Below are 144,179 nucleotides of genomic sequence, written 5' to 3'. Positions count from 1 at the left end.
TGGAGGGTTATGGGCTGAGTGCGGGTAGGTGGGACTAGGTGAGATTAAGAGTTCGGCACGGACTAGGAGGGCCGAGATGGCCTGTTTCCGTGCTGTGATTGTTATATGGTTATTTATAACAAGAAGTTTGGGGCCTGAGGGTGAATGAACTATTGGCCCTATATTATAGTCTTGATGCAGCACTGTGAGAATTTTTGTTCTTTGTCCTGAGGAGCTTACCTCAGAGGTGGGATAATGTAGATTCACGGAGTAGAATGGTTCCAGGAATTAAACGTTTGTCTCTGGCCTGACTATGCCAGCCTCCGGGGTTTGGATGCTCGAACTCTCTGGAATATGGAGAGCTGCTGTGGACCCTTTAAAGGTTTAGGCCTGGGCTGCTAATTGGTGGCCATGTTTTGTAATATTTAAAGAGCACCTGAACTAAGATTCGGTGCTCAGTTATTGAATCTACTTTGGATTCTCATCTAACATCTAGTTTTGGACCCTGCCTTCATTTCAGTCTTGATTCTAGTCTCAGAAACTCAAGCACTTGGATCCCAACCATCCTTGCTGAGGCCTCTTGTCACAGTCTCATGAGGAGATAGTGTGTGGAATGTGGCTGTTGTTTCTATTGTATAGAGGATCTGACAGAGGCCCAGGGGTTTAGGAGAGCACACGAGTTTAGGGACAACATCTGAAATAGAAGCCCATGGAGTTAAAGGGGACAATAACCCTGTGAGGCTATGGTTAAAATAAAAAATAAACCTTGCAAGTTTAGAGATAACACGAGAGAAAGGGGTCCCACAACTTCAGAGGCAATACAGGAGACAAAAGACTTGTGAACTTAGGAACGAGAAAGGAGACATGAGATTTTACAGACAATATGGGTGACAAAATCCCCAGGAGTTCAGGAATAATATGGGATTCCGAGGCAACGTGAATTTACGGACAGCACAGGATTCAGAGGCTCCCTGAGTTAAAAAAAGGCCCATGGTTTAGGAATAGTGAGGAAGAGGGAAGTCCTATGAATTTAACAGCAGGGCAGGATATAGAATACTACTGAATTAAGTGTCATATAACACGCTGGACAATGAGATGCTCTCACAGGCCGAGTTTGATTTTATTTGTAACAGCTCTGAGTCTCGATATAATATTCCCCTCTGGCTATTAAAATCTATCACAGGCCTCTTTTTCTTCACTGTTATAACACCAGTGTGAGGAGAGTGAGGACATTTTGTACTTCAGACAAGCTTATTCAGACCTATCTTTTTATCTTTCAGCTGTTTGTCAATCCAGCAACAATGTTTCTGTGTATTGGTTTACCCTGACCACTTGACTGCACTGGGACACAGATATTTTCCACATATTCTCACTTCTAAAGTTACAAAAACAAATTAATATTCAAAATTCATACTTGCACATGTAGTATAAATAAATGGGGCAGATCCTGTAGCAAAAAAGATTAATATCTTTACTGATGAGTCTGACCTTAGTCTAAATTCATTGTTCATGAGTTATCTAGTTAGCCTCAGTAGTAAAGGCATTACAGTAGTTTTGACTTTTGACCAAGGTGGAAGAAATGACCAGTTTTACACCCGCATTTTTAATTGGATTTCTTTGTCCATTGCTGCTGAGCCAGTGATCATGTCAAAGTAAATTTATTATTAAAATATGTAGAGAGTCTGTCACCTTTTATTACTTTGAGATTTATTTCCTTGCCAGTTATGGACAGGAAAATAAAGAAATACAATAGAGTTTATGAAAAATTACACATGAACAAAGAATGACAACAACCAATGTGTAAAGAAGACAAGTAGTGCAAATAAAAGAAATAATACTGACAACATGAGTTGTAGATGCAGTTTGTAACTCCAGATATTAATTGAAGGGAAAGCACAGGGGCCGGGATACCTGTCCATGTAGTTACTTTTTCTTTTTTTTAAAGTCAGCCGCTCATGCGTGATGTGGTGGCATTTTGACGTTTGTCATTCACGTAGTTCTTATATACTGTATAACCTATAATGAATTATGTAAACTAAGAATGCTTCATCAAACAAAATATTTACAATGTTACTCAAATATTACTGAAGTATTAAACACACACCACTCTACCCAGCTTAGCTATAAACTCCAGCTCAATATCAAATCCATCCTAACTCAAATATGTAAAGTATTGACCTCTAGTCATCTTATAAACACACACGCACACAGTATACTATATGATACAACTAATATATTGACATCCACAGAATAGTAAATTAATTGTCCCATTTAGACCTAAAGATTGTGGGATAACAACTTTACTTACAAGGGGGGTGGGTCACTCTGCTTGGAAGGTGAGTCTTGTGGCTGTGAAACAATCTCAGGTTGTGGGCCCTCCTCCATGGTAGTTATAGGAATTGATTCTGGGACTGCAGGAAGTGGTTCTGATAGCTCTGAATAGCTTTCTTCTCTAACAATTGACTCTGCTCTCCTCAAGTGATCGATGTGTTTATCTCCAGATGACTTCAGACACAATCTCCACTGTGTACGAGAATGTTCTAGATCTGCCCTTAATCTTTCAAAGTACCCACTTTTGATCACCTCTGTAGACGCTTGCCAGGACTGCTTGCGCAGGAACATAACACCGAACCTCTTTGTTCGAGCGGCCCTCATTTTGTCTCAACTGTTTGTCCTGCACATTTCTTCTGAGACTGGGTTTGAGAAGAACCTAGTGTGAGCGTAAGGGTCGACCCAGGAACAGCACAGCTGGTGAGGTGTTGCTGCACTGCGATATGCAAAGAAGGAACTGGCAAGGTTGTGGTTCGGTGTCAGTGTAGTGTGACACCTGCTCATGGCGCCTTCTTTACACCCTGAACAAACCTTTCTGCCAAGCCATTCATAGCTGGGTGGTACAGTGCAGATGTAATATGTCTTATTCCATTCATCTTCAGGAATGACTAAAACTGTTCCACAACAAACTGTGGTGTATTGTCACCGACTGAGTGTTCGGGAACACCAGTCCTTGAGAAGAGGCTTCTCACTCACCAAAAGGGTGTGAGGTTGTGGTGGAGGCTATGGGAAGACTGCTGGCCACTTTGTAGCTGCATCCACTACTACTAAGAGGCTCATGCCAATAAATATTGCATCAAAATCGACATGAATGCTGTGGCAGGGCAGTGCACGCTGTTCCCAGGGATGGAGGGGTGCTGCTCCGGACATGGCAAGCTGCTCGATCTGATCATCCACCCCTGGCAAAACACAGGAACTAGGATATGTCTACTTAATTTTTTTTCCCTTTTTAATGTTTTAGTGGGGCACTCACATATGATGTGGTGGTGTAATGATGTATGCCATTCACATACTTCTTACGTATAACCTTAACACCCTGGGAAAGGTTTCACAGCTAATGTAATGGTTGTCCTGTAGCAGCAGTGTTTGGTTATGATTAGAGATAATCATATGATGATTAGAGGCTTTGGAATGTGTGCTGTCCAACGAATGGAGTATTTTTTCTTGTTGCGTGCCCGAGAGTGAGTTGTTCAAGATATTTTGTTCGGTGGGAGATGGAGAGAGAAGATGCCAGAATGGAGAGGTTGTAGACTGCTGGACAGAATGGACTTGGAATGGGGCCAGGAGTCGACGATGCCTGTGGGAAATCGATGGAGGACTAACAGACGGGAAACTGTGGGCTCCAACAGGCACATTAGACTGGCTCATTCACATGGGCTCATTCTTTACTAACCCTCTAGTCAAATTAAGAATTATAAAGCTAAATTGTTTAATTGTATATGGTGGACTGTCTGTCATTTTGTGGTAGTGATTTGTAACGGGGAAACACATCACACAGCATCCACACAAACAGGAGGTTTTGCACCTCAGATTTCGCACATTTGCCGTGGTCAGAGACTGTCTTCCCTAGACTAACGCCACCGGCTGAACCCGAGGATTACTTAACACATAATGAATTATGTAAACAAACAAAAATGCTTAATCAAACAATATATTTACATCATTACTCAAATATTACTGAAATATTAAATATGCTGCAGTAGAGCCCTATGAAGTGAGTCAATAGTTTGTGGAGTCAATTCAGAGTTGAGGTGAGTGAAGTTATCCAGGTCTGTTCAGGAGCCTGATGTTTGCAGGGTAATATCTGTTCCTGAACCTGGTGCTGTGGGAACAAAGGCTCCTGTACTTCCTGCCCAATGGTAGAGAAGAGAGCATGGCCTAAATGCTGGGCATTGGTGTTTCCATACCAGACCGTTTGGCTGACTGTACAGCTATTGCAGTTTGCCAAAGTTTTAGGTGACAGGCTGATCTTCACAAGGAGTACTGGCATTGTTGTGCCCACTTTGTGATGACACTCACATGCTGGTTCCAGGACAGATTGTCTGCTAAAATAATGCCAAGGAACTTAAAGTTCCATCTCTGATCCACTGATGAAGACTGGCTCATGGTCCTCAGGCTTCTTCTTCCTGTAGTTGATTATCGGCTCTTGGGTTTTGCTGATGTTGAGTGAGAGGTTATTGTTGTGGCACCTATCAACCAGATTTTCAATCTCCCTCCTAAATGCCATCACCACCTTTGATATGATCAACAATGGCAAATTTAAATATGGCACTGGGGCTGTACTTAGCTGCACAAACAGGTATAAAGCTAGTTGAGAAGGGGGCTAAAGGCACAGCCTTGTGGTGCACCTGTGGTGATGGTGATTGTGGAGGAGATGTTGTTGTCAATCTGAACAGACTGGGGTTTGTAAGTGAGGAATTCAAGGATCCAGTTGCTCAAGTAGATATTGAGGGTTTGGATCATAATGATTAGCTTAGAGGGAATGCAGAGCTGTAGTCAATGAAGAGCATTCTGATGTATGCATCTTCACTGTCCAGGTGTTCCACAGCTGACTGAAGGGCCAATGAAAAGGTATCTACTGCTGACTTTTTGCTATCATAGACAAATATGAGTGGATCTACGTAACTTCTTAGGCAGGAGTTGATAATTTTCATGACCATCCTCCCAAAGCACAAGTGCAACAGGATGATAATCCTTTCAGACAGGTTACTACTTTCATCTTGGGCACCACCAGGTGCATGTCTCAGCCTGTTGAAGCGAGAGGGTGTAAACACTCTAGTTGGTTGATTAGACAGTTATTATGTAGTTGGCCAGGTATGCTATATGGGATTCACCCTCATTCAGTTCTCTGAATGTAAAATGAAGAGTGGGAGGTAGAAACCCACTACGTTTAGGGAGACGTGACCAACAGACTGAAGATAATGGCTGACTGAGATCCTCTTATGGGATGAACTGGCTTCCAACAGCTGGGAAATCATGCATTAGGAACCATTAACTTCCCCTGAAGAACTAACGGGGAAACCAGTAACAGCTCTTAGCAGCGCTGTTCAGTACCTAAGAATCCTCCAGAAATATTGTAGAACAGATGTTGGATGTGAGAGTGCGCGTGTCTGAGAGAGTCTCTGTGTGCGGGTCTGTGTCTATAAGTGTATAAGTATATCTGCAAATATATACCAATGACATGCATATAAATATTTATGTAGGTATGTGACTGTGTGTGCATATACATGCAGATTGCATATATACACATCCATGGTTAGAGCCTGGTTTCTAATAGACTGGGGTCACCCTCGCCTCTGGAAACAAACTTCTTGCTCTCAGGCTCTTGTGATCGATGGTGTACAATGGCCACACACATTCATGTACATTTAGCTTCGCTTCTCAGAACTGGAGTAGAAGGATGTCACCCTCAACCCAGAACATGTGCTGATTAAAAATAGCAAAAGGAAAGAGTTTGACAATTGTATTGAGACGCATAAGGTTCTGAGAGGTATTGAACAGGATGGATTCAGAGATTCTGCTGACTTGGATGTTGAAGGTAAATACTATTTGGAATTGATAGGAGGAGAAATTTCTTTCCTCAGTGGTTGGTGGACCTCCAGAACGTTTCAGTCCTGTGGACTGCAGGTTCTTGTCAATGAGAGCACGCAAGGACAGGAAGACTTTTGGGTACTAAGAGTGAAAGGAAAGAATCCAAAGAAACAGAGAACGAGCCATTGGTCAGAATGGATTGCTATTCCAACACTTTGATCTAGAATGGGAAGGTCACATGACCTAACCGTGCCCACATGTTTTATATGGATGCCATCTACACTTACATAGTTAAAATATTCAGATGCATTTTCAGGGGAAACCTTAACAGAAGACAAGTTTCAATCCATTGTAATATCTTAAAAGTCTGAAATTTATATGAAACATCACATTTCAGATAGAAATTATAATCAATAAGAATCCTTTAATTCTTTGATTTTCCTTTTGATTCATGCTGTTTACATCTTAATTTCCCTAAAATTATGTTGATCACATATATATAATACTTAACGTTTATCTCTTGCTATTTTATGAGAAGCGTTTGATGGCTCTGGACCTCTATTCACTGGAACTTAGAAGAATGAGGGGTGACCTCATAGAAACCTTTCACATGTTGAAGGGAATCGGTATAGTGGAAGTGGAGAGGATATTTCTCATGGTGGGGGAAGGTTTAAGATGAGAGGACAGGGCCTCAGAATAGTGGGACATCCATTTACAATGGCAATGAGGATGAATTTCTTAAGCCAGAGGGTGGTGAATCTATGGAATTCATTGCCACAGGTGGCTGTGGAGGCCAAGTCATTGGGTATATTTAAGGCAGAGTTTGATAGATTCTTGATTAGTCAGGCCATGGAGGGATATGGGGAGAAGGCAAGAGACTGGGGCTGAGAGGGACAATAGATCAGCCATGATGAAATGGTGGAGCAGACTCAATGGGGCAAATGGCCTAATTCTGCTCCTGTATCTTATGATCCTATGGTCTTTATTGTATGAACACATGGTAAATATTTCACATTCTTGTATCTATCACTAAGGGTCATTCCTTTTGTACATTTTGATATGTGCTTTAGGTTTCAACACCCATCATACCTCCCATTTACCTTTGCATCTACTCCTTTTGGCTCTTATCTGTTGTGAGTTCAATTGGAAATGAATTTTGATATAATATTCTCCTCTTGGCCATAAAATCTATCACAGGCCAACATTTTCCTCACTGTTCTAAAACCAGTGTGAGGACAGTACTGCTTTTATATTTCAGACAAGCTTATCCAGATCTGTCCTTTTATCTTTCGGTTGTTTGGGGCCCTTGTTCAATCCAGTAACATTGGCTTTTAGCACAGTGTTCCTCTGTTCTGGTTGCCCTTATACCTTAATCACCTAACTGTCCTGGGACCCAGAGATATACTTTTACATATTTTCACTTTTGAAGTCATAAAAGCAATAAGAATGTCTTAAAAACTATTCTTAAACATGTGGTATAAATAAAATGAGACAGAGTCTGTAGAAAGAAATTATGAATGTCTTTACTCATGAGACTGACCACGGCCTCATGTCATCATTCACAAGTTATCCATTCAGCCTTACTAGTAAAGGCATTTATCTTTTCTCTTGATTTCATTTCACTAAGAGAGCATAGAATGGGCGACTGGAAGAATGCTGTTTCATTTACAAACATTTGTAGTTTAGTTGCATATGTGTACAGTCAGATGATAATAAACTTGAACTTTACAGCTTCCATTTGTACTTCTACCTGGATATCTAGGTCCATTGTCACTCCAAGTCCAAAGAAGCCATACTTGTGGTGGGAGGAAATTAGACCACACAATATTTTAGGCTGCCAAGGACTGTCATGAGTATTAACAATATAGATTATTTTACAAACAGGGAGAAAGTCTGCAGATGCTGGAAATCCAAAGCAACACAAACAAAATGCTAGAGGAACTCAGCTGGCCAGGCAGCATCAATGGAAAAGAGTAAACAATCAACATTTCAGGCTGAGACCCTTCACCAAGACTGAGGAAGAAGTGGGAAGATACCTGAATAAAAGGGTTTGTTTACCATAAAAAGCATACAATGAATTAGGAGTTCTTGATATTGACAATGTGTGCAAATATAAAACAGTTTTGTAAATTTACTTGAGCATCTTCCCAGACAAATATTCTCTGGAAAGGAAAGTAGGATCACTTATAACCCAATAATCCAAATGGTGTGAACTCATTGGGTTGTAGAGATTGCATCCATGTGTATTGCTCTACAATTCCAGTTTGATTAAACCCAAGACACACTCTGTAGGAGTAGCTTGGGTACCTCTCAATCTGTGGGTTCAGGTCCCATTCCTTGTACTGAATGGTGTAGTTATCTAATTTCTTGGCATAGAGCCAACACAGATACCAAAATAACTCAAGTAATTGAATGAGAGAGCATTTGTGATAGACAATCAAACAACTGTAACTGCTGGAAATCTGAAAAAATAAAAAAGTATTGGAAATATTCAATAGATAAGGCAGCACCTGTAAAGAGAACTAACTTTTCAAGTGGGAGCTTCAACAGAACTGGAGAAGTGAAAAAGCAAGTGTGTATTTTATGTGGGAGCACAGGGGTGAAATGAACAGAACAGCGGAAACATCTGTGGTAGGCTGCTAGTCAGGGTTGTTGGTGACATGGTTTTGGAGTTGTGTGGTTAATTGTTGAATGAATAATTCCCTCTCTCTCTCAGGCTACCCATCCCACAGGATGATGATGGTTCCTTTCAGTCAGTTAGTGGGGTTTGATAGATACCCCACTCCTCAGAAAGGAACAGCATATGGTTGAATGGATTTGAGGTGAGTAGGGGGTTGCACAGGTCCAGACCCACCCTCTCAACATCCTCTCCCAGATCCAGCGGCATGGTAGGGTCCAAGTCGGTGGGGAAGTTCTGTTGCAGTGAGTGGCCAGACCAAGCTTCGATGCAAGGGATGCCCTTTCCGCACTTCATGGCACGTGTTTGCTAGATGGCCGTTGACCCTACGAGAGGGTTCATCTGCCCTTTGACAGGTCTTGTTTTTCATCCTGCAGGGTGTCTAAGCACCCTCCTCACCAGGCAAGCCTGGGGGGGGAGCCAGTTTAGTTGCCGACCACCCAACCATGTGACAGGTAGTACTGGGTTACATCGTACCAGTAGCACTCAGACGAGTGACCTGACATGAATAATTAGAGAAACAATAAAGATGAAAAACAAATTGGAAGCAGAAGCTGCAGGACCTGCTCAGCAGATTAGATTGCATCTGTAGGAAGATGAGAAACATCTTTGAGATGCAGGTCAGATCACAGCAGTCACTGGAAATCTGAAACACAATGCAATGGTGCAATGCCCAACTGGTCAAGCAGAAAGCGCAGGGAGAGGAAAACGTATTGCAGATGACCGGTTCTGACGCAAACAGGAAGAGCTGGTTTGCTGAAATGCTTCAGTTCCGCATTGCTTATCCAGAGCTGCATCATCCCTGCTCGGAAGATCAGGTCCTCTTCCGGGGTTACACTGAGCGTGGCAGGAGGCTGACAACACAGAGAGGACAGAGTTGACGTGGGATGGAGAATCAAAGAGACAGATCACTCGAATCTGTCTTAACATTGCAGACTGAACGAACAAAGTAGATGACATGAGAGAAACCTTTCCCACACAGTGGGTGGTCATTACATGGACTTAGCTGTTTAAGATCATCACTTTCAAAATAGAATTAGACAGGTTGTTGTGAGGAATAAATTGCAGGGAGATAGGGAAAGAGCCACAGGACATTCTAGATTACTGGTGGATGGAAGCAGTATACAATCAATGGATTATACAGGCCCATTTGATGCTCTCACAATCTCACGAATCTTCCTTTTATCTACTGGGGTTGGATTTTTAAAAGGCAATAGATGACACCATTGTTTCATGGCATTTCTAATTGCTCCCCAAGTCGCAGTGAGGTCTTGGTCTGAGATTTTCAAAGAATCAAGAGCGTAGTGGCCAATAAAGAACATTGAGTAGCTGGTGAACAGGGAAAGTATGGTGTATTCTTTTAATTAGTCAAAGTATAGAACACTAAATCTGATATTGGAAATGTCAGTTTGTGTAATTTCATTTATTGTTTTGCTGTCATGCTCAAAACTAATCAATACGCTCCATGACCTCAATACCTCCTTGTGCAATTAGATCCTTTATTTCCTCACTTACATATCCCAGTCAGTTCAGATTGGCAATAATATCTCCTCCACGATCTCCATCATCACAGGTGCAGCACAGGCTGAGAGCTTAGACCCCTGCTCTACTCGCATTACACCTATGACTGTGAAGCCAAACACAATTCCAACACCATATTCCAGTTTGCTGATGACATAGGCCAAATCAAAGGTGGTGATGAATCAGCAAACAGGAGGCAGGCTGAAAATCTGGCTGAGTGCTGTCATAGTAACAACCTCTCACTCAGTATCAGCAAGACCAATGAGTGGTTTTAAACTTCAGGGGAGGGAAACTTGAGGTCCATGAGCTCATCGAAGGATCAGAGGTGGAGAGGGTTAGCAACTTTAAATTCCTGGGTGCTATGATTTCAGCGAACCTGTCCTGGGCCCAGCACACAAGGGCAATTGTGAAGAAAGCACAGCAGCACCTCAGCTTCCTCAGGAGCCAGTGGAGACTCAGCATGTCATCTAAAAACTTCGACAAACTCCTGTAGATGTGTAGTGAAGATTATATTGACTGGTTGCATCACGGTCTAGTATAGAAACACCAATACCTTTGAATAGAAAATCCCACAAAGAGTAGTGGATTCAGCCCAGTATATCACAGGTAAAGCCCTCCCAACCATTGAACAAATCAGGTAGAAGGTACAAGAACCTCAGGACTCACTCTACCAGGTTCAAAACAGTTTCTACCCCTCAACCATCAGGCTCTTGAACAAAAGGGGATAGCGACACTCACCTGCTCCATCATTGAGATGTTCCCACAGCCAATTATCTCACCCTAAGGACTCTCTATCTCAACATCTCATTGTCACAGCTCACTGTCAGGTCTGGGTTAGTTGACCATCATTTCAACTAGATGGTCACCAGCTGAAAAAAAAAAGATGGTAAACTGCAACAGCACATTAGTGCAAAGGAGCACTATATAGTTCCAGGTAAAAAAAATGCAAAAGCTACCCAAAAGTTGTGAAAAAAAAGCAGTTACAAATAGACAAATAAAAACAAATGTACAAGAATGCACAAATATACAGAGGCTTTCTCCACAACACACTTGTCTTTAAATTTCCAACATGACTATTCACCAACTGTCAAATCCAACGGCCACACCTCTCAGCAAATCCAGACTGAGGGTTTAAATCTGCCTCTGCCTGGCCTAGAAGGACCAGGAAATTCTACTGTTGGTCTGGGATTGATCACAATAATTATTTCAGATGCAGAATTGGAACATTTTAAACAGGGATTCTAACATCCTACGGTTTCATTCCACAACAAGTGCCTTAATTAAATCCATAGATCAGTGTCCACATGCTCAGATGAATATAAAAGAATAATGCCTCCCCCCCCCCCCCCCCACCCAGCGGTGTTGCCTGTGGCTGCTGCTCCCACTAACTCAGGCATTATTTTAGGACGTCCCAAACTGTCCTTCCGGTCTTTTGTGCCCATTCTTCTGTCTACAAACTGATGTAACGGGGTAAGTGAAAATAAATGAAACCGTTTGGAATGCCTGTATCTAGAATCCTTATTGTTATGAGTTATAAACCAGTTGAGCACGTTAACTGGAGGGATTGTTTTGATTAGCCAAGCTAGCGATTGTTTTACTGTTGGGGTGTGTAAATGGTGAACTTCCAAGAACTGAAGAATGGGAGGGCAAAGTGTGTGAACTACTGGGGAAACTAGACCAGGGCAGAACGAGGAGGAGTGACTAACCGGGCAAAGGGGCAAGGTTAGCAGGAGAATTGGCATTGGCAACCTGTTCTGTTTTCATTACTTATTGCTATTTATTTACATTGCATTTGCGCAGTTTGTTGTCTTCTGCACCCTGGTTGGTCTTTCACTGATCCTGTTATAGTTACTATTCTATAGATTTACTGACTATGCCCACATTGAAATGAATCTCAGGGTACAAAATTTACTTTGAACTTTCATATATGGGAAATGAAATGAAAATGTGATAGGAAGATTAATTTTTCAGAGAATTTCTGGCAAAATTGACTCCATACATATCAATTTATTGTCTCAGAGAGGTTGTTTTACATTTTTTATGACCTGTCACATTGCTAAGTTTTATGAACTTCAGAATAAATAAGCCCTTATTTTTCTCTAGTGTGTATAGTCAGCGATTATCATGTGAATGACAATGATCCAGGCACTATAGTAGAGTAGCATTTATCACAACGCTATTACAGCCCGGGGCTTCGGAGCTCGGAGTTCAGTACTGTCATCTGTAAGGAATTTGTACATCTTCCCTGTCGTCGTGTGGGTTTCCTCCGGGTGCACCGGTTTCCCTCACAGTCTAAAGGTGGGCTGGTTAGTAGGTTAATTGTTCATTGTAAATCATCCTGTAATTAGGCTGGGGTTAAAAAGAATACAGCTAAATACTTTATTAATAACACTTTTTCTTGCAAACAATAGTGAGGTGAGCAAAGGTGAGGCTGAGTCGAGGGTCAAAGTGTGCTGGTCAGAGGCTGAGGCATGCTGGAGGCAAAGTCGAAGATGGGTTGAGGCATGTTTGAGACAAAGCCAGGGCGAGCGGAGTGAAAGAGATAGATCTGAGGCCCATCCACTTGAACTGTAGGCGAGGTTTGATCGATCTAAGTGCCAGGCCAATTTGGAAAGGTGAGGTACGGGCTGAAACATGGCAACTGGGTCCAGCTCCAGAGCATATCGATTTGACAGGGCCCAGGTCCTAGAGTGAGGAATGACCCAATGTTTGGAGGATTTAAATGCCAGGCCAGATGGATTGAAAAGGCAGGGTATTGGGACAAGTGGGGAGGGCCGGGCCGATTCTGCTCACTGCTCTGTGACGTTTACCTGGTTCTATGCTGAACTAAGGCTGAGGCTGTGGCCTCCTCCAGTTCCCTGGGATTTGTGTCAATGTTTTGTTCTGAATGCTATTTGCATTTTCATACTGTTTGCATGATTTGATTTTTTTCTCTCTGCACATTGGGTGCTGATGATCTTTTTTAATGGGTCCTTTTGGGTTTCTTTGTTTTGTGGCTGTTGTAAGGAGATGAATCTCAAGGTTGCAAAATGTATGTACTTTGAACTTTGACCTTTGAAATGGGTGGGTTGCTGGACGGTTCAGCTCAATGGGTCAGAAAAGCCTGTTTGGTGCTGTATCCCTGCATAAATAAAATATTAAATGAATAAGTAAATACAGGTTGGATTAGACCATAAGACATTGGAGCAGAATTAGGCCACCTGGCCTATTGAATCTGTTCCGCCATTCAAACATGGTTGATCCTTTTTTCCTATCTCCTGCTCAACCTAGTTCCCAGCCTTCTCCTCGTAACCTTTGATGCCATGTCTAATCAGGAACCTATCAACCTCTGCCTTAAATACACCCAACAACCTGGCCTCTGCAGCTGCACGTGGCAACAAAATCCACATATTCACCACCCTTTAGCTAAAGAAGTTTATCTGCACCTGTTTTAAAAAGGCGCCCCTCTATCCCGGGTCTGTGCCTTCTTGCCCTAGACTCTCCTACCATGGGAAACATCCTTTCCGCATCTACTCTGTCTAGGCCTTTCAACATTCAAAAGGTTTCAATGAGATCCTCCCCACCCCTATCCTTCTGAATTTCAGTGAGTACAGACCCAGAGCCATCAAACATTCCTCATATGATAACCCTCTCATTCCTGGAATCATCCTTGTGAATCTCCTCTGGACCCTCTCCAATGCCAGCACATCTTTTCTAAGATGAGGGGCCCAAAACTGTTCACAATACTCAAGGTGAGGCCTCACCAGTGCCTTATAAAGCTTCAGCATCACATCCTTGCTCTCGTATTCGAGACCTCTTGAAATGAATGCTAACATGGCATTTGCCTTCCTCACCACTGACTCAAACTGCAAGTTAACCTTTAGGGTGTTCTGCACAAGGACGCTCAAGTCCCTTTGCATCTCAGATTTTTGGATTTTCTCTCTGTTTAGAAAATAGTCTGCACAGTTATTTCTAATACCAAAGTGCACGGCCATGCATTTTCCAACATTGTATTTCATTTGCCACTTTCTTGCCCATTCTTCTAATCTGTCTAAGTCCTTCGGCATCCTGCCTGTTTCCTTAACACTACCTGCTCCTCCCCCAACCTTCATATCCTCTGCAATCTTGGGAACAGAGCCATCCATTCCATCATCTAAATCATTTATATACAGCATAAAAAGAAGTGGTCCCTGCAGAACACCACTAGTCACTGGCAGCCAACCAGAAAAGGATCTTTTTATTCCCAATCACTGCCTCCTACCGATCAGCCAATGCTCTAACCATGTTAGTAACTTCCCTGTAATACCATGGGATTGCAGCTTGTTAAGCAGCCTCATGTGTAGAACTTTGTCAAAGGCCTTCTGAAAATCCAAATATACAACATGCACTGCGTCCCATTTATTTATCCTACTTGTGATCTCCTCAAAGAATTCCAACAGGTTCATCAGGCAGGATTTTCCCTGAAGGAAACCATGCTAACTTTGCCCTATCTTGTCCTGTGTCACCAAGTACTCCATCACCTTATCCATAACAATTGACTCCAACATCTTCCCACCCACTGGGGTCAGGCTCACTGGTCTATAATTCCCTTTCAGCTGCCTTCCTCCCTTCTTAAAGTGAGGAGTGACATTTGTAATTTTCCAGTCCTCTAGCACCATGCCAGATTCCAATGATTTTAGAAAGATAATTTCAAATGCCACCACAATCTCTAATGCTCCCTCTTTCAGAACCCTAGGGTGCAGTTCATCTGGTCTGGGTGACTTATGAACCTTTATGCTCATTCTGTCTAATCCCCTTCCCTCTCCTGACAGTCACCCAGCTATCTGTCTCCTGACTTTTAGGGGTGACTATCTCCCTGTAACTCCTCTTTATTTCTGCTTCTGCCTCCCGAATGATCCGCAGTTCATCCAGCTCCAGCTCCAGTTCCCTAACTCAGTTTGTCAGGAGCTGCAGCTGGATGCACCTTTTACAGGTGTAGTCATCAGGGACAATTGTGCTCACCCTGACTTCCCACATACTGCAAACAGAGCACTCGACTGCCCTAATTGCAGCCTCCATTACCTACTCCTAAGTTAATTAGAGTTATTAAAGGATCTTACCTGACTGGGAACAAGCTCGTCCTCAGCCTCTGCTTTGCTTTGTTGTATGCCCTTTCTTTTGCTTTCACAATAGCTTTGATTTTGCTTGTCAGCCATCATTGTACTATTTTGCCATTTGAGTATGTTTTTCATTTTTGGAATACACATGTCCTGCACCTTCCTCATTTTCCTCAGAAACACATACCATTGCTGCTGTGCTAACATCTCTACCAGCAGCTCTTTCCAATTTATTTTGGGCCAATTCCTCTCTCATCCCACTGTAATTTCCCTGACTCCATCGAAATACGGCTACATCAGACTTCACTTTCTCCCTATCAAATTTCAAGTTGGAAAATCATATTGTGATCACTGGTTCCTAAGGGTTCTTTTATCTTAAGCTCCCTAGTCACCTCCGGTTCATTACATAACAGCCAATCCAGTATATCTGATCCCCTAATAGGCTCAATGACAAACTGCTCTACAAAGCTATCTGTTAGGCATTCAACAAACTCATTTTCTTGAGATCTATTACCAATCTGATTTTCCAAATTGACCTGCATGTTAAAATCTTCCATGACTACCATAACATTGCCCTTTTGACTCACCTTTTCTATTTCCTGTTGTAATCTGTGGTCCATCTCCAAGCCACTGTTGGGAGGCCTGTATTTAACTGCCATCAGGATCCTTTTACCCTTGCAGTTTCTTAACTCAACACACAACTATTCAACATCTTCTGATCCTATGTCACATCTTTCTACTGATTTGATGCCATTCTTTACCAGTAGAGCCACACCACCCCCTCTGCCTTCCTTCCTATCCTCTGATGTAACGGGTAACCTTGGGCATTCAGCTCCCAACTACAACCATCCTTCAGCCACAATTCAGTGATGGCCACAACATCATAACTGGCAACCTGTAATAGTGCAACAAGATCATCCACTTTATTTTTTTTACTACTTGCATTTAGATACAACACCTTGAGTACCGTATTTGCTAATTCTGCATCCCTCATGCTTTAATACTCAGCCTGTTGGCTGCAACTAAGTCCTATCACCTGCCTGCCCTTCCTGATAATCGGACTGCATACTATCTTCACTTTTTTACCATCAGTCCTTTCCTGAGTCCCTTCACTCCAGTTCCCACCCCCTGCCAAATTAGTTTAAACCCTCCCCTTTTTGTGGATTCCTTCCACAAATATCAATGTCAAATGTGAGAGCAGAAGAGGAAAGATCTGGAGGAGCAGATCACCTTGAACAGAAACTACCCGACTACTGTGCATGTGCTGAAAGGTTTACTGGTTTGTCACTGCTGAGTTCTGTTGGCCTTATGATTACTTCCACTTCCTTGTACTTAACCCTATTTAAAGCTCTTATTGAAGTAGAGAAAGTTTTTCAGTTAGCTAGTTCAAGTGAACAAGGAACTGGTGATCTAAGCACCTGTGGAATGAATGCTGAGGAGGATGGGAACAAATGACCTTGTACTTCAAGGAATTTTAGTATCCATGGCCAAAAGACAAGAACAACTGTTCTCAGCTGGACGTACATTTGAAGAACTTTGACATTCATTCACTATTGGAAGTGTAAGACTGTGCAGTCTTACATTCGTTCCACCAACATGCCTCAGCTTTACCTTCCAAACTAGAGATAAAGCATTTCTTCAAATTCAGGAAGATTAGTAACCTTACATCTGAGAACTATAGAATTCTACTCTAGAATGCCCTCTGTTTGTCTTTTAAGGATGTTGGACTGGTTCCAATCTGTTAACGACACAGATCTGTGGCACAAACCACCATTTTGGAGAGGATATTAACAGAGGAATGCAGAATAAGCAGATTAAGACATCAACCATGATGCAATTGCAATATAACTCCACAATCTAACCATTGACAAAGAAAAAAAAATCTGTATATGCTGGAAATCCAAGCATCACACACAAAATGCTGAGGGACTCAGCAGGCCAGACAGCATCTATGGGAAAAAGTACAGTCGACGTTCTAGGCTGAGACCCTTCATCAGGACTGGAGAAACAAAAGGTGAGAAGTCTGAGTAAGAAGGTGAGGGAGGGGAAGTAATGAAGAAATCATTCAGAAACCGGAAGGGATGAAGTAAAGAGCTGGAAAGTTGATTGGTGAAAGAGATAAAGGGCTGGAGAAGGGGGAATCTGATAGGAGAGGACAGAAAGCCACGGAAGAAAGGGAAGGGGAGAAGTACCAGACAAAGGTGTTGGTAGGTATTGTGTATACGTCCTGCTTACACAACTATATTATTAATAACAACCCTGGAGCTGGGAACTAAGTTCTCATGGTTCTTTACCGGTAGAGTCTGAACTTTACCACACACAGACACAGATACAGATCCATAGGTAATAGCACATGCAACGACGTGTTTCTACAACATAAAGTAGTCCCTTATTATAATTAAGTAGTCCCTTATAATAATATCGGCTACACTCCTCCCCTTTTATTTTAATAGTGCATCAACTGTTTTTTTTACTGGGGCACTGTGCTAAACAGATATGTTTACCCTTAACATACAAACACCTACCATTTGTTTACCATTATAACAAAGTAACTTAATAATATCAAATTATAACAAGCCTTTTTTTTTTACTTTTTACTTCTAGTTTAAGACCCATTTATAACTCAAGTCTCTGGGGAGGTCTTCTCTGCCCCTCCGGGTAACGTCTGTCCTGAAACGTTTGCTTCGGGGAATGAGTCTCCACAGGTGGGTCCTCAGCACTGATGACAGGCTTATCTGTAGAGGAGGCTGATGTTGTCACATCAGGAGTGTCTGGGGAGTCTGGACAAGGTGTTGTGTTTTTCACCTGAGCATCCAGGATTTGGTCCATGTTCTCCATACGTTCTCTCCCACCTGCACTGTATACATCGGTGGCCTGTCTATGGCGGAAATTGTACCCGGCTGCCACTTCTCAGTCCGGTAATCACGTGCAAGAACTGACTGTCCCAAACTGAAGCTCTGTGTTGACTTAGCATTCAAGTGTTTGAACTGTCTGTTCTCCACATCATGCCGTACATCTGGTTTGAGAAGATCCATGTGGGACCTCAGTTCCTGTTCAGAAACATCATCACTGGAGTCTGGTTAGTGGTTGCATGTAGTGCCTTACGACAGGCAAGGAGGAAGTTGTCTCTCTTGTGTTGCAGTGGTCGATTTTCACTGTCCATTGCCTTGATGGCTTTCTTGAATGTCTGCACAAATCTTTCTGCCAAGTCACTTGTGGATGGATGGTAAGGGGCAGATGTAATGTGCTTGATTCCATTGTTCTTCACAAAACTTCAGAATTCTTCAGAGACAAATTGTCATCCATTGTCTGTGCAGATTTATTCTGGTATGCCATTCCTGCCGAACATGGCCCTCAGAACTGTAATGGTCTTTTCCAATGTGGGTGTCTTCATTTTGATGACCTCTGGCCATTTGGAATGTGCATCAATGGCGATTAAAAAGATAGAGTCCACCAAAGTCAATGTGCACTCGTTGCCATGGTGATGATGGCCACTCCCATGGATGGAGAGGGGCTTGTGGTGGTGTTTTCTGGATCTCTTGACATCCAGAGCAGTTCTTGGTCAAGTCTTCAATCTGTTTATCGATTCCTGACCACCACACACAGGCACAAGCAAGACCTTTCATCTTCATGGTACCCAGGTGCCCGTCGTGCAGTTCCTCCAACACTCTGGTGTGTAGCTTGGGAGGAATCACAACTCGTTAACCACACATTAGTGTTCCCCGACACACTGGCAACTGCTCCTTTCTTGCTGAGAAGGTTGGAAATAGTGTGTGACCACGCACTGGCCATCCCTTTACCGTGATGTCATATACTTTTGACAATGTAGGGTCATTGCTCTTTCAATGAGGCTGTTTATCACTGGTAGTTATTCAACTATTGTTGTGTGAAAGACCTCTGCTGAATCCATTTGTGTAGTTATTTCGGAGGTTGGCAGTGGTAAACGTGACAAACCATCTGCGTTGCGATGTTGCTTGGTCCCCTTGTGTTCAATGTCATACATGTGACCTCCCAAGAAAGGAGACCATCGCTGCAGCCTTTGTGCTGTCATCACTGGAACACCTTTCCTTGGGTTGCAGATTGACACGAGAGGCTGATGGTCAGTCAACAGGGTAAATTTTTGACCATACAGGTAGTGACCGAATTTTTTGACTCCACACACGAGGCTTAGGGCCTCCCTGTCAATCGGTGCGTGGTTGCGTTCAGCTGAAGTTAGCATTCTTGAAGCAAAGTTTCCAGATGGTCTTTCTGAGCCATTTGGAAACCTGTGTGATAACACAGCTCCTATCCCATGGGGTGAGGCATCACAAGCCAGTCAGATTGGCAAGGAGGGGTCAAATTGCATGAACACCCCTTCCGAAGTTATGAGTCTTTTAGTTTCTTGAAATGCTTTCTCACAGCTGTCACTCCACTTCCATTGTGTCCTTGTCTGTAATAGTGCACTTAGTGGGTGTAGGACTTGTGGTAATAGTTCACTAGAATATGCTCTCAGCTGAGACACATTTTCAAGTGGTGTTGCCTTAAACACCGCTTCTATCTTGTCTTGAGACATGTGTAAGCCATCCTTGTTGATCACATGCCCACAGTATGAGATTTCCTTTTTGGAAAATAACACATTTCTGTCGATTAGCTCTGAGCCTAGATCCCACTTGCTCTGGCAGATAGAGCGTAGGTGCTCAGCGAAGTGGTCTCCCAATCTACGTCGGGTCTCACTGATAAACAGGAAGTCACACCAGGAGCACTGAACACAGTAGATGACCCCAACAGACTCACGGGTGAAGAGTCACCTCACCTGGAAAGACTGTTTGGGGCCCTGAATAGTAGTGAGGGAGGAGGTGTAGCACTTGCTTCGTTTGCAAGGGTAAGTGCCAGGAGGGAGATCAGTGGGGATGAACAAATGGACAGGGAAGTCCCTGTGGAGAGCAGAAAGTCGGGGGGGGGGGGTGGGAAAGTTGTGCACGATGGTGGAACCTAACCATTGCATGCTTTCAAACATGCACAGCTGAATATGTTTACAAGGTATAATCTACAATTTACATGCTAGTTGCTGACAGATCAGTGCTGCTCAGACTGAATTAGGGTTGTTGATGTCCATGGAGATGATTGTGCTGACATTGGGCAGAACTTTATTTTGCCTTCAGCCTTCTGCCTGCATCAGTAATGCCAATGGCTGCATCAGCAGGGTTTCTCATAGGGAGAACTAACAGAGCAGGGGAAAGATGCTGGATGAGAGGAAGAGGGAGTGTCACAGCCAGCCAAGCTGTATGTGGAACAGCTTTCAACGTGGAAATTACACGAGGTGTCACACTTCAAGCAGGAAATGCTCAGAGATGTATGTGGCCTGTTTCTGCCGAAGTTTCATCCACAGAGCTGAATGAGATCCACTTTCCTGGTGGTCACCATTCAAGTCACTCCGTTATTTATTCATGATTGGATATTAGAACTAAAGAATGAAATAAATCTGTTTCAAGGGTCTGTATTGGGCCACGCTACCCCGCTTCAGAAATGGTGTGGTGAGAGGTACATTGAAACCCCCCTCATTTACCCCAACAAGGTTCGTCTCCACATCAGAACTGGTGCTCAGTGGATTGCTGCACCAGTTTCCACTTCCAGTGTCATGGAGATGAGAAGAAACTGCTTTTCACAGACAGCAGTGAGTCAGTGGAATTCTCTGCACAAGGGAGCAGTAGAGGCCACCTCATTAAATATAATTAAGGCGCCATTAGATAGATTTGTACATAGCAGGAAATTAAGGGTTATCTGCCTTCTTCCAATAGGTGGAGCTGAGTCCAAGGCTGGATCAGCCAGGGTCTTACTGAATGATGGAGCAGACTTGATGGGCCAGATGGCAGACCTGTGCTCCGATTCCGAAAGTTTGTAGAAAGTCGTACAGCACAAAACTGGACTTTTGGTCTACTGCAGGGGTTCCCAGCCCTTTTTATGCCTTAAGCAAGGGGTCTGTGGGCCCCAGGCTGGGAACTTCAGGTCTACTATGTCTATCAGTTACCCATCTGTAACAGGGGTCATCTACCTTTTATGCACCGTGGACCAGTTTAATATTGACAGTATTCTTGCGGACTGGCTGACCTGGCGGTGGGGGGGGGGGGTATGTTTGTTAATCACGACTGGAATATAGGTGATAAGTCAACTATAAGTTACTTATAAGTGGCTAATACACTCAATTTTATTTCTAAAAGGGTTTATCTAACAAATTTAATATTAATCACACAGTGCATATTTTCCTCGTATGAACATATAAAATCATTGCAACACACCAATATTGTTGAATCAGTGGGAGCCCTGGGCTTGTTTCCCTGCAACAAGATGGTCCCACCAAAGGGTGATGGGAGACAGCGATACTCGAAGGGGATCCATATGTTCAGTCTATTCCGCAGTTTAGTTTTTGTGGCTCTCAGCACTTGATTCTGTCCCGCTTGCTCACGTTTTTTTCACTCAAAAATATTCAACTGGTTTGTCTTTAAGTGCAGGGTGCTTGGACTCAAGGTACCGAAGCAGTTTTGAGGGCTTCATTGCCTCATTAGACAGCCTCCGGGCCTGAACTCCACCCTCCCGCCCACCCGCCGCCAGATGCCTTGGCCAGGTGCAGCTGGTCGTGGGTGGGGTGAGAGGACAAGGTCAGGGCCGGAGGTCCCTGTGACAGGGCCGTGGTGATCACAGACCTTAGAGCATGGAGGAATGCGACAGGGCGTGACAAAACTTTGGCTTGAGGAATGACTTTCAGTAGATCGCAATGATGTAGCTGCTGTCAGGGTTACGAAACCCTGAGCCTGAATTAGGTCCTCTGCAAATATTTTAGCACCGAGTTCCCCATTACCCGAGGCCAACCAGTGATCCCTGGTGCGAGGGTATCACTGCATTTAGGCGACTGATGACCTCACGTGTGTTCAACAGTGGGCGTGACAGGGAATGAGGAAAGGGACAGCTGACTCATATAGTTTCATATCGCCAAATCAGCTTGCAGCCTGGTAGTACATGCTTTGTGGCCCGGTGGTTGGGGACCACACTGACCTATAACACATTTACCACTACATAGTGGTAAATGTGGTAAGCCTTAGCACTGAGATTGCAAATTAGCTACAAATCTCAGTTAGGTGAGGGAGTTTTGAAGTTATAAAAAGTTTAGGAATGCCCCTTTTTTAAAAATATGGTCTCATTATAGCCTGCAGACAGAATAATGATGTTTTGCTACCTTGTCTCTTACCTAATTCAAAGGACACAATGAGTATGTGCTCTGCTTATTTAAGAAGGTGTTGATTGGTAGGTCAGCTCATACTGGTAATTCTCCAGTACCCAAAAATAAAATGGTACATTGGTTTCTTTCGTCACACGTACAGAGGTACTGTGAAAATATTCTCCTGTAGATCCTTCATACAAAACAATTCATTGCAACAAAGTGGCAGATGGAATACAGTGTCAGGAAATGTACAATAATGCATTTTTGTAAAAGGAAAGAAAGTGCAGACAATTATCTAAATGTAGAGAAAATTCAAACATCAGAGGTGCAAAGGGACTTATGAGTCCCTGTGCAAGACGCCCAGAAGGTTAGTTCACAGGTTGAGTCTGTGGTAATGAAGGCAAATGCAATGTTGGCATTTGGTTCAAGGGAAATGGAATATAACAGCAAGGAGAGAATGCTGAATCTTTATAAGACACTAGTCAGACCACAATTGGAGTATTGTCAATAGTTTTGGACCTCATATTTGAGAAAGGATGTGTCGTCATTGGAGAGAGTCCAGAAGAGGTTCACAAGGATGATTCCGGGAATGAAGAGGTTAGCATACAAGGAGTATTTGCAGCTTTGGGCCTGTACTCACTGGAATTTAGAAGAGTGTAGGGGGAATGTTTCAGAATGATAAAAGGACTACATAAGGTGGACGTGGAGAGAATGTTTCCTTTGGTGGGGTATCCAGAAGTAGAAGGCACAGATTCAAAATTGAGGGGTGACCATTTAGAACAGAGATAAAGAGGAACTTTTTTATCCAGAGAGTAGCGAATCTGTGGAATTCTCTACCACGGACTGGGGTAGAGGCCAAGTCTGTACATATATTTAAAGTGAACGTTGGTCAGGGCATCAAAGGTTATGGCAAGAAGGCAAGTGTATGAGGTTGAGTGGGTTTCAGGATCAGCCATGATGGAATGGTGGAGCTCACTCAATGGGCGGAATGGCCTCATTCTGCTCCTATATCTTATGGTTTAACAATGCACTGAGGTAGTCCAAGGTAGAGCAATAACAGAGTGCAGAATAAAGTGTTACAGTTATAGAGAAAGTGCAGTGCGGGGAGGCAGTAAGGTGCAAGGTGAACAATCCACCTCATCACATAGGAAACCAGATAGAAGCAGGATACAAGCTGTCCTCAAGTCTGCTGGCACTTACTTTCAGGAGAACGTACTTGATCGTTCTGAAGTAGCAGGAGAAGTAGACAGAATCCATGGAAGGGAGGTTGGTTTAATGATCTTCTTTGCTGTGTCAATAACTCTCTGTCACTTTCTTGCGATCGAGGGAGCAATACTAAGTCATAATGCATCTGGAGAAGATGCTTTCTACAGTGTATCAATAAAAATCTGATGAGGGTAAAAGGGGATAGGAGAATACTGGTGGTGCCTGGGCACCAGTGAGTTTCCTTGGCCTTAGTTGGACGATGTTCATTCCTTATAAACGAGAAACTCTCAACCCTTTCGACCTCAGCATCATGGATGTAAACAGGAACCCCTTCCTGAGGTCAAGGCCAGTTCTTTTGTTGTATAGACATTGAGAGACAGATTACCGTTATGTCACCACATCACTAGGCTCTCTGCGTTCCCCCAGTACTCTGACTCATTGTCATTAATGATACGAGAGGAGGGGCTGTACTGTTGGGTAATGAGCCTAGCCAGGTGACTGACCTTTCAATGGGTGAACAGTGACCATATGCTTCACTTTGACTGATGAGACACAACTGGTGGAGCTCCTGGGACAGAGTTCAATTCTAAGCTCTGGCACTGTGTGGAGAATCTCCATTCTCTCACCCATGTACCACTCCATGTTAAGGCAAAATAGAAAGATGGAATCCTGGATGTCCAGAGAGGTGATGAACTTAGTCAAGAAGAGAAAAGAAAAGAATGCAAAGCCTCAGAAGTTAGGAACAAACGGAGCATGGGGAAGTCAGGTACTAGAGAGAACCCCTGTGACTATACCCCTTGACAATAAGTATTCCTGCTTGGATATTGTTGGGGGGGAGCCTTCCTGGGGGAAGCAACAGTGGCCGTGCCTCCAGCACAGAGTCCATCCCTGTGGCTCAGAAGGGTAGAGAAAGTAAGAGAAAGGCAGTAGGGGTAGGGGACTCTATAGTTAGGGGTTCAGATAGACCACTCTGTGGATGCAGGAAAGAAATTCAGATGGTAGTTTGCCTCCCAGGTGCCAGAGTCCAGGATGTTTCAGATCATGACCATGATATCCTGCAGTGGGAGGGAGAACAGTCAGAGATCGTGGTACATATTGGTACCAATGACATAGGTAGAAAAAGGGAAGAGGTCCTGAAAAAAGACTACAGGGAGTTAGGAAGGAAGATTACTGCCTGTGCCACGCGACAGTGAGTATAGGAATAGAATGAGGTGGAAGATAAATGCATGGCTGAGGGATTGGAGTAGGGGCCAGAGATTCAGATTTCTGGATCATTGGGACCTCTTTTGGGGCAAGTGTGACCTGTACAAAAAGGACAGGTTGCACTTGAATCCCAGGAGGACCAATATTCTGGTGGGGAGTTTGCAAAGGCTATTGAGGAGAGTTTAAACTGGAATTGTTGAGGGGTGGGAACTGAACTGAAGAGACTGGGAAAGAGGCGGTTGGCTCACAAATAGAGAAAGCTTGTAGACAGTGCAAGAGGGGGGATAGGCAGGTGATAGAGAAGGGATGCACTCAGACCGACAGTTTGAGATGTGTCTATTTTAATGCAAGGAGTATCATGAACAAAATGGATGAGCTTAGAGTGTGGATCAGTACTTGGAGATATAGTGTGGTGGCCATTACAGAAACTTGGATGACTCAGGGACAGGAATGGTTACTTCGAGTGCAGCGTTTTAGATGTTTCAGACAGGACAGGGAGGGAGGCAAAAGAGGTGGGGATGTAGCACTGTTGATCAGAGATAGTGTCACAGCTACAGAAAAGGTAGACGTCATGGAGGGATTGTCTACGGAGTCTCTGTGGGTGGAGGTTAGGAACAGGAAGGGGTCAATACTGGGTGTTTTTTGTAGGCCACCCGATAGTAACAGGGATATCGAGGAGCAGATAGGGAAACAGTTCCTGGAAAGGTGTAATAATAACAGAGTTGTTGTGGTGGGAGATTTTAATTTCCCAAATATCGATTGCCATCTCCCTAGAGCAAGGGGTTTAGATGGGGTAGAGTTTATTAGGTATGTTCAGGAATGTTTCTTGACACAATATTTAGATAAGCCTATAAGAGGAGAGGCTGTACTTGATTTGGTATTGGGAAATGAACCTGGTCAGGTGTCAGATCTCTCAGTGGGAGAACATTTTGGAGATAGTGATCATAATTCTATCTTCTTTACAATAGCATTGGAGAAAGATAGGGACAGACAAGTTAGAAAAGTATTTAATTGGAGTAAAGGGAATTATGAGGCTATTGGGTAGGAAAATGGAAGTTTAGATTGGGAACAGATGTTCTCATGGAAAGGTATGGAAGAAATGTGGCAAATGTTCAGGGGTATTTTTGTGGAGTTCTACATAGGTATGTTCCAATGAGACAGGGAAGTTATGGTAGGTTACAGGAACTGTGGTGAACAAAGGCTGTAGTAAATCTAGTCAAGAAGAAAAGAAAAGCTTACGAAAGGTTCAGAGAGCTAGGTAATGTTAGAGATCTAGAAAATTATAAGGCCTACAGGAAGGAGCTTAAGAAGGAAATTAGGAGAGCCAGAAGAGGCCATGAGAAGGCGTTGGCGGGAAAGATTAAGAAAACCCCAAGGCGTTCTACATGTAGGTGAAGAGCAAGAGGATAAGAGGTGAAAGTATAGGACCTATCAAGAGTTACAGTGGGAAAGAGTGTATGGAACTGGAGGAAATAGCAAGGTACTTAACGAATACTTTACTTCGGTATTCGCTAAGGAAAAGGATCTTGGTGATTGCAGTGATGACTTGCAGCAGACTGAAAAGCTTGAGCATGTAGATATGAAGATAGAGGATGTGCTGGAGCTTTTGAAAAGCATCAAGTTGGGTAAGTCACTGGGACTGGATGAGATGTACCCCAGGCTGCTGTGGGAGGTGAGGTAGGAGAATGCTGAGCCTCTGACAATGATCTTTGCATCAGTAATGGGGATGGGAGAGGTTCTGGAGGACTGGAGGGTTGCAGATGTTGTTCCCTTATTCAAGAAAGGGAGCAGATATAGCCCAAGAAATTATAGAGCAGTGAGTCTTACATCAGTGGTTGGTAAGTTGATGGAGAAGATCCTGAGAGGCAGGATTTATGAACATTTGGAGAGGTATGATATAATTTGGAATAGTCAGCATGGCTTTGTCAAGGGCAGAGTGTGCCTTACGAGCCTGATAGAATTTTTTTGAGGATGTGACTAAACACATTAATGAAGGAAGTGCAGTAGATGTAGGGTAAGGTATTTGATAAGATACCCCATGCAAGGCTTATTGAGAAAGTAAGGAGGTATGGAATCCAAGAGGACATTGCTTTGTGGATCCAGCACTAGCTTGCCCACTGAAGGCAAACAGTTGTTGTAGATGAATCATATTCTACCTGAAGTGGTGTGCCTCAGGGATCTGTTCTGGAACCCTTACTCTTCGTGATTTTGAGAACGGACTTGGATGAGGAAGTGGAGGGATGGGTTAGTAAGTTTGCTGATGACACAAAGGTTGGGGTGTTGTGGATAGTGTGGAGGGCTGTCAGAGGTACAGCAGGACATCGATAGGATGCAAAACTGAGCTGAGAAGTAGCAGATGGAGTTCAACCCAGATAATTGTGAGGTGATTCATTTTGGTAGGTCAAATATGATGGTGGTATATAGTATTAATGGTAGGACTCTTGGCAGTGTTATCCTATTTGTGATAGATGTCAATCTGAAATAGCGTCTTTAACTCATATGTTTTGGTTGGGTCCGCTTTTGAAAAAATATTGGAAAGATATTTTTGATATTATTTCTGCGGTATTGAACATTGATTTACAACCCCATCCTATTACCGCAATTTTTGGTTTACCAATGATGGACTCACTTCATTTATCTTCTTCTGCCTGTCGAATGATTGCGTTTCTTACACTAATGGCTAGAAGATCTATTTTGTTGAACTGGAAGGAAATTAATCCTCCTACTGTATTTCATTGGTTTTCTCAAACTATGTTATGTTTAAATTTAGAAAAAGTTAGAAGTGGTGTATTTGATACTTCTATTAAATTTGAAAAGATATGGAGACCATTTATTCAATATTTTCATATGATGTAATATGACCCTATTTGATTTTCCAGTTTTGATTTTATATATGTTGAGAGGATCGGAGTTGACGACACTGATGATTCTGTATTTTTGTGAGACATTATAAACAGCCTTTTTTTTTTCTTTTTTCCTTTTTTTCTCCTTATTAGCTATTAGATTATTAGATTAGTTTTTTTGCATTTTTTTTTCTTTTTCTTTTTTCTGTTTTTTTTAATTACATTATGATATATCTAGATTTGCCTTGTTTATTTATATATTGTATCATTCATGATTTGGGAATACTCATTTATACTGTAATCATTGCTTATGTATTCTTTCATGTGCAGTTGAAATGTGTTATGTTTGTAATCCCATTATCTATGTATCAATTGTATTTTGATATTAATAACAATAATAAAAAGATTGAAAAAGGACTCTTGGCAGTGTGGAGGACCAGAGGGATCTTGGGGTCCGAGTCCATAGGATGCTCAAAGCAGCTGCGCAGGTTGACTCTGTGGTTAAGAAGGAGTATGGTGTATTCGCCTTCATGAATTGTGGAATGGAATTTAGGAGCTGAGAGGTAATGTTGCCACAGTTTCAGACCCTGATTAGACCCCATTTGGAGTACTGTGCTGAGTTCCGTTCACTTCACTACAGGAAGGATGTGGAAATCATAGAAAGGGTGCAGAGGAGATTTACAGGGATGTTGCCTGGACTGGGGAGCATGCCTTATGAAAACAGGTTGAATGAAATTGGTCTTTTCTCCTTGGAGCAACAGAGGATGAGAGGTGACCTGATAGAGGTGTATAAGATGATATGAGGGATTGATTGTGTGGATATTCAGAGGCTTTTTCCCAGGGCTGAAATGGCTGCTACAAGAGGACACAGGTTTAAGGTGCTTGGGAGTAGGTACAGAGGAGGTGTCGGGTAAGTTTTTTATGCAGAGTGGTAGTGTGTGGAATGGGCTAACGGTAACGGTGGTGGAGGTGGATACGATAGGGTCTTTTAAGAGTCTTTTGGACAGGTACATGGAGCTTAGAAAAATAGAGGGCTATGGGTAACCATAGTAATTTCTAAAGTGGGACATGTTTGTGCAGAAGGTTTTCAATGTTTCCATGAGGAGTATAAAGAAGCCAAAAAGAACTAGAGAATTAGGAAATCCAGGAGGAAACATGAAAAGTCCTTGGTAGGTAGGGGGGTTAGTGGGGGGGGGGGGTTGTGGGGATCGGTTCAAAGGGGATGTTATGGATAAGCTTTTTCACTCAGAGAGATAGGTACCTGAAATGCCCTGGCTGGTACGGTGGTAGAGGCAAATACATTAGAGGCTTTTAAGAGATGTTTAGATAGGCACATGGATGTGAGGAAGAGGGAGGGACATGGACATTGGCTGGGTAGGAGGGGTTAGTTTTTGTGTTTTTTCCGCTTTGCTGGTTCAGCACAACGTTGTTGGTTGAAGGCATGTTGTACTGTTCTACGTTCTATGGCGCTATCATCTGCACAACTATTTGGTCACAAGTTCGGGAGGATACAGGAAGTCGAAAAGGGTAAGGATGCAGCCCTGTGGGGCGTCAATGTCGATAGTAATAATGACAGAGATGTTGCTGCCGATTCTCACAAAGTGCAGTCTGTCGGTCAGAATGTCACAGATCCGGTCTCAAAGGGAGGTGTGTTCTCCCAGATCTAGGACTTCAGAGATGAGCTTGCTTGGAATTTCATGACTGAAGTCAATAAAGAGTAGGCTGGTGTAGGTGTCTTTACTGTTCGGATGCTCAAGTGATGAGTGTACGGCCAGTGAGATGCTGCCCGCTGTAGACCTGTTGTTGAGGTTGTCTGGGGGTTGGAGTTAATATAGCCTAGGATAGTGATGAGAGAGTCACTCAGCAGTGATCTCTAAAGGAAAGTCTTAAATTACCTGTACATTGAAACGTGCCATACAGCAAAATGCATCTGTGACCAATACAGGCCGAGGATGTGCTGGGAACAGCCCCCAAAGTGTTGCTGTGCTCCTGCCGCCAACATCACATGCACACAACATGTGCACGCGAGGAAACTGGAGCACCCAGAGGAAAGCCAGGTGGGCACAGGAGATTGTACAAGCTCCTCACAGCAGAGACCGGAATTGAACCGTGACCTCTGGTGCTGTGAAGCATTATCCTAACTGCCATGCTCTGGTGCCGCACTGTTACACTATCATGCTGCCCACTAGCTTGTTTTATTCCACACCAGTGGTCAAGCAGGTATTTCTATGTTAAATTAACTGTCCTGTTGTACGTGATATTTATTATAAATTACACATTTAGACAGAGACATAATGTAAAGATTTTTACTTATGTATACGAGGGACTCAAGTGATAAAGTCAATTCAATTCAGGGGTACACCTCAGATTAAAGCAGGGAGAGGTAAAAAAAATCTACAACTGTGCTCACTAACATTTGCAGAAGAAGAAGTAGAGCTTTAGTGTCAGAACTCTGACAGGGTCACTCAAGGGCATCTATTTTTCTCATTTGAAGCCACTCTATGGTTGCTCTGGCAGGGTGCTTTGGGCCATTGTCCTGCTGAAAGACAAACTTTGTCACTGGTTTAAGCTTTGTGGTGGAGGCTAGCAGGTTTTTATCCAGGATCCCTCTGTATTTAGGAGTATTCATCTTCCCATCAATCCTGGCCAGGTTTCCAGTCCGTGTTGCGGAAAAGCATCAGCATAGCATGATGGTACCTGCACCATACTTTACAGTACAGATGACATTATCTGGCTGATGTGCAGTATTAGATTTACACCACACAAAAAAGCAAGTATATCCTTGCCCGCAAAGTGTCACTTAGAAGATGCTGTAAGGATGTGGAAGGCGATATTGTGGTCAGAACAAAGGAAAGTGGAACATTTTTGCCTTAACATGGAGTGGTACATGGGTGAGAGGATGGAGATTCTCCACACAGTGCCAGAGCTTAGAATTGAACTCTGTCCCAGGAGCTCCACCAGTTGTGTCTCATCAGTCCAAGTGAAGCATATTGACAGATGCACAAGTGAAGCCAAGTACAGCTCCACTACCATATTTCAGTTTGCTGATGATAACCCTGTTGTTGACCAAATTAGAGGTAGTGACAACTTGGCAAAGAGGGGGAAGATTGTTATTGTGGCACCATTGAATCAGGTTTTTAATCCCTCACTCAACATCAGTAAAACCAAACGACTGATGATTGACCACAGGAGGAAGAAATGGGAGGTCCACAAGTCCGTTCTCGTCAGGAGACCAGAGATGGACAGGGTCAGTAACTTTAAAATCACAAGTGCCTTTACAAAGGAGTGACAACAACACCTCTACATTCTTATAAGTTTGCACAGATTTGGCATGTCATCCGAAACTTTGATGAACTTCTGCAGATGCACGGTGGAGAGGATTTGGTCTGGTTACAAAGTGGCCTGGTATAGAAACACCAATGACCATGAACAGAAAAGCCTACAGGAAGTATGGATACAGACAGCCCAGAGGAAAAACCATCCCCACCACTGATGATGGATACTCCTTTCCTGAGCTAACACTTCTTGTAATTATACTCAAAGATCCCAGCATCCATGTCATGCTCTCTTCTCAGTGCTGCCATCGGGAAGGATATAGAGGCTCCTTGGGTCCCAAAGCACCAAGTTCGGGTACAGTTATTACCCCTCAACCATCGGACTTCTGAACCAGAGTGGGCAACTTCATTGACTTCAAGCTGAACGGATTCCACAACCTGTAGACTCAATTTCAATGACTCTACAACTTGTGTTCTCATTATTTATTAGCAATTTTTCTTAGTGAATTTGCACATTTTGTTGATTTTTGCTCGTTAGTTGTTTGTCCATCTTTGTTTGGGTGCAGTTTTTCATTAACTCTATGTGTCTCTCTACTGTGAATGCCCAAAAGAAAATGAAGCTGAGGGAGGCAGAAGAAAGGAAATTATTGGCCAGTTATCCTGACCTCAGTGGTTGGAAGATGTTGGAGTCAATTATTAAGGTTGTCGCCTCAGGGTATGTAGAGGCATGTGATAAAATAGGCCAAAGCCAGCATGCTTGACTTCAGGGAAAATCTTGTCTGACAAACCTATTGGAATTCTTTGTAGAAATAACAAGCGGGATAGACAAATGAGAATAGTGGATGTTGTATTTTCAGAAAACCTTTGACAAGGTGCCTCACATGAGGCTGCTTAACAAGATGAGAGTCCACGGTATTACAGGAATTATTCTAGCATGGATAAAGCAGTGGCTGATTGGCAGGAGGCAAAGAGTGGGAATGAAGGGAGCCTTTTCTGATTGGCTGCCAGTGAATAGTGTTCTACTGGGGTCATTGTTGGGACTGCTTCGTTTTAAATTAGATATCACTGATTTGGATGACGGAATTGATGGCTTTGTTCCCAAGACTGTGTACGATATGAAGATAGGTGGAGGGGCAGGTAGTGTTGAGAAGCAGGAGTTAGATTAGGAGAATGGGCAAAGAAGTGGCAGACAGAAAACAGAGTCCGGAAGTGTATGGCCATGCTCATTGGTAGAAGGATCAAAAACATAGACTATTGTTTAAGAAAATTCAATTACCTGAAATGCAAAGGGACTTGGGACTCCTTGTGTAGGATTCCCCAAAAGTTAACCTGCAAAACAAATTGCTGCTGAGGAAGGCAAATGTAATGTTGTCATTTATTATGAGACAACTAGAACTGAGGCTTTATAAGGAACTGGTGAGGCCTCACTCAGGGAATTGTGAGCAATTTTGGGACTCTATCGAAGAAAGGAGAAGCTGACATTGGTGAGGTTTCAGAGGAGGTTCACGAGAAAATGATCCCAGGAACGAAAGGGTTATTGTATGAGGAGTATTTGATGGCTCTGGTTCTCTGCCTGCTGGAAATTAGAAGTGAAACCTATTGAAAGATGAAAGGCCAAGATGGGGGGGGGCAAGGAAGGGGGGAGGCGAGGACCAGGGCTTCAGCAGACATCCCACCTCTCCTGGAAGTTCCGAAAGTCTCCTGCATATTGATAGCGGCTCCCTGACACCCGCAAATTATATGCAATATCCTGGAAATCGATTTTTTTTGAGAGGGAGCATCCAGATAGGTCTACTTAGCACAGAGAGACCAATCAGTTTTCGCTGTGGGTGGGCTTTACAGTCGACCTCTCTCCCTCTTTTTCATTGTCCATCAGATCAGTTTGGTGTCCTGCAGCGCCATGGCAGAGTGTTCCAAAAAAAAATATAAGACGTACTTCACCCCAGACTACACCAAACTGTACCCCAGCCTAATAGGGGTCAAAAATAACGACAGTGTTGCTCGCTGCACTGTTTGCAACAATGACTTTTCTACTGCCCATGGTGGGTTAAATGACTGTGACTTATAATAGAATAAAACACGAATCCATGATAATATAGGTACATATTTAATGTCACATTTTCTGCATATACCCAATTTGGTTTACAGATTAGACAAATCACGAAACAAAGTATTACATACACCCTTGGAGGTCGACTGTTGGGGGGGGGGGTATGGGGTTGGGGGGGTAGGGGTGCTCCCTCCCTGAAATGAGTTTTTGCAGGGTGGGATCTTTGCTTCAGTATTTGAATACTGAAACTATTCGAAGCTCCAAAAATGTTTTTAATTAAATAAATCAAATATCACTTTGAGGTGATTGGGGAGGCAGGGAGGGGAAGTGAGGTGATTGGGGGGGCAGGGAGGGGAGGTTAAGGGTCAAAAGCAAGCCTCGTTCAGTAATAAAGCTTCCACGTCTTTGAACTGGATACACAATTCTTGAACTATCCAAAATATTTTCATTGCTTCAAAATTTGCTTAACAATTGAAAGTATTCAAAGCTCTTAAAAATCCTAAATCACTTTGAAATCCCTCTATTTAAATTATCAATTAAATTATCTGATTTCAAAACAATAAGTTTTGCTCATACGCAGCAAATGTAGAGGGATAAAACGGTGACATTACAGGCAACATTAACACTGTTTTCCTCTCCACAGGTGCTACTTTTGTTGTTGATTACTCCCAACATTTTAGGTTCTTTATTATTTTACTTTTTCAGCAACTGTTATTTTACTTTTAAAATAGCAAACAATTAAGTTGCTATTGAAACTGCAGAATTCATTGTTTCCATTTAAAGTAAATTGAGAGATACACATAAAACCCAACAGCTTGCAAGTTATTTCATCAAATGTTCACATTATTTATTTTGTTTGATTCCACTATAACAGCAGTCCCCTGGTTGTATTTTCTGCAATAAGGACAACACATGGCTCATTCCAGTTTAATTGTTTGCATTGTAAACAAAGTCATCATAAGGCACAGTAATTGCAATCAGGAGAACACAGTGCAGCTCCTAAATATTTGCAAAAACCACTTTGGATTATCAGGCCACAATTAAAATATAGATTTTTAAAAATGGTAATTTCCATAAAACTTCCAAAACAAAACAAAATTGTACATGACTCAAATGCTACTGTGGTAGATTTCCTTACTTTGTATTTAAACAGTGTCAATTCTTTCCACTGGGAATTTGCAATAATCTTACATTTTCAGACGTTGCTTTCCAGCCATTGGAGTATGTCATCCCAGTTCTTGTTTAACCACTCTACATTTGTCTGCACAGTTTCAAGAGCTTGTTTACGAGGAGTTTCTCCTGCTCCAGCGTCTGGATACTTTGCAAAGAAGTCTTTCATCTTAAATATACAAATATGAATTAAGTAAATTGGGGAAAAATTGCTAGTCAAAACAATGACATAAAAGGCTCCCCTTTCTTTATTCACTCTTCCCAACTCTATGTTCAATGGATCATTATCTACTAATGCATACTCACCAGCCATCAAAACTTCCCTCTCTCTCTTAGCACTCCAGAGGGACTGATCTTACTGTGTATCCTGAACTATTCCTCAAAACAGCCCCAATACTTCCCCAATCTGATGGCATCTTCCTATTAAGTGCAAGTGTTGCTTTCACTGCTTTCTTCCAATTTAAGACTGTAAGATATAGGAGCAGAATTAGGCCATTTGGCCCATCACGTTTCCTCCACTATTTCATCATGGCTGATCCATTTCTCTCTTAGCCCTAATCTCCTGCCTTCTCCCTGTATCTCTTCATGCCCTGTCTAATCAAGAATCTATCAATATCAACCTTTGCCTTAAATATACCCAATAAGTGGTCAAATGGATGCAGTACCTCTGTGGAAACAAATAGCAGATCAAAAAAGGAGCATTAAACCACCTCAGAAATAGATAGAAAGTTGTTGAGTGAATAGGGATTGTATCTGCTTACTACAATTGAAGTTGATGTAGATATCTTTGTTGGAGGAGATTATGGTTCCTTGCAGGTTTATTGGAACATACTGTGTGTTTATTTTTCTTTAAAGGGGAAGATGTGTTATTATGTGTGTCCATAATAGAGAACTTAATTCCCAGTGGGCAATGCAGGCAGTTCACCCCTGAACTGGAAGTCATGATGGTGAGCTGGTCGCATATGCTCAGTGTTGAGCTGAAGCAGTTTTGTAAATAAAATGTGTTAGTGTTTATGTACGCCAAATTTGTCTATATTAAGAATAAACATGACAACAACTCCCTCCCACCCACTCATCATAATTCCTATGAGCAGAGGCCCAGAGTCATCCAATGCTCCTCATATGCCTTACTATCCTGGAATCATTTTCCTGAGTCTCCTTTGAACTCATGTCAGGAAATCCCTAACATACAGTACCTGAACACACCTTGCTATGTAAAAATCAGCAACTGCAGTCATCTTCAAATAAATTTACCTTGTTAAGAACTTACACTTTAGCATCTTGCTGCACATTTTCTGTAAGTCACTTTATTTTGCATTCTGTTATTGCTTTCTCTTGTGTTACCTCAATGCAATATTGTGATGAAATGCACTGTAGGAACAGCATGAAAAACAATGTGTTGTTCACTCCACCCCAGTACATGTGACAATAATAAACTGATTTCCCTATTACATACAAGTGATCACTTTTTTTTGGACATCATGATCCTCTATTCACTTCCTGTGTTAATAATCCAACTCATTCTGTGTGCTTGCTGTCCAACTCAAGAAGCTCCTTTATGTTTGCTATTTCGAAGCCTCTGACTTAACACTAGCAAATCATTATCAAGGCTTCCGTTTTCCCATCATAAAACCTTACATCTGTCGAATACACCAGTCTCAATGCAAAAATCATCGACTTGAGATTTTAGCCATTTCGCTCTCCACTCCGATATAAACAATAACCATGGGTATCCAATAAACATTGGATCAATCTCATCCTCGAGAGTGAACATGCCTTGGAGGGTTTCTTACACTGTGGAACTCACTAAGTAATGGGTATTTTAGATAGGAACGTGTATTAATGGCCCCAGCTAAAAACCCTCCAGTGAAGATTAACAAAATATATCAGAATTTCATAAGAGTAATTTGATCTACAGCTAAGGACAGTTATAAAGATGTAAGGGAGAGTTGACTGAAATAGACCGGGGAAAATACATTAAAAGTTAAAATTATAGATGAGCAGTGATCCATAGAAACATAGAAAACCTACAGCACAATACAGGCCCTTTGGCCCTCAAAGTTGTGCCGAACATGTCACTACCTGAGAAATTACCTAGGGCTACCCATAGTCCTCTATTTTTCTAAGCTCCGTGTAGCTGTCCAGGAGTCTCTTTAAAGACCCTATCGTTTCTGCTTCCAATACTGCCACCGGCAGCCCATTCCACACAATCATCACTCTCTGAGTAAAAAACTTACCCCTGACATCTCCTCTGTACCTACTTCCAAGCACCTTAAAACTATATCTTCTTGTGCTAGCTATTTCAGCCCTGGGAAAAAGCCTCTGAATATCCTCACGATCAATGCCTCTCATCATCTTGTACACCTCTATCAGGTCACCTCTCATCCTCTTTCGCTCTAAGAAGAAAAGGCCGAGTCCACTCAACCTGTTCTCATAAGGCTGCTCCCCAATCCAGACAACATACTTGAAAATCTCCAATGCACCCTTTCTATGGTTTCCACATCCTTCCTGTAGTGAGTTGACCAGAACTGAGCACAGAACTCCAAGTAGGGTCTGACCAGGGTCCAATATAGCTGCACTATAGTCCTATATAGGTAATATAGTCCTATATTACCTCTTGGCCCTTAAACTCAATCCCATTATTGATGAAGACCAATGCACTGTATGCTTTCTTAACCAGAGTCAACCAGAGCAGCTTTGAGTGTCCTATGGACTTGGACCCCATCATCCCTCTGATCTTCCACATTGCCAAGAGTCTTACCATTAATGTTATATTCTGCCATCATATTTGACCTACCAAAATGAAGCACCTCACACTTATTTGGGTGAACTCCATCTGCAACTTCTTAGCCCAGATTTGCATCCTATCAATGTCCCACTGTAACCTCTGACAGCCCTCCACACTATCCACAACACCCCCAACCTTTGCGTCATCACCAAATTTAGTAACCCATCCCTCCACTTCCTCATTTATAAAAATCCCAAAGAGTAGGGATCCCTGAGGCACACCACAGGTGAAGGATCTTCATGCAGAATATGACCCATCTACAACCATGTTTAAGGAGGTTAATATTAACTCTCACAGAGAAGGCTGATCTGTCCATAACTAAGAAAGTTAGGGATGGTATTAAATGAAAGAAAAGGTAGAAATGTTGCAGAGATTGGAGATAAGCTAGGAGATCTGGAACATTTTAGAAATCAGCAAAAGATGGGTAAAGATGGAAGAAACAAAAGATTAGAATAAGTTAGTGACATTTATAGCTATATTAATAGGAGGAGAGCAGCCGAAGTGCCAGCCCCTTACAAGGGACTGAGCAATTAGGATTGTAAAATAGGGAAATGAATGCAATTCTGGTCATTCCATTAGAGAAATAATTGGGAAGCCGTCAAAAGGGTGCAGTAAAGGTTTACAAGGGGTTATCAGGTCATCTTTTTTATTGTGCCGTGTTGTATGATATGGGTGATCATGGTCTTATCCACGACCATAATTGTTCTTGGCAAACTTTTCTACAGAAGTGGCTTGCCATCGTCTTCTTCTGGGCAGTGTCTTTACAAGATGGGTGACCCCACCCATTGTCAGTACTCTGCAGAGACTGGTTACATAAACAGGACTTGGGATAAGCATCAATGCTCATGTGACCATCCACCACCTGCTCCCATGGCTTCACATGACCCTGACCCTGACTGGGAGGCGCTGAGGCTGAGCAGATGCTACACCTTGCCCAGTGTGACCTGCAGGCTAGAGGAGGGAAGGGATATCTTATACCTCCTTTGATAGAAATATCTGCATTCCAGAGTTATCAAGAGAGGCTAGACAAATTCCCCCCTCCCCCCAACTTTGAGAGTTTTAGAAACTGGGCGGGGGGAAGACCTGATAAAACTTTATAAAATAACGAGAGGCACAGGATGTGGAGATACCCAGGGTAGAGAGGTCACAATAAGGTGAGAGAAATATAGTTTAAGATGAGAGATGTCTTGGCTTGAAATATCCCCTTCCACATATGCTGCCTGACTTGCTGAGCTCCTCCAGCATTTAAGATGACAGGCATCTCAGCCTGAAATATAGACCATTTATTCCCTTCCATAGATGTGGCCTGACCCGCTCATCCAGCATTGTGTGAGTGTGTGAGTGAGTGAGTGAGTGAGTGAGTGAGTGAGTGAGTGAGTGAGTGAGTGAGTGAGAGAGAGAGAGAGAGAGAGAGAGAGAGAGAGAGAGAGAGAGAGAGAGAGAGAGAGAGAGAGAGAGAGAGAGAGAGAGAGAGAGAGAGAGAGAGAGAGACAGACACAGACACACACCCTCTCTCTAAAGATCTCCGTCATCCACTGAATCTCCTGTTGATCAGAGATTGTGGGGAAAGTTTATTTTTATACGTAGACTAGGCTGTGGCTGGAACAGGTTTCCAGGTGTAGTGGTGGAAGCAGATCAGGTAGTGGCATTTAAGAGATTGTTAGGTTGACATACAAAAAGGCAAGGAATAAAAGCATACAAATCATGTACAGGCAGAAGAGGCTTAGCTTAATTCAGCATTGCGTTTGGGCCAAAGTGCCCATTTCAGAGCTGTACCTATGGTCTAAGGAAATGGAAGACTTCAAACAAAGGTTTTGCATCTGGCGTCATGGTAGGAGACACTGAAAACATTCCTAAAACAGCAGAAATGTTATTTTTTTTTAAATTGAGATACAACATGGTTTGTGTCACCCAGCCCTAATTTAACCCTAGCCTAATCCCAGGACAATTACACTGACCAATTAACTGGTACGTCTTTGGACTGTGGGAGGGAACCAGAGGAAACCCAGGTGGTCCCAGGGAGAAGGTAAAGGCTCCGTACAGATAGCGGTGAGAATGGAACCCAGGTCACTGGTACTGCAAAACCTTGTGCTCGCCACACTGCTACCGTGCCACCCATGGATAAATGGAAGAAATAACTTAAAATAAATCACAATTACCAGAGAAGGTGGTCCTGGCAAACTAATGAGACCCCAAGGGCTGATAATTGCCCCATTTATATTGTTGGAATCAATGGCTGCAGACAGTGGATAACTAGCTGCAATGCTTTGTAATTCCTCCCCCTCCCATTTTTGGAAAAGCCAAAAGCTGTATCACCTGTATTCGAGGAGGGAGGGAGAGGGAATGCAGAGAACTTGAGGGCTGTTAACTTCACATCTGTCATTGGGGAAATGCTGGCATCCATTAGTAACAACAGGATCTTAAGGAAATCATAGTACCATCAAGGCGTTTCATGAAAAGGAATTAGCATTTGACAAATTAATTATAATGTGCAGAGTTGTTAATGGGAAGCCAGCAGACAGTGAATGCAGACACCCATATCAATAAGGTGTCACATAAAAGTTAACTTCGAGTTTAGAGCTCATGGTATTGATCGTTATATAATCAGGAAATGTTTTTTTGAGCTGACCAACAAGAATCTAAATTTTTGGTCCACAGGATAACTAAAAGTTGTGGCCGAGCAGGTGACAAAGTTCAGCAGACTTGAGCAGTGAACTAGTGATCTTAATGCCATGAGCTTCAAGATTATCGTCAAGGATAGGTCTTGTCCTTGGTCTGAGATCTTAAACTGGGAAAAGACCAATTTGATGGCATCCGGCTCTGGATAGTGTGGATTGAGCAAGTTGTTTTCTGGCAAAGGTGCCCTTGTGGGGATCACAGTAGCGTATCAGCTAGCACAACGCGTTACAGCCTCAGTGACCCATGTTCAATTCCTGCCACTGTCTGTCTGTCAGGAGTTTGCACAATCTCCCCATGACCACATAGATTTCCTCTGGGTGCTCCGGTTTCTTCCCACAGTCCCACAGCTGTTAGGTTAATTGGTCATTGTAAACGATCTCACGATTTGGCTGGGGTTAAACTGGTGGGCAGAAGGGCCTACTCCACTGTATGAATGGAGGAATTCTGAGAGTACAGAGTTTGTATGTCCCTTTTGAAATAAAAGGCAAGAATAACAGGTTTATGGAACCTTGGTTTTTGAGAGATATTGGGCTCCTGGTTAAGAAGGAGGTGCAGAGCAGGTATAAGTACGAAGGTAGAACTGAGATACTTGAGTAAGAACAAGGGACAAAGTTACTGCCCTTGAAGATCAGAGTGGTCATCTATGCATGGTGCCGAATGAGATGGAGGAAATGGATGTTTTGCATCTGTATTTACTTGGGGACAGACATAGAAGTCTATTGATGTGAGGCAATGCTGCAGTGAGCTCATGGACCCTATACAGATTAAAGAGGAGGTGTTTGCTGCCCTGAGGTAAATTAGGGTGGATAAATTCTCAGGGCCTGACAACGTGTTTCGTTAGGTCCTCTGGAAGGCGAGTGCAGAAATTGCCAGGGCCCTAGCAGAGATATTTAAAAGATCCTTAGCCATGAATGAGGTGCCTGAGGATTGGCAGATAGCAAATGTTTTCAGTTATTCAAGAATGGCTCCAAGAATAGCCAGGAAATTATAGGCTGGGGAATGATGTCAGTTAATGGAACACATCCTTAGGGACCAGATATATAGACAGGGCTGATTAGGGATAGTCAATATGGCTTTGTGCGTGGTAGGTCATGCCCAACCAATCTTACAGAGTTTTATGAGAAGGTTACTAGGAAGTTTGATGAATGCGAGGCAGTGGATGTTTTCTACAAAGATGTTAGCAGGGCATTTGCCAAGGTTCCTCATGGAAGATTAGTCAAGAAGGTTCAGTTACTTGCATTCACGATGAGGTAGTAAACTGGAGAAGCAGAGAGCGGCTATAGATTGTTGCATCTCACAGCCACTGACTTGTGGTGTACCACAGGGATCAGTGCTGGGTCAATTTTTGCTTTTCATCTAAATGAATGATATCGGAGAGGGGGATGGGATTAAAAAAGATATGGATGGACGGATGGATGGATGAATGAATGAATGATATGGAATGGAAATGCGGTAATAGGGATCGGCAAATATGCAGATGATACCAACAGAGGTTGTGTAGTGGACAGTGAGGATCAAAAGCTTGCAGCGGGATCTGGACCAGCTAGGAAACTAGGTGGAATTTAATACAGGCAAGTGTGAGGTGTTGCACTTTGGGAGAATAAACAAGGGTAGGCCTTACACAGTGAGCAGTAGGGCACTGAAGTGTGCAGTAGGACAGAGTGACCTTCAAATACTGATCCATAATTCCTTGAGAACGGCATCACAGAAAGACTGCAAAGAGAGCTTCTGGCACATTGGCCTCCATAATCCAAAGTACTGAGTCCAGGAGTTGGGGTGCTATATAGAAATTGTAGCATACATTGGTGAGGGCTAATTTGGAGTAGTGTTGATCACCTACCTGCAGGAAAGATATCAATAAGATTGAAAGAATGTAGAACAAATTTACAAAGATGCTGTCAGTTCTTGAAGACCTAAGTTACAGAGAAAGGTTGAATAGGTTATGGCTATTCCCTAGAGCATAGAAGAATGACAGGAGATTTGATAGTGATATACAGAATTATGAGGGGGTATAGACAGGATTTTTACACTGTGGTAGGGTAGAGGTCATGGGTTAAGGGTGAAAGATGAAATGTTTAAGGGGAATATGAAGGGAAGCTTCTTTTCTCAGAGGCTTGTGAGAGTGCTAGCAGAACTGGTAGATGCAGGTTTAATTGCAACATTTAAGAGAAATTTGGATAGGTACATGGATGGGAGGGGTATGGATTGGGTACAGGCTGATGTGACCAGCAGATTGATAGTTTAGCACACACTAAATGGCTAAAAGGGCCTATTTCTGTTCAGTAGTGTTCTCTAACTCTGTCTTCTTCTATTCATCATGTTCTTACTTCAGATTTATCACTTTGATAATATGTTACCTTGGCAATCAAAATGTTTGAGATTTCTCTGGTTCTTCCAATTACCAAGAACAGATGTATACTGCAGGTTTTTCTACCAGCCACATATATATTTGGACCACTGGCCAGATAGAACAAGTTTGAAAGCTACTAAAAGTCCTTAGAAGCCCACTTAAATTGCGATAGTGTTGGATTCTCTTGTTAATCGTTTTACAGACACCAAGTCAAAACTTTGGTTGCTCATGCAACACCATTCTAACCTCTATTCTATTCCAAAAATTTGCTCCAGGCCCTACATCTCACTTCCAAATAATCCATCCTAATCTAACCTTCCGGCTCCCTCTTCAGTCTACAAACTTTAATAACTGACCCAGCCTATGAGAGCTGCTCAGAAACAGCAGATAAGAACACAAGAGATAGGACTGGACATACGTAAGGCAGAGGCTGATTGTTTCCTGATCGGTCGGGGCATTAAAGGATATGGAGAGAAGGCAGGTGTATGGGGTGGATGGGAGCCAGGATCAGCCATGATAAAATGGCGGAGCAGACTCGATGGGCTGAACGGCCTAATTCTGCTCCTATATCTTGTGATTAGCCTGCTGACTGCTCCACCATTCAATGAGATCATGGGTGATGTGGCCATGGACTCAATGCCATCTAGATACCTTTCCCCTGTAACCCTCAGTTCCCCTGCTGATCAAAAATCTAACTGTGTCTTAAATATATTTAATGAGGTGGCTTCTACTTTTTCCCCTGGGACAAAGTTCACTACTCAGGGAAAAACAATTTCTCCTCATCTCCATTCTAAATCTATTCTCCCAAATCTTGGAACTTTATTTATATATTTACTGAGATACATTATGGAGTACGCCACACTGCTCAACAAACCCCATTTCACCCCAACCTAATCATGAGACAATTTACAATGACTGATTAACCTACCAACCGGCATGTCTTTGGACTCTGGGAGGAAACCAGGGCACCCAGAAGAAACACAAACCATCAAGGGGAGAGCGTATGAACTCCTTATATCCCGAGCCCCAGTCTCACTTACAGTAGAAGTACCTTTCCTGCCTCTATCTTATCTATCCCTTTGATAATTTTATATGTTTCTACGATATCCCCTCTCATTCTCCTGAATTCCAGTAAGTGGCTCAATCTCTCTTCATTGGTCAACCCCGAGTCTTCATAAACAATCTCATGAACCTCCAGTGCACTGCCTCCAAAGTTAGTAAATCCTTTCTTCAAGTAGGGAGGTCAGAACTGCATGAAATCCTCCAGTTGTGGCCTCACTAGTCCCTTGTATAGTTACAGAACAACTTCCCTGCTCTTAAATTCAATCCTGTTAGAAATGAGGGCTGTAATTCCTTTGTCTTCTTGTTAAGATGTTGCTTCTGTAAACTAACCTTTTGCAATTCATTCACAAGCACACCTAAGACTCTCTGCACAACATACGCTGCAATTCTTCACTATTTAAATAATGTTCATGATTTTCCATTTTTCTTTCCAAGGTGGATGACCAACATTGCAAAGCTAACTTTAACATTTTACTTCAGTGTATCTATTAGAGAAAGCTTATGATTTTGTCTCAGACGCAAACCACTCATCATGAACTATATACAATAATGCAAAGCTTTCTAAAAGTTATTTCTTGCTACTTACCTGCCACAAACTGAGTTCAGTGTTAAATGATCTTGTTATTTTCAAAACTAGTCGTCCTAGATTTCTATCGTTAATTGTGTATCTGAAAAGGTACACAAGATGTAGGTTTGCCAAATGCTTCTTCAAAGCAAGATTGCACAACACTCCACCATGATTGGTTCATCCCAAACACAAAACTTAAAAGACAGTTTCTAAGCATTGAGTATCAGCCCACCCAAGGCTATTTTATTAGGAATCTGCAGGCACATTGATCATCAAGGCAATTGACCGGCAACATGGTCTCAGAAAACTTAAACACAAGGAAATATGCAGATGCTGGAAATTCAAGCAACAAACACAAAATGCTGGTGGAACACAGCAGGCCAGGCAGCATCTATAGGGAGAAGTACAGTCGACGTTTTGGGGCCCCAAGGGGTCCCTGCTGCGTTCCACCAGCATTTTGTGTGTGTTGCTCAGAAAACTTAATCTTGTTTACCAACGCCAAAAAAAAAAAAGCAGTGGCTGGCCACATTCGTAATACTCCCCCAATGCTCTCTGGTGTGTGCGTATTGACTGCTGTATATCCAATGTTACACATCATCGTAACCACTACCACTTCCTCATGAAAGGGTTGCATAGACCTGGGCTATATAGACAAGTCTACCTTTCTCAAGTTAGCAAAATAAATTATTATTTTTTTTAAAGTTGCATTAGAACTACCATCCAATAGGAGACTGTGCTGTTGTCATCATTCCCTGCCATAGACTTTTGAAGAAGTTGGGCCAGAAATATTTTGGAGCAGCTAAGGTACATGCCGATGGTGCAATGGGAGCACTCAATGGCAGTTTCATGCAAGGAAGGGTAGGTCCCACATTCTAACAAACCAGCTTGTGAATAACTGAATGAAAACTGGATGTAAAATTCAAAGTGTGATCCACTACAATGCTGGGAGCTGAAGAAGCAGTGCTGCTTGCTTGGGTCAGCTTGCCATTGTGGGGTGTGAATAGGATTGGGCACAGCACATTTCTAAAGGTTAAAAGAACATTGTAATGCTCAACGTGAGGGATTGGGATGGGATTTACTACTTTTGTCCACACTACACATGTAAAGAGCCTTATCGATGTTGAAAATATTGGTGCCACCTGTGATACCAGACCTTGTTTCATTGATGAACGTTCCAACAGGTAAGAATGGGTCCTTTAATGGGCTGGAACAGCCCCTCATGTTTCAGTAGTCAATGTTCACCCTGCTCCTACATCTCCATCTGTGCTAGAATGCTGGGCAGCAATTTCAACCAAGAATCGTGTATGCCACAGCTGCATGCCCAGCACCCATTCCCTGCAAGCTTTTCACTTGCAGCTGGAGGGCCGGCCTCTGGGTTTGAGCGGGATCTCTCCCTCTTCCACAAGGAAACCTGCAGATGCTGGAAATTCAAGCAACAGACACACACAAACTGCTGATGGAATGCAGCAAGCCAGGCAGCATCTATAGGAAGTAGTCGACATTTCGGGCCGAGACCCTTCATCAGGACTAACTGAAAGAAAAGCTGAACTATTCCACGTCCCATACCCATTCTGATATGTCAATCCATGGCCTCCTCTACTGTCACGATGAAACCACACTCAGGTTGGAGGAACAACACCTTATATTCCATCTAGGTAGCCTCCAACCTGATGGCATGAACATTGATTTCTCTAACTTCCATTAATACCCCTCCTCCCCTTCTTACCCCATCCCTTATTTATTTATCTCTCCCCCCTTTTTCTTTTCTTTTTTTTTGTCTCTCTATCCCTGTCACAATCACTCTGCCTGCTCCCCATCTCCCCCTTTCTTTCTCCCTAGGCTTCCCGTCCCATGATCCTCTCCCTTCTTCAGCTCTGTATCCCTTTTGCCAACCAACTTTCCAGCTCTTAGCTTCATCCCACCCCCTCCTGTCTTCTCCTATCATTTCGGATTTCCCCCTCCCCTTCCGACTTTCAAATCTCTTACTATCTCTTCTTTCAGTTAGTCCTGACGAAGGGCCTCGGCCCAAAACGTCGACTGTACTTCTTTCTATAGATGCTGCCTGGCCTGCTGCATTCCACCAGCATTTTGTGTGTGTTCTCTCCCTCTTTCGATGACGTTTGGGGGATGTTGCGTTTGTAGATTTGCACTGTCGGCTTTTTCAGACTTATGGTTCTCATATGCTGTGCTGTTGCCCATTCTTTCTTGTGTTTTTGTGTAAGGATGGGGGTTAATGATTGTGTTGCCATTCTTCTGTTGTTTGGTGGGGTGCGGGAGGCGAAGGGTTTGCTGTTTCTCTTTGAGATTCTTCTGCAGATGCCACAAAACAAAGAAAACCCATGGAAGTCCGTTCAGGGTTGTATACCGCAAACATACTTCGATAATAAATAAACCTTTGACCCATGATACCATTTACTGAAGCACACCATTTTCACAGGGGTGTTAAATTCTTCGTGCATAAAAACCTTAAATGTTGATTACGATTAAAATTGAGATTCAGCCGAACAAAAAGCTGTGATTACAAACAAACAACAAGAAACATGGAACTAAGTAAGACTTTATCTAGTTAGTAAATCTGTGCAGAGAAAAGAAGTTATGTTACTACCTTTGCACCAAGTATTCCCAGTTGAGTCGTGTCCAATCCCACACCATTGTTTTCCCAAACTTGTTGTACGAAATGTAGCTGAGAACTGTAAACACATCCTGAGTCTTTATGAGACTTTCATTTTTGATATGTTTTAAGAACCTACATTAAAAAAGAAACATCTTAGTAGCTTGATTTTCAAGTATATAACTACCGATTTGTACCTCTGAAACTTAAAAGTACATGAGATTTTGGGTACCGGCCACTATATTTGTGAGTTGGCCTTCAGCTCGGTCTTGGGTCATGGAGCTACAAAGGAAAGAATATTTATAAATTCTGTGCTTCTTGAGGCAGCATTCTCCAGTGACTTCAAACCGAGCACTGCTAAAGAAGGGCAGCATTGAAAATAGATCTAAAGAAAATTTAAAGTTATGCAAACAGAAATTGATTGGAAAATCCCTTCAGTTTCTGAAGTGGCCGAACTATTGCAACAGATGCACGAGAAGGTCAGCAGTAGCATTGTATCTACCTGTCCAGAAGTTGAACATTCTCCACTGAAGCTAACCCGTACAGAAGCTTGTCCTTCTCCTGGGCAAGTGTGGTTTCCTGGTACTTTTTAAACATAAATTCCCATGAATCCTCATTTCCAAACTGTTGCATTCCGTACTGGTACACAAGCAGCCGCAGATTAGGTACTACACTGGAGTAAAAGAATGATTTGAAATTATTTCCAAATTTTCATATTTTACTTTCACTAAATTAATAATAATCACATGTGAAATGGGGGCAGGCGTCGATTTGAACTGGATATGATAGAGTTCAAAGTAGAACATTCTGTGATATGACTACAACAAGAAGGCCCCCCCACACTTTCTTGAAGAAGGTTGCATGGTTTGTGTTCAGCTTGCTTTTAATTGGACTCAAACATGAATTTGCTAGCTTGCTTTAATGCCCAGGTGTCTGTAACAGAACATTCAAATAGAAAACAGAGCAGCTGGATCAAGTAGGCATATGTCTTTTGCAATCTGGCTCAGGCCAGAACGTTCCCTCAAACCTCAATTAAATATTCCTCCACAATAATTGCTGAAATGGGATTCCCGTTCCCATTCCAACATGTCCATCCATGGTGCAGGGAGGAATTCTCAATAAATTTGACAGACTCTTTCCCTGACTGCAGTTTGTAGTCCTCCACCATTACTGCGCTCGCTAGACCTTTCCCATAAGCTTCACAGCCAATAGATTTACCTTTTGCCTGCTAACCATTCTGTGAATAAGGTGTGGACGTTTCCTAATGCTTCTGTATCTCCCATGCGGCATGCAAGGTCCAGAACTTCACTCCTCAGTAATCTACAAATACAGCAAAATCAACCCGTAGGTTGGTTCATGCAATTCAAATGGATGGCGTGATTCATAATTATACTATGTGAAAATAGTGAACCTTTCCAAATGGGTGCCTGTGTCATTCCAGTCAAGCATACGAGCAATAGGCTTCACCTGCTCTTTCCAATAGGCCTACAAAAGCAAAAATACCAAAGAAAAGGTGAAAGTCAACTGCTTTAATTTCTATTTTTATTCAGTCTTTTGAGATATTAAGCATAGCTCACCTGGAACTTTGGGTAAAGACTGTAATCGTCCTGTAGCATGCGCCGAATATATGCAATGGATGAAACAGTTACTGACCAAGGTAAATAATCTGTTTCATTTTTCAAGTACTTTGTCACGTTTAAAGCCACAGAGTACTGTAGGAGGGCTGCTCTGCAAAGGAGGTCAACATTACAAGAAAAGTAATTAGAGTTCAGCTTCCTGTGGGATTTTATTCCTGCCCCGCAGAGATGGTAACTTCCTCTGCCCAAGACGAGTGCAGTGACCTGTCTCAATGATCACTGTCCAGTGGCCCTTACATCAATCAGGTGCCTTGGTAGGCCAGTCATGGAACAAATCAACTCCTGCCTCAGAGATCACACAGTTTGCCCACCGTCAGAGTAGGTCATCAGCGGATGAGATTTCTGCTGTGGACCATCTAGACAATGGGAACTGATGTGTCAGGGTACAGCTCAGTGTTCACCACTGTGATCCCATCCAAACTCATCAAGCTTCAAGCCTCTGTACCTCCTTCTGCAACTGGATACTTGACTTCCTCTTTGGCAGATCTCAGCGAGGAGGAGTGGTAACATCTCCTCCTCATTGACCATCTGCACCTTAGGACTGCGTGATCAGCTGCCTGCACTACTTCCTAAACACACTGTGACCAAATAGTGCTTTCTTCAAATTTGCTGACAACACTGCTGTTGTTGGACAAATTGCAGGGGGTGACAAGTCACTTTACTGGAGCAAGGTAGGTCACCTGGCTAAGTGGTGCTGCATAAATAATCTCTTGTTCAATGTCAGTCAAACAAGAACTGGTTGCTGACTTTGAGAAGGGGAAGGAAGGCAAACATTGGGGGATTGGTGGTGGAAAACATCAACAGCTTTAAATTTCTGGGTATTAATATACTAGATGGCAAATCGTGAGGCCAGCACATATCAAGTGCCTATTCTTCTTAGGAGGCCAAGGAGCTTCAGCTTGTCACCATACACTCTAACAGACATCTCCAGATGTACTGTTGACAGTTTCCTGACATGCTACATCAAGCTCTGGTATGGCAACTTGAATGCACAAGAATGCAAGAAGCTGCAGAGAGTAGTGGATTCCGCCCAAGATATCACTGGTAGGCAAATTACTCCACATCATGGGTAGTATTGCCTCAAGAAGGCAACATTGATCAAAGATCCCCACCATCAGGCCACACCATTTTGTCACAGCAACCATCGGGCAGAAACCTGAATCACACATCAGCAGGTTCAAGAACAGCCATTTCCCTTAAACCATCCAGTTCTTGCTGGGTACAAGGATGGGCAGTATCCAGGGAATGCGATATGTACTAGCAACTAGAAAGCAATGTCTTTGCTTTTCTGAATATTTAGTTGTAAGAATTTCTGTTCTTCCACCACTGGATGACAGACATTGACTGACAATTTAGACTCTGAAGAGATGGAGAGAATTCTTTAAATGACTACAAAATCAGTCTCCTGTATTAGCAGAGCAATGGTAGAATCATGAGAGGTTTATGATTTGCATGGCTATTTGGGCCAACCTGATAATGAACTGTCCATATGAGGAAATCTGCAGATGCTGGAAATTCAAGCAACACACACAAAATGCTGGTGGAATGCAGCAGGCCAGGCAGCATTTATAGGAAGAAGTACAGTCGACGTTTCGGGCCAAGACCCTTCGTCAGGACTAACTGAACTGTTCAGCTTGTTGCCAGGACAGACCTCTGGCTTGTACCACTGCCTTCTCTTTTGCCAAAGCCCTCTTTTATCCAATTAACATATGGTCATTTCTCTTGAATCTGCATCCATTCCTGATCACAATACAATTCATTTAAAATTAATTATTCTCTTCTTCTCTCCATCTGCCCCCCCCCCCAGTCTATTGTTTTTATACACCTGAACAATCCACAAATCTTCCCTCTAAGTCTTTTTTCCCCCCATTCTGCCAACATCAGAGTGAGTATTGTTCATGCCCAGTTGCCTGTGTTATCCACAATGGTGGCCAAGATCTTCTCTGATGAAAATGGTCTCATTTCTTTTTTGTGTTCCTCTGCAGGCTCCTCCATCACTCAAAAAGAATGCTACATTGAACAAAGCAGCTTTCTTAATCCTTAGCCTTCTGTCACCAACACATTCATCCCTCTCCCACTGGCACACTATGATTGCAATGCATACCACCTTTCAGATGGGCAGTGGAGGGCAAAAAGTAAACTTAACTGTCTGTCCTTTGAGGAGCTCTAAAAGCCTCTTGTGAAGGCCAAGGCATTTGTACAGCTTTTATTTTGGGTATTGGGGTTTACCTGAAGGTTCAGCAAAAGACATTTGTTATTTCCTGGAACCCCCTACCACCAGTTTGCATGAATAATGACCCAGGTGCCTGCAGCTCACCCAGGAAATGTTAATGAGGCTGAAACCAAGTAGTAACCCAGGCCTCCTTTCAGGGTCATTGGGTAGGCATCACTGAACTTTCATCCAACCTGAAAATATCCTATTATGCTTCTAAAGATGAGAAAACCAACAAACAGCCTTTTTCATTTATGCCCTGAGTGTTTCAGAGTACTGGTAATGGTATTCAGAGGGGCAGAGCGAAGTTACGATGGTGCTAAACAGCGACTTCTTTCCTTGCATCTTCGGAAACAGCTCCATTTTATCTTTAATACCTTTTCTTTTTCCTTTTCAGGATTCTTTTGAAGCCCCTGCCTGGAGTTACACACTGACTTCGGTTCTTTGCGGGAATGGGAACCGTTCTCAGGGCCTCAAGACCGGCCGCTTTTTAATACCCCAAAAACGCGGCCTGGAAGACGAGTGCACCATCAGGGTGCTGGAATTTCGTGGCGCTGGGAATGGGCTGATTCTCGGCTGGTACTGTGGCCTGGTGTGTTGTGGGAGAACACGGAACATTGGGAATGGGTGAGCTGCTGTGGGTGGCGTGTTCAGAGAGCTGTGCCTCTCCGGGGCCGACTCTCTGGGCACAGAGCTTAGAAAAAGCAACGCAACAGACTTTTTCAACAAGTTGTTTGTTATGTTTCCCCTCTCGCTATGAAATGTGGACACCTCTTTTACCATTATTAGGGACAGAGAGAGCCTGTGGTATGTCGAATACTGGGTGAACAAGTACAGTAATCTTTGGGGTACTGCAAGTCTGTGTCTTTATTAATGCTTTGCTGCACACTTGAGTGCTCAGTGGGGAGTGCCAATGCTTTTTTGCTGGTGGGGTTGGGGGTGGGTCATTGCTTTGCTGCTGCTTATGTGTGGGAGAGGGGAGTTGGGGGGGCTTTGGGGTTTTCACATTTAACTGTCATTCATTCTTTGTGGCACCTCTGTTTTTGTGGATGCTTGCAAAGAAAAAGAATTTCAAGATGTATATTGTATACATTTCCCTGACATTAAGTGTACCTGTTGAAGGGTAGGGTGCTAACTTACTGCATCAAAACGGGGAAAAATTGTCAACACTCAGATTGTTGCTCAGTTACTTACTTCGCCAGTGAAAACGTGTCATCGATGAACCCAGTGCGATCGCTGTCTGAAAATTCCTAAACAGAGCGGATATTATGCCAAGTTTAGTAAGCATTAGGCTTTCTTTCAAGTTGTGTTCTGCAAAATGGCAGCTGCAACATGCCAACTCTAAAGCTGTCAGCAAACCCATTGGCACAGTCTTCCCCTTACCCTGCTTTTCCTCTTGTCATCTAATCGCATTGGAAAGTTGCCACGGACAACAAACCAGATAAGAAATGTACTATTTTTTTCCGGCTCTCTTTATTTGAGAGATGATAGGTAGAAGAGGCAAGGAGCTGAAGGAGGAAGTGATGCAGCAGATTGTAACTTCAAAACAGCAAGCTGCTAGTCTCCCTTCTTGTTGAAGGAGCAATATCTCTCTATTCTCCCTCCCCCCACTTGGCCAGAGAGAGAGAGAGCCGTTCTGAGATGGCAAAATGTTGGGGTGGACAGTAGTTTCCGATGGACTGTAGATCACAGTCTCTGGGGCTTTGCTATTGCTTGCATGGTGTGGGTGGGTGGGGGGGGGGGGTTGATGCTTTGCTGCTGCTTGTGCCTGGGGGGTGGCAGGAGGGGGGCTTTGGTGTTCCAATGTTTTCTGTGATTTACTCTGTTTTTTTCCCCTCTATTTTGTTGATGTCAGCAAAGAGCAAGAATCTCAGGTTATACCTTCTCCAATATTAAACTGAACCAACGAAGAGGACAGTGGGCCAAGGAAGAAAGGGAAGGATTAAGAAAACCAGAGGAAGGCGATGGGCAAGTGAGAAGAGGTGCTGACAGGTAACTGGAATGGGAAATGGAAAAGGGAAAGGGAGGGCTGAAATTACTGGAAGTTAGAGAAATTGATGTTCCTGCATCAGATTAGGTGGATATGAGGAATATGAAGTATTGCTCTTCCATTCCGAGTTTGGTCTCATCGCGAGAGCGAGGAGGCCATGGACAGGAATGTTGGAATGAGAATAGGAAGTCAGATTGAAATAAGTAGCCACTGGGTGATCCTGCGGACAGAAGGCGGCGTTTGTTAAGAGTGTAATTTGTGAGGAATTCTGTTGATTATATGGGAGGAGTCCATTAACAGTGCACCCCGTGGATGAGCAGGAAATTAGCGAGTGACTTGGCTGAGAATTGCTCTGAAATTTCTGTGACACTCTCACTTCACAGACAGTCAGCTGCTACAAATCTTGTTGCTTAGGCTTTGCAGGTTAAAATCAAAATAAGGACAATGCAATTATTCTTACTGTATGGTTGCTTATCAGTTTCTGGATAATGCTCTCCCAGGCTGAGTCTTCATACTGCACACGATAGAACCCAACGTGCTTTGTGTTCACTTTCAAGATGTGGGCGGGCGAATTATTGGGAATTTTCACTGAGCATTTATGGAAAAAACATTGCAAACAAGCTATTGTTAAGAAAATGACTATGAGGGCCAATATTATTTATAAAGTAAAAGTTTATTATTATTGAAAATACTTCTTGCATGCTCTATATTTTGTCAGCATTTCTTTGTCTTAAGCTGCTGAGGATTCATTTATTCTGAAGAGACATTAATGCAATTATTCTAACATTTCCCCCATTGCATCTTTTTAAAATTGTTTTTTTCCTTCCCCCTCGTTATCTAATGGTTCCTGCAGACTTGTTTTCTCACCTTCCCAAATGACTGCATAAATCTTTAAAATGTAGGCTGGGCACCCATTATCTGAAATCCCTAGATCTGAAACACTCCGAAATTGAATATTCTTTTGAGTGCTGACATGACTTCTGCTTGGCTACCGATGACTAGTGGTGTTCAGCAAGGGTCAGTGTTGCAACCACCTCTTTTTTTTGCCTTTTTTATTTGGATGACAGAATTGATAGCTTTGTGGCCGAGTTTGCAGACGATATGAAGATAGGTGTAGGGGCAGATAGTGCTGAGGAAGCAGGGAGGCTGGACAGATTACGAAAACGGGCAAAAGAAGTGGAGGGAAATGTATGGTCATGCACTTTTAATAGCAGAAATAAAACCATGGACTATTTTCTAAATGATGAAAAAAAATTCAAAAATATGAGGTGCAGAAGGACTTGGGAGTCCTTGTACAGGATTCCCTAAAGATTAATTTGCAGCTTGAGTCAGAGGCAAGGAAGGAAATTGCAATGTTAGCATTCATTTCGAAGAGGACCAGGATGTAATGCTGAAGCTTTATAAGGCATTGGTGAATCCTCACTTGGAGTATTGTGAGTAGTTATAGGCCCCGTATCTAAGAATGAATATGCTGATATTGGAGTGGGTTCAAAAGAGGTTTGCGAGAATGATTCCAAGAATGACAGGCTTATCATATGTGGAGCAATTGACAGCTCTGGGCCAGTACTTGCAGGAATTTAGAAGAATGAAGGGGGATCTCATTAAAACCTATTGAATATTGAGAGGCCTAGGTAGAGTGGATATGGAGGGTATGCTTCCTATAGTAGTTGAGTTTAGGACCAGAGGGCACAGCCTCAGAATAGGAGGGCATCCATTTAAAACGGAAATGAGGAAAAATTTCTTTAGCCAGAGGGTGGTGAATCTGTAGAATTTGTTGCCACAGGTGGCTGTGGAGGTCAAATCATTGGGTGTATTTAATGCTGGGGTTGTTAAGTTCTTGGTTAGTCAAGGCACATAAGATTTCAGGGAAAAGGCAGGAGAATGGGGCTGAGAGGGAAATGGATGAGCAACGGTGATTTGGCGGAGCAGACTCGATAGGCTGAATGGCTTAATTCTATGTCTTGTGGTCTAAAATCAGAATACTGGAAGGACTCGGGGGTCAAGCTACATTTGAGGCAAAAGTTGTAAGCTGAGGTTTTAGATTGAGACTGTGCATGATGACTAGGATGGAAGAGAATAAAATATTGCTTTAAATATCAAACATTAGCTTTACTTGTCACATGTATATTAAAAGCATCGCTAGTGTTGACGTCCAACACACTCAGGATGTGCAAGATTGTCTGTAGGAGGGAAGGGTGGGAAGGAGGCAGAGAGTGATATGTGGAACCAGATGGGAAGCAGCTGATAGACCAATGGAACTAGGTGGGGAAGTGGGAGAAACAGAATGGGGAAAGTAAACAGAGCAGGAAGGACACTAAGTGGACAGGCATGTGCACGTGTGAGAAGAACATCAGGGGTCTCGGTTCTTTGAAATTGGACAATTCTACGTTCACACCACTGGGTTGCAAGTGGATTAAAAGATATCCTTCCAAATTGGAATTTGACCTCTCGATAGGAATGGAGAAGGTAAACAAATTAGGCAAAGTAGAAAGAAAGTTAAAATGACATGCAGCCTTAACGTCTGAGATGGCAACTTTGGACAGTGCATGTGCTCTACAAAACTATTGAGAAATGCTGAAAGCTGTCTAGATATGGTGTTCAATAGTGATGAAGGCCTTGAAGACTAACATTACTCTCAAAGTATTATAGACACATAAATATACCGGTATTGAATCTTACCAAGTTCCCCAAATTAGTCAAATGATATTCCAGATGAAGGGCAAGAAGATCTGTAATGATCTGAGTTTCATCCTATTCAGCTTCCATTGTCTGTGCAGGATTTCACAACTTACAGAGATTACCGATAGAAATTATTTCTTCCGGTGAACTTTGGGGCATTATCTCAGATAATTTTCATTTAAATAGACTGATACAAGATAACCATGTTCTGTGTGAGGGCTGAGAACTGAAATCATCTCATGCACTGACCCAATGCGTTAATGGTCAGTTTTTGAGTTTGCACTTACAGTAGAGGGTTCTGTTTGCTATGACTTTGGGCTGGCAGTATGTTTAGAGTTCCTGGGAGAGAATTTCATTTTCCCACCTATTGAGGATGGGTGTACTTTGTAAAGCCACCTGACAATTATTCCGAACTATCATCTGCAGGTTCAGTTTTTCTTTCAAACTTTCCACCATTTGAAATTTTATCAGAAGCCCACAACCCAGAACCTGACCCTTGTACATCTCATTCCTACCTGTTGCATTTGACATGTTGAACAGTAAAGTGTCATTTACTCCTCCAAGTGTATGCCACTGAATGGGAATGTTCCACTTGTATCTAAAATTGAAAGAAAATCATATAATCACAAGATGCATGGTCTAAAGTTTTCTCTTTTGTTCTTCCTGGTTTCCATTACCCAGCAACCCGCTCCATTCTTTCTCATTCCGTTATAAGCTACAATATGCACATAGCGGATATTACTTTACTGGCTCTTCATTCAGCTTCAGATTACCCAGACATCGGCAATACAAACAAGAAGCTGTTTATCAATTACATCTTAGCATTTGACTCCATCAACACCTCACTAAAATCCAACAAGCCTCAAAACCTGGTCCCTTAACACTTGATCTGCAACTGAATTCTGTCTTTCTCATCAGGTGACCACAGTCAATATAGATCAGGGACATCTCCTTCTCACTGCAATCAGCAATCACCTCAGGGACGCGTGCTGAGCCCGCTTCTCTACAAGCATGACTCTGTGGCTGGGTACAACTCAAGTGCCACCTATAAATCTGGCGATGATGCTTCTTTTGTTGGCGGAATCTCAGATGGTACCAAGGAGGCGTACAGGAGTGAGACAGACCAGCTGGTTAAGTGTCGTTGCAATAACAACACCAGCAAGACCAGGGAATTGATTGTGGACTTCAGGAAGGGGAAGCTGGGAGAACACATCAAGGGGTCAACAGTGAAAAGAGTGAACAGTTTAAAGTACCTAGGCATCACCATCTCGGAGGATCTGTCCTGGGCTCAAAGCAATCATGAAAGCAGCATGCCTCCTCGGGAGTTTGAGGAAGATTTCATTTGTCCCCAAAGACAATTTTTACAGATGTATGGTGGAAAGTATTCTGACTGATTGCTCACTGCCCATGCAGAGGCTTTAATGCGCAGGAATAAAAGAGGCCGTGGAATGTCGTTTTCTGTCAGCTTACCTTATTATTCTCTTTTTGCACTATTTTATTTATTTTTAATTTATAGGAAGTTTTTAAATGTCTTTCACTGTATTCCTGCCATAAAACAATAAATTTCACTTCCTATACCAGTGATAATAAACCAGATTCTATGTCCGAGATAAAAACGAGATTTTCAAAGAAACAGTAAATCCAAATGGGATTGAGAGCAACTGTATGCACAAGCAGGAAGAGATCAGAGATCCACAAGGCATCTTATATACATCATGGGCACCTACCTTATTCCCAATCCTCTGCTTCAGCAGGCATCCTAAATCTCTCAAAACCAGGGAGAAAAATTCATGGCGACGAAGTGAAACACTTGGTTAAATTTCACTTCTCAGAGATCCAAGTCTGTGTGAACTGGTCACGCTGTGAACTAACACAGATGGACTGTATTGTACAACAGAAAGCCTTCTGAAGATGAAAGTTAGTACTATCCCCTTTGTTAATATTCTTTTACCACTGACTAATGCACCAAAGTAGACTGCGGTCCAGTGGTTGGGTACCACTGATTTAGGGTTTGAGGGTCAATAGTTGTATTAAGACTAGCTTCAACATCTGCCAGGTAGGTGGTGTGTTTGAGAAAGCCCACACACCCTTTACCAGCTGCTATCAATCCTGCCTTACTTTTGCCAGAATGTGCAAAATGTCAAGATGGGCAAGTGGACTTGGTCCAGCGGCCACCTGAAGTCAATAATCTAGCGTTTTACTTGTGCAAATTCCACTGTAAAGTATACAGTTTGGTTGCCATTTAGCATTACTATTTTGTGCTTATTTGTCCAAGATGGTGGCAGAATAGGCTCCTGGATGAACAGTATGTCACAAAATTTAGTGCCAACCATGTGGAGATCATGCAGCATCTGGAGCAAGGCAACTCCGCAAATTTAGGGATGGCAACTAGATAGATGTGGATAAACCAGGTGCATCTGCATTCTAAATCTATACACAAGCATTACTGTGGCTGTGTGCAAGATTGCAATCTGCAGGTTATGCCTGAAATTGACAACTCTGCACAGACACGGGTGCTCTGCTGCAGCTGTTCCCAACCTGGGGTCCGCTGAGCCCTCAGTTACTGGCAAGGCTCCACTGTATAAAAATAGTTGGGAACCCCAGGTCTATTGTGAATTAGTTCCCATGACACAAGACCTGAAACAAACCGAATTAGTTGTCAAGAGATTTGGATGATTTTCATTGTTTTGGGAGTACAAGTGTAAAGATTGCTTACTCAAAATTGATTGCATGAACTATTCCAAAGGCTGATTGCCAGGCAGATGACTGATGAAATAGGGGGCATCCTGTTTTATGGAGGGGACCAAACCCCAGTGTTAAAGACACTGGCCTTAAAGCAACACCACACCCACCCTTTCCAGTCCAAACAACAGGAAGTGCTGCACTCTACCGACGTGGGAGCAAAGTACAAGACTCAGCTCAGGGCCTGGTACAAGCATAGACTTCAATTCCCAGTATCAACCAGAAATTGCTACTGGGATGGCACTTCTGTCACTGCGGCAGCAAGATCGTAAAAGCATTATCATCTTCCAAGTTCTCTTACTCACACAGTATCTTCATAAATTCAGCCCATGATTGAATCTTATGGTCTTTTCCCTCAATTACGTTCATGGTCAAGTTCCCAACTAGCCCATATTCTCTACTAGACCTCAAAAACTCTGCATTAGGTCAAGAAACAAAATGCCATTTTCCCAGTGAATTAAATAGATCAGCAACCATTTCAGGAATAAACTAACTATTCTGAACAAGTCAACAAGCACAAAAAACATTAACAAAGAGAAAAAGGGAGATGAATGGCACATACAGATAGGGTCAGTTTAAAAATGCTGTGCAGGGTTAACTGTGTGGTGAAGAAGGCATATGGTGCATTGGGATTGAGTTTAAGAGCCAAGAGGTAATGTTACAGCTGTACAGGACCTTGGTGAGATTCCATTTGGAGTACTGTGCTAATTTCTGGTCACCTCACTACAGGAAGGATGTGGAAACTATAGAGAGGGTGCAGGGGAGATTTACCAAGATGTTGCCTGGATTGGGGAACATGCCTTCCATGAATAGGTGGAGTAAACTTGGCCTTTTCTCCTTGGAGTGATGGAGCTTGAGAGGTAACCTGATAGAGGTGTATAAGATGATGAGAGGCATTGATCGTGTGGATAGTCAGAGGCTTTTTCCCAGGGCTGAAATGGCTAGCATGAGAGGGCACAGTTTTAAGGTGCTTGGAAGTAGGTACAGAGGAGCTGTCAGGGGTAAGATTTTTTACCCAGAGAGTGGTGAGTGTGTGGAATGGGCTGCTGGCGGTGCTGGTGGAGGCGGATACAATAGGTCTTTTAAGAGACTCCTAGACAGGTACATGGAGCTCAGGAAAATAGAGGGCTATGGGTAACCCTAGGTAATTTCTAAAGTAAGTAAATGTTCAGCACAGCATTGTGGGCCGAAGGGCCTGTATTGTGCTGTAGGCTTTCTATGTTCTAAAAAAATGCTGAAAGCATGCTACAGGTCAGGCAGCATCTGTGAAAAGAGAAAGGAAAATAAGTCTAAGATTTAAAACCAAATGTCAGATCTGGGGGGAAAAAAAGAGAAAAGCAAATTACTTTCAGTATGAAGTATGTTCCTGTTGATTTTCATTACGTTAATGACACTAATATACATTTGAAAGGCAGTGAGAATAAAATATAAAATGTTGTAGTCAAAATAGTTAAAGCAAATATGTTTTAAATTATGCAAAGTTATCTTACTTCAGGAATGAAGGAGGCTCCATTGGATTTGCCTTTGGGTCCAACAGGAAACGTTTCTGCGAGACTACACCATCTGAAGTAACGTTCAGCACGGGGAAGCCCATTTGTCGTGTCCATGTATCCATCACTTCTTTCACTGGTTTACCACTGACCTGAGAACAAAAATGAAGTTAGCTCTATTTGGTGCATTGGGCACATGAAGAAACAAAACCCAAAAGGAGGGACTCGAAGCTCACCTACCTGAGCCAAGGCTTCCCAGAAGTCATCTGTTTTTGCATTTTTAAACTGATGATCATGGAGGTATTTCTGAAGATAGAATGCAACACTTAATTCACCTTATTCAGTTATTATGATCAAAGAACTCTTCTTCACTATGGAAAATACTATTTATTTTTTTGGTTCCTTCATCTTCAAAAACATTGGCCACCCAAATACCAGCAAATGAGGAGATCTTTGCCAAGGACACATGAATAACCCTTGTCTACTTCTACTGCTGCTTTTTAGCATGCAGCTGGTCATAGTCCACTGTAGCAATGGAAAAATACCATTTGGCCTAACTCATCTATTCTAACACCGCCTGCACACACACACAGCTAGTCCTATCTGGCTAATAAGCATCTAAACCCCTTCTATCCATGCACTTACCAATAATCATTTGAACATTGCTACTGTATCTGCTTCAACCATTTTCTCTGGCAGATCATTCCATACATATCACCCTGTGCATGAAGCATAAAGCGGTGTCCCTCAAGACACTCAAATTTTTCACCTCTCACTTCAAAACCATGTCCTCTAGTTTTATGTCCTCCTTCTTGGGAAAATGACTAAGTGCATTCACAAAATTTAGACCCCTCATGATTTTAGATACCGCTATAATGTCCTAGCTTTTCCAATGTCTCCCTACAATTCAGTCCTGGCAACATCTTGACTGCACTCTCTCCAGTTTAATGATGTCTTTCATACAAATGGATAACCAAAACTGTACACAATATCCCAAGTGCAATCTCACCAATTTTTTTTTTAAACAAAGTGTAGGTGCTCCCAAAGAGAGCAAGACCAGTAATGAGGACTTGCTACTTGAAAACCTGTACAATCTTTTAACAGGAGATAGAAAAGACATGTCAAAAGGGCAATATTACAATAGTCATGGAGTACTTCAATATGCAGGCAGATCTGGAAACTTAGATTGCTGCTAGATCCCAGAAGAATTTGTAGAATGCCTACAAGATGGCTTTTTAAAAGAGCATCTTATGGTTAAGCCAGCGAGAGGCAACTCTATTCAGGACTGGGTGTTGCGCAATGAACTGGAATTGATTAGGCAAACCAAGATAACAGAACCCTTAAGAGACAGTGAGCATAATATGACAGAATTCGTCCTGCAATTTGAGAAGGAGAAGCTAAAGTCAGATGTATCAGTATTACAGTGGAGTAAAAGAAAATACACTGGAATTTAGAAGGTTGAGAGGGGATCTGATTGAAACATATAAGATTATTAAGGGATTGGACACGCTGGAGGCAGGAAGCATGTTCCTACTGATGAGTGAGTCCAGAACTAGAGGCCAGTTTAAGAATAAGGGGTAGGCCATTTAGAACAGAGATGCGGAAAAACTTTTTCACTCAGAGAGTGGTGGATATGTGGAATGCTCTGCCCCAGACGGCAGTGGAGGCTAAGTCTCTGGATGCATTCAAGAGAGAATTAGATAGAGCTCTTATAGTTAGCGGGGTTAAGGGATATGGGGAGAGGGCAGGAATGGGGTACTGATTGTGTATGATCAGCCATGATCACAGTGAATGGCGGTGCTGGCTAGAAGGGCCGAACGGCCTACTCCTGCACCTACTACCTATTGTCTATTGTCTATTGAATTACAGAGGCATGAGTGAGGAGCTGGCCAAAGTTGTGTGCAAGGGGACACTAGCAGACATGACAGCAGAACAGCAATGGCTGGAGTTTCTCGGACTAATTTGGAAGGTACAGGTTAGATACATCCCAAAGATGAAGTAGTATTCTAAAGGCAGGATGATACAACCATGGATGACAAGCAAAGTCTAAGACAACATAAAAGCAAAAGAGAAGACATTATAATACTGCAAAAATTAGTGGGAAGTTAGAGGATTTGGAAGCTTTTAAAAACCAATAGAAGGCGACCAAACAAAAAATACAAGTTATGTACTTGGATTTTCAGAAGGCCTTTGACAAGGGGCTGTACATGAGGTTGCTTAATAAGGTAAGAGTCCATGGTATTACAGGAAAGAAATCTACATGGATTGAGGATTGGCAGGAGACAAAGAATGAGAATAAAGGGAGCCTTTTCCATCTGGCTGCCAGTGACTAAATGTGTTCTGTTGGTGTCAGTGCTGGTTCTACAACTCGTTACCTTGTTTGGCAATTCAAGAAGGAATTGATGGTCAAGTCTGTGGATGATATGAAAATAGCTGGAGGGACAGGTAGTGTTGAGGAAGCAGGGACTCTGCAGAAGGAATTGGGCAGATTAGGAGAAAGGGCAAATGGATTATGGTGTTGGGAGGTGTATGCCCATGTACTTTGGTAGAAGGAATAAGAGTGTAAACAATTTTCTGAATGGGGAGGATTAAAAGATCCAAGCTGCAAAGGGACTTGGAGACATTGTGTAGGATTCCCTGAACATTACTCTGCAGCTTGATTTGGTGGTGAGGAAAGAACATGCAATGTTTGCATTCATTTCCAAGACCAAGAATATAGAAGTATATAATGCTGAGGCTTTATAAGGCACTGGCAAAGTGTCATGGAGTATCGTGAGCAGGTTAAGGCCCCTCATCTTAGAAAGGATGTGCCAGTATTGGAGTTTGTTCAGAAGAGGTTCACGAGAGTGATTCTGGGTACGAGAGGTTACCATATGAGGAGCGTTTTTTGGCTCTTGGCCTGTGCTCGCTGAAATTTAGAAGAATGGGGGGGGGGGGTGGTATCTCATTGAAATCTATTGATTGTTGAAAGGCCTAGATAGATTGGATATGGAGGAGATGTTTGCTATAGAGGAGGAGTCTAGGACCAGAAGGTACAGCTTCAGAATAGAGCAACATCCATCCAAGAGGCATTTCTTTAACCAGAGTGGTGAACCTACGTGATTCATGGCCACAGGAGGCTGTGGACGTCAGGTCAGTGGGTGTACTTAAGGTGGAGGTTGAAAGGTTCTTGGGGCGGGGCGAGGGGTGGAAGGCAGGAGAATGAGTTTGAATGGGAAAAATGGATCAGCCATGATTAAATAACTGAGCAAATTCAATGAGCCCAGTTCTTCTCCTGTGTCTTATGGTCATAAGGTCTTAGGGATGATGCAATGCCTACTTATTTATAAAAATTTTTTTAAAAACAACAAAAAAATCTTGTACCTGACATCCTTGCTGAAAATGGTCCGGAGTTATCCAGTCACGCAACATCCGTAGAATTGAGGCGCCCTGCAAACGGAAGCAGAAAACATGTATATGTATGTATGTGTATGTTCCTGACACCTTGCCCAAAATACAGAGGAACCCACGCTTGTATTGGTAACATCCTGATTTCTGAAAACATTTACTAGGGGAGAATGCAGCATAATTCTAGCAAGTCCTATCTAGTTTTCATTGTATAGGAATGAAAATTGGGTAAACTTTATAAACTGAAAGATAAAAGTTTGAAGTCTGCCAGTCAAACAGTATCTGTTGAAAGAGAAACCAAACTACCAATTCAAGTATGTGACTCTTTTGAGTGATTTGTTGTGCCAAATTACCACTAATGCCATGAAGAAAATTAACCAATAGGATGTTAGTACTAATGCTATTCCAGAAACCTTAAACAAATTACAAATCAAGGCATGCATTTCCAGCCTATTCAGCCTCTCTTTACAATTCAAGCCCTCTCATCTGGAAAACATTCCTGTGATACCTTCCTGCAGCCTTTTCATCTTAATGGCATCCTTCCTGCAGTTGAGCAGATACAATACTCCAAAAGTACTCTCACCAAGGAATTGTACAGTTGTAACAAGACCTCGCTCTTGAACTCAGTGTCTTGACTGATGAGGGCAGCCATGCAGGCCGTGTTCTTCACCACCCTGTTCATCAGTGTCTCCACGTCCAGGTTCTGCGCCAGCACCCTTAGGTCTCGTTATGATACAGGCCTCATTATGATACAGGCCTTAGGACCCTGCCATTCACTGTACAACTCCTGCTTTGGTTTAACTTGCCAAAGTGCTACACATATTGATCTGAGTTAAATTCCACCTGCCATTCTTTGAATCTCAGTTGCCCCAGGTCAGATCTCAGATAACCCTCATCACTGTAAAATATGCCATCAATTTTGTTGTCATCTGCAAACTTAATAACCGTGCTAACTATATTCTTATTCAAGTCACTTAAATGGAAGATAAGCATGAGCAGACCCAGCATTCAACCCCATAGCCCACTACTGGTCACTGACCTCCAATTTCAAAAACAACCCTCCACTAACACTCTTTGACTCCTTCCAGAAAGCCAATTTTGTATACAGTTGGCTAGCTCACTTTGAATCTCATGCATTCTAACCTTCTGGACTAGCTAACCATGCAGGATATGGTCAACAGCCTTGCTAAAGATACTGCAGGAATGTCCACTGCCCCTGTCCTTGTCAATCCTCCTAACCATCTCTTCAAAAAAGTTCAGGCAAGTTTGTGAGGCATGGTTTCACCTTCACAAAGCTATGCTGACCATTCTTAATTAGTCCTCGCTTCTCAAATGCTGGTGGATCCTGTCTCTCACAATCCTTTCTAGTAACTTTCCGACTAATGCTGCTAGCTTCAGTGGCCTGTCATTCCCTCACTTAAATGAAAGGACATTAGTCACCCTGCGATCTTCTAGTACCTCACCCACAACTATAGATGGTGAAAATCTCTTTGCCAGATATCAAAGATAATTAATTCCCTCGCTTCCCACAAATTCCCAGATGCACTTGGGAATCCAGAGGTTAATATGCTTTAAGACCACTATCACCAACACGTTTGTAATGTAGATATGCTCCAAGACACTACTTTTCATTTCTTTTAATTCCTTAACTTTCATGACTTCCTTCACAATATATACACAGATGAGAAAGATTCATTTAAAAAGACCTTGTCCATCTTCTGTGGGTCCACAGATCAATGACTACATTGACGTTTAATAGAACCTATTCCCTCTTCTGTTACCTTTTTGCTCTTAAGACACCTGTTGAATCTCTTCAGATTCTCCTTTACCTTTGCTGTCAAGACCATCTCTTGACCTTTTTAAATAGCTAGGAAATTCATGGAAATAATAATTACCTGAAATACAAATGGGAGACTTTTTTGTCACCATATCCATTAATTTGATGCTTTACATGCATATCATTTAAAAATACTACAAAGTTAACATTATGTGAAAGCAGGGACTATGGAGTTGTTAGTGCTCCAATAATGCCCTCCTATTTCTTAGTTATACATCAAAAGTACATATATACCACCTTAAGATTAATTTTCTTACAGGCATTCAAAGCACAAAGAAACAGCCAATTAAAGACTACACATAAAGCAATGTGCAAAAGACAAACTGTGCAATTACAAACTGAAAAGCAAAATAATGCTAGATAAGTAAGTAATAAATAGCACTGAGAAGGCAAGTTGTAGTGTTCTTGAAAGTGAGTCCATAGATTGTGGAATCAGCTTAGTGTTGGGGTGAGTGAAGTTATCCACTCTGATTCAGGAGCCCGATGGTTGAGGGGTAGTAACTGTTTCTCAACCTGGTGGTGTGGGACCTGAGGTTTCTGTAGCTCTTTCCTGATGGCAGCAGCGTGGCCTGTGTGGTGGAGCCCCTGATAATGGATGCTGCTTTCCTGCGACATAGCTTCATCTCTATCACCTGACTTTCGCAGTTTGCCAATATCGAAGACAAGATGAGGAGAAATCGACTCCTGTCAGAAAACTAAATGCATGAACATTGAGATCTGCCATATACTCATACTCCTTGAAATCAGCCTGTCTGCAATGATCTGATCTGACAGCTGAAGACCCAAGCTCTTTGGGTAACCTTTTCGTCATTTATCAGAAAATCTCTTCATGTGGTTCAGCATCAATTTATTGTTTGATTAGGAGCCAGTGAAGCCTCTTTTGATCAATTTTGCTTCTTTGAAGGTGCAGAACAATGAATGTTGCTTGTTTAAAATGGCAAGTCAGCTCAGTAGAGCCAATGAATAAATCCACAGTTTGAACGGTGCTGCACTACATCACTGTGAAGAATATTAATTTGTTGCACATTTTAAATGGAGTCATCAAAATAGAACAGTTCTAATTTGTTAATAAGACCTTGCAATCGCCACTCAACAGCATCTTCTAAATCGTTCAGTAATTGAAAATACATAAAAAAACAGGCACACTTCTAAATGCCTCACAAAACCTTGCAAGAGCCTGAAGTGCAATTAACGGCAGCTCTTACCTTGCTATACGAAATGCCATCAAAGACAGAGGTAATTTCTGCTGGGGTTGACACATTAACAATGATTGGATGGGATGATAACAAAGCATCTTCACCCATTACAGGCAAAACATCATCTATGAGAATCTGATCCAACTGTGAAAGATAGTGTCAGAGATGTCATTGATCAAAGTCAATCATTTGCAAGTTACTTTATCAGAGAATTACAGAAATACACAGCACAGAATTTCACTTATTGTGCTCATGCCAACAATTGCACTTTAAGGTTGCATTAAATGATGCCCATAACTTACCAGCATGTTAACTTTGGTGAAAAGCAATCAGAATTTAAATAACAATAGCAGCTTTACTGATATAAAAATTAAATTCCTGATTTTCAATTCAATGAACATACCTAATACTTTATAAAAAGTGGGTAAATGTTTAGTTCTGTTGCTTAATAACTTCTCACCATGCAAGCTGGTAACGTTTAAAGACCATCATCATTGAAGATATTTCCAAAGATGGTTGATGATGGTAGTTCTCTGATCTTGGCAATTTACTATTTGAGGAGACATCATCAGTGTGCTGTTGATTGTGGTGTCCTCTGATTGCTTGGCCTTTATATACTTTTCAATTAGCTGAATGAAAACGCACAAAGTTCATCACACAGCCATTCAGCGGCGAGATTTCTGCCCCACAACACAATTGACTTTCCAAAGTGAAGTCCAATTAGCTGGATTGAAAAATTATATGAAAGCCAAGCATTCAGAGGGCACTCCACAATCAGCAGGACACTGGCGATGTCACCTCGCATGGTGCATAACCTTTGCAAGTACATTGCCAAGATCGGAGAACAACTCCACCCAGTGTACCAGTATGCCTTAGCTAAGTTTTAGTTGGACTAATCCATTACAATAGAGTCAATACTTCACCCTTTGGGGGAAAAAAGTTAAAAGTTCAACTAATTTGCTTCATACAGCAATTACTCCTTTTTCCAAAGATAAGCCTTATTCAGAAAATTTGCAAATATACGGCACAGTGGCCAGTCTCAGTACAACCCAAATGGTTTCATTAGTATTCCATCAATTTTTCTTTACATTTTTGAGCAGAAAATTCTGAGGGGTTTTTACATTTTTTCTTGTCCCTTATTTTACCATACAGACATGGCCAAAATTGTGCTTTTGCCCTGTTATGCCTTTGTGATAGCTGTATTGAGGTTCAGTATGTCCTGAGAATGAACTTCTGGACCTCGGAATATGCTGGTCCTCACTATCTGGTTTGGGACAAGTCCTTGCTCTGGAAAGACGCTGTTCATACTCTTCCCATAGCAGATGACATTTAACTCTATTTATGGCAATGGCCAAAGGAATGACAGTGTGTTACTCAGCTGCCCAGAATGAACCTTGCCACTGCATTCCCTTCCAGGTCTCCTTGATAAATTGATATTCCAGAGATAGATAGATGACAGTATCATTCCTTTCAAAGTCACCTTGAAGATAGTGTGTGGTTATGCTGAGCCCCTGGCTGTGCACTATAAATGAAAAAGACAGAGCAGGACCTTCTCACCACCAACTGAGCAAGTTATTACTGCTTCTTGGAAGTTCTGGTGAGGAGGCATGGGGCCAAATACTTCAGCTGGGGCAGTGCACTGGTGCAGTCTTGCGGAAGCAAAGGCCCAGATCCAATCCTGACTGAATGGAGTATGTATATTCTCCCTGTGACCAAATGGGATATCTGGTTTCCTCACATATTCCAAATTCATGCAGGTTGCTGGATGAATTGAACACCATTGACAAGAGGTACAATCCTAGAGGTGGGGGGGGGGGGGGTGATGAGAATGTGGGGAGAATCAAATACGGGATTAATGCTGATAGCGAGGGCTCAATGGGCCAAATTGACTATATGACTGTGAGATGATTTTGCCCGTCTGCTTGGGGAAAAGAACAGCAGGATTCATGATCATTTTCTGTGGGGGTTGTGGACATTTTACTGGCTAATCCAAGTGTGGTTAAATGTGCATAGCACAGACCAAATCAGACTACTTTCCACAGTATCACAGCCAGGCCCATCCTGCACAACACCAGTGCCAGGCAGAAATTCACCAGGCAGCAATACTTCATGCTTGTGTGTGCATTGTCCATGCATGGACAGCCACACAAAGCTATCCACCAAGACAAAGAACATGTCAGATACTGTCATGGCATGCATCTGATTGCCCCAGGGTTGAGACACTCTGATTCTATGGGGTATAAAAAGCTGGCACCATCCCTTTAAAGATTCTGACCAATTGGCAGCCATGTTTTGCTGCCAAGATTTGGATATTGAACGAGCAACTGAACTCAGGTTCGGCACTCAGTCCTCGGCTCAGCTTCGGTTCAGTAAACAATTGTGTTTAGAATTTCTGACTCATTTGGATTCTCATCTGGTCTCATCAGGTTCTCATCTACCATCTAGTCATCTCAGTCTCGAAATTGTGTCTCGACTCCACTCCAGCAGTTCAGTCCTTACCATAGGACTCATCATAGGATCCATTCTTTTGTTTTTTTCTGGAGATCTGTGCATCACATCTCCACAGACACAATTCACTGCCAATCTTTACTGAAACATTGTTCGGGTGAATGCTAGAGCTCAGGATCAGAATACAGGTCACACCAACGCAATGTGCTGATGACAATGTTCTTTCTGCAATCCAGAGGGAGCATCCCATCTTCTGCCTCACTCAAATGAATTCTATGAGCTTTAAATTTCCTGTCCAATGACCATGTTGGACTTTCTTCATGGTCCTCCAGCTGAAAGGGTGCTTTGTTGTACAAACACAACTTTAACAAAATTCACACATCACTGATTTCCCCAGTAAAACAGTGGGATCAGAAATGTTCAGAACACATTCGGCATATATCCCACAATGTGATCTCCCAATGGCTGTGAGAAAATTAACTTACCATTAACCAATCAGCTTGAGCTTTATGTACTCCAATATACTCAAAGAAACTAGCAAATCCTTCGTTCAGCCACAAATCATCCCACCAATTCATAGTGACGAGATTGCCAAACCACTGCAGATATAAATACACACTTAACATATCAATGAGTTTCATTTCAATACATTTGGCTTCAGCAAAATTTAAAAGAGAAAACAAAAAAATCACAAAATTAACAACTCGTAAGTCGTAAACAACTACATTACAGTTTGAATCTCATTGTGTCTCTGATGGCTTCCATGATTTTGGATGCAGAAAACAATGTATTCATTGTTTATGTAACAGATATAAATATATAAACATTGGTCAATACTACTTTACATAGTGTGAACTTGACCGAACCATTATTATTTCTTAGCTTTTTTTTTTAAACTGTTAGATAAGCATGATTAAATAAAAATCATTAAAACAAGATGAGGATTTAGATAAGCAACTTTTCAGAACTTCCTCAAGAACAAATAATCTATGATCAAGTCACCTTATGATTTATGCTATATTCAAGACCTTTCCATTCCTCATACAATCCTTCCATTTAACAGTGCCAAGACTGCATTTGTTAATTTCAGTGGAATCATTCTACTGTGTGCACTTCATGCATATGTTATGCCTTTGGTGTGGGGCTGGTCAGCAAATTACTAACTGTATTGATTAATGATCGTTCTGTTACTCAGCTTGTTTGTGCTTTCCATATTACATGCTCAGATCATCAGCTTCAATAACATGCTTAAACATCTCAATCTCAGCAATTTTCTATATCAACCATCTTCAAATGTTTAAGATTATCTCTACTTTAAACTTTGCAGTTCGAAGAATACTTAGTTCCCTCAGTTTTTCGTCTGTTAACTGATCTATGCTTTAAATTTCTCTGAAGTGACGGCAGAGCCCTTTTGCTTTAAGAATAGTGACTAACTTTGGAGATGCTGTTCATAATCAGTGGGAATACAACAACTCCAGACTCACCATTAAATAGGTGAGACAAAACACTTTAATGAAGGCAGAGAAAACACTTATGAAGCATGAGCCTTAAAAGAGATTTGAATATCAATGGCTGATTATAAATTCAAACAGATGCAATAACTGAACATTCTTGGAAAAAGAAATTTGCATTACTACCGTACCTGATGAACAAGCTCATGGGCCACGACTGCGGCAACCCGTTGCTTATTGGATGAGGATGATTCTTTATCATCAAATAGCAGGTTAGTTTCTCGGTAGGTGATCAGGCCCCAGTTTTCCATTGCACCTGTCCCAAAGTCAGGGATAGCAATCATATCTGCAAGATAGGAGGTAGTGTCAAAAATATGTACGTGGAACAAAAATTCATGAACTATATTCATTTCAATTTAGGAATGCAAAATACACATCAATATATGTGAAAGTGCTCAAAATAAACCAAACACACAAATGGATTCCTGGACTTTGGAGCTACTATCAATTGCGAGTAGCAATATTTTGCCGTGTTCAGCTGATCGGTGATTGTGAGAAATGGAGAGGTGTTCTGCATACATTCTCAATGTCAGAGAATGGTACCACTACACCCAAAAACATTCTTAAAATAACTCCCTTGTTTGAGGGGTAAAGTGTACATTATTAATCCATAACCTGTTGGGGCAGCTATTGTGTGGGTGACCAGAGTTGAGAGGCTTTGGCAAGAACATGCAAAGGCTCCGAGTTCCTAGCAAGTATTATTTTCCCATCTTTGGTGCATAGCTAGTGTGTTGAGAATGGATCCAGAGTTAGTGAATGTCCTTTGTGTGATACGTGGGAGCTCCAAGAGACCTCCAGCTCCCTGGTAGCCACAAAGTGCATCGACCCGCAGCTTCTTAGCTAGTGTATTAAGAAACTGGAGCAGCAGCTCGATGACCTTTGGCTCATACAGGAGAACGAGGAGGAGATAGATAGGAGTTACAAGGAGGTGGTCATCTCCAAATTGCAGGACGCAGGTAGCTGGGCGACTAGCAGAAGGGAATAGACAGCCAGTGCACAGTGACCCCTGTGGCTGTTGTCCTCAATGACAAGTGTACCTCTTTAGATAATGTTGGGGTGGTGGGTGAAATAACCTATCAGCTACAGCAGGTAGGTCTCTGGCACCCAGTCTGGCTTTATGGCTCAGGATGGAAGGGGAGGAGAGGACTGCTGAAGTGATTGGGAATTCCATAGTTAGAAGACAGACAGGAGGTGTAAAAGACACACCAGGCTGGCATGTTGCCTCCTAGACGCCAGGGATGTCAGAGATGGGACTCACAGTGTTCTGGGGCGGGGGTGAATAGCTGAAAGTCATGGTGCATATTAGTACCAACGACATAGGTAGGAAGAGGGATGAGGTCCTGAAGATGAATATAGGGAGAGGTGAAAAGCTGAAGTTCTAGCCTGTCCCACAGACCAGTGAGGATAATTTTGCAGATGAATGGGTGGCTGAGGAATTGGTGCAGTGAACAGGTTCCAGATTTCCGTATCAATGGGATCTCTTCTGCAAAAAGAATGACCTGTACAAAAAGGACAGAGTACAGCTGAGCTCGGGGGTTCCATCATCCCTGCCCGCAGGTTTGCCAGAGCTGTTTGGGAGGGTTTACACTAATATGGCAGGGGGTTAGAAACCAGGGTGATAGGGCTGAGGATGCGGAAGTTGGTATACAAGTAGACACAGTGTGTAGTGAGACTGTGAGGAAGGACAGGCAGATAATAGGGCTGAGGACAGTTAGTATACAAGTAGACACAGTGTGTAGTGAGACTGTGAGAAAGGACAGGCAGATGATAGGGCAAAATTGCAGTCAATAGGAAGTGTAGTGTGGGTGAGGGGGAAATCAGAAAGGGTGATGAAAACAGCACGGAAGGTGTTACATTTGAATGCACACAATAGATGGAAAATGGTACCATAGACGACTCTTCAGCACAAGTCGACACCGACAGATATGGCATTGCGAGCTGAGTCGTGGCTGAAAGATCATAGTTGTGAGCTTAACGTCCAAGAATACACATTGTACAGAAAAGACAACCTGGGAGGCAGTGGGGGTGCATTGGCTCTTTGGGTTAAAAAAAAATGCTTAGCAAGAGCAGGCATAGGGTTGGAAGATGTAGGCTCCTTATAGGTAGAGTTAGGGAACTGCAAAGGTAAAAAGACCCTGATGGGAATTACATTTAGGTCTTTGTAGGATGGCTAGGATGTGGGGCACAAATTACATTAGAAGATAATAAGGGCAATGTTATGATAGTCATGGGGGATTTCAATATGCAGGTAGATCGGGAAAAATCAGCTTGGTGCTGGATCTAAAGGGAGGGAATTTGTAGAAGGCTGATGAGTTGTGTTTTTTTTTAAAAAAAGCAGCTTGTGGTTGAGCCCACTAGGGAAACAGGCAATTTTGAATGTGTAATGAACCAAATTTTATTACTGAGCCTGAGGTACAAGCCCTTTGGAGGTAGTGATCATAATTTACCCTGTAGTTCCAGCAGAACCTAAAGCCAGATGTCAGTATTACAGTGAATCAGAGGCATGAGAGAGGAGCTGGCCAAAGTTGACTGGGACATTAGCAGGGATGAAGGCAGAACAGCAATGGCTGGAGGAGCTGGAAGAAAATTGGAAGGCACAAGACTGCTGCATCTTGAAGGTGTAGTATTGAACAGGATGATAATTGTAAAGGAAGGCATATAATAGAGCATTAATTAGCGGGAAGCTAGAGATTTGGGAAGCAAATATAAAAAGCCACAAGGAGAGAAAAGATGAAATATGAATTGAAGCTAGACAATAATAGAGGATAGAAAAAGCTTTTTCAGATAACTGACGAGTAAAAGAGATTCAGGAGTGTAAATTGGACCACTGGAAAATGCTGCTGTAGGAGGTAGTAATCCTGCATTTTCTCTTTTATTCCCCCATATCTCTTTCCTCTTGGCTTTGAACACTGATATTCCAGAGAACCAAGTATTCTGTACTCCATAAATGAATGGCCATCTGATGTCTATCACAGGGTCAAATCTGTAATATACAGTACATGAATGATAAAATGAAAAGATGTCAAGTGAGTTTCCTGATGCTTGATTACTTTGGAACTCTTTGAGCTGGACAGTACACTAAATCATAACTTAACTTTTTTTTTAAAAAAGTGATCATGATAATCCTGATGTGATTGTTTTTTACTCCCAGCACAATAAAGTAGCTCCCATCTCCTATATGGAAGATGCAGGGGTTAGATCCTCTCAAGAACAGGCCTAGAGCTCCATTCTAGAACTCTGCAATCACCTGACACTGGTGCTAACATCAATTTAATGTTTTGATATTTCAGTCATGTCCACCCATGAAAGCCACCCACTATTATTACACGTCTAACTAGCTCGACGTGTTTGCAGGCAGCATCAGAATAGTCTGTATGATTAGTAGTTACTTTGTGTAAGTTTCTAGCATTCCAAAATATCCTTCAATGGAAGAATATTAAAACCAAATACCCTTCTAACAGCAGTAAGAGGGATGGATTTTAAGAGACCTGAAAGGTAATTAGATTTGATTGCAATAGTTCACTCATCCAAGACTTCGGATATAAAATGTATTTTCATGTTTTTTACTCATTTTCATTCTCATGCAGTAATTATATAACAAAACAGTCAAAATTGCACTAACATTACCTAGTTTAGGAAGAGAATAACTTATGTTAAAATACGTTTCAAAGTAGTCAAAGATTGTCTTCATGGTGTCTGCTGCAAAGACAGCTGTATGGTTCTGTTGAGGCTGGACGTATATTCTAAGCTGAAAAATGTAAAACAGTGTAATTAAATAAATACAGTATTATAGAATTCAGTTTATTCTGAAAGAAAATCTTCTATCATTTATTACAGATTTGCTTTTAAATTTCATCTACCTTTTCCCCCTTCTCCTGAATCTTTCTATTGAGATGTCAGCTCACAATTGCTTAGACACTTTCAGAAATTCCACCCATTTGTTCCACTTCACAAATAGGCTGTTGAACTGAGTTCAGGAAGATTATTCTACCATGGGATCAGCAATGTTTGATCCCAACACTGATCGGTACCAATATATATGTAGGAATCTCAGCAGATTATCTTACAAACATTATTGCTGATTCTATCATCCCAATTATGCAAGTTCCCTTCAACTGTAGATCAAACTCGTAACCTTTAATCTGTATGACTGAGCTCTGCCGATGTTTAGCAAGACATTAGGTAGACCAATAAAGTTGATTACTGAGCATGGGGCCCCCCAGGGCTGTGTGCTCAGTCCACTACTGTTCACTCTGCTGACCCATGACTGTACTGCAACACACAGCTCGAAACGCATCATCAAGTTTGCCAATGACATGACTGTGGTGGGTCTCATCAGCAAGAACGACGAGTCAGCTTATAGAGAGGAGGTGCAGCGGCTAACGGACTGGTGCAGAGCCAACAACCTGTTCCTTAATGTGAACAAAACAAAAGAGATGGTTGTTGATCTCAGGAGGGCACGGAGCGACCACTCCCCACTTAATATCGACGGCTCCTCGGTAGAGATCGTAAACAGCATCAAATTTCTTGGTGTTCACCTGACGGAGAATCTCAACACCAGCTCCATAGCAAAGAAAGCCCAGCAGTATCTCTTCTTTGCGAAGGCTGAGGAAAGTCCATCTCCCACCCCCCATCCTCATCACATTCTACAGGGGTTGTATTGAGAACATCCTGAGCAGCTGCATCACTGCCTGGTTCAGAAATTGCACCAACTCGGATCGCAAGACCCTGCAGTGGATAGTGAGGTCAGCTGAGAAGATCATTGGGGTCTCCCTTCTTGCCATCATGGACATTTACACTACACACTGCATCCACAAAGGAAACAGCGTTATGAAGGACCCCATGCACCCCTCGTACAATCTCTTCTCCCTTCTGCCGTCTGGAAAAAGGCTCTGAAGCATTCAGGCTCTCACGACCAGACTATGTAACAGTTTCTTCCCCCAAGCTATCAGACTCCTCAATACCCAGAGCCTGGACTGACACCTTGCCCTATTTATTATTTATTGTAATGCTTGCACCGTTTTTGTGCACTTTATGCAGTCCTGTGTAGGTCTGTAGTCTAGTGTAGCTTTCTCTGTGTTGTTTTTTTTACATAGTTCCGTCTAGTTTTTGTACTGAGTCATGTAACACCATGGTCCTGAAAAATGTTGTCTCATTTTTACTAAGTACTGTACCAGCAGTTATGGTTTAAATGACAAAAAAAATGACTTGACTTGATCTCTTAGCACCAAGTCTGCTTGGGCACCATTACCCATAACACCATGCACCAGCAGTTTAGCAATGAGAATTATTTAAACCTTATGCATCCAATATGAACATGCATAGTCAACATTACTTCTAATTGCAGTTACTGCAGCTTTAACACAAGACTAGTCATGATTATTTTTTATTTTCTGCTTTGCAGCAACAATGATATTAAACCAACAAGCGGGGGGGGGGGAGCTACAAAGATCATACTTTCTTTGCAAAGCAATAAGCATTCTGGAATAAAAATCTACTTGAGTCCCGAGATATTAAATTACTCACAGGGATACCGCTTGATGACCTTCTTTCCATGTAAGTAAATTGATGAACAGCAAAACAAACCAGGTAAGTACTCATCTTAACAGATTTTTGAAACGTTGTTTTTTTTTTGCCTTCGCCAACATCTTCCACTTTCTGTAAGATATATTAAAGGTTAATGAAACCAGTTTCTATTGTACCATCAACACGTGGCTGAAACATATCTTTACATGCTTCATTGTGCTTTATATATCTAATTAGACAATAAAACATAATAGACCATTTGGCCGATTGAGTTTGCTCCACCATTTATTTTCCCCACTGTCAACCACAATTCTTTTATTCTATAACTTAATTCCTTCTACCACTTTGCATCACCATATGATTCCCTACACTCTATTCCACCTTCTGTGCCCATTCTCCTTGTATGTGCAAGACCTTTACAGACTCTGCTTCCTCAACACTACCTGCCCCTCCTAGTTTTGTATTGTCTGCAGACATGGCCACAAAGCCATCAATTCTATCATCCAGATCATTGGCTGATGGTCAGAGGACAAAACGTGGAAATAACGGGGCCCATTTTCAATTGGCTGTTGATGACTAGTAGCGCATCAGTATTTTACCCACGGCTTTTTACATTTTATGTCAATCTTTTGTCTATGCTGGTATATTTCCTGTAATACCATGAGCTCTCATCTTGTTAGGAGCCTCATCTGTGGCAACTTGTCAAAGGGCCTTCAGAAAATCCAAGTAAGCAACATTCACTGTCTCTCCTTTGTCTATTCCACCTGTTGTTTCTTCAAAGAATTCCAATAGATTTGTCAGGCAAGATTTCGCCTTAAGGAAACCATGCTGACCTTGGCTATTTTATTATGCACCTCCAAGTACTCTGAAACTTCATCCTTAATAATGGGCTCTAACATCTTGCCTCCCACTAGAGTCAGGCATTTGCCTTCCTCTCTACTAACTGAACCTGCAAAATCAACTTTGGGACATCTTACACTAGGATTTCCAAATGTTTTGCATCTTTGAATTCTGAATATTCTCCCCATTTAGAAAATAGTCTATTCCTTCTACCAAAGTGCACAGTCATACATTCCCCTACACTATGTTCTGCTGGCAATCCTTCGCCCATTCTCCAAACCTGTACAAGTCATCACAGACTCCGTTTCAACACTCCCTGCCCCTACACCTATTATTTCTGAATAGTCCACAAACTTGCCCACCAAGCCAACAGTTCTGTTACCCAGATAATTAACAGCATAATGTGAAAAGTAGCGGACTTTTGGATTAGAATGTAAAACTTACAGTCTAATCTTCCCTATGCTTGCTTGTATTTCTATTTAATCTACAGTATATATCCACAATTGTTCCATGAATTCTCAGTAATAGAATAGATGCTTCTGTAGCGGTGTGCTACACGCAGCGCTAAAATTATGACACGGAGTCGGTAACTGCAGTCGAAGGAAAAAACTTTATTCGAAATCCTCAGCCTCACTTTTAAGCCTCCCTCAACCTGCCCCCCGTGGCGCAGAGGCTCCAAAGCTCTGTGCTCGCAAATCCCCGTAGGCTATCTAATTGTGAGCCGGTTCGGATGTGCCAGGAAATGGGTCGCCACATAACCCACCCACCCCCCCCAGAACCGGCGATACACCCCCCCAATGTCCACAGTCTGAGCCAGAACCTTCTTGGGAGGTCAGACTCTGCGCCGAGGTGCCGGAAACTCGGCCGGTTGTGTCAGGTCCACATGGGCCGGTTTGAGGCGGTCCACCGTGAAAACCTCCTCTTTCCCCGCAACGTCCAGCACGAACATGGACCCGTTGTTCCGGAGCACCGTAAACGGCCCCTCGTATGGCCGCTGCAGCGGTGGCCGATGCCCGCCCCTTTGTACAAACACAAACTTACAGTTCTGCAGGTCTTTGGGTACGCAGGTCGGGTTCCGCCCGTGCTGTGAAGTGCACATGGGGGCCAGGTTACCGAGCTTCTCGCGTAGTCTGCCCAGGACTGCTGCGGGATCTTCCTCTTGCTCCCATGGGGCTGGTAGGAACTCCCCGGGGACGACCAGGGGCGTGCCATATACCAACTCGGCCGACGAGGCGTGCAGGTCGTCCTTGGGCGCTGTGCGGATGCCAAGTAGGACCCAGGGAAGCTCGTCCGCCCAGTTGGCTCCTCGCAGGCAGGCCATGAGGGCCGACTTCAGGTGACGGTGGAAACGCTCCACTAGCCCGTTCGACTGTGGATGGTAGGCAGTTGTGTGGTGCAGCTGAGTCCCCAAAAGCCTGGCCATAGCTGACCACAGGCTGGAGGTGAACTGGGCGCCTCTGTTGGAGGTAATGTGGGCTGGTACACCAAAGCGAGATATCCAGGTGGTGATCAGGGCTCGGGCGCAAGATCCGGAGGTGGTGTCGGTGAGCGGGACCGCCTCTGGCCATCTTGTGAACCGGTCCACGAAAGTCAGGAGGTGCCACGCTCCACATGACACTGGCAGGGGGCCCACAATATCCACATGAATGTGGTTGAAACGCCGGTGGGCGGGATGGAACTGCTGCAGTGGGGCTTTGGTGTGCCACTGCACCTTGGCAGTGCATGCATGTTTTGGCCCATTCACTGACCTGTTTGCGGAGTCCGTGCCAAACGAACCCGCTGGAAACCATCCGGACAGTTGTCCAGATGAAAGGATGCGCCAAGTTATGAATGGAGTCGAAAACACGGCGCCGCCAGGCTGTCGGGACGACGGGACGGGGCTGGCCGGTGGCGACATCACAGAGTAGGGTCCTCTCACCCGGGCCTACGGGGAGGTCCTGGAGCTGCAAACCGGAGAGTGCGGTTCTGTAACTCGGAATCTCCTCATCCGCCTGCTGCGCCTCTGCCAGTGCCTCAAAGTCTACCCCTTAGGAAAGGGCATGAACGGTAGGGCGAGAGAGCGCATCCGCCACAACATTGTGCTTACCCGAGACGTGCCGGACATCCGTCGTGTATTCCGAGATGTAGGACAGGTGGCGTTGCTGGCGGGACGACCAGGGGTCAGACGCTTTCGTAAACGCAAAGGTAAGCGGTTTGTGGTCCGTGAATGCGGTGAAGGGCCGACCTTCTAAGAAGTACCTGAAATGCCGGATTGCCAGGTAGAGCGCCAACAGTTCTTGGTCGAAAGCACTGTACTTGAGCTCGGGTGGCCGCAGGTGTTTGCTGAAAAACGCCAGAGGTTGCCAGCGACCTGCGATGAGTTGCTCCAGCACCCCACCGACTGCCATGTTAGATGCGTCCACTGTGAGGGCGGTAGGGGCGTCCATTCTGGGATATACTAGCATTGCGGCGTTTGCCAAAGCTTCCTTCGTTTGAACGAAAGCGGCGGTGGACTCCTCGTCCCAGGTAATGTCCTTGCTCGGACCCGACATCAGGGCGAAAAGGGGGCGCATGATCCGGGCAGCTGAAGGGAGGAAGCGGTGGTTGAAATTGACCATACCTATGAATTCCCGAAGGCTTTGATCGTGGTGGGTCGGGGGAAGTGGCGGACCGCATCTACCTTAGCGGGCAGAGGGGTTGCCCCGTCTTTAGTAATCCTGTGGCCCAGGAAGTCAATGGTATCGAGTCCGAATTGGCATTTGGTGGGGTTGATTGTAAGACCGTACTCACTCAGTTGGGCGCAGAGTTGACGGAGGTGGGACAGATGCTCCTGACGACTGCTGCTGGCTATGAGGATGTCGTCCAAATAGATGAATGCGAAGTCCAGGTCCCGTCCCACCGCGTCCATTAACTGCTGGAACGTCTGTGCGGCATTCTTCAGGCCAAACGGCATGCGGAGGAACTCGAAAAGGCCAAACGGGGTGATGAGAGCCGTTTTGGGGACGTCGTCAGGATGCATCGGGATTTGGTGGTACCCTCGGACGAGGTCTACCTTGGAGAAGATCCGTGCACCGTGCAGGTTTGCTGCAAAGTCCTGAATGTGCAGCACAGGGTAGCGGTCCGGTGTGGTAGCCTCGTTCAGCCTGCGGTAGTCGCCGCACGGTCTCCAGCCTCCTGTCGCTTTGGGCATCATGTGCAGGGGGGAGGCCCATGGGCTGTTGGACCGCCAGATGATCCCCAATTCCTCCATCCTCTGGAACTCCTCCTTCGCCAGTCGGAGCTTGTCCGGGGGAAGCCGCCGAGCGCGGGCGTGGAGGGCTGGTCCCTGGGTCGGGATGTGGTGCTGTACGCTGTGTCGGGGCATGTCCACTGTGAACTGTGGTGCCAGAACCAATGGGAAATCCGCCAGGACCCTGGTGAAGTCGTTGTCGGACAGCATGATGGAGCTGAGGTGAGGGGCTGGCAACTGGGCTGCACCCAGGGAGAACGTCTGAAAGGTCTCGGCGTGTACCAGTCTCTTCCTGGGCAGGTCGACCAGCAGGCTGTGAGCCCACAAAAAATCCGCACCCAGAAGCGGTTGGGCTACGGCGGCCAGTGTGAAGTCCCACGTGAACCGGCTGGAGCCGAACGGTAGCTGCACCTGACGGGTGCCATAGGTCCTTACTGTGCTGCCGTTCACGGCCCTCAGGGGGGGACCCGGTGCCCTGCTGCGGGTGTCGTAACTCGTCGGAGGTAAAACGCTGATCTCGGCACCAGTATCGACCAAAAACCGGCGTCCCGACCTTCTATCCCACACATACAGGAGGCTATCCTGATCGCCAGCCGCCGTAGCCATCAGCGGCGGCTGGCCCTGGTGTTTCCCGGGAACTTGCAGGGCGGGCGACAACGGCGGGCTTCTGCGCCCCACCACTGGTGGTAGAAGCACCAGTGTTCATTGGGCCGGGGGTTGGCGGGCTCTGTGGCCAGGCCTGGACTGGTTTGCTGCTGGGAGCGTGGCTGGGAGATCTGTGCGATGGACGCCCCACTCACCTTTTTGGCGTTCCACAGCAAGTCCGCCCGGGCTGCCACCTTCCGGGGGTCAATGAAATCCGCGTCGGACAGCAGCAGGCGTATGTCCTCGGGCAGCTGCTCCAGGAATGCCTGCTCAAACATGAGGCAGGGTGTGTGTCCGTCGGCTAGAGACAACTTCTCATTCATTAAAGCCGATGGAGGTCTGTCGCCCAAGCCATCCAGGTGTAGTAAACGGGCAGCCCGCTCGCGCCATGAGAGTCTGAAAGTCCTGAGGAGCAGGGCTTTGAATTCCGTGTACTTGCCGTCTGCCGGGGGCGACTGTACGAACTCCGCGACCTGGGCCGCTGTGTCCTGGTCGAGGGGAGCTCACCACGTAGTAGTAGCGGGTGTCTTCTGAGGTGATCTGGCGAACATGGAATTGGGCTTCGGCTTGCTGGAACCACAGGTTTGGTCGCTGTGTCCAGAAACCCGGCAGTTTCAACGAAACCGCATGAACAGAGGCGGCGTCGGTCATTTCTGGTCCAAAAATCGTTTGGACCGTCGGGGTCACCAATTGTAACGGTGTGCTACACGCAGCGCTAAAATTACGACACGGGAGTCGGTAACTGCAGTCGAAGGAAAAAACTTTATTCGAAATCCTCAGCCTCACTTTTAAACCTCCCTCAACCTGCCCCCCGTGGCGCAGAGGGCCAAAGCTCTGTGCTCGCAAACCCCCGTAGGCTACCTAATTGTGAGCCAGTTCGGATGTGCCAGGAAATGGGTCGCCACACTTCTATATTTTTCTGGAAGTTTCAGCTTTCCTACAGCAGGTGTCATGCACTTTAAATAGAGTCGTTGAGCACAACTGGCCCTTCGGCCCATTTAGGCCTGGTTGAACCATTTAAACTGCCTAGTTCCAATGACCTGCACCCGAACCAATCAATACCCCTCCCACCCATGTACCTATCCAAATTTCAGTTAAACGTTTAATCAAATTCCAAATCTACCACTTTCACCGGTAGCTCGTTCCACACTCAGACCACCCTCTGAGTGAAAGAGGTTCCCCCTCTCACATACTCCTTAAAACATTTCACCTGTCACCCTTAACTCATAGGCTCTAGGTCTAGTCTCTCCCAACCTCAGTGGAAAAAGCCTGCTTGCATTTGCCCCATCGATACCGCTCATAATATTGTATACCTCTATCAAGTCTCCCCTCATTTTCCGACATTCCAGGGAATAAAGACCTGAGCCACTCAAACGTTCCCTATAACTCAGATCCTCAAGTCCTGGCAACATTCTTGTACACACAAGAGATTTTTCAGATCGGGAAATCGAGAGCAATACAAAATGCTGGAAGAATTCAGCAGGTCAGGCAGCTTCCATATAAATGAATAGTTGATGTTTTGAAGTGAGACCTTTTATTGGGACTGGAAAGGAATGGGATAGATAGTGAGTGGGAAAGGAGACAATGGGGTGGGGAAGGAGTACAAGCTAGAAGGTGATGGATGAAGGCAGGTGGGTGGGGGGGGGAGTAAAGCAAGAAGCTGGGAAGTGATAGGTAGAAAATGTAAAGGGCTGGAGAAGAAAGAATCTGACAGGAAAGTAGAGTGGACCATGGGAGAAAGGGAAGGAGGAGCAGCACCAGGGAAAGTGATAGGCAGTTAAGGAGAAGAGGCAAGGGGGACCAGTGAGGGGAATTGAAGGGGGGGGGGATGGAGAAGGAAAGATTTATTGGAGGTTGGAGAAATCAATGTTCATGCCATCAGGTTGGAGGGCAACTAGAAGGCATACTAAGGCATAAGAAGGCTCCGCCCCCAACCTGAGAATGGCCTCGTGGCAGTAGAGGTAGCCTCTGGCTAACATGTCGGAATGGAATGGGGATTGCAATTAAAATGGTTGGCCACCAGGAAATCTGGCCTGTTACAGATGGAGCAAAGGTTCTCAGAGTGATTCCCCCAGTCTAAGCTGGGTGTCACCAATGTAGAGGAGGCCACATTGGGAGCACCAAATACAGTAGACAATACCAGCTGATTCACAGGTGGCACACTGCCTCACCTGGAAGGACTGTTAGTATTTCTTTTCTGCACTCTTATTATTCATATCTTTCCTGTAGGTAGGCAACCAGAACTGTACACAATACTCGCAGATTTAGTCACAACATCTGATACATCTTCAGCATAGCATCCCAACTCCTGTACTCAATACATTGATTTATGAAGGTCAATGTGCAACAGCTCTCTTTACAATCCTATCTACTTGTGATGCCACTTCCAAAGAATTATGATCTGCTTTCTCAGATTGCTCTACTCCACTGCATTCTTCAGTGTCCTACCACTCACAGTTTAAGTCCTATCCTGGTTTGTCCTCCCAAATTGCCATCCTTCACATTTTATTAAATTCCATCTACCACCTTTCAGCTATTTTTCCAGCTGGTCCAGGTCCTGCTATGAGACTTGATAGCCTTCCTTGCTGTCCACTACACCCCTGATCCTGGTGTCATCTGCATATTTGCTGATCCAGATCATTGATATAGATGTGAAACGGCAAAGGACCCAACACCGATTTCTGCGCACACCACTAGTCAGAGAGGCAACCATCTGCTACCACTCTGTCTTCTTCCACAAAGCCAATATCCAATCCAATTTATTACTTCATCCTGAATGTCTAGTGACTGAACCTTCTTGACCAATCTCCAATGCAGGACCTTGTCAAAGGCCTTGCTAAATCCCATGTAGACAACATCTACTGCCTTTCCTTCATCGACTTTCCTGATAACACACGATCTATCATGTACAAACCATGCTGACTATCTAAATATTTCTATACCTGGTCCCTTAGAATACTTTCCAATAACTTACCCAGTACTGACATCAGGCTCAGCAGCAACAATTTCCCAGCTTATTCTTATAGACTTTCTTAAACAATGGAACAACATTAACTATTTTTGAAATTTCCCGTACCTACCTATAGTTAAGGACATTTTAAGTATCTCTGCTAAAAAGCCTGCAATTTCTACACTTGCCTCCCACAAGGTCCAAGGGAACCTCTTGTCAGGCCCTGGGGATTTATCCACCCTCTCTACCTCAAGAAAGAAAATACATCATCCTCTGATCTGAGACCCTTCAGCCCTAACTGTTGATTGTGCTTCCCCCCCCCCCATAGATGCTGCCAGACCTGCTGAGTTCCTCCAGCATTTTGTGTGTGTTGCTTTGGATTTCCAGCACCTGAAGATTTTCTCTTGTTAGCAACAATATTTATGCCTCTTTGATTTCCAAAGGAACCCCTGGATCAATTTCACCAGATTCAACAGGACCTAACACTGACCCTGCTGGTTATCTGCAGCCAACCAGAGAAGGCAAGTTTATTTCATCCTTCGCCTTCTGCCAGCTAGTCTTCAACCCATGCTAACTCTTTCCTGTAATACAACAAGCTCCTATCCCTCCCACACTACCACCCACCCATTTCAGCAAGAGTTTGTTTTCATTTTGGAGTGCCACATAATTACCTTAACTGGCATGTTTGAAAGCACTTCATAAGGCGGACTGTGTGTTATAGAGATAATGTACGTAGCCTTCTTATTAGGTTCATCGAAACAAGGGAATGATTTTCGTGCGTCTGTTGGTTCATGGTCAGTAGCTGCAATACTCCTGTTGGCACAACAGTACAACTTTACAGATCATTAAATCTATATAACCAAACGTCACCAGAATAATCCAAAATAACACGATCCCTCTGGTAATTTGTTCTTTACAAGTTAATATAATTGTGCCCTGTCATAATAAAAGGCATGTCATAAGGGAAACTGAGAAGAAATAGCCAATACAAATTAAATCCCTCTTACTAGTGTAAATAATTTCTCCTGTATCAAATAACTCTCTACAGATAACTATCCTTTCACTGTATACACTATAAACATTGAATCCAATAAATACATAGTGCTTTTCCCAAAAACATTGATACTTTAACAGTTGAAAAAGTTTGTAACATGGAACCAGTATCATGGGTTTGGTGAGAAACAGAAAATACTGACTACGGATAAGCTTATCAATTTTTTTTAAGAAATAGTAAAAGATTTGCCCAAGCTTTTAACTTTGCACAAGTTCTACAAAGCTAGATATTCATTCAAACATACTTAGGTAAGAGTGCGTACAAAGTTGAAGCACACTTCCCTGATAGTTCTGTGAAGTGTGCCCCGGGGACAATGAAAGGAGACGCCAAGCTTGCTGTAGATGCCATTTCTACACCCCCGAGGCGTCCAGAACCAGAAAGCAAGCCAACTGATGGGAAAGAGCAGCAGCAACTTTTCAGTAGGCCAGTCAAATGGCCTTCAACCGGCAAATAAGCCAAGCCCCCATGTGATAATATTGAACCAATATTAGTCTCCAAAGACTAAAGGTAATTGATTACTGGCATCTTGTTTATTATTGTCACATGCACCATGATATAGTGAACGGCTTTTGTTTGTGTGCCAGCCAAACAGACCATTCCATGCAGAGTACAAAGAGAAAAGCAGCAACAGAATGCAGCATAGGGAGTTACGGAGAGAATGCAGTGCAGGTAGACAAGTAGAGTGCATGGCTCATGACGAGAGATCAGAGTTCATTCTTGTTACGGAACAGGTCCACTCAGGAGTCTAATAGCAATGAGATAGAAACTTCATCTCCAGACAATAATTGAAAATAACACTTAGAAGCTTTCTAATGTCACCTACAGCATTGTTTCATGGGGGAGATATACTTAAAGTTTCTATTAAATTAAGGAAATATTTGCTCACAAGGTAGTTGAATTTAAAATAAAAAGGGGTGGGGGGCACTAAAAGAGCATACATGATTTTAAGCAATCTGTTTCTCTATTTGGCTGATCCAAATCACAACATACCATTTTTTTGGTGCCTCGAAATGAAAGTCATCTTTATTATATTGAAACCTTATCATATTTCGTTATTTAGAAGCAAACTCAAAAACACAGAAAAGGATCATTCTACGCATAATCCGACGAGAACATAGTGTTTCATTCATATAGTTTACTTGCTTTGTTAATAATATACTGATTGAATTGTAAACAAACAGATATTAGTTTCACAAGCCAACTTCTGCTCAGCATAATTGTTTTGAGTTTTTTCCCCTTTTTTTTGCTGTTAAAGAAATTTAATAATCCAAAATGTGTATTAAATCCTTAGAGATTAATTTATACAAAACTGCTCGAAATAACTCTTCAGTCAGTCACTTCTGTACATATTTTTTTAATATTTGCAGGACTTGATTTGCAGTTCATAATGGTTGCAAGAAGGGCATTCAATCGAAACCAGAACTGCTTGTGAATTTTTTATTTTACATGTACTTTTTTTTTTCTTTTCTTTGACCCTCCCCTCCCCACATGTACTTTTTTAATCTCTCTAGAACCAGTGAAGCAAATCTCATGAAGAAAGTCTCAGGTGAAATCGTTAAGTTATTATGCTGCGCACAAAACATAGGGAAGAACAGTTATAATTCAGCAGGTCAGGCAGCATCTAGGGAAAAGAGTACAGTTGACATTTTGGGCTGAGACCTTTCAGCAGGACTGGAGAAAAACATGAGGAGTCAGGGTAAGAAGCTGGGGGAGGGGACTGAGAAACACAAGGTGAGAGGTGAAACTGTGGGGGGGCGGGAGGTGTGAAGCAAAGAGCAGGGAAGTTGATTGGTGAAAGAGATACAGGGATGGATAAGGGGAGTCTAATAGCAGAGAACAGAAGGCCATGGAAGAAAGAAAAGGGGGAGGAGCAGAGGCGAGAAGGTGAAGGGGGAAAATAGACATGGAAAATGGTGAGGGGGGCATTCCAGGAACATCAATTTCTCAAACTTCCGGTATTGCCACTATTCCCATCTCTCACTTCATCTCCTTACCATTCACCTCTCTGGTGTTCCATCACCTTTCATTTCTTCCATAGCCTTCTTTGATCTCCTATCTGATTCCCCCTTCTGCAGCCCTGCATCTCTTTCACCAATCAACTTCCCAGCTCTTTGCTTCACCCCTCTCACCTCCACCTGCTGGTTTCACCTCTCACCTTGTGTTTCATCCTCCCCTTCCCCCTCCTTTGACTCCTCATCTTGTTATCCAGTCCTGATGAAGGGTCTCAGCCCGAAACCTTGACTGTTCACTCTTTTCCGTAGATGCTGCCTGGCCTGCAGAATTCCTCCAGCATTTTGAACGAATTGCTTGGAATTACAGCATCTGCAGATTTTCTTTTGCTTGTGAAGAACAGTTATAACAGATTCATTTAGTTCTATCACTATAATTTCACTTGTACTTCTGCCAAACTTTTGCCAGATTACAGCTTGGAATGATTGAAACTCCTGGGCAATTGGTCCAGTCTGGACCATGCTCATGTACAAAGAACTGTGGTAAACTCGTTTCTCTTGCATACTGATTCTTCTCATTCAGGAGCTTTAGCTGTAGCAAACTGTGTATTAAATAATCCCCTTGTAAAGCATGGCCAACAAAAGCTCACCTCACTGAGAAACAGATTTGGCATTGCAATATAGCATAGTGAACATCCTCTACTCTCAAGTTCCTGAACCACAGTCACGGCTCCATCATTCACTTTACAATCAACCTGACTTATGTCAAACTTCACACAAGTTAATGCCAGGCAGCTTCTACGGAAAAGAGTAACCAGCCTGCATTTCGGGCTGAGACCCTTCAGGGCTCCTGATGAAAGATCTCAGCCTGAAACATCAACTCCTTCCTCATTTCCATTGATGCTGAGCTCCTCCAGCATTTTGTGTGTGTTGCTTGGACTTCCAGCATTGGTTAACGACAAGGCCTGCCATGTTCTTCATAGCAAAAACAACATCCACTAAATCTGATAACCCCCACCCAATGGAAGTGAATTGATCTGGGGCATACAATACAAGAACATGGAATAGAAGCAGCTGCCATTCATCAAGATTATGACTGATCTGCTATCTCAATGCCATTTTCCAGCAGTATCCTGATATCCCTGAAATACCTTAATATTTAGAAGTCTAGTAACCTGCACACAGTGGCCACTTTATTAGCTAGCTCCTATACCAAACAAAGTGGCCCTGAGAGTATAAGTGTGGTCTTCCGCTGTAGCCCATCTACTTCAAGGTTCGATGCGTTGTGCATTCAGAGATATTCTTCTGCACACCACTGTTGTAATGCATGGTTATTTGACTTACTGGTGTCTTCCTGTCAGCTTGAACTGATCATTCTCCTCCGACCTCCCTCATTAACAAGGCATTTTTGCCAGCAAGGCTGCCAATCACTTGATGTTTTTTGGTTTTCACACCATTCTCTTCAGAACTCTAGAGAACTGTGCATGAAAATCTTAGGAGATCAGCAGTTTGTGAAATACTCAAGCCACCCCATCTGGCACCAAGTCATTCCATGGCTAAAGTCATTTAGAACACATTTCTTTCCCATTCTGATGTTTGGTGTGGACAACAGTAGAACATCTTGACCACGCTTGTATGCATCAAGTTGCTGTGACACGATTGGCTGATTCGATAGCAGCATTAACAAGCAGCTGTACAGGTGGCCACTCAGAGTGTGCCACGAGCCCAGTCTCTGAGTCTCAGGGTAGATTCACCACATCCGGAGTAAAAAATAAAAATGTTCACCCTTCTGATTCCCAATTCTGAGGTTATGATCCTGGCTTTAGACTCCTCAAACATCCTCATGATGTGCCATTTATCAAGCAATAACATCACAGTGTATGGAAACAGGCCCTACGGCCCACCTGTCCATGCTGATCAAGGTGCCCGTCTGAGCCAGTCCTATTTGCCGGTGTTTGGCCAGTAACCCAAAACACATTTCCTATCCTAGTTCCTGTCCAAGTCTTTTGAATGAGATAATAGTGCCTGCCTCTACCACTTCAATCCACATACTCGTCACCCTTTCTTAAATCTTTTCCCTCAGCCCTGAAACCTCTTCTCTAGTTTTAGACTTCCTTGCCTTGTGAAAATAAATATGATTGCCCCCCCCCCAAACCTACGAGCCTCATGATTTTATAAACCACTCTAAGGCCATACTCAGCCTCCTTGATTGTACGGAAAACAGTCACAGTCTAGCCCACCTTTCCTCCTAACTCAAGCCCGCCAGTTCCAGCAAACTCCTTCTGAATCTGCTCTGCACCTTCTCTAGCTCATGTTGCCTTCCTACAGTCTGACGGTCAGAATGGCACAATATTCCAGCAGCAGTCCCATACACCTGTAACTTGACAACCCATTTTCATACTAGTGATGACAAAAGTAGTCCAGAGCCCTTCTTCACCACTTTCTGTACCAGAGCAACTACTTCAAGAAAATGTGCACATTCTGGTCTCCCTGTACTCTAATACACATAGTTCTGGGGTACAGTACAGGTGGGCAATAAAGCAGTATCGGACCCGCAACTGGAAGTGTAAGGGAATGGCAGGCAACACTTTAACAATAGATACGAAATGCTTTGGTGTTCATTTGAACAAAGGCAAATATGAGAATTGATAAGGTACAACCAAAGTAAGGCCCCTTGGAAATTGTCTGTACTACAAATCCAACCACTGCCAGAAAGATGACATGCACAACTGGAAAAGATTCATCACAACAGCAAATATTTTGAACAATCACTAGAATATTGAACTAACGCTCATGGTTAGCAACATATGGGTTCATCCAGTCAGTCTACATCCTTATTTACCTCTTGCAGCATTTTACCATGAAAGCAACTGTTGAGAGATTAGATTAGCTCTATAAAAGCGTTTTTAACATCCCTGGTCTCATGAGATAACTAGAATCACTAGATACAGAGACACAAACACTAAAAGGTCTACATGATACATAGTTGAAACTGAGATAAATTAATTTCCGTAATTCTCTTTCATTTCATACATTTTTATTTGAATATATTTTTATTGTTCTTCTGTGGCTATTGCCTACACACATTCAGCCAGCAGACTACTGTTACTAAGGAAAGGAGGAAGAAAGCAGTCATGTTTACTGCATTAAGATGAAAGATTTAATCTGCATCCCATTTGAAACTACTATTCAAACAATGATGCAATTTTGACAGATTAATTTAATTGCCAAACTGCATTGTAACAAATTATTTAAACTGCTGGCTTGAAATTTCAATCTCATTCAGGTTTCTGCTTGATAATAGATCATAATATCAAATTCTTAGATCTTACCATTCAAGTTGAAGCAATTACAGCGAATTCCAGATAATTGGGGCACGATGGGACCAGTACATTTTTTGCTCAATGATGTGACTACAACAATTAGCCAGTTTCATGGAAATAGTTAAAAAGGTATTAAAAAGACACACTACTACTCAAATGAGTCACCGATTACATACTTAAATGAAACAGAACATATTAGCACACTATCAATACTACTACAAAACTATAAAACTGTATTAATTCCCAAGTGTTATCAAAGATGGAATTCATCTCGTGTACCTGTACGCTGCCATGTTCTTTTGACGAACACAATCAGCGCAGATACCTAATGAAGATAATGAACTGCCTTCATACAATCCTTTCAATGCCTGTAAATTCTAAATCTTTATTTCATTGTAACATTCAAAGTGATTGACAATATCCTGGCAGTTCCTAACTTGAAGTAGTGAAATAATCCAGTTTTCACTCTCAGCCGTTTCTGGCATCTCCAAGCCTGAATGCTTGAAATCACAGTGAGCAAAACAGTTTTGAATTGCCTTACTTCTTATTTCTCACCAATGATCAGTGACAAAAAAATCACAGCCTTTTGAAAACAAACACATGCAACTGATGCTAATTAAAACTGCTCATTCTAAGTACGGTGTAGTTTCACCATGCAATAGTTATGCAAGTGAACACGACTGACGAGTCAGAATCCGTTCAGTAACAGTCTGCTGCTCCAATTAATCCCAAATGAATGAAGGGCATCTTGGTTGTTTTTAATTAGTTTTTGCTCTTTAAGAGTTGGGCCAAATAAGCAACTGCACCGATTAACTGATGGCCCACTAATTATAGAGTATAACAGCAAGCTTGCTGACAGCAGAACCAAAAGTGGAATTGTGGATGGGGCAGAAGGTTGTCAAATAAATAGTCAAGCAGGATACAGATCGGTTGAAAAGCTGCATGGAGAAATGGCAGATGGAGTTTTCAATTTTGGGATATCAAGTACAAGGAAAATGTATACTAAATTTGTGAGAGGACCATCAGGAGTATTGCTGTACAGAGGGATTCTGGGATAGAAATCTATTAACTCCCTGAAGCTTGGCAGCAGAAATGTAGAGGGTGGGAAAGTCGGCATGTAATATGTTTGCCTTCATTGGCAGCCTCACTCAGTATTAAAGTCTGGAAGTTGTGTTTCAGGCGTATAAATTTTTTGCTTCGGTCATATTAAGTATTGTTTGCAGTTCTATGTAGGTTGTCACATTGCAGAAAGGAAGTTGAGGATCTGAAGAGGTTCTCCAGGTTGTTGCCTGGATTGCAGTGTATTAGGCACAAGAGGTAGGGCAATCTTGGATTGGTTTCTGTATAGCATCAGAGGGAGAGAGATGCTGCAAAAATATCAGGGGATTAGACAGGGTAGACAGTCAGCCTTTTATCTGCACACTCCCCCCCAAACAGAAATTTTAAATATTTAGAGATCATAGGTTTAGCAAGAGAAGGGGGAAGAAAATTAAGGAGATTTGTATGGCAAGTTGCTTTTTTGTTTGTTGTTTTTAAATGGAGAGAGATAAGGGGATGGATGCAACAGCAACATTTAGACAGACACACAGACAGGCAGGAACAGAGGGACACAGTGCATGTACAAGGCAAATGGGATTAAATTGGCATCATGGCTGGCGTAAGCATAGTGGCCCAAAGAGCCTGAATCAATGCTTGTATAAGACTAGCCCTTGTTGTATTAATAGAGGTTTATTACAATGCTTATTTTAGTAAGCCGTACATGGGTATTGAGATACTCAAGTGCAAGTAACAGTATTTATGACCAGAGAAAATAATTAAAAACTATACTGTTTCATTGGTCATCAGTAGTTAGCAGCACAATAAATTAAATATTTATGATAAGGAAAAACTTTATAGGCCACAACTAAGCAACTTCTATAGATACTCAATGAAGAGAAGCCAAACTGGCTACACAGTGACTGGGTAATGAATAAACCAATGCCCAGTATGGAGAAGGCTACAGAATATGGTCCAATCCATCACAGGCAAAGTATTGGATGCATTTACATGGTGCACTGTCTCAAGAAAGCAGCTTCAATCATCAAAGAGCCACCATCCAGGCCATGCCTCATCTCATTACTACCTTCAGGCAGGAGGCACAGAAGCCTTAGGTTCAGGAACAGTCATCATCTTGCACCCGTCAGACTCCTGCACCAGTGTGAATAACATCATTCACCACTACACTGAACTGATTTCACAACCTACACACTCACTTTCAAGGACTCTTACAACTAACGCTCTCTGTACTCTTTATTTGCACCGTTTCTCTTCTTTTGCACATTGATAGTCAATTTTTGTTTATATACAATTTGTCCATAAAATTCTATTGTATTTAATTTTCCCAGTAAATGCCTGCGAGAAAATGAATCTCAAGGTAGTATATATGGTAATATACATGTATTTTGATAATAAATTTGCCTTCAACTTTGAAATATGCAATTTGGAAAACTTTCAGCCAATACACAGAGCAGAACTTGGCAAATTCAAATTGAAATATGGCTAATTTTGTGGCAGGGACCTCATTTTCAAGTGATGAATAATAGAACTATGCAAAGATCACGAAACAAAGTACATACAGTGCTTAGTAAAGGATTCACCCCTCCCTCCCCCCCCACCCCAGAAGTTTCCATGTTTTATTGTTTTACAACTTGAGTATCACTGTGGATTTAATTTGGCTTTTTCTGACACTGATAAACAGAAAAAGACTCTTTCGTGTCAAAGTGAAACCAGATTTCTACAGTGATCTAAATTGATTACAAATATAACACACAAAATAATTTATTGCACAAGTATTCACCCTCATTTAATACGACACACAAAATCACTGGTGCAACCAATTGGTCTTTGAAGTCACATAATTAATTAAATGGAGATCCGTTTTTGGAGATCTGTGTGCAGTCAGGGTGTTTCAATTGATTAGAGTAAAAATACACCTGTGTCTGGAAGGTCCAACCACTAGTGAGTCAGTACCCTGGCAAAAACTACACCATGAAGACAAAAGAACACTCCAAGCAACTCTGTGAAAAGGTTATTGAAAAGCACAAGTCAGGAGACGGATACAAGGAAATTTCCAAGTCACTGAATATCCCTTGGAGAACAGTTAAGTCAATCACCAAGAAATGGAAAGAATATTGCACAGCTATAAATCTACCTAGAGCAGGCCATCCTCAAAAACTGAGTGACTGTGCAAGAAGGGGACTAGTGAGGGAGGCGACCAAGATACCCATGACAACTCTGGAGGAGTTACAAACTTCAGTGTCTGAGGTGGGAGAGACTGCGCATACAACAACTGTTAACCGGGTGCTTCACCAGTCGCAGCTCTATGGGAGATTGGCAAAGAGAAAGCCACTGTTGAAAAAAACTCAAATGAAATCTCAGCTAGAGTTTGCCAGCCAGCATGTGGGAGACTCTGAAATCAGCTGGAATAAGTTTCTATGGTCTGATGAAACCAAAAGTGAGCTTTTTGGCCAGATAAAATGTTATGTTTGGCATAAGCCAAACACCACACATCATCAAAAATGCATCATCCCTGCCATGAAGCGTTTTTGGTGACTGCATCATGCTGTGGGGATGCTTCACTGCAGCAGGCCCTGGAAGGCTTGTGAAGGTAGAGGGTAAAATTAATGCAGCAAAATACAAGGAAATCCTGGAGGAAAACCTGATGTAGTCTGCAAGAGAACTGCAACATGGGAGAAGATTTGTTTTCCAGCAAGACAATGATCCCCAAACAGGAATGGCTTAAAAGCAAAGTTAATGTCCTGGAATGGCCAAGTCAGAGTCTAGACCTGAGAATTTGTGGCTGGAATTGAAAAGGGCTGTTCACTCACGATCCCTGTGCAATCTGACAGAGCTTGAGCAATTTTGTAAAGAATGGGGAAAATTTGCAGTGTCCAGGTGTGCAAAGTTGACACACACAGACTCAAACCTGTAATTGCTGCCAAAGGTGCATCTACTCAATACTGACTTGAAAGGGGTGAGTAATTATGAAATTATTAAACACAAAGTAATTGTAATAACTTTAGACCAACTTGTAGAAATTTGCTTTCACTTTGGCACAAAAGTGTCTTTTCTGTTGATCAGTGCCAAAAAAAAGCAAATTAAATCCACTGTGGTTCAGAGTTGTAAAACAATACACCATGAAAACTCTGAGGGGAGGGAAGGGGTAAATACTTTTAATAGGCACAGTAACTCTTGTTGAATATTCCTTATATCAATGCATCTTAATATTGCTGATATTAAGAGCAGAAACAAGGGCAAGATCACACCCCCTTGTCCTTTCACTTCCTTTGCACAGAAATCAGAACTCCGATTCCATAACTACAAAAATAAGCAAAGGCGATAACTCAGTTCAATTACCATTCAACTACATATGAATGCTCAGGAAAACAGCCAAATGAGAGAGCATTACTCCAGCCAGGGTCAAGGTGCAAAACACAGTACCAGACGTCACGCACAGCACAAAGCACACATAGCACGTGCAGGGCAGAAAGATACAGCCACACAATTAAAAGAAAAGTTTAAACCCAAGTTATCCAATACTGCCGAAACCTGCAGACAACCACAACAGTGCTTAGTAAACACAAAGTACGCTGCAGATGCTGTGGTCAAATCAGGACGTACAAAAAGGCTGGATGAACTCAGCAGGTCGAGTCCATTGAAAGGAGCAGTCAATATTTCAGGCCGAGACCCTTCATCAGGACTCCCCAGTCCTGGTCCCGACAGCTTCATTTTCACAACAGTGCTCGTCTTCTGGCCAAACAAACACTGGGGGTGGGGGGGGGGGGGGGTGGTGTGCAGCACCGATTCCAGCCTGGACACTGTGCACACTGCTCCCGATGTCACCAGTCTCAATACCTTTCTGGCAGCCGTAAGGCAACTCTACAGCTTGAGGCCTCATCCTGGCACATACAAGATAGCAAGAACATAGGATATCAGTGAAATACATTCATGCAAATCATGTATGCATATAGTCCGCACCGAGTCCATTGTTCTGCCGAGCAAACGTGTGGGCAGTGCCAACACAGGCTGGACTCTGCTCCACACTGCCCCAAGTGGTGGTTGCTGGCTATGATGCTGCTCTCCCAGTGGTTGTAGACATGGCTTCAGGCCTTGTCTTCACTACGACCGCGGACACATAGCTACGTGGTCTTTCCTCTTCTAAAACACTTCTGTTCACTACTCCAAGGAATTTAATCTGAGACCCCACTACCATTAAGTACTCACTAGACTTTGAAAATGCATTCCAGATCCTTCATGCATGTGGCAGACAAAACACTTTGAGGCCCACTGCATGCGCGCAGAAATGCTCAACAGCCATGATGAGGCCACTCTCAGGTTGGGGAAGCAACACCTCATTCTGTCTGAGTAGCCTCCAACCTGATGGTATGCACATCACTTTCTCCAACTTGCCAGTTATTTCTCCCCATCCACCTTTTAAACTTTTCCATTCCCCATTCCAGCTCCCCTCTTACCCCACTTCTCCTTACCTGACAGCACCTCCCTCTGGTGACCTTCCTCCTTCCCCATCTCCCATGATCCGATGCCTTCTTTAACCCTTTATATTTTACACCAATCACCTTGCAGCTTCTCACTTCATCCTCTCCCTCCCCGACCCAGCATCTTCTATCAACTCCTTCCCCTCCCCCAGCTTCTTACACTGCTGACTTCCTTTTCAGTCCTGATGAAGGGTCCCGGCCCGAAGCATTGGCTCTTCCCCCACTTCCCCCGCAATCTAAAGATGCTGCCTGTCTTGCTGAGTTGCTCCAGCATTTTGAACGGGGACAAAAGGACTGAGTGCACTCACCCACACCCCATCGATGCTCATCATGGCCTAGTACACTTCTATAAGATCACCTTCATTCTTTTATTCTCCAATGAATTCAGTCGGCAGCCTCTTTAACCTCCCTCATTACTCAGCCTTTCATTCAATTTTTTTGCACCCTTTCCAGTTTAATAGCAACCTCCCTACCACATGCAGCCAAAGCTGACAAAATATTCCAAATGCTTGTACAACTAGATCTTGTTCAATTGCAACATAACGTTCCTCCTCAATTCCCTGACCAATAAGGAGCAGTGTGCTTGTGGTGAACTATGTGCCTGTCTGGACACGCCCCCTGCTGACTGCTCCTGTGGCTCCTCCCACAGGCCCCTGTATAAAGGCGATCTGAGGCCTGACGCTCGGCCTCAGTCTCCAGGACATAGTATGATGGACACTCACTCCTGGTTCCTTCTTCCAGTCAATAAAAGCCGATATCTCGCCTTACGTCTCAGTGTGAGTTATTGATGATGCATCAATTTTATTGACTGGAAGTTTTAAAACATGGAAACCGTTTTGCGTCCGGAAAGGTTGGATTTGGACCCTCAAGACCCTGACACAGCTCTCACTTTTGAACACTGGCTTGCATGCTTCCAATCATACTTGTCAGAGCTTCGTGCGACTGACCCTGCCGTTATGTACAAAATTCTCCTCTCGAGGGTCACCCCCAAAGTTTACTCCATTATCCGGGACCTGCCGACCTACGATGGGGCTCTGGACGCCCTCAAAAGACAGTACCTGCGGCCGGTGAACACCGTCTACGCAAGACATCGTTTAGCTACCCGGCAACAGCGGCCTGGCGAATCGTGTGCTGAGTTTCTCCGAGCACTACAGACACTCGTCCGACCTTGCGACTGCAAGACGCTCACGGCAGAACAGCATGCGGAGCTGCTGGTGCGAGACGCCTTTGTGACGGGACTGAGGTCAGTGTACATGCGCCAGCGACTGCTGGAAAATGCTGACCTTACCTTAAGCTCGGCGATGGAGACGGCCAACGCTCTAGAAGCTGCTTTGCATAATGCTGACGCTGTCCAGTCGCGCGATTCCCCGACATTTCCGTGGACACCTCTGACCCCGCCACCGCCGGCTCCCGGGAGCGAATTCGCCAACGCCGCTGCCAGTCGCGATTCCACGAGCTCCCCGACCCAGACCACGGCTGTGGCCCGTCAGAAGCCCGTGTGTTATTTCTGCGGCCATAAAAAACACCCTCGACAACGCTGTCCAGCGCGAGAAGCGGCCTGCTCCAGCTGCGGAAAGCGGGGCCACTTCACCAAGGTCTGTAAGTCTCAACCTCGAGCGGAGTGCAGCGCTGCGGGTGAAACGTGAGGGCCGCCATCTTGCATGCCCGGATGTGGGCGGCCATCTTTGTCGACGTCAGCACGCCCCGCCCCCGACCCTCGGATGCTGACCGGGTACCCCGGATGTGAGCGGCCATCTTTGTCGACGTCAGCATGCCCCGCCCCCGGCCCTCGGATGCTGACCGGGTACCCCGGATGTGAGCGGCCATCTTTGTCGACGTCAGCATGCCCCGCCCCCGGCCCTCCGATGCTTACCGGGTCTCTGGCCACTGTAACTCTCGACCAAAGCGCCCCACACCAGCTTGCAAGGTCCATGATGGACATCCGGGTGGAGGGACACAGGACTAGATGCCTGTTTGACACGGGTAGTACTGGGAGTTTTATTCACCCGGACACAGTGCAACGCTGCGGACTCGCAACGCGGCCGGTAAGTCGGAGGTTCCATTTGGCTTCTGGGTCGCAGTCCACAGACATCCGGGCCGGTTGTGTAGCGACATTGGTGGTGCAAGGCACAGAATATCGGGACTTTGAGCTGCTGGTCATGCCTAATCTGTGCGCACCTGTGCTATTGGGGCTGGACTTCCAGAGCCATCTCAAAAGTGTGACTATGGTATACGACGGGCCCCTCCCACCACTCACTGTCAGGAATCCTCAGTTTTGTGGGACTTCTTCACATACCCCGCTACTGCCCACACACACACACGGGCACACACATCCCATCCAAAACCAGGCCGACAGCTGCGCTACCGACACCACTTGCAGCCTCTCCACTCTCAAGGTCCCTCCCCCACCGCTGTTCGCCAACCTGACCCCTGACTGTAAGCCTGTGGCAACTAAAAGCAGGAGGTACAGCGCGGGGGACAGGGCCTTCATTCAGTCGGAGGTGCAGCGGCTGCTCAGGGAGGGGATCATTGAGCCAAGCTCAAGCCCTTGGAGGGCCCAGGTGGTTGTTGTTCGGACTGGGCAGAAAAATTGGATGGTGGTGGACTATAGTCAAACCATCAATAGGTTCACGCAGCTTGACGCGTACCCCCTACCCCGCATCGCGGATATGGTCAACCAGATTGCTCAGTACAAGGTGTACTCGACGATAGATCTGAAATCCGCTTATCACCAGCTCCCCATCTGCCCAGAGGACCGCCCCTACACCGCCTTCGAGGCGGGCGGCAGGCTCTATCACTTCCTGCGCGTCCCTTTCGGTGTCACGAATGGTGTCTCTGTCTTCCAGAGGGAAATGGACCGGATGGTGGACCAGTACCAACTGCAGGCCACATTTCCCTATCTGGATAACATCACCATCTGTGGTCACGACGCCAACCTCCAATGATTTCTCCAAGTGGCCGCAGCTCTGAACCTTACTTATAACAGGGACAAGTGTGTGTTTGGAACCACCTGCCTAGCTATACTTGGGTATGTCGTGGAAAACGGGGTTATTGGCCCTGATCCCGAACGTATGCGCCCCCTGTTAGTACTCCCTCTTCCCACCACTCTCAAGGCCCTCAGACGGTGCCTGGGTTTTTTTTCCTATTACGCCCAATGGGTCCCCCATTACGCAGACAAGGCACGTCCCCTGGTCAAGTCTACCTCGTTTCCCCTCTCTGCTGAGGCCCGCGCGGCCTTCAGCTGCATTAAAGAGGGCATTGCCAAAGCTACGATGCATGTCGTGGACGAGACCGCTCCCTTCCAAGTGGAGTGTGATGCCTCCGATTTTGCTCTGGCTGCTACCCTCAATCAGGAAGGCAGACCAGTAGCATTCTTTTCTCGCACCCTCCAAGGCTCCGAAATTCGGCACTCCGCGGTGGAGAAAGAAGCCCAGGCCATAGTGGAGGCTGTTAGGCACTGGAGGCACTATCTCGCTGGCAAGAGGTTCACCTTGCTGACCGACCAGTGCTCGGTTGCGTTCCTGTTCAGCAACCAACAGCGGGGCAAAATCAAAAATGGTAAGATTTTGCGGTGGAGAATAGAACTCTCCACCTACACCTATGATATCCTGTACCGGCCTGGCAGACTCAATGAGCCCCATGATGCCCTATCCCGGGGAACATGTGCTAGCACACAGCTCAACCAGCTGTACGCCCTTCATGCACAACTTTGCCATCCGGGGTTTACCCGATTTTACCATTTTGTGAAAGCTCGGAACCTGCCATACTCCCTGGAGGACATCAGGACGATGACCAGGGACTGCCAAATTTGCGCTGAGTGCAAACCGCACTTCTACCGTCCTGACACGGCACAACTTGTCAAGGCCACCCGCCCTTTTGAACGACTGAGTGTTGACTTTAAGGGCCCCCTTCCCTCCACTGACCGCAATGTCTATTTTCTCAGTGTTATCGACGAGTACTCACGGTTCCCCTTTGCCATCCCCTGCCCCGACACCACTGCCACGTCCGTCATAAAAGCCCTGCGCCAGCTCTTCACTCTGTTCGGGTATCCCTGCTATATCCACAGCGATAGAGGGTCCTCCTTTATGAGTGAGGAGCTGCGCCAGTACTTGCTAGCTAGGGGCATTGCTACCAGTCGGACCACGAGTTATAATCCCCGGGGTAATGGCCAGGTGGAGCGGGAGAATGCCACAGTGTGGAAGGCCACACTTTTAGCCCTTAAGTCAAAAGGGTTGCCGGTCTCTTGGTGGCAGGAGGTCCTCCCTGAGGCACTGCACTCTATCCGCTCTCTGTTATGTACGTCCACCAATGCCACCCCTCACGAATGCCTATTCTCTTTTCCCAGGAGGTCTGTCACTGGGACCACCCTACCAGTTTGGCTGACGTCCCCGGGGCCAGTGCTGCTCCGGAAACATGTGAGGAGCAATAAATACTCCCCGCTGGTAGAGAGGGTTCACCTTCTACATGCGAACCCCCAGTATGCTTACGTGGTCTTACCTGATGGGCAGGAGGACACGGTCTCCATCCGCGACCTGGCACCCGCAGGTGCAGCAGACCACTACCCTGAAGGCTCTCCGGTAACTATGAACCCTGCACCAGAGGTGACACCGTACTCACCACGCCCTACACAGACTCCTCACGACACTTGTATACTGGGCGTTTCGTATGCATTTATACCAGGCACCTCGCACATGTGTGAGGGATCACTGGCGCCTAGTGGGCAGGAACAAGCGCAACCTCCGTCCCCTGTGCGATCACCAATGTCGCCGGCATCCATGCGATCACAGCCGGTGCTACATAGATCGCAGCGACAGATTCGACCACCTGATAGACTTGACTTGTAAGAAACTTCGCCACATGGGGACTCTTTCAAACGAAGCGGGGGTGAATGTGGTGAACTATGTGCCTGTCTGGACATGCCCCCTGCTGACTGCTCCTGTGGGAGCCACAGGCCCCTGTATAAAGGCGATCTGAGGCCTGACGCTCGGCCTCAGTCTCCAGGACATAGTATGATGGACACTCACTCCTGGTTCCTTCTTCCAGTCAATAAAAGCCGATATCTCGCCTTACGTCTCAGTGTGAGTTATTGATGGTGCATCAGTGCTGAAAGCCTTCACCATCCCGTCCCTCTGTTACACCCCTTTCATGGAGCCATATTCTTGCTCTCCTCAGCCCCTCTGTGGTCAACACTCCAGGGTGCTGTACAGTATTTGCTGCTCCTCAGCCCATTTTATCAGCTGATCAAGATCCCCTTGTAATTCCTGATAATCAACTTCTCGGCCTATGATAATTGGCCATTTTATTGTCATCTGCTAACTTAAAAATTATGCCTGTACATTCTCATCCAATGGTTGACAAAGAGCGATGGGCCTAGGGCACACAACTAATCATGAGTTTTCAGTCTGAGAAACATTTTTTCATCATGTTCTGCTTCCTATTCTATTGTTGGAATAGAGAATCCCTTGGAGGCACTAGAATGTTGCCAGCCCAATGTATGTAACTAGGACTACACTCCTGTGGATATTGGCCTAACAGTTTTTTTTGCTTATCCTGACAGTGGATCTGGGGGATTTTGTGCAAACAGCATTTGAAGTCCCCCTCTGGTGCTTTGAGGTGTCTTTTATAGGTAGATCGATGCCAGAATTTCTGAGGAAGCAAGGATCATTGGTACTCATGCCTTGCACCTGGCATTGATCTTCAGTTTTCCTCAGCTGATACACTGAAGGCTGTGTTGAATTTGATCATCAATATCCACCTTTGCTGTTTTGTGTTAAATAACGTACAAGAAACTGACTATGTTTTCTTTCTCCAGTGTAGTATAGGTGCCCGTGGATTTGTGACTTAAGTTTGTTACTGTCAAGTTTTAGAACGTCAGCAGGGATATTGTCTGCTGCTGAGGCCTTGTCCTTTTACAAATTTTTCAGGTAAAAGCCACCTTAGAAAGTTCACAGCTCAGGCCAAGCCTGAAGGAATTTTAGCCTACAGTGCCATCTGCTGTTCTAATACAGTTGTTTTTATACAGGGGCCCTTAATCGACTGATGCCAGCAGGTTAATTACTTGATCCTCAGGGAAGCATGACAAACAAAACGTAGCAAATAGAAAACCATTTTAGTCTACTGTTACCTTGTACTGTGATTCCATGAATGTTGTAAGTGCTCTAGACTAATAAAGATGATAAGGAAGTCCCTGTAACAGTAGTTCCTCCAGTTCTCTTTTATCAAACTAGAATAAGATTTTCCCAACATTTTCAAGGGCACTTGGTTGTATCTACAGATATCAGATTGGAACACAATACAAAGCTCGTTGCTCTCATTTCTGGACATGAGAGCAATTTCATCAATCTTATCAGCAGGGATGGATGAACAGGGCCACTTGGAAATTATTGGCAACAGGATATTTAATGAATCCCAAACAGCATCTGACTCACTTTTAAACATAATGAAGGTTTGGAGCGTACTGTCAAGTGGCACAGTGTTAGAACAGAGAACAGTGCAACACAGTATGGATCCTCCAGCCCACGATGTTGTGTGAATCTTTCAACTTCCTTTAAGACCACTCTAACCCTTCCCTCTGAAATAGTCTTCCATTTTTCTCTCATTCATGTACTTATCTAAGAATGTCTTAAATGTCCTTAATGTATCTGCCTCTACCACCATTCCAGAGGCATATCCCACAAACTTGCATCTCGTTGTGAAAACCTTGCCTCTGGCATTCCTCCTAATCTTCCCTCCGAACACCTTAAAGTTATGTGCCCTCATATTAGCATCTCCACCTCAGGAGAAAGTCTCTCTGTCCACTCTATAGGTCTCTCATGATCTTTCACACCTCCAACAAGTTCACCCTCAACCTCCTTCATTCCAAATAGAAAAGCCCTTGCTTCTCAACCAATCCTCACAAGACTCGCTCTTTAATCCAAGCAGCATTTTGGTAAATCTCCTCTGCAACCCCCCTCCAAAGCTGCTACATCCGCCTTATAATGAGGTGAGCTGAGCAGAACTCAATACTCCAAGTGTGGTCTATCCAGTTTTATAGAGCTGTAACATTACTGCATGGCTCTTGAACTCAATCTCCCCACTAATGAAGGCCAACACACCGGTGCCTTCGTAAACACTTTATCATCTTCTGCTGCAGCTTTGAGTGATCTATGAACGTGGACCATAATATCCGTCCATTCCTCCACTGCTAAGAACCCTGCCATTAATCCTGTATGCTGTCTTCAAGTTTAACTTGCCAACCTTCCAAAGTGAATTGCTTCACACTTTAACACATTGAACACCGCTTGCTATTTCTCAGCTCAGTTCTGCATTCTATCATTGCCCCCTATGATAACCTGCTCCACTATCCATAACACCACCAACCTTCATATCATCTGCAAACTTACTTCCACTTTCTCAGAGTCATTTATAAGAGCAGAAGTCCCAGAAATGATCCTTGTGGAATACGACTGAGCACCCTTCCCATTGGCAACCACCTTCTGGCTTCTGTGGGCAAGCCAGTTCTGAATCCGCACAGCCAAGTTACCCTGGATCCCATCCCTGCTGACTTTCTGAACAAGTCTCCTATGGGGAACCTTGTCAAGTATTTTACTAAAATGCACATACACTACATCCACTGCTCTCCCATTAATTTGCTTTGACATTTCCTCAAAGAGTTCAAACCAGGCTTGGGAGGCATGACCTGCCCTGCACAAAGTCATGCTGACTATCCCTAATCAGACTCTCCTTCTCCAAACGCTCATAAATCCCATCTCTAACAATCCTGTCCAAATGTTTGCCCAATACTGACACAAGACTCAATAATTCCCAGGGTTACCCTTATTACTTTTCTTGAACATTTGCCACCTCCATTCTTCTGTTGCAACTCCTGTGGCCAGTGAGGCTACAAAGATCAAAGATGCAGCAAATCTCTTCCCTCACTTCCCATAGTAACCTGTGGTTTATCGCATCCAGCTCTGAAACTTAACTATTTTGATGTTTTTCCAAACTTCTAGCACATCAGCCTGTTCTACCCTGACTTTAATTCGCAATTTCCAACTTCTGGCATTAAAGATCAGCTTTTACATGTATGGAGTTTGTGCTTTCAGATTTGAAATTCTCATGGAATTCATTTCATTTTCCTCTGTCTCCATTTTAATTAATCAAAACATCAGTTAGTTTTGTGTCTGTACACAATCTGCTTGTTAATCATTAATGAAATTCAAACTTAGTATCGCTCCTCAACAGAATCTCATTTTAAATATTAAAGCGATACACCATTCCTTGTTCACATCTCACAGGTTTCTGATGCTCTCAAAGTTTAAAATAAATTTTATTATCAGAGTACCTGCTTGTCACCATATACAACCAAGATTCATTTTCTTGCAGGCATAATCAGCAAATCTATAGAATAATTACAATAACAGGATCAATGAGAGACCAACTAGAGTGCAGATGACAACTATGCAATTGCAAATATAAATAAATAACAGGAACATGAAATAACAAGATAAAGAGTCCTAAAAAGAGAGATCATTGGTTGTGGGAGCACTGTTTTTTGTTTTTCTCATTTACAAAGTTTCAGTAAAGAGCCCCATTTCGATCTGTGCAGGCAACAGCAACTGATGCTAAATGCAGCTCCATTGTTATCTATATTGATATCATCAATAGGAGGGTCTCATCATGCAATCACAACTACATCGGAAGCAAAATTCTCCCATCACCTATCCAGTCTGATGTGAAAATGAATACCACCCCCTTTGAAAAGAGCAAACAGGACGTGGAAGATTGCAAGATGTTCCAAGTCCTGAAGATGGTACAATTGAGCACGAGTGTTTTACCCTTGCTTCCTTCTACAATCCTCACCATCACCAAAGCCAGTCTTCAGCCATGTAATATCAAGAAATGGCCAAGAGCACTGGGACATGAAAGGCCATGAATCCAGACATCAACCTGACTACGGTAGCTATGTTCTTCCAGTACAGATACAACTCCAGCATCTATCTGAAAACTGCCAAGCTAATGTTCACCTATTGACAAATCAAATCCAGCTAACTAACACCCTATCAGTTTAACCACAATAATTAGAAAAATGATGGAAGATGCTATTAAGTAACCATTAATTTCCAGTAAACTGTTCACTGTGTCCCTGTTTACAATGGCATGACTGACTGGTTTAAGTGACTACTTGCTGGTGGCCAATGGAACAAAGAAAGCAACTAAATACTGCTAGTCACATTTTTTTCCTGTTAAGTGGTGACCTGGTGAAGTTGAGCTGAATCACCAGTATGTTCTGACGCTTCTGCCGTGTTGACGGAGTCTCGCTGGGACAGGATGGTTGCAGCATATCTGGGCTGGAGTGGACTTGGAAGCAACTCGATGTGACAGGGCTGAGGCGAGGATAGATGAGAGATTTGATCGATTTAAGAATCAAGCTGAGCTGGAAAGATCGGGTACTGGCCATATCAAAGCAGCAGAACCTGAACCTGTGGGCAAGGAATGACCCGAAGTTTGGACAACTTAAGCACCGGGCCAGATTGAAATTGTTGGGGTCAGTGTCAGAGGCAAGAAGCGGGTCAGTTCAACTCACTGACCTACAGGGTTTGCTCATCTCTGTGCTCGACTGAGGCTGTGACCTGCAACAAGTAGACTTCTGGATCGGCTGCAGTGATGCCTGGTGTTGTGAACTCCAGCTCCGAATGCTGCTTGCTTAATTTGTTTTCTATGCCCTCTCTCTGCACACTGATGTCTATATTTCCCAATGGGTTCTATTGGGTTTCTTTGTTTGGTGGCTGCCTGCAAGGAGATGAATCTCATGCAACTGCTGTCCAATTCTGGTCTGACATTGTGGTGGGAGCAACCTATCTCGACGTCAAGGCAAGCAGGTTAAAACACAAAGCAAAGTTCAAAGTAAAATTTATTATCAGAGTACATACTTGTCACCAGACACAATCCTGAAATTCTTTATCCTGTGGGCATACTTAGCAAATCTATAAAACAGCAATTGTAAACAGAACCAATGGATAATACTGTGGAAATAAATAAATAGCAATAAATGATGAGCATGAAGTAAGAGTCTTTAAAGTGAGACCATTGGTTGTGGGATTACTAGAAGTAGAACGAGCGTAGTTATCCCCTTTTGTTCAAGAGCCTGATGATTGAGGAGTTGTAACTGTACTTAAAGTCCTGATGAAGGGTTTCAGCCTGAATCGTCAACTGTTTACTCTTTTCCATAGATGCTGCTTGGCCTGCCGAGTTTGTCCAGCATTTCGTGTGTGTTTCTAACATCTGCAGATCCTCACGTTTGTTCTTGAACCTGGTGGTGTGAGTCCTGAGGTTCTTGTACCTTCTACCTGATGGCAGCAGTGAGAAAAGAGCATAGGCTGGATGGTGAGGATCTTTGATGATAAAAATTTCTTTCCTACAGCAATTTTTCATGTAGATGTACTCAAATAGTTGCCAGGGTCTTACCTACAATTTTCTGGGCCAAATCTACTACCTTTTGAGTGGAAAACTGTACAGCAGGCATTAGCGTTCCCATACTAGACCATAATGCAGCCAGTCAGTACACTTCCCACAAGGTTTTTGACGGCATGTCAAATCTCTGCAGACTCCTGAGGAAGTAGAGGCACTGTCATACTTTCTTCATAATTATATTTATATGATGCATCCAGAACAGGTTCTCTGAGATAGTGACATCCAGGAATTTAAAGTTATCGTATCCCTCCAACTCAGATGATTACTGGCTCATGGACCTCTGGTTTCCCTCTCCTGGAATCTACAATCAGTTCCTTGGTCTTATTGATATTATGTGAGAGGTTGTTATTACACCACTCAGCCAAATTTTCAAACTCCCTCCTGTACGTTGATTCATCACCACCTTTGATACAGCATTTTAATAGCTGGAGTTAAACCTGACAGAAAGGAAGCTGATTAGGACTGTTGAGAGTTAATCATCCCAGGAGTTCATCAGGGCATTTCCCAACGCCTAACCATCCTGATCAATAATCTATCTTCAACGACAAGGCCAGATCATGGAATTTTGGATAATGACAGCCCAAAACTCAGCAGATGAAGCAGCTGAAAACGCTTGAAAACTCACAGCACAGGGAGATTTGTGGTAGATAACATTCACACTAGACAAGTTCCCAGCAATGTTCACTTGCACCAAGTGAGTCTAGCTTTTCACTGGCACTACTATCATCTTGCTCCACACCATCATGTAACAAGAAAACCAGCTGCTCCAGCCATGTACAAGAGTATCTCAAAGTCTGGGTATCCCATGGGGAGACGCTCACCCTTCTCACACCCTTTCCACCACCTCCGAGATCAAAGCAGGATTTTGAAGAAGTATTCTGCATTTGCTTGAGTGAGTCCAACACAATGGTTGACACCCTCCAGCCAAAGCAGCTTAGTTTTTGGGTACCCAAGTCATCTCCCTAACCCCCATTCACTCCTCCACTGGTACAGTGTGCACCATCCACACAAAGCACTGTTCCAGTAACTTTTGCCAAAGCCAAGATTTCTATAAACGATCAAGCACTAGAGTCAGGTATCGTGAATACCACCATATACATGTTCCTCTCCAAATCCACACAAAACTGGACTCAGAAGTACACTGTATTCTTTAATTATCTTTGGACACAAATCCTTTCTGATTTTTTGATGACTCTGCCAGAGTTGGATGCATCAGCAAGGGAGATGAAGCTGAGAACAGGGCTACAGTGGGAAACTTTGTCACATGGTGCGAGCAGAATCATCTGCAGCTTAATGTGGAAAAGACTAAGGAGCTGGTGGTGGACCTGAGGAGGGCTAAGGCACCGGTGACCCCTGTTTCCATCCAAGGGATCAGTGTGGACATGGTGCAGAATTACAGATACCTGGCTATACGAATTGACAATAAACTGGACTGGTCAAAGAACACTGAGGCTGTCTACAAGGGGCAGAGCAGTCTTTATTTCCTGAGGTCCTTTAACATCTGCCAGAGGGTAGGCTGAGGCTGAGGGTAGCAGAATCAACAAACTCATTCGTAAGGCCAGTGATGTTGTGGGGGTGGAACTGGACTCTCCGACAGTGGGTCTGAAAAGAGGATGCTGTCCAAGTTGCATGCCATCTTGGACAATGTCTCCCATCCATTCCATAATGTACTGGTTAGGCACAGGAGTACAATCAGCCAGAGATTCATTCCACCGAGATGTAACACTGAGCAGCATAGGAAGTCATTCCTACCCGTGGCCATCAAACTTTACAACTCCTCCCTCGGAGTGTCAGACACCTTGAGCCAATAGGCTGGGCCTGGGCTTATTTCCACTTGGCATGATTAACTTTTTATTATTTAATTATTTATGGTTTTATAATTGCTATATTTCACTATTCTTGGTGGGGCTGTAATGAAACCCATTTTCTCTTGGGATCAATAATGTCTGTCTGTCTGTCTTAATCTCACTTTTCAACAGCACCCTAGAGGTCAAAAGAACTGTAGCAGTTCAAGGTGGCAAAATCATAACCTGAATAAAGCACAGGTTCCCTGTGAAAATAAATTCCATTGCAAGTCTTGATTGAACAATAATCTGAGAGATAAATAGTTCTATGCATATAATATGAACTGGCAGACACATTACCAAATTAGAAGTACTATTCAATGCAGAATTATGCTAATAGACTAAATCTGCTCATTCAGCAGTTCACATGGTTAATAAAGCTCAGTTCTTAAATAAATTCTTTCAAACTATTAACATTTGCTGGTCAAGTGAAGATGACTATGCAGCAAATCTATGCAAAGTTGTTATGGGCTGTAATCATTCTACATACAATACTTTCAACTCAGATCTTTCAAGGTCAATTGACTCCTGAAGCATTTACTTCCTTTTTCCTGACATTCCTGGAATGGTAAACTACAACCTGGCCACTCTCGCTAAATGGAACTTTTGTATAGTAGAAAATCGAATTATTTTCAAATGATCTCAATTTTGTTAAAGTTATTCAATTAAGCAACAGACAATGCTGGGACCACTTTGATATAAAAATAATTATTTTTCATTAGTTCTTGCAGCTAGTTTTATGCACTATTAGTCAAAATCAGATATAATATCACCAGTATACATCATGAAATTTGTCGTCTTTGTGGCAACAGTACAATGCAATACATAATAGAGAGAAAACAGAATTATGGCGAGTATATATTAAATTGTTAAATTAAACATATAGTGCAAATATAGGAATAACAAGTAGTGAGGTCATGTTCATGGGTTCAATCTCCATTCAGACATCAGATGTTAGAGGGGAAGAAGCTGTTCCTGAGTTGTTCAGTCTCTTCGGTCCTGTACCTCCTTCCTGATCGTAATGAGAACAAGGCACGAACTGGGCGATGGGGGTCCTTAATGGACTCTGCCTTTCTGAGGCATCGCTCCTTGAAGATATCCTAGATACTATGCAGGCTAGTGCTCATTACAGAGCTGACTATGTTTACAAGTCTTTGCAGCTTACTTCAATCCTGTGCAGTAGCACACCCGCTCCACCCATACCAGACGGTGATGCAGCCAGTTAAGTTGCTCTCCACTGTACATCTGTAGAAATTTGTAAGTGTCTTTGATGACATATCAAATCTCCTCAAACCCCTAATGAAATACAGCTGCAGTCTTGCCTTCTTTGTAGCTGCATCAATATGTTGGGTCCAGGTTAGATCATCAGAGATACTGACATCCAGCAACCTGAAATTGCTCACTCTCTCTGCTTCTGATCCCTCTGAGGATGGTCTGTGTTCCCTCATCTTACCCTTCCTGAAGTCCACAATCAGTCAGTAATGAACATACCATTAAAATAAGGTGGATGGATACTTGCACCAAAGTGGTTTTCAGAATTCTAGATCCAACGATAATATTTGTCAGCAGACAGCAAGTCACTGCTCAAGTTCATTATGGAACATTCCAAGATCTATCTAAACCACGATTGCAAAATTTAATTGCATGGTCTCACTACTTGGATGATATCAATGCCATTTTGGTCCCAATATAGGGGTCATTCTATGACCACATTTGTAATGAGACACAGAGACAGCTAAAATAGACCTCAAAGGATGCAGCAAATTCTGTAGATACTCTAATGTTCTACACAAAGATATCCACCCTAGCCAGCACTTCTTGCCAATTACACTTAAAAATAAGTTGCAGCAATTCTTTGCTGTTATACAGGCTGATTGGATAAAACTACTATGTTTTTGGAGCTTGAAATTGCAGATGATTGAGTGGCATTTGGAAGGATTGTACATGTTCATTTCAAGGCATCAGCATACCCATCTTCTCCCAACCACAGAAGATTACTTGCCAATCTTCTGCAAGCATAGCACAATAGAGAGAAAGGTGGGAGAACATCCAGAATACAGACTTGACAGAAGAGGAGATGAGCAAGAGCCTCTTTTCAACAATGCACTTTAGTGATCAATTCTGCCCTGCTCCCCACAGTGACCACTCCCAGAAGTTATATCTTGAGATACATGCTTTGGTTATCATCTTACAAAATTCTACATATGGAAGAATAGCAAATGTTATCCCACTATTTACGGAAGGAAAAAATGGGAATTATTGACCTGTGGGTAAATGCCAGCAGGTGGGGTGATGCTGAAATGTATAATACATAACTTAACACCAGGAGACATGATACAACAAATTCATCATAAACTTTTAGAAAGGAAATTGTGTTTGACCAATTATAGCCATTATAGTCAACCGATGAGTTTTAGAAGGTTGTCCACAAAGTTCTGCACACAAGGTTACAGCACAAAAAAAACAATTGGATGCATTGTGAATTGGTTAACAGACAGAAAGTAAAACATGGGGAAAAATGTCTCTTAGGATAGAAGACTTTGACTCATGTGGTACTGAAGGAATCAGCCCAAGATATTCAAAATCTACATCTCTAATTTGGCTCAAGGGGCCAAATGCAATAGTTAGCATATAAAACAGAATTGGGTAGGATTTTGAAATGTGAAGAGGCTGTAAAGAGTATGACATACAAGTTAAACGAGTGAGCATGAACGCAGCATCAGAATGTGGAATAAAAAAGTAATGCATAAGGCGGAAATGCAGTTTTAATGTGACAGACTGAGAAAGGTTGATGTTCAGGCGGATCTTTGTGACACAAGTCACTGAAACCAACATGTTAATGCAGCAAGCAGTTAGTACAGCAATTTGTATATTGGTGTTTATTGCAGGAGGAGTAAATTGCTTAAACAATTGTACTGCTTTCATCTTAGTCAATCCTTTGAATCAAGGAACATTTTTTTCTACTTTAGTTAAGTGAGTCATCAGTTAATGATCTATCTAAACCATGATTGCAAAAATTAACGGACAGGGCAGGCAATGCCTGATGTGCTAGGCTAGCCAGTAGGCTGAAGTAGTGGTTACTCGCAGGTTGGCGGCTAGTATAAAAGGAGAGCTTCACGGGCATTCAGACATTCCAGAGGCCCAATCAGACTCGTGAGCAGAGCACTGAGAATTAAATAAAAGTACAGAATGGGTAAACGCAGCAGCCTTGTTGGGAGCAGGCTAGCAGTGAGAGTAGGAGCATCAGGCTTTGACTAAACAGGCCAAGGTCACAGGTTAGAAGATCTGGTCTTGGTTACCCACAGTAAAGTGCAGGCAAAATGGCACTTATAGTAGTGGAATGCTCCTCCTGTAGGATGTGGGAATTCATGGCACCTGATAGAGTTCCTGATACCTACACCTGTGGGATGTGCAGCCAACTCCAGCTCCTGAACGACCGCATTAAGGAGCTTGAGCTGGAGTTGAATGAACTTAGGATCATCCAGGAGGCACGAGCAATTGATAGATATGACTTTTGAGCAGGTGGTTACACCTAGAATGCAGAATTCAGGGAGATGGGTGAACACCGAGAGAGGTAAAAAGAGAAGGAAGTCAGTGCAGGGTCTCCCTGTGGCCATTCCCCTCAGCAACAGGTATAGCCCTTTAGATACTGCTATGGTGGATGACCCATTTGGGCAAGGCAGCAGCAGCCAGACCAATAGCACTGTGGTCGGCTCGGAGCCTCAGAAGGGTAGAGTGAAGTCAGGCGGACTAAAGGTCATAGGGATTTGATAGTTAGGGAGACAGATAGGAGATTCTGAGGCAGCAGAAGAGACACCAGGGTAGTATGTTGCCTCCTGGGTGCTAGGGTCCAGGATATCCCCAAGCGGTTGAAGAACATTTTTGAAGGTGAGGGTAAGCAGCCAAAGGTTGTGGTACATGTTGGTACCAATGACATAGGCAGAAGAGGGGTAGAGGTCCTGCACAGTTTAGGGAGTTAGGAAGGACACTGAAGAGTAGGACCTCCAAGGTGTTAATTTCCAGATTACTCCCAGTGCATGAGTTAGTGAAGGCCAGAACAGGAAGATAACACAGATGAATTAGTGACTGAGGAGACTGTGCAAGGGGCAAGGTTTCAAGTTCTTGGATCATTGGACCCTTTTCTGGGGAAGGGATGACCTGTACAAGTGGGACGGGTTGCACCTGAACTGGGGGGAACCAATGTTGTGGGAGGGAGGTTTGCTAATGCTATTGTAGAGAGTTTAAATTAGATTTGCCGGGGGGGGGGGCGATCTGAAAAGAGGCATAGGATGGGGCGGTTGGCACACAAGTACAGACAGCTTGTAGGGAGTTTGTGAGGAAGAATAGGCAGATGATAGAACAAAGATGCTTTCAGTCAGCTGGTTTGATATTTTAATGCAAGGAGCATCATAAGCAAGGTGGATGAACTTAGAACATGGATCAATACGTGAAGCTATGATGTTGAGGTCATTACAGAGACTTGGATATCTCAGGGGCAGGAATGGCTGCTGAGTGTGCTGGCCTTTAGACATTTCAAAAAGGACATGGAGAGAGGCAAAAGAGGTGGGGGAGCGGCACTGCTACTCAGGGATAGTATCATGGCTGCAGAAATGTAGGAAGCCATGGTGGGATTGTCTACTGAGTCATTGTGGCTGGAAGTCAGAAAGAGGAAGGGGACAACAACATCCACACACCTCCCCCCCCCCCCCTGCTCCAAAGGTAACAGAGACATTGAGGACTAGATAAGGAGGCAGATTCTGGATGTTGTGATGGATGATTTTAACTTTCCTAATATTGATTGACATCTCCTTAGCACAAGGGGTTTGGATAGGGTGGAGTTTGTTAGGTATGTTCAGGAAGGTTTCTTCATACAATATGTAGATAAGACAACTAGAGGAGAAGCTGTACTTGATCTGGTATTGGGAAATGAACCTGATCAGGTGTCAGATCTGTTGTGGGAGAGTATTTTAGAGGTAGCGATCACAACTCCATCTCCTTTATCATAGTGCCGGAGAAGAAAAGGAGCAGACAATTTGGGAAAACATTTAATTGGGGTAGGGGGAAATATGATGCTATTAGGTAGGAACTTGGGAACATAAATTGGGAGCAGATGTTCTCAGGGAAACTCATGGCAGAAATGTAGCTAATGTTCAGGGAACATCTGCATGGTGATCTGCATAGGTATGTTCTGTTGAGGAACAGAAAGGGTAAAAGAACCATGATATACAAAAGATGTAGAAAAAGCTAGTTAAGGAGGAAAGAAAAGTTTATGAAAGGTTCAAGAAACTAGGTACTGTTAGAGCTGCAGAAAATTACAAGGGTGCCAGGAAGGAGTTCAGGAATGAAATTAGGAGAGTTAGAAGGGACCATGAGAAGGCCTTGGTGAGCAGGATTAAGAAAAACCTCAAGGCATTCTACAAGTATGTGAAAAGTAAGCGGACGAGCCATGTGAGAATAGGACCAATCAGGAGTGATAGTGGAAACATGTGCATGGAGCTGGAGCAGGTATTGGAGGTACTTAATGAATACATAAATACTTATGGAGGTATATCAGTAGTCCCCAGGACAGAGATCAAATTCTGGAGCTTTCTCAACACTGTAGGAGCACCTTTTCTAGAAGGTCTATAGTTGTTCAAGAAGGCAGCAGCTCACCATCACCTTCGCAAAGGCAACTAGGAATCAGCAGTACATTTTGGTCTTGCTGGCAGAACCCAGTTACCAAGATTGAATAAACAATTATGGCCTCTCTCTGGGAGCAGTGCCCCAACAATCCTATAAATCTGCTGGATATTGCCTTCATTATTGACATCCTAGAACCATCAACATAACAACTGAGCTCATAACAAATGTCTGGGATACCTCTGAATAGATGCCTCACATATTGGATGCTTCTGTCACAGCAGTACTGGAAGCTAGACATTGTGCTATGATTAGGTTTCAACAGCTAAATAGCTGTTGAACACTGTTCCCATTCTGAGATGTAAATCTTCTGCAGAGGTCTGTACAGATTTGCTTCTAGATTTCCATTTGTTCAATGTTGCAAGCATAGTTTACAGCATCCACTCTGTGGCCACTATTAGGTACAGTACTGATCTTCTGCTGCTGGAGCCCGTCCACTTCAAGGTTGAACATGTTGTGCATTCAGAGTTGCTCTTCTGCACACCACTGTTATAGCACATGGTTATTTAAGTTACCGGTGTCTTTCTGTCAGCTTAAACCAGTCTGGCCATTCTCCTCCAACCTCTCTCAATAACAAGGAGTTTTCACCCACAGAACTGCCAATAACTGTTTTTTAAAAAAAGTTTTTAACATTGTTGTCTGTAAACTCTAGAGACTGTTGTGCGTGAAAAATCCCAGGAGACGAGTATTTTCTGAGATACTCAAACCACCCTGTCTGGCACCAACAATAATTCCATTAGATTACATTTCTTCCCCGTTCTGATGTTTGATCTAAACAACTGAATCTCTTGATCTTGACTGTGTGGGAGATATCAGCTCCCCTGTAGGAGCAGCTATTGTGTGAATGGGCCTGGATTACAGTGGCCAGGCTTCTGCTCAACAGCCTTCAGCAAGAACAGGCAGAGGCTCCAAGTAAGTTTCCATAAAGTCTCCCCCACCCCTCTTTCTTTGCCTATTTGTACAAAGCTAGAGTGTTGAGAACAGATTCACAGTTAGTAGAAATGTTCTTTGTGTGAGATGTGGGAACTCCGAGAGACCTCAAAGCTTCCGGGTACATTATTTATTTTACCTGTCAATGATGGTGATGTGCTTAACTACAGCTATTTCTACTTCACCTTACACTTATTTTAAACTTCACATTGTTGTATCAGATGCTAAAATACAATAAGTATATTTAGTATTCTGCAAATTATTATTCACAAAGAAAGTTCTTATGAATGCTGTAAATTTAATGTACAAGCATTAAATCTCTGGAAATGTAACTAAAAGATGCTTTAGAATTGTTTAAGATATAAATAGAATGCTGACATTTTTATTCACCCAACAATACTTGTATTAAATCAAGATCAGAGTTTGTTTTACAAAAGTCGCCATTCTACAATGTTGTAATTGTCTACTCCTAATAATCTTTCTTTCTTTTTCCTGTGGCTATTTGGATTCAGCCCCAGATTAAACACCATTACTATTTCAACAGCTTCTCCTGGGAGCTAATCACCACATTCCATTAACGTCGTTTGACTTGCTAACTCTGGAGCAGTACATTTCAGTTCCATTTCTACCTCAGTAACACAGAGCAATTCACAAAATTCCCATATAAAAATAAACTTAAGATACTGTAAATTAGTAAAACAAAAGCTATTTACAGATTCAATAAAATATCAACTAAAAAAGCGAGTGTGTAATGAAGGTAATCACGGATCCTTAAGAGGCTAAAGCAGGACAGAGTGGGAGGGTATAAAGAATTGACAGAGACGTTAAACAAGTACTTCATATCTGTGGAAAACAAAAGCCCAGGCACAGCAGGCAGCCCAGGGATAAATAGGTAGGAGTAACTAGAGAAGTCAATATATCTAATGGCCTACATCAAAGAGTTCTAAAAGAAATGGCTGCAGAGAGGGGTGATGGATTGGTTGAAATACACAAAATTTCCTTCATTTCTAGAAGAAAGCAGACTAATAAAGCAACACAAGTAAACACTATTTTCAGGTGAGGAGCAAAAGAGAAAAGAGAACTACTAATCAGCTTGTATGATATCAATTAAGACCACAAGACATAGGAGCAGAATTAGGCCATTCAGCCCATTGAATCAACTCCAGCTGATCTATGTCCCATTCAGCCCCAATTTCCTGCCTTCTCCCTGTATCCCTTCATACTCTGGCTAATTAAGACTATCAGCCTCTGCTTTAAATATGCCCAATGACTTTGTATCCACAGCTGCCCTTTCTAATGAATCCTGTTCACTAATTAGGTGCAGTCCAACTCTGGAAAAACTGCCGCAGAACACTGCCTTTTTAATCTCCAACCAAAATTGTCTGAAAAAATGCCAGAATCCAATATTATGGGGATTATAAAAGGACACTGATAAAAACATATCATTATGACGCAGATTATTTTATGAAGAAATTATGTTTGATGCATTGGTACATTGAGAATCTAGGAGGGGTGGAATCAGGGAATAAGTAGATGTGGTATATTTAAATGTTCAAAATCATTTAAGAACTGACACAAAAGTCTATTAAATAAAGAGTCCCTTGGAGTTGACAATGATATACTTGCACGGGTAGAGTTGTTGGCTAATGGACAGAAAACAGAAAGCAGAGGCTCACTTGCACATGGGCAAGCACTGCCATGTGGCATATGTGAATGTCATTTATCCAGATTTGCCAATGATGTATGCCAAAAAGAACGTAGAGTTTGCACCCGATTAAATGGCTGGACAAGGTGACTGGCACACAGAAATGAGTGTCCACTTTGACAGGACGAATGCTGGAGTTCAGCAAGATTTAGTTGCCCTCAGTTATGAGTTGTGCAAAGTTATTACACAAATATACCAAGCAATGAGAAACACAGCATGTTTCTCAGTGCAAGGTGGATAAAGTACTAATATATGAAAGTCTTGCAGCAATTGGGAACAGCTAGAGAAACATTTACAGTTTTGTTCTTATTAAAAGAGGGAAAACTGATGCAAGTGTGACCAAAATTAAAAGGTTCATTCCTGGAACTAGAGGAAATATTGAATGGAGTACAATGTGAAGTTGAAGTTTAAAGTTCAAAGTAAATTTTATGATCAGAGTACATACATGGCACCACATACAACCCTGAGATTCTTTTTCTATAGCAAATCTATAAAATAGCAACCAAGCTGCAAACTCACGGAATTGTTAACTGTAAACAAACTGTGCAAATGCAGGTATAACTAAATTGAAATAAATAACAATACAACAGAGTCCTTACATTTTTTTTTAAAAAGGGAGATGCAATCTTACTTGAAACAGAAGAACTTAATAAGAACATTCCCCTAGACTGAGAAGGAAAATGAAGGGTGTGATCTCAGGATTAAGGAATCAACATGCAAAACTGAATTCAGGAGATTTTTCTTTTATTTCCCCAGTCAGCTGTGAATCTTTATCGCAAAGGATTGTGGATCACCACACACTCAAGGCCATGGCTGATTTTAATGGAACCAAGAAAAAAGGTGATCATATAGGAAGAACACAAAACATGATCTTAGAAACATAGAAAATAGGTGCAGGAGTAGGCCATTCGGCCCTTCGAGCCTGCACCTCCATTCAGTATGATCATGGCTGATCATCCAACTCAGAACCCTGTACCTGCTTTCTCTCCATACCCCCTGATCCCTTTAGCCACAAGGGCCATATCTAACTTCCTCTTAAATATAGCCAATGAACCGGCCTCAACTGTTTCCTATGGCAGAGAATTCCACAGATTCACCACTCTCTGTGTGAAGAAGTTTTTCCTCATCTCGGTCCTAAAAGGCTTCCCCTTTATCCTTAAACTGTGACCCTTCGTTCTGGACTTCCCCAACATCGGGAACAATCTTCCTGCATCTAGCCCGTCCAATCCCTTTAGAATTTTATACGTTTCAATAAGATCCCCCATCTTGTCAAATGCAGTTTCTAATGGCCACATCTGCTCTACTTCCCCTCATTAGAAAATGTATTTTTGTTTAAAGTGAATAGGAAAACTACAATCAACCACCTCTAATCAGTCACAAAAGAAACTAGAAAGAACAAATGAATCTCAGCACCAATTGCCAAATGGAATAATTCCCATCTGAAATCTGAGTCTGTGCTATCTACAACTATATTGGAAAAATAGTAGTGTTGCCCAAGGAACACTGACATTTGGTTTAACAGACAACTACAGGGGGCACAAACCCTTGATTGTGAACTGCCAATGCAAGCAAAAATCAGGCAAAGCAAAATAACATCACCTTCCCCCAGACCCACTCGCTTCCAAGCATGTCCAAGTGAACTCCTTCTCCACACCAATCTCTGCAACTAACCAAACTCTGCAATTTTTCCACCCCGCACCCACCATTCTATAGTCCCTTTGGCAACCTCCCAGTTACAAGAATGGAGATACTCATATATTCAAGACATTCACTGCTTCTTTACATTCCTTCCAAATGAACCAGAGGCCTCCCCCTCAATGACAAGCAAAGCTACATCAGCAACCTTCAGAATTTCCATAACTACCTCAGATCTGTCCTGGTTTGTAGTACAGTTTCATCCAAACTTTGAGTGATGCCCTTTTATTCTGTGGCTGCGCCCTCCAGTGCTAAATTCTCCCACTACTGGAAATGTCCTCTCCACATCCAGTCTAGCTAGGCCTTCCAATATTCAGTAGGTTACAACAAGGCACAAGAAGGCATGACAATGTCTCTGCTTAGAAGTTTGTACAGATTCTGCATGTCATCTAAAACTTCAACAAAACTTCTATATATGCCTTCTATAAAAGGCAAAATTCACAGCTTCCTCAATATTACCTGCCCCTCCACCTATCTTTGTATGATCTGCCAGCTTGGTCACAATGCCATCAGTTCTGTAGTCCAGATCATTAAAACGTAACGTGAAAATTTGCAGCTCCACCATGGATCTCTGTGGAAAACCAGTCACGAGCAAACAAGTAAAGGCTCCACTCACTGAACACTTTGCTTCCTGTCAGTCAGTCAATGTTCTGTCCATGCTAGAATGTTTCCCGGAATACCACGGGCCATTACCTTGTCAAAAGCCTTCAGGAAATCGAAGTGAACAATATTCACTGATTCTCCTTAGTCTAACCTGTTTGTTATTTCCTCAAAGAATTCCAACAGATTGTCAGGCAAGATTTCCCCTCAAAGAAACATCCTGACTTTAGCCTATTTTATCATGTGCCTCCAAATACCCTGAAACCTCATCCTTAACAATGGACTAACATCTTTCCAATCACTGAAGTCATGCTAACCGGCCAATAATTTCTTCTGTTTGCCTCCTTCCCTTCTTAAAAACTGGAGTGACATTTGCAATTTTCCAGTCCTCTAGAACCATTTCAGAATCTAGTGATTCCTGAAAGGTCATTACTAGTGCCACCACAGTCTCTTCAGCTACCTCTTTCAGCAGGTGATGGGCAGCAGATATGATCCTACCAAAGGAGGTAGGAGGTGCTCCTTCCCTCCACTATCCCGCACGTCACCCATGGGCAAGGTGTAGCACCTGCTTCACATCCCCTGCCCAATCCCAAATGTTATTTGACACTCTTGAATTACTAGCATGCTGCTGGAGTTTTCCAATGAAGTTTGCTGCAAAGTAATTATTTAGTTCATCTGCTGCTTCATCTTCCAGTTATACCTCTCCAGAGTAATTTACAGTGGCCTAACATCCACTTTTGTTTCCTTTTTACTCCTTACATATCTGAAAACAACTCTTGATATCCTCATGGCTAGCTTACCTTTACACTTCACTTTTTCTCTACTCATTGAATTTTAGTTGCATTCTGATGGTTTTGAAAGCTTCCCAATCCTCTAGCTTCCCTCTAGTTGTTTTCTTGCTAAACTGTATGCCCCTCGTTTTTATGCCACCTTTGACTTGCCTTGTTAGCCGCAGTTGCCTCAACATCCTGTTAGAATGTTTCTTCGAGATGAACCGATCCTGTATCTTCTGAATTGCTAACCAACTCCAGCCATTACTGCCCTGACATCACCTCTGCTAGTGTCCCTTTTCAGTCAACTTTAGCCAGTTCCTCTCTCATGCCTCTGTACTTCCTTTTACTACAGGGTAATACCAATGCATTCAATTTTATTTTCTCCCTCTCAAGCTTTTAGGGTGGACTCTACCATATTATGATCACTACCTCCCAAGCATCCCTTTACCTTAAGCTCCCTAATTACATCTAATTTATTACACAACAGCCAATCCAGACTCCTTTTCTCCTAGTGCACTCAACCACAAACTGCTCTAAAAAGCCATCTTGTAGGCATTCTACAAACTTCCCCTCTTGGGATCCAGCACCAACCTAATGTTCCTAATCTCACCTTCTCAATTAAATCTCCCTTGACCAATGTTACATTGGCATCTATACATACCTTCTCTATCTCCTATTGTAATTTGTGCTCCACATCCTGTCTATCTGACAGCCTGGATATGACTCCCACCTGGGTGTCCTTACCACTGCAGTTTCTTGCCCCCACTCTCAAGGAATCTACATCTTCAGAACCTATGAACCATTTTTCTAATGATTGGTTAAAAAATGAAAACAAAGCTACCCCATCCCCTCTGTCTACCTGCCTGTCCTTTCAATACAATGTACTTTCCTTGGATGTCGAGCTCCCAGCTGTGATCTCCTTTCAACCACGACTCTGTGGAGCCCGCAATGGCATACCTACCAACTTCTAACTGCACTTCAAGATTAGCTGCCTTATTTTGTATAATGAATGCATTTCAATACAACACCTTTGTCTTGTATTCAACACCCTTCTTTTGAATTCTGTCTCTAAGCTGCCTGAAGTTGTCTTATTCCTTTCTAAAGATAAACTTTTTATCTTAATCTTTATTCTGGAGATATCAGTAACCCTCTTTGGCACAGTCCTTCCCTCTTACTTTATCCATACCATTCCAAGCTATTGAACCCAATACATACTATTTACCTAACACAATTCGCCAGGACCCTGGTCCCAGCTTGACTCAGGTGGAGCTTGTCCAACAGCTCCGTCCTTCCCCTATGCTGGTGTCAATGTCCCCCCCCAGTTTTGTTCTCCAAGGTCAAGTCCTATATTTTGTTACTCAGTAGGCTGACAAGGGTGGTTTCCTTTCATCTGGTGAACAGATCTTTATCTTGCAGATGCTGAACATCAATTCTGTCATCTCCTCCTCCCTTTGTGGATTGATAACTACATAATCAAGCATTAGATCATTGGTGGGCAGACGGTCACTGATGTCCTCTCCTCTACAGATCTGCCCCCCAAACACACACATATGGATCCCCAGATTCATTTTGACACGACAATGTTTGTGGTCTTGTTAGATTCCTCACTTACTAACAGGCCTACTCCCATATTTATCCCTTTAATACAGTGGCAGATGTTTCTTCTCCATGAGGATCTTACTCAAGTCTTATTTTGCATCCTATCTATTAAATCCTTTGTGATAACAGATACAATGTGGCCAATACTTGCTTGATAAAGAGAGCAAATCAAATGGAAGAGGTTTATCTATTGATAGAGCAAAGTTGCACACATTGGAAAGACACAACAATTCATATCAGTTCATATAAACATCTGCCAGCATCTGTCTCAGAGCCACTGCCATTCTTGCAGTTTAGTTTGAGTCCTTCCAAATTATAATGAATTAGTTATGATAAATAAATGTGTTCCATTTCTTTGGCAGCCTTCCAAAGTCACACAGTTACTTGCAGTACTCTTCAATCTTTTTTTTCTAAAATTGTTTTTAAATAAGTCTCTCCAGACCGGTTACTCATATCATTTGAGAAAAGCAAAATGGCCAGGGTTGATCTTATGGCTGTTAACATTGTTTTCTTCAGTGAAACAACTAATGAGAATTTATAGAACAGAATGCAATAGAGAAATCTGGCAAAGCTGAGAAAATGAGCTTTGATCGAGCTTTTAATCAGCTGTTTTTTTTTCTTTGTTTTCTCTCGCAGCTGACCAAATTGACCAGCTGGCTGACTGCCGGATGAGAAGCCACCCGAGTGAGGTTGCTGGATCTTGTGTCTGCAGACACAAGCAGTGAGGCTGACACCAAGCGCAGGTGGGACTTCAGGTACAGCAGGTGACATGCAGTACCTTTTGTTGCGAGTGTAATGCGGCATTATCCACATCAAGATTCACTTGTCCCTCCCGTTGCTGCCAACTTCCCGAATCTTGGCAAGTACATCTGGCATCTATTACATGTAAATCTGCTTCTTAATTGTACTGGGATATTTTTAAGTTATTAACAGCGTTTCACCTCTTAAAAAATGCAGTACAAACCCTAGGGTAAAGAAATAAATCATTTTCACACCAGTAAACACAAGTGAGGCAAGTCAGGACTGCATTTAAGGTTTAAATTGTATCACCCATTTCATTCACTGTTTTTCCAGCCTGACATCCACACGACTGGTCTTAGTTTTATAAAAGACCATGTTATTTAGCACCTCTTTCTACCTCATCATGGCCTTTGCATATTATTCATCTATCTGCACTGCACTTTCTCTGTAACTAGCACATTATATATGGCTTGCTGGTATTGTTTCTCCACGTACTACCTTCATGTACTTGTGGAATGGTCAGTTTGGATGGCATGCAAATCGCAGCTTCTTCCTGTATGCTGGTACATATGAATATAATAATCATTTACCTCTTGAAATTCTATACAAAACTCTATGTATCAAAGACCTACTAAAATGTATTAAACATCATGATTCATGATAATGCCTTCTTAATTATCCCATGCTTTTCTAGGTTTTATCTTAATTTTTGCCACGTTTTATGTTTAATTCCAAGTGGATCCAAAGCCATTTGTGTGATAAACAAAGTGATAGTTAAATAATGTTATGACTCAGGGGCCAGAACATAAATATATGCTCCACATAGTACTTAATGCAAGTACCCAAGTTTCACTACATGTATCTGCCTCCCTTAAATAGTGCACATTAAAAGTTAATGAGTTTACTACTCATAAATGGAGAGAATACTCCTTTAAACCAGTAATTTCTTCTTGCTCTTTTAACATGAAAACAATAAAAAAAACTCAGTTGCAATAATCCAAACTGAAGATTCAATCTTGGACTAAGTGACCTTTCCAGTAAACATTATGTGGATAAAGAATTCATATATTAGAATTACACCCATATCTACTGTATTTATATTTCATTTCAAATCAGTAAAACATGAGTTGTCAGCTGACACCTTAAATATAAAAATGTATTTATTTAGAGTTTCAGTGCAGAGTAGGCCTTTCAAGTCACACCGCCTAACAATCTACCAATTTAATGCTCACCTAATCACAGGACAATTCATCTACCCGATATACCTTTGGGTTGCGGGAGGCAACCGAAGGAAACTCACACAGTCATAGGGACAATCTACAAACTCCCTACAGACAGTAGCAGGAATTGAACCCTGGTCTCCTGTCCACTACATTACCATGTCACTGGGTTTTTCTAATGCCACCGAATTTCAATGTGTCTATTCTTTCTATTGGCAGAGACGGTAGGTGACTTTGGTCCATTTTTAAGAGAAAAAACTCCAAAAAGGCATTAGAATGAAATCACAATTTGGAATCAAGTAAGCTTTTGCTGGACAACAGGAGGATTTTCACATTCACTTCAGTCCCAGCACTTAAATATGTACAATATTCTACCAGAAGATCAGACCTATTGGCAAGGCAATTTGCCCCATACAGAATACACGTCTGCTCCCAAGGTGTAAATTAAGAAAAGTGTGTGAAACAACACAGGGCTAAAACCAGAAACTGTTGTTAAGTACTCAGTAGGTCAGACAACACCTGTGAAAAGTGAAATAAAATTAATGTTTCAGATTGAAGACTTTTCATCAGAATTGGGAAAGGAAGAAACAAGTGAGTTTAATTTTAATCTATTAATCAGATTATTGCTGCTGTTCAGTTGAGTCCGACTCTTTGTGACCACACGGACCATGGGGTCCATAGGGTTTCCATGGTGAGATATGGAAGTAGATTACAAGCCTTTCTTCTGCGTAGATACCGCTGCTGCTCAGGTTGGGACCCAGCTGGGTTTGAACTCAGGACCATCTGCCCCCAAGTCCAGCGCTGATGCCACTACGCCACCGCCGGCCCACCAGATTTATTACCACACAAATCCCGGTCCTACTCTATCAGGAATTACCTAGCTAATATTATGGAAATGAGTTGGTGATTATCTACCTAATGACAAACATAGTCTAATGAGGGTTTCATAAGATTATAAGTGGTAAGTATTTTCTTTGACAGGTGGATGTAATTTCATTGCTGCAGCAGAATAACTTGGTGAAGCCAGCCTTAGCCTCGATCCATGTTGTATTTCTTGTTACAGGATCCCAGCTGACTCACCAGTACAATATCAACAGGTGCATGTTTGGACGCTAAGTAGAAGACATGTCTGCATTCTCAGGTTTGAACAAAGGACTCCACAGGAAAAGGAGGAGACTTGTGTCCTGGACAGCATATATCCATTGATCGGTTATTGCTGTTCATGTGACCACAGTTCCAGTGGAACACAAATGGTTAATTTGGCTGTGAAGTGCTTTGGGACATTTGGAAGGTACTATATAAATGGCAGTCTCACTTTGCTTTTTATCCAGTACATTTTGCCAGAGCTCTTTTATTTAAAAAATAAATTTTATTTACAATAAAAATTATACAAAGAAAGAAACCGAGAAAAGAAAACACTTGTGCATTCATGGTCTTCACATCCAATCAGGAGTTTTCTCTTACTGTGCTGTTTCAGGCAGACCAAAGGATGTCTTTCTCTGAATTGATGACCTTCCCACAGCACTTGGGGAATGCCATCTTAGGCGTTTCTTCATGTCAGAGCAGCAAATTGACTAGTAGCTTCAGCCTACTTTCAAGCACTTGGGGTCATTCCTGCATTTTCTCCTCCTTTCTTTGGTTAGGTAGCCCACCACCATCGCCGCTGCAGTGATATACTGCGGAGCTCTGAACTGCTCGCAGGCTGTGGTACGCTTTGTCTCTAACTAAAACATATTGCTTCCTCGGTCTAGAATGCCCACGGGCACGGGTTAGTTCAGCAAGTGCTGGCTCTTAATCTTAGAGCAACACACACACACGCACAGACACAGAGACGCGCCAGAGGAACTCAGCAAGTCAGGCAGCATCTGTGGACCTTTCGGACCGAGACCCTTCATCAGGGCACACTCATGGCGCTTAATCCTCTGCCGGTCCCGACTTGTTCTGCAAGTGTCGCTGGTCACGTGGCGAAGGATTGAGTACCACAAAATAATCCAGGCGTTCGGGTTCGCTCAACTGGACAAGACTCCTGCATCACGGCCGTTCAGAGGAAAACTGTGCGACGCCGCGTTCACGGATTTCCAGGAGGGATACTGTGGCGTTGTCGTTCAATGGGGCGATCCCCTCACTTGAAGCTCTCGTTTACAGAGAGCACCATCCACCTGCCAGTTCAAATCGCCGAGAATAGACAATTTACAAGAATAACCTGATAGAAATGTCAAGGCTGGAAGCCTCTCCCCCGAATACATGTTTCCATGCAAAACATTAACATGACATGATGAAAAAAAAGAGAGCGTAACTCACTTGGTAACACCGTTATCCACGTAGGTGGTTTTGTAGAAGCCGACCAGCGAGCCCAGGAGGCTGTTGTTGAAGTGCAGCGTTAGCACATAATGCTGATCCGCAGAAGTGGCGGGCAGTTCCTTCTCGGCTTCCAGCACCAAGTACTGGTGGGTTTTGTACTGGAAGCAGCGGGTCAGGGGGAGCGGGCTGGGTTTCCCCAAGCCTGCCTTCAGCCCGAGGGTGGGCTGCTGAGTCAGGTAGCTCTCCTTAGTGTGCAGCCAAATGTACTTGGAGGATTGGTTGGTGCGGATGTAGATCTCCACCACACCGGTGTAGTAGCCGTCCTCCATAAACGGCGTGAGGTGCAACTGGTAGTGCTCTGGGTTGATGTAGTCGGGCAGCCGAAAGTTGCTCCACGGCCCGCTCGAGTCCGTGATGGGGGGGCAGAAGTTGGGGACCGGGGGCTGGCTGCTGCCGGTGGGGGCCGGGGGCTGGCTGCTGCCGGTCGGGGCCGGGGGCTGGCTGCTGCCGGTCGGGGCCGGGGGCTGGCTGCTACCGGTCGGGCTGGCGGGGGTCGTCTTCAAGCTCTCGTCGCAGGCTTGCGACTGTTTGCGATTGCTCAGCCCCACTCCCAGACCCACAGCCAGGCCCACGGCGACTAGCAGCCCACACAGGACGATGGCGATGTACTTGCATCTGAAAAACTTTTCTTTCCGCTCCCCCTTGTCGTAATCCATGGGCTCCATTTGCTTGCTGTCTTTTACCAGTTGGCACGGCGGCAAAGTGTGTTTTGCCAACCAGTCCCTCGCACCGCAGTTGCGCTGTGCGGGAACGAAAGTTTAGCCACCAGAAGGAACAACGTCCCAGCTCTTACTGCCTGGCCCGGGACGTCCCGCGCGACTTAAATATGAGCGCTGCGTTAATCACTGAGAAGTTCCTCTCGCAGGCAGAGGTCGGTGGCCAGCCAACACCCAGCCGTCAGGCAGCCTCGGCTCCAGAGATGCAAAGTGCAAGCTTAACTTTTCGCAGTCTCTCTTCACCTTCATCAACCGGGGAGTTCACTGCGATTTCTTATAGCGATTTCACTATCAGTGCAAATTATTCTTCTAATTTTATGTTTTTTTAACTCGCTCGTGGCGGAACATACCGTTTTTTTTCACCTTCCGTGTGTTCTTTCTAGCAATATAGCACCGGGGGACGTCCCGTCCAGCAGAGTGATTTGAATTGCTTCATTTAGAATATCTAAATAGGAACTTGGCACCTCCTGGGATAAGAGCCCGAAGTAAAAATGGATTGTCTGACGATAATTTTAATAGATTCTAATAATAATCAATCTTATTTTTCAATGGGATGGGGTTCATTGCTTGATTCTCGCGTTAAGCCTTGCATTCACGCCACCGAACAACATACTTTATTTGATCCAGTTTCCGATAGTTCCGTTGTTCTGCTTTATGAAGATGAGGAGGAATTTCTCTAGGCGGAGGGTGGTGAATCTGTGGAATTCCTTGCCACAGGTGGCTATGGAGGCCAAGTCATTGCGTGTATTTAAGGCAGAGATTGACAGGTTCATGGTCAGTCGGGGCTTGAAAAGTTACCGGGAGAAGATGGGAAGATGGGAGAATGGGGTTGAGAGGGAAATGGATCAGATATGATGAGCTGGTGGAGCAGTCTCGATGGGCCAAATGGCCTCACTCTACTCCTGTGCCTAATGATTTGGACAGATTAGGAGAATGGGCGAAAAAGTAGCAGACACAATGCATTGTAGGGAGGTTTATGGCCATGCACTTTGGTAGAAGGAATACAGAAGTAGATCTTTGTCCGTGTGAGGAGTGGTGCGCCACACAGTCTTTTGTTCTGCTACTTGTTAGGCACGAAAATGCCCGACGATGGCCTCTTAGGCCTGAGTCAACGTCATCATCATCATCATTTGTTTTAAATGGGGCACAAATTGAGAAAGCACGGGTGCGAAGAGACTTGGAAGTCCTACATTGCTGCCTGTAAGGAGTTTGTAAGTTCTCCTGGTGACCATGTCGGTTTTCTCCCACTGTCCAACGATATACCAGTTGATAGGTTAATTGGTCAATTGTCCTATGATTAAGCTAGGGTTAATTGGGGGTTGCTAGGCAGTGCGACTTGAAGGGCCACAAGGGCCTACTCCATGCTGTATATCAATAAAAACAAAACCTGCAGGTTGAGTTGGTATTAAGGAAAGCAAGTGTAATGCTAGCATTCATTTCCAAAGGACTAGAACGTGCTGAGCTTTTGGTCAGACTGCATTTGATGGATTGTGAGTAGTGTGCCCTATTTCAAAGAAAGTATGTGCTGTGCTAGCATTGGAGAGATGCAGAGGAGGTTTACAAGAATGATCCCAGGAATGAAAGGGTTAATGTATGAGGAGCAGTTGATGGCTCTGGGTCCGTACTCAGTAGAAGAATCATGGGGTGGTGGGGGGGAGATGTCAATTAAACCTACTGAATATTGAAATACCTAGCGCGGACAGAGAGAGGATGTTTCCAATAGCATGAGAGCTGGATCAAAGGGCACAGCCTCAGAACTGAAGGCTGTCCATTCAGAACAGAGCTGGGGGGGGGGGATTTCTTCAGTCAGGAGGTGGCAAATTGGTGGAATTAATCATCACAGATAGCTGTAGGGGCTAAGTAATTGGGTATATTGAAAGCAAAGGTTGATAGGTTGGTTCTTCTAAGAGCATCAAAGGTTACGGAGAGAAGGGAGGAGAATGGGGTTGAGATAGAAAATGAATCAGCCAAGACAGGGCAGACTTGATGGGCTGAATGGCCTGTTTCTGTTGCTGTGTTAGATGCAGAGGGAAGAAAAATTAGGCATGATCAAAATGCAGAGCTGATGTCTTTTGGTCTTAAAATGTGCAGTTATGTCCAATAACCTACTGCCTTTCTAATATTAATGAAAACTGTTCCTCCTTTATCACCTTAAAGGCTCTTTGGAGTGATACTGTTGTACTTCATTAGATCATTTTTCTATTGACCTGTGTATTGTACTTACCGAACTTTCCCTTTTGCAAGCATGCATCCATACTCTAGGCTGTCAATTCTTTTCAACTAATGATGTTGTGGTGACAATTCCTCATTTTTCACTTTTAGTACTTACTTACCAGAACTAATTCTACCTGCTTCTTTCCTAGTTAGTCCAGTGATACATTTCACAAAGAAGCAGCCTACTGCAACCTGAGAAATATTCCACATCTTAAACATGTGCATAACCAGGAGATAGTTGAAATTACTTTATATGATTGTTAGGACAATGAAACAATCACATGAAATGATTCATCTAACCTATGGTAGTGCACATGATCGGGATGAGGAATGCTATAGCAGGAGGCATGCAGGGTTGCTTGACAGATAAGTATTTCTTCAAGACAGAAGTAAAGAACTTTGTGTATTAGTTCCAGTAAATAACTTTCAGTAAATCCCCATACTTTTTCATTTGTAGGTTCTGTCATGTCCACAAAAGATTACATACCTTTGCTAAAATATACTCTTCAGAATTCAGCCTTAGAACAAATCTGAGCAGATCCTTGTTGTACTTATTTGTTATTAATGCTACCCACACCTTTTTCTGCATGTTGCCTGTAGATAAATAAATAACCAGTAGATTGTTATTTTCAGCCTGGATCATGTGTTCACCTCAGTTTCATTACAGCCTCAATACTATATGTACAATACTCTGTTGGTGATGCTAAATGTGCGTTTGCATTGACTATATGCACTGAACAGGCTATTCAGCCCAGCTCCCTCTGCAAGTAATAGTACTCTATGTGATTTTACATCTGCATCATCTCTACCTTTCGACTCATCTTTCTATTCCTTTTTCTCTTAAGTATACCTGGCTTCCTATTGAAAGCATCTGTGTGATTTGCGGTAACTGCTTTCCGTGATAGGGAGTGCTGCAGTCAAATCATCGTAACTAAGACTGTACTTCCACGTAACCAGCATTGATCTTTGCACGGTCAAACTTTAAAATTCACTCTTTGGCCGTTTAGAAATCCTGATGTTTTGGGATCTAACTCACCTGGCAATGTTTACCGTGTTCCTCATACACTTGCTGGGGCCTCACTTTGCTGTATTCTCCATTACTTGGTGGAGCCGAAGTTACCTATCTCCACCCACTCACCATGTCTTGGGTTCTCATGCTCCCCACCCAATTACCAGGAGCCCTGTATGCCTTCTTTGTTAAGAATTTCCTGGTTTTGATGGCCACACTATTTTGAAACTTGCCCGATTTTGTTTGGCAGGTTTCCCTAAAACTCAGCGGAGTTATTGTGCGCCAACAATGTGAAAAATAATTAAAATTGTGCTGGAGCATTCATAAAATAGTTGCAGGAAATTGTAAATCCAGACTAATAGTTTTATTGTACCTACATTGTAACTCTTGAATTAAGTATTGATTTTTTGTATATTTACATACATACTCTTAGAGTTACAGTTACACTTTTTAGAATGTTAACAATACTGCTTTTCCTTGTTTACTTGTTTATTCTTTAAATCGCTTGTAACTTCTACCGTAATATGTTGAGCTCTCACAAATCCAATTTTTTCTGCTATACATTGGTGACCCCGACGGTCCAAACGGGATTTGGACCAAAGATGACCGACTCTTCATCTGTTCATACAGTTTCGCTAAAACTGCCGACTTTCTGGATGCTGCGACCATGCATGTGGTTTAGCCAAGCAGAAGCCCAGTTCCAGATTCAGCAGATATCCTCTGATTCCATGCGTTACTACCACGTGGTGAGTGCCCTTGACCAGGAGACGGCCGCCCAGGTTGCGGATTTCATACAGTCACCCCGGAAGAAGGCAAATATGAAGCATTCAAAGCACTGCTCATTGGGTCCTTTGGCCTCCCACAGCGTGAGCGGGTTGCCCGCCTGCTTCACCTGGACGGTTTGGGAGACAGACTGCTGTCAGCATTGATGAACGAGATGCTGGCCCTGGCTGACGGACACAAGCCCTGCCTCATGTTCGAGCAAGCATTCCTAGAGCAACTGCCCGGGGACGTACATCTGCTGCTGGCCGACGCAGATTTCAGCGACCCCCGGAAGGTGGCGGCCCGGGCAGACGTGCTGTGGAAAGCCAAGAAGGAGAGCATGGCATCCATCAGTCAGGTTACAAGGCCACGCGCCCAACAGTGGACCAGACCAAGCCCGGCAGTGGGGCGCACACAACACAGAGGCAGGAGTGAGGAGGCCAGTGAGCAGTGGTGTTTCTGCCACCAGCAGTGGGGCACAAAAGCCCACCGTTGTTGCCTGCCCTGCAAGGGCCAGGGCCAGGGCCAGCTGCCGCTAATGACTATGGCGGCTGGCCACCAGGACAGCCTCTTGTACATCTGGGACAAACAGTCGGGACACCGCTTCTTGGTTGACACCGGAGCGGAAATCAGTGTCTTGCCCCCGATGAGGTACGACACCCGCAACAGGAAGCCAGGACCCACCCTGAGGGCCGCAAACTGCAGCACGATACGGACCTACGGCATCTGCACAATGCAGCTGCAGTTCAGCGCCAGCCGGTTCATGTGGGACTTCACACTGGCCATGGTGGCCCAACCACTCTTGGGGGCGGACTTCTTGCGAGTTCACAGCCTGCTGGTTGACTTGCAAGGGAGAAGACTGGTACATGCTGAGACTTTCCAGACGTTCTCCCTGGGTGAAGCCAAGTTGCCGGCCCCACACCTGAACTCCATCACCCTGTCGGACAACGAATTCACCAGAATCCTGGCGGACTTTCCATTGATTCTGGCACCATAGTTCATGGCAGTCATGCCCAGACACAGGGTTCAGCACTACATCCTGACCAAGGGACCACCCCTCCACGCCCACACACGAAGGCTCCCCCCGGAAAAGCTCCGCCTGGCGAAGGAGGAGTTCAAGAGGATGGAGGAATTGGGGATCGTACGGAGGTTCGACAGCACATGGGCCTCCTCCCTGCATGTTGTGCCCAAAGCAGCTGGGGGTTGGAGACCATGTGGCGACAACCGCAGACTAAACGAGGCTACAACTCCAGACTGCTACCCCGTGCCACACATACAGGACTTTGCAGCAAACCTGCACGGGGCAATAATCTTTTCCAAAGTAGACCTAGTCTGGGGTTATTATCAAATCCCAGTGCACCCTGAAGACATCCCCAAAACAGCACTTATCACCCCATTCGGCTTGTTCGAGTTCCTCCAAATGCTGTTCGGCCTGAAGAATGCCGCACAGACGTTCCAGCGGCTAATGGATGTGGTGGGACGCGACCTGGACTTTGCGTTCATCTATTTGGACAACATCCTTATAGCGAACAGTAGTCGCCAGGAGCATCTGTCCCACCTCTGCCAGCTCTACTCCTGCCTGAGTGATTTCGGCCTCACGATCAACCCGGCCAAATGCCAGTTTGGTCTCGATACCATCGACTTCCTGGGCCACAGGATTACCAAAAATGGGGCAACACCTCTGCCCGCCAAGGTAGACACGATCCGCCACTTTGCCCGGCTCAACACAGTCAAAGGCCTGCAGGAGTTCACTGGTATGGTGAACTTCTACCTTCTACCACTGTTTCCTCTCCTCAGCAGCCCATATCATGCACCCTTTGTACACCCTGATGCCAGGTAAAGGCAAAGACATTACTTGGGACGAGGAGGCCGCAGCCGCTTTCGTTAAAGCCAAGGAAGCCTTGGCAAATGCCGCGATGCTGGTGCACCCCAGAACGGACGTTCTGACCGCACTCACTGTGGACGCATCCGACACAGCAGTCAGTGGGGTGCTGGAGCAGCTCATCGAAGGGCGCTTGCAACCCCTGGTGTTCTTCAGCAAGCACCTACGACCACTCAAACTCAAGTACAGTGCCTTTGACCGGGAGCTGTTGGCACTGTATTTGGCAATCTGGCATTTCAGGTACTTCTTAGAAGGCGCGTTCACGGACCACAAACCGTTGACCTTCGCGTTCACGAAGGTGTCCAATCCCTGGTCGGCTCGCCAGCAGCGACACCTGTCCTACATCTCTGAGAACACGACGGACATCCAGCATGTCTTGGGGAAGGACAACGTCGTGGCGGGCGCACTCTCCAGACCAGCTGTCCAGGCCCTGTCCCTGGGGGTGGACTATGCAGCACTGTCGGAAGCGCAGCAGGCAGACGACGAGATGCCCAGCTACAGTACCGCAGCCTCGGGTTTGCAGCTGCAGGACTCTCTCGTAGGCCCAGATGAGAGGACCCTCCTGTGCGACGTAGCCACCAGCCAACCTCGCCCCATCGTCCCGGCAGCCTGGAGGCGGCGAGTTTTCAACTCCATACACGATTTGACGCACCCATCTATCAGGACAACCGTCCGGCTGGTCTCCAGCAAGTTCGCATGGCACGGACTTCGCAAGCAGGTCAGTGAATGGGCCAGAACGTGCGCGCAGTGCCAAACAGCCAAGGTACAGCGGCACACTAAAGCCCCGCCGCAGCCGGTTCACGAGCCAACACATCTGCCGATTCCGAGCACTGATTGCAAACTGGGTAGCACGCTTCGGGGTACCGGCCCACATTACCTCCGACAGAAGCGCCCAGTTCACCTCCAGCCTATGGTCGGCTGTGGCCAGCCTGTTGGAAACGCAACTACACCACACAACTGCCTACCACCCACAGTCGAACAGACTAGTGGAACGCTTCCACCGTCACTTGAAGTCGGCTCTCATGGCCCGCCTGAGAGGACCTAACTGGGTGGACGAGCTTCCTTGGGTCCTGCTTGGAATTCGCACAGCGCCCAAAGAGGATCTGCATGCCTCATCAGCCGAGTTGATGTACAGCGCACCCCTGGCCATCCCAGGAGAGTTCATACCAGCCCCAAGGGGGCAAGAGGAGGAACCCGCAGCAGTCCTGGACAGGCTACGTGAAAGGCTCGGCAACCTGGCCCCCGTACCGACTTCACAGCACGGACGGACCCCGACCCATGTACCTAAAGACCTGCAGAACTGTAAGTTTATGTTTGTACGAAGGGGCGGACTCTGGGCACTGCTACAGCGGCCGTACGAGGGGCCATTCAAGGTGATCAACAACAACGGGTCCACGTACGTTCTGGACATTGGTGGGAAAGATGATCCCTAGAGACTCACAGGTGAAGTGTTGCCTCACCTGGAAGGACATTTTGGAGTCCTGAATGGTAGTGAGGGAGGAGGTGCTGGGGTAGGTATAGCACTTGTTCCACTTGCAAGGATAAGTGCCAGGAGGGAGGTCAGTGGGGAGTGACAAATGGACAAGGAAGTCGCGCAGGGAGCGATCCCTGCGGAAAGTAGGGAGGGAGGGAAAGATTTGCTTGGCGATGGAATCCCATTGGAGATGGTGGAAGTTACAGAGAATTATGTGCTGGAGGTGGAGTCTGGTGCGCTGTTTGGTGAGGTCAAGAGGAACCCTAACCCAGGTGGGGTGGCGGGTGGATGGGGTGAGGGCAGACATGCGTAAATTGGAAGTGATGCAGATGAGGACAGCATTAATTGTGGGGTAAGAAAAGCCCCTTTCTTTGAAGGAGGACATCTACCTGGGTTTCAGCACCTAAGTTACAGAGAAAGCTTGAACAAGTAAGGTCTTTATTCTTCGAAGCATAGAAGGTTGAGGGGGGGACTTGATAGAGGTATTTAAAAATATGGGGGGGATAGATAGAGTTGAGGTAGATAGGTTTTTTCCATTGAGTGTGGGGGAAATTCAAACAAGAGGACATGAGTTGAGAGTTAGGGGGCAAAAGTTTAAGGGTAACATGAGGAGGAACTTCTTTACGCAGAGAGTGGTAGCTGTGTGGAATGAGCTTCCAGTAGAAGTGGTAGAAGCAGGTTCGATATTGTCATTTTTTAAAAAATTGGATAGGTATATGGACAGGAAAGGAATTGAGGGTTATGAGCTGAGTGCAGGTCGGTGGGACTAGGTGAGAGTAAGTGTTCAGCACAGACTAGAAGGGCCGAGATGGCCTGTTTCCATGCTGTAATTGTTATATGGTTATCTACGTTCTGGAATGAAAAGCCTTATCCTGAGAGCAGATGTGATGGAGACAGAGGAATTGAGAGAAGGGGGTGGCAATTTTACATGTGACAGAGTGGGAAGAGGTATAATCCAGGTAGCAAACACGAGGAAATCTGCAGATGCTGGGATTTCAAACAACACACACAAAATGCTGGTGGAACACAGCAGGCCAGGCAGCATCGATAGGGAGAAGCAGAAGCAGAGCGCTCTGTCTCTGCTCCTCCCTATAGATGCTGCCTGGCCTGCTGTGTTCCACCAGCATTTTGTGTGTGTAGTCCAGGTAGCTGTAAGAATCAGTGGGTTTATAAATGGCATCAGTAGATAAATTGTCTCCAGCGATAGACACAGAGAAATGGAGAAAGTGGAGGGAGTTGGTGGAATTGGATCAGGTGTATTTGAGGGCAGACTGGAAGCTGATGAAGTCGATGAGCTCAGCATGGGTGCAGGAAGCAGCACCAATGCAGTCGTCGACGTGGCGTAGGAAATGTTGGGGAGTGATATCAGAGTAGGCTTGGAACATAGACTGTTCCACATAGCCGACAAAAATGCAGGCATGGCTGGGACCCATGCGAGTGCCCATGGCTACACCTTTTGCTTGAAGGAAGTGGGAGGATCCAAATGAGAAATTATTGAGAGCGAAGACCAGTTCTGCCAGACAGAGGAGAGTGGTGGTGGAGGGGAACTGGTTGGGTCTGGTGTCCAGAAAGAAGTGGGTTTTGATTTTAATTTCACCTTGATTCCAATTCTGTATCAATGCTATGAATGCAGAGAGTTTATCACAAATCCATATTTAGAATTACTGAGAAAAGTGCAACAACTGAAATAAATCATAACAAGAAAATAATAATATTATAGCAAGATAAGAAAGTTTATAATTGAAGTATGAGAATTAGATGGTGAGCTGAGAAACAAAATTGCCCGTGAGACAATGCACTTTGATCTTTCACCGGACAGCCTGTGAGGATCCCACTTCGGGTGCAAAATTCATATATTGAATTATGGGTCACTCTCATTTGCTTCTTGATGGGGTTAATCAAACTAACAGAGGTACCATGGTAGGTGAATTTGTAGGGTGTGTCAGGGATTATTTATAGATGAGCATATTAAAGGACCTGTCTGGGAACAGGCTACTTTCAAACTGGTGATGTGTGATGAGGTAAGATTAATAAAACAGTGCTTCAGTTAATGATCCCGCCGGAAGTATTGATCATAATGTGGTAGAATTCTGAGTAAAGTGTGAAGACAAACACTCGGGTCTTTAACCAATGTCCTCAACTTAAATAAGGGTAATTACTACAGTATGAGACTAGAGTTCTCTGGTGAGGACTGGGTAAATTGGCGAACGGATAGATCAATGGTTAAGTAGTGGCTGATATTCAAGCAGCTAGTTCATAGTACTCAGCAGAAATATATTCAAATTTGAAATTTCCCAGAGGAAATATGTGATTAACAAAGGAGGACTAGAAAAATATTAAGTCAAAGATGAGAGCATATGAAGTGGCATGGAAAAGTGGTAGCCCAGTGGACTGGGATTTCTCAAGAGCCAGCAATGAGAGCCTCAAAGATTAATAAGCGGAGTAAATTTGACTATGAGAGAATACTGATTATTGATGTTAAAAAAGACTGTTCGGACTTCTATGAGTATATAGGAAAAGAAGAAGGTAGCTAGAGAGCCAGACTAGGGAATTCAGATTGGGGGATTACAAGGAAAAGGCATATACATTAAATCAGTCTGAGCTAGTTTCTTGCATGGTGGAAGAACTGGTAACAATCATTTTCATGAGGGGGTTAGGTTAAACTAATGGGACTTAAGACAGGCAAATTGCTAGGTCCCAATGAGTTATAAAAGAAAGCAACTACAGAGATGATGGTTTCCAAAACTCACTGAGTTAAGGGAAGATACCAGCTGAATGAAAACCACAAATGTAATCCTATTTTTCAGAAAGGGAGGTAAACAAAAAAGGTAGCCCTAGGCCAGGAATTCTTAACCTTTTTTACCCTATGGACAACTTTGGCAGTCCATTGAAGACTATGGACCCTTCTTCAGAATAATGTATTTAAATATATACAATAAAATGCATAAGATTACAAAATAAACCAATTATATTGAAATACAGTTATAAAAATATCATTAAAATGTGATACAGTAATATATGTGTTTCTTTATTAATGCATTAAATAACAAGACTATGCATTTAAGATAAAGGCAAATGAAAATTAAATTCTATTTTTTAAAAGACCTGTCAGTGTGAATATTGCTGATGACGAAGTCACTGATACTGCTCATGCTACTGTAGTTTGTTGCCTACATTCATCACTCAAGGAAATGCCTAATTTCAGTTAGAGGTTAGTGAAAATAAAGATGTGAATTATTTTCTCTTCCAGGTTCACGGACTCCCAGCTAAGAGACCCTGCCCTAAGCAATTTTGTTTACTGGGGTGGCAAACCTAAGGCACGCATGCCCAGGTTAGTATGCAGAAAGACTCTGTTGGCACATGCTGTGCAGTGCCACCCCTTGATTCTTTAAATCCCACCCATAATAAAAAAGTACTTAACGAATGGCTTTAAAGCCAAATGAAGCAGCAACTGATTTATTACAACCTGAGAGCAGTGAGATATATTGAGCGGAAAAGTCTCATGCTGGCTCAGTGCCACTTAGTGCAAGAACATGTTGCATTGGATGATAACGTTTTGAAATCCGTGCTGGCCTGGTGTGTTCATCAGTATTTGAATAGTAAATGGTTGACTAGCTGGTGTTAGCTTTGTTCTGCTTTCGTTTATGAGCTAACACTGGATAATCAATGCTAGTAATGGTAAATACTGTATGTATGTAGTTTAAGGCATTAACCATAACTTTTTAAATTGGATTGATATTGACCATGATTGCTTTGCATGTTACAGAGTGCAATGTGCAGAATCCTTCTTGTTGCCTAATTGCCAATGAAAACAATGATGTCTGTAACTATAACTAAACAGAAACCCAATAAACTCATTTGCATGCAAGCAGCAAAGCTTTTAGCTGTTATCTACAATACAAATAAAACTTCTTTTTCTATGTGTCTTTTTATCTGTGCTAGGCCATAGAAATTATTTTGTAAAGCGTTACGGTTTCAGGAAATTATCTTTATCATCATTTTTGTTAAAAGCAGAAACCAATGTTTAAATATAAACACATGAGATACATTTTAATAGTCAGCAGTCTGGAACCCCATAAACTGGACATGACTTGAAATAAGGAAATAATATTAATTGAGGGAAATTACCTGGAAAATTCAGGTGCCAGTTGAATCTTGTAGGAGTTTATCAGATGTTGTTTCATTTTACAATGGCTGAAATTTCAAACATCCAAAAGGAACAATTGTGGTATGTAAACAATATCTTATCTAAAGTGCATTACTATAATGAAACTTCTTGAAGCAATTGGGAATATTATAAAGTAAAAACTAAATAAAGTTTGGATTATAGGGCCCAGAAGTCAGACCAATGACGAGAGCGCTTTCTCATGCAATGACAGGAAGTACAACACCTACCCTTTTGCCTTGTCCCCTCTCACCATCCAGAGACTCAGTCGTTCCATGTGAAGCAACAGCTCACTTCTTTGAATCAAGTGTATTTTATTCTGTGTTCATGATGTGATGTCCTCCTGCATCACAGTGGAGAATGTCACTGTGCAGTTCTTCATCTCACTCCTACTCTGATCTTCCTGTCTTTCATCTCCTATACTGTTCCAATTCAAGTGTAAGAAAGATCACCTCATTATCCTTTGGAAACATTACTGTTCTTGTGTTCAATGTAGAATTCAACAACCCTCAACAAACTCATGGGTAGCTCAACGCTTTACAGTACCAGCAACCCGGCTTCATTTCACGCTGCTGCCTGTAAGGAGTAAGGAGTATGTATGATCTCCCCGTGACCACGTGGGATTCCTCCCAAGACGCACCAGTTAGTAGGTTAATTGGTCCTTGTAAATTGACCCCTGACGAGGCTGGGACTAAATCGGGAGATTGCTGGGCTGCACAACGCACAGGGCCAGAAAGGCCCTCTCCACTCTGTATCTCAATAAATAATTAAAATAAAGTTTCAGATGATTTTGAGCCAGTCCTGATAAAGATTATCCATTTGCAATAACAGTGTAATTGGTCTCTCTCCACTGATGCTGTCTGATCTGCTGGGTATTTCCTGCACATTCTTTTGCTAACCCACCAGCCACTGTGTCCTGCATCTTTGTGCGTCTGCTATGGTTTTATCTAACTACTCTCATTCATCTATTATGCATTTATGACACCTGGACAATGTTTGCCTCTAACCTATGCCACCCCATATAAGACATTCCCTTTATTCTCTGCACCCTCCCCCTCCCTGAAACATATTTTTACACTCTCCCAGTATGGCAATGGAGCATAATGGTTAGCACAATGCTTTACAGTACCAGTGACCTGGGTTCAATTCCCGCCACTGCCTGTAAGGAGTTTGTACGTTCTCCTCGTGATCACATGGGTTTCTGCCGACTGTCCACAGACATACCAGTTAGAAGGTTAATTGGACATTGTAAATTGCCCCGTGATTTGGCTAGGGCTAACTGGACAGCATGGCTAAAAGAGACAGAAAGGTCGTACTAAATCAATAAAAGAATTGACTAACTTCATTTCTCTCTTCACAAATGCTGCCTGACCTCCCTTTATTTATTTATTTTATAATTTATTGTAATTTTATATCTTTATAATTTTTTGCAAAATGCAGATTTCACATAATTTACATCCATAATAATAAATCTAAGTCTGATTCTGATTCTGTTTAGCATGCATCTACTTTTGCAGTTTGCATCTTCCCCAGGTTGGCACATTTTTTACCACCGTAATGACAGGAATGGGGCAGCAGGGAGCTTGGACAAGGTGGGAAGGTGTACTGAAGAGAAAGAACTCCTGGTCTAACATCTGGCAGGAAGAACCCCAGCACATCAAGTTCACGGTCCAAGCTCTGTATGACATCCAGTGAACCTTTTTGCTTGGGGGGAAAAGTGAGACACCATCATGTCCTCTCTGCCCGGGCAGAGGGACCCTGGACCATATCCTCGGTAACTGCTCAAAAGCCCTGGGAGAAGGCCGTTTCTGCTGGTGCCATGACCAGGTGCTGAAGGCAGTGGCAGAACAAATCTCCTTGGCCAAAATCTGTCAACTCGTAAAGCCCATAGCCTTTGTCAAAGCTGGAGACCAACTACAGCCTCATCACAGATCACCAGCAGGCTTGCTTGCCACATTGTCTGACTGTCAATTGAAAGTCGATCTAAGAAGGCAATTAAAGTTCCCTGACTTCATTGGATCATCATCCCCAAGGCCTTACATGGTTGATCTGTCAGAAACCTCAAAGCAAGTGGTCATGATAGAACTGACAGTTCCTTGGAAAGACCGGATTGAGGAGGCATTTGAATGTAAGAAAGCAGACTGCCCTGATTGGAAAGACTGAGCAAGGGGTGTACAGAGTCATGAGGTTACAGACTGTGTTAAAATACAGTTCTGTTTAAGAGAGCAAGCTCTAAAATTGAAGCAGACCATTGAAATGTTTGAGGTTTTCAAGGTGTAGCCGAAGTTAGAAATGAAACTGCAGGAACAGGGTGATGCAATTTTATGAAGATGGACAATTTTTATTCATTGTTTACAGTATATTTACAATGGGAATGGACTGAAAAAGATCCAAATCCCTTTGAAGAAGGGCACAAAAAATAAAAGTCTAGGAACCATCAGTTATAGATCGTGAGCCCCAGTTTGCAGTTCTTGTGGGTCTCGAATGGGAGTTGATTGCTTTGGACAGTTTCCAATGGAATTGCAAACTGTAGGTGGGCACATTCCTATGTCTCATTATAAGGTATAAGACATGCTATCACATTTTCAGCATTGCTCTCACAACAAAGCTTGCAAGCCTTGAGTACAGATCTAAGAGAAAAAGGCCAATGTCTCAGGTACGTTAAGTTAACCAGAACAGAAGTGAATTGATTTCAGCTGTATACCAGAAGATCTGTTAAGGACTGTAGAAAGATGAAACTTTAAACAATGCAGCTGAATAATAACCAGGATTTGTTCCAGTAATTAGCTTGGCTTAAGGTTTGATAGTAAAGCCTTAAGGTGCAAAGACTTTTAACAGGGATCAAACAACTAAAGTATTACCCAACAAGAATTAAACAATGATTGCCTTCTTCAAAAATTCCGGTGAGATGGCAGCGCAACTGGTTGCAGCGGCTTCTACAGGGTGAACAAAAGGTCCCGCTGTTCTACGTAAACGTATGTCTAATGACCATAAGATCATGCTGTACATTAAGAATACAAAGGACTCTAGGTCAAAAAGCCAGTGGCCATCACAGTTACTTTTCTTGTTATCACAAACCCCTTTGGACATTGTTAATCTGGTACACCGCAAGTTCGATTTGCTAATTTATCGAATATGAGCAGAGGCGAGTGGCTACACCCCGGTCATAGTGAGGACTAGGCCTGAAACCATGGTGTTGCCTATTGCAGCTGCTCAGAGTGATGGTACGAAGCTGACTTGCTTCACCAGGACGGCGCGGCGAGGTGACCAAATGGAGTCGGAGCTGCCCTCCCAGGGTTTTGCTTGGCAGAAGATAAGCTCTATCATGGCTGAATGTGGATGTTTTAGTGGAACTCAGTGGACTCAGGCCTCAAGCTGCGGTGTCACGTGCTTTTCAGCTGCCGCAAGCGAGGCGTCTGAGACGTCACACTTGATCGGAGGCAGTGTAGCACAGCTCTGGTGATGGAAGATCTAAAATGGACCAAGGGGTCTGGACTGCATGCGTATACATTTGTCTGCTTGTGATTTTCCTAATATTTCATATGTGCTTGTACATGTGAGGACTGGGCGGGAGTCGGGCATCAGGATGTGTTTTGGGCTTCAAAGCCACGGATTCACCGAGCAGGAGTCGGGCATCGGGATGTGGACTGGGCCTCAAAGCCACGGATTCACTGAGCAGGAGTCGGGCATCGGGATGTGGACTGGGCTTCAAAGCCACGGATTCACCGAGCAGGAGTCGGGCATCGGGATGTGGACTGGGCCTCAAAGCCACGGATTCACCGAGCAGGAGTCGGGCATCGGGATGTGGACTGGGCCTCAAAGCCACGGATTCACCGAGCAGGAGTCGGGCATCGGGATGTGGACTGGGCCTCAAAGCCACGGATTCACCGAGCAGGAGTCGGGCATCGGGATGTGGACTGGGCCTCAAAGCCACGGATTCACCGAGCAGGAGTCGGGCATCGGGATGTGGACTGGGCCTCAAAGCCACGGATTCACCGAGCAGGAGTCGGGCATCGGGATGTGGACTGGGCCTCAAAGCCACGGATTCACCAAGCAGGAGTCAGGCATCGGGATGTGGACTGGGCTTCAAAGCCACGGATTCACCGAGCAGGAGTCGGGCATCGGGATGTGGACTAGGCTTCAAAGCCACAATGACGCTTAAAAGGCATCAGGACCAGTTGACAGATGATATCGGTGGGTGGGGCGGGGTGGGATTCTGGACTATAATTACCTGAATATTCAGCATCATTGTATTTTTACTGATATTCTACGTGAGTTTATTGACTTTAATTTATGAAATTGCAGTAAGGGTGAACATGGGCCTTGGGACTCCGACACATGATTGTGATCTTGTGTGTGACTGTTGGTAACGTGTCTTTGCACCTCGACCCCATAGTAACGCCGTCTTGTTTGGCTGTATTCATACATGATTAAATGACAATTAAATTTGAATTGAATTGAATAAAAAGCGATACAGAGTTTCTCTCTCACTAAAGCTACTTGGCTGTCTTGAAGAGCTACAGTAAATGGACTAGAGAGAATCTGCTCACTATTTCAGGGAAGTTGTCAGTTACTAGCTGGGGGACTGGGTTATCAGTATGTAAAACTAAAGAAATGACATGGACCAACAGTAAGTGAGAAGATACTGTCTATTGTGCCATCGAACAATTAATTTCTTGTTCTTTCCACATCACTCTACCAACCTGACTTGGAAATGTATCTCCTATCATCAATGGATCTGAAAGCTGGAATGCCAACTCTTTTTAAAGTTACTATTGGATCTGTTTTTATTTTGAGTATTTCCTAAAACAACTATATGTGTGTGAAAATGTTCCTGGTCTCTGATTTTTTTCATTTTTTTCATACATGTCAATCTGCTTTGAGCCAAGCTTGTATGCAAAGAGTTTCAAATCATTAAGCATTGTTTTTAACCCTTCAGAAAATAGACTGTGACTATAGGGGAAAAAAACAAGATAGAAGTATATTGGGAGAGTACCTGTACTTCAGTGACACGTAATATTAATATTCCAATTCCTTTCCCTGCTACATTCTCTCTTTCTCTCAAGCAAACACAGCACGAGTGAATTTGCAGATGCTGGAAATAAATAAAAACACAAAATGCTGGCAGAACTCAGCAGTCCAGACAGCATCTATGGAAGGAGGTAGTGACGACATTTCGGACTGAAACCCTTCATCCGGAGTCACCTGAAACATCGTCACTTCCTCCTCCCATAGATGCTGTCTGGCCTGCTGAGTTCTGTCAGCATTTTGTGTTTTTATCTCTCTCTCTCTCTCTCTCTCTCTCTCTCTCTCTCTCTCTCTCTCTCTCTCTCTCTCTCTCTCTCTCTCTCTCTCTCTCTCTCACTCTCTCTCTCTCTCTCTCCCTCTCTCTCTCCCTCCCTCCTCTCTCTCTCTCTCTCTCTCTCTCTCTCTCTCTCTCTCTCTCTCTCCCCCTCTCCCTCTTTCCACTGCTAATGTGGTTTCTTTCTCTCTGTACTTTGCTAATTCCACCCTTCTGTTTATTTTCTACTGTCTCCCTTCCTCTCTGCCCCTCCATCCCTCTTCTTTCTCTCTCCCTTCTGAGATCAACAATGTTGTTCAAAATGCTTGCAAAGACAGTTGTGGAGCAGCATCTCATAAACAAACAGAACTAATGCTGAAGTCAGGTGAATGACTTGGGGATATTTGATAGGGTAGTGCTGAACTACTAGAACAGTCAAACAGAAACCTGGACTGACAATGCAGTGTTTTGAGTTCAAGTGTCATCAAAGCATTTGTAGAACTTAATTCCAATTAATTAAGTACTTCCAGTCCCGAAGCTGCTGGATTGTCTCAAAGACCTATCGGTTTGGAAGATGTGTAGCTCGGGTGGTCGACAGTTGGGTTGAGAGTTGTTCTCCCATCTTGGCAATTTTCTTGCAAATGTTTTGTCACCATGCGAGGCAACATTGCCAGTGCACTGTTGATTGTGGATCAACCAACCGCGCACCAATGATAGTCTCCTCTCTTGGTGACAAAGAGTTTGCAAGAAAATGAACACCATCAGAAAACAACTCAACTCAACCGGCTATTGTTTTATTACTGCCAGGGAATGAAATCTTATGACAGCAAACTTATCAGTCATTCCAGACCCTCCGCTATGTGATTGACCCCTAACTGCTCTCTGAACTGGCTTAGTAATGGAGTCAATGGTATTGGACATGAAGGCGCCTCACACTTAAGGGCAATACATACCTGACCACAGTGACTTCCATGGCCTGGCAAAGGAATAGATAAAAGAATCATTGATAATGATTCATCAGTTTATATCCTAATATCACATCTAAAATAATTTAAATGTAGATCTACAAGAAATGCCACCTAGGTATCAGTAACTATGCAACCACCTTACCTGGATTAGAGGACATGACAAAGGTTGGACAAACCTGGGTTGTTTTCTCTGGACCAGCAGAGGCCGAGGGAAGATCTGATAGAGTTTTATAAGATTATGAGATGCATACCTGCAGATAGAGTAGACAGAGTGTCTTTTTCCCTCCCAGGGTTGAAATGTCTAATACCAGAGGGCGTGCATTTAACGTGAGGCGATAAGTTGAAAGGAGATGTGAGGGTCAGGTTTTGGACAGAGAGTACCAGGTGCCTAGAATGCAATGCCTGGGGTGACGGTAGAGGTGGGTACATGAGAGACTTTTAAGAGACATTTAGATGGGCGTATAACTGTGAGGAAACTGGAAGGATCTGGCCATTGTGTAGGTGGAAGGATTGGGCATTTGATTGCTAATTTAATTGGTTTAGCACAACATTGTGAGACAGAGGATCGATCCCTGCACTATACTGCGCTAAGTTCCAACCACCTATTGCCAGTAAAGTCTTATTTAATTGACTCATGTCTTCAAGAAAGGCAATAAGACCATAATGTGCTGCCTTTCCCTGGCATGTAATTCTGGACCCACCAATGCGATTAACTCTCAACTGTTCAGAGAAATTGGTAACATACAATAAGTACTGGATTTACTAGAGACCTTAAACTCCCATGAAATATTCAATCAAAAGATACAGTTGACTTTCTGAAGTGACTATAATATCTTGCCCACTGTTCCCATTGAGCAGAATAAAGTACTAGAACATGTGGCATGGCATGTTCTTTCCCAAATGACTCTCCACCCACGATCCCGGTAGCATTGTCGGTAGGTTATTCCACTGATAGTTGGGAAGCATAGCTGCACCTTGTGAGGTACAAACAGTATTGCAGTTTCCTCAGTCCTCCCAAACTCTAGTCCCTCTCCAACTTTCCCTATCTCCATACTTTTCTCAGATCTCCCAATTTCCAGTCCAATTTTACCCTCCGAATCCCCAATCTAAGTACTACTTCTCAGCTTCCTCGTATTCAATCCTTCTGATTGTACAACCAGATCCAGCTTAAGCCAAATCATCGAGTTCGCTGATGACACAACAGTGGCTGGCTTCATCAGTAACGATGATGAGGTCGCGTACGGAGAGGAAGTAGAGTGGCTGGTAGAATGGTGTGAGCGCAGCAACTGGAGTCTCAATGTGGACAGGACTAAAGAGATGATTGTGGAATTTAGGAAGGTGCAGGCTGACCCCTCCTCAGTGCACGTAAACTGTTTCTCCATGGAAAGTTAGCAGTGCTAAGTTTCTGGGAGTGTGCATAACAGATGATCTCACCTGCTTCTCCAACACCACCTCTTTATTTAAAGAAGCACAGCAACATCTCCACTTCCTGAGGAGACTGAGGTGAGTGAAGCACCCCCACCACTTTCTAACCAGCTTTTACAGGAGTGTTCAGACTGCCTGGTAAGGGAAGTGCAAGGCATCCGACCTCATGTCAGGATTGTGAGGACTACTGAGAGGTTTCTTGGGGCAGGGCTTCGAGGGTGCTGGACAGCAACCTCCTCAAGCTTATTTGTGGAAACAGCTTAACTTCTACCTTTAATGTCTCAGGTTGAATGGGGTTCTGTCGAATACCCTGACCTCAAGCTATACTCAAACTTTGTTTCTTTGCGGTGGTGGGACCTGCTTCTGGGGCTCACTGGCTATTTTTTGATAACTCAAGGATGCAGCCTAGAAG

At 43.6% G+C, this 144,179-nt stretch overlaps 1 protein-coding gene across 1 annotated transcript; it reads right to left on the bottom strand.

The window, feature by feature from the left end:
- Positions 1-32,930: 32,930 nt before the first annotated feature.
- Positions 32,931-124,857, bottom strand: enpep (glutamyl aminopeptidase). Its single transcript, XM_059964899.1, has 20 exons — positions 123,812-124,857; positions 83,084-83,225; positions 74,770-74,901; positions 72,871-72,991; positions 69,375-69,529; positions 68,218-68,331; positions 65,294-65,428; positions 62,228-62,293; positions 59,105-59,170; positions 58,865-59,016; positions 55,148-55,230; positions 52,414-52,541; positions 51,158-51,213; positions 47,692-47,842; positions 47,526-47,599; positions 47,333-47,434; positions 46,617-46,787; positions 46,109-46,249; positions 43,522-43,603; positions 32,931-34,225 (listed from the first exon to the last, which is right to left on the bottom strand). The coding sequence occupies exons 1-20, from the start codon at positions 124,534-124,536 to the stop codon at positions 34,082-34,084; spliced, it is 2,940 nt and encodes a 979-aa protein (XP_059820882.1). The 5' UTR covers positions 124,537-124,857; the 3' UTR covers positions 32,931-34,081.
- Between the last annotated feature and the right edge of the window lie 19,322 nt (positions 124,858-144,179).

This window comes from Hypanus sabinus, chromosome 3 (genome assembly GCF_030144855.1).
Source record: "Hypanus sabinus isolate sHypSab1 chromosome 3, sHypSab1.hap1, whole genome shotgun sequence".
Lineage (NCBI taxonomy): Eukaryota > Metazoa > Chordata > Chondrichthyes > Myliobatiformes > Dasyatidae > Hypanus > Hypanus sabinus.
This window is presented reverse-complemented; position numbering and strand designations above follow the sequence as displayed.

Coding starts and splice junctions, on each gene's coding strand:
- enpep (XM_059964899.1), bottom strand. CDS start 124,536: ATGGAGCCCATGGATTACGACAAGGGGGAGCGGAAAGAAAAGTTTTTC. Junction 52,542..55,147: donor CAACATGTCAAATGCAACAG/GTAGGAATGAGA, acceptor ATAAATGCTCAG/TGAAAATTCCCAATAATTCG. Junction 46,788..47,332: donor GAATGGTTAGCAGGCAAAAG/GTAAATCTATTG, acceptor CTTTTACTCCAG/TGTAGTACCTAATCTGCGGC.